Here is a 144179-nt window from a genome sequence, read left to right as displayed (position 1 = left end):
CCCTAGATTACTGACCTCTGCCTTCCTGCCGTTCTGTACCTTACTGACACTTCCCTAGATTACTGACCTCTGCCTTCCTGCCGTTCTGTACCTTACTGACACTTCCCTAGATTACTGACCTCTGCCTGCCTGCCGTTCTGTACCTTACTGACACTTCCCTAGATTACTGACCTCTGCCTTCCTGCCGTTCTGTACCTTACTGACACTTCCCTAGATTACTGACCTCTGCCTTCCTGCCGTTCTGTACCTTACTGACACTTCCCTAGATTACTGACCTCTGCCTGCCTGCCGTTCTGTACCTTACTGACACTTCCCTAGATTACTGACCTCTGCCTGCCTGCCGTTCTGTACCTTACTGACACTTCCCTAGATTACTGACCTCTGCCTGCCTGCCGTTCTGTACCTTACTGACACTTCCCTAGATTACTGACCTCTGCCTTCCTGCCGTTCTGTACCTTACTGACACTTCCCTAGATTACTGACCTCTGCCTTCCTGCCGTTCTGTACCTTACTGACACTTCCCTAGATTACTGACCTCTGCCTGCCTGCCGTTCTGTACCTTACTGACACTTCCCTAGATTACTGACCTCTGCCTTCCTGCCGTTCTGTACCTTACTGACACTTCCCTAGATTACTGACCTCTGCCTTCCTGCCGTTCTGTACCTTACTGACACTTCCCTAGATTACTGACCTCTGCCTGCCTGCCGTTCTGTACCTTACTGACACTTCCCTAGATTACTGACCTCTGCCTTCCTGCCGTTCTGTACCTTACTGACACTTCCCTAGATTACTGACCTCTGCCTGCCTGCCGTTCTGTACCTTACTGACACTTCCCTAGATTACTGACCTCTGCCTGCCTGCCGTTCTGTACCTTACTGACACTTCCCTAGATTACTGACCTCTGCCTGCCTGCCGTTCTGTACCTTACTGACACTTCCCTAGATTACTGACCTCTGCCTGCCTGCCGTTCTGTACCTTACTGACACTTCCCTAGATTACTGACCTCTGCCTTCCTGCCGTTCTGTACCTTACTGACACTTCCCTAGATTACTGACCTCTGCCTGCCTGCCGTTCTGTACCTTACTGACACTTCCCTAGATTACTGACCTCTGCCTGCCTGCCGCTCTGTACCACACTGACCTCTGCCTTCCTGCCGTTCTGTACCTTACTGACACTTCCCTAGATTACTGACCTCTGCCTGCCTGCCGTTCTGTACCTTACTGACACTTCCCTAGATTACTGACCTCTGCCTTCCTGCCGTTCTGTACCTTACTGACACTTCCCTAGATTACTGACCTCTGCCTTCCTGCCGTTCTGTACCTTACTGACACTTCCCTAGATTACTGACCTCTGCCTTCCTGCCGTTCTGTACCTTACTGACACTTCCCTAGATTACTGACCTCTGCCTTCCTGCCGTTCTGTACCTTACTGACACTTCCCTAGATTACTGACCTCTGCCTTCCTGCCGTTCTGTACCTTACTGACACTTCCCTAGATTACTGACCTCTGCCTGCCTGCCGCTCTGTACCTTACTGACACTCCCCTAGATTACTGACCTCTGCCTTCCTGCCGCTCTGTACCACACTGACCTCTGCCTGCCTGCCGTTCTGTACCTTACTGACACTTCCCTAGATTACTGACCTCTGCCTTCCTGCCGCTCTGTACCACACTGACCTCTGCCTGCCTGCCGTTCTGTACCTTACTGACACTTCCCTAGATTACTGACCTCTGCCTGCCTGCCGTTCTGTACCTTACTGACACTTCCCTAGATTACTGACCTCTGCCTTCCTGCCGCTCTGTACCTTACTGACACTTCCCTAGATTACTGACCTCTGCCTGCCTGCCGTTCTGTACCTTACTGACACTTCCCTAGATTACTGACCTCTGCCTTCCTGCCGTTCTGTACCTTACTGACACTTCCCTAGATTACTGACCTCTGCCTGCCTGCCGTTCTGTACCTTACTGACACTTCCCTAGATTACTGACCTCTGCCTTCCTGCCGTTCTGTACCTTACTGACACTTCCCTAGATTACTGACCTCTGCCTGCCTGCCGTTCTGTACCTTACTGACACTTCCCTAGATTACTGACCTCTGCCTTCCTGCCGCTCTGTACCTTACTGACACTTCCCTAGATTACTGACCTCTGCCTGCCTGCCGTTCTGTACCTTACTGACACTTCCCTAGATTACTGACCTCTGCCTGCCTGCCGTTCTGTACCTTACTGACACTTCCCTAGATTACTGACCTCTGCCTGCCTGCCGTTCTGTACCTTACTGACACTTCCCTAGATTACTGACCTCTGCCTTCCTGCCGCTCTGTACCACACTGACCTCTGCCTGCCTGCCGTTCTGTACCTTACTGACACTTCCCTAGATTACTGACCTCTGCCTGCCTGCCGCTCTGTACCACACTGACCTCTGCCTGCCTGCCGTTCTGTACCTTACTGACACTTCCCTAGATTACTGACCTCTGCCTGCCTGCCGTTCTGTACCTTACTGACACTTCCCTAGATTACTGACCTCTGCCTGCCTGCCGTTCTGTACCTTACTGACACTTCCCTAGATTACTGACCTCTGCCTTCCTGCCGTTCTGTACCTTACTGACACTCCCCTAGATTACTGACCTCTGCCTGCCTGCCGTTCTGTACCTTACTGACACTTCCCTAGATTACTGACCTCTGCCTTCCTGCCGTTCTGTACCTTACTGACACTTCCCTAGATTACTGACCTCTGCCTTCCTGCCGTTCTGTACCTTACTGACACTTCCCTAGATTACTGACCTCTGCCTTCCTGCCGTTCTGTACCTTACTGACACTTCCCTAGATTACTGACCTCTGCCTGCCTGCCGTTCTGTACCTTACTGACACTTCCCTAGATTACTGACCTCTGCCTGCCTGCCGTTCTGTACCTTACTGACACTTCCCTAGATTACTGACCTCTGCCTGCCTGCCGTTCTGTACCTTACTGACACTTCCCTAGATTACTGACCTCTGCCTGCCTGCCGTTCTGTACCTTACTGACACTTCCCTAGATTACTGACCTCTGCCTTCCTGCCGTTCTGTACCTTACTGACACTTCCCTAGATTACTGACCTCTGCCTGCCTGCCGTTCTGTACCTTACTGACACTTCCCTAGATTACTGACCTCTGCCTGCCTGCCGCTCTGTACCACACTGACCTCTGCCTTCCTGCCGTTCTGTACCTTACTGACACTTCCCTAGATTACTGACCTCTGCCTGCCTGCCGTTCTGTACCTTACTGACACTTCCCTAGATTACTGACCTCTGCCTTCCTGCCGTTCTGTACCTTACTGACACTTCCCTAGATTACTGACCTCTGCCTTCCTGCCGTTCTGTACCTTACTGACACTTCCCTAGATTACTGACCTCTGCCTTCCTGCCGTTCTGTACCTTACTGACACTTCCCTAGATTACTGACCTCTGCCTTCCTGCTGTTCTGTACCTTACTGACACTTCCCTAGATTACTGACCTCTGCCTTCCTGCCGTTCTGTACCTTACTGACACTTCCCTAGATTACTGACCTCTGCCTGCCTGCCGCTCTGTACCTTACTGACACTCCCCTAGATTACTGACCTCTGCCTTCCTGCCGCTCTGTACCACACTGACCTCTGCCTGCCTGCCGTTCTGTACCTTACTGACACTTCCCTAGATTACTGACCTCTGCCTTCCTGCCGCTCTGTACCACACTGACCTCTGCCTGCCTGCCGTTCTGTACCTTACTGACACTTCCCTAGATTACTGACCTCTGCCTGCCTGCCGTTCTGTACCTTACTGACACTTCCCTAGATTACTGACCTCTGCCTTCCTGCCGCTCTGTACCTTACTGACACTTCCCTAGATTACTGACCTCTGCCTGCCTGCCGTTCTGTACCTTACTGACACTTCCCTAGATTACTGACCTCTGCCTTCCTGCCGTTCTGTACCTTACTGACACTTCCCTAGATTACTGACCTCTGCCTGCTTGCCGTTCTGTACCTTACTGACACTTCCCTAGATTACTGACCTCTGCCTTCCTGCCGTTCTGTACCTTACTGACACTTCCCTAGATTACTGACCTCTGCCTGCCTGCCGTTCTGTACCTTACTGACACTTCCCTAGATTACTGACCTCTGCCTTCCTGCCGCTCTGTACCTTACTGACACTTCCCTAGATTACTGACCTCTGCCTGCCTGCCGTTCTGTACCTTACTGACACTTCCCTAGATTACTGACCTCTGCCTGCCTGCCGTTCTGTACCTTACTGACACTTCCCTAGATTACTGACCTCTGCCTGCCTGCCGTTCTGTACCTTACTGACACTTCCCTAGATTACTGACCTCTGCCTTCCTGCCGCTCTGTACCACACTGACCTCTGCCTGCCTGCCGTTCTGTACCTTACTGACACTTCCCTAGATTACTGACCTCTGCCTGCCTGCCGCTCTGTACCACACTGACCTCTGCCTGCCTGCCGTTCTGTACCACACTGACACTTCCCTAGATTACTGACCTCTGCCTGCCTGCCGTTCTGTACCACACTGACACTTCCCTAGATTACTGACCTCTGCCTGCCTGCCGTTCTGTACCTTACTGACACTTCCCTAGATTACTGACCTCTGCCTGCCTGCCGTTCTGTACCTTACTGACACTTCCCTAGATTACTGACCTCTGCCTTCCTGCCGCTCTGTACCTTACTGACACTTCCCTAGATTACTGACCTCTGCCTGCCTGCCGTTCTGTACCTTACTGACACTTCCCTAGATTACTGACCTCTGCCTGCCTGCCGTTCTGTACCTTACTGACACTTCCCTAGATTACTGACCTCTGCCTGCCTGCCGTTCTGTACCTTACTGACACTTCCCTAGATTACTGACCTCTGCCTTCCTGCCGTTCTGTACCTTACTGACACTCCCCTAGATTACTGACCTCTGCCTGCCTGCCGTTCTGTACCTTACTGACACTTCCCTAGATTACTGACCTCTGCCTTCCTGCCGTTCTGTACCTTACTGACACTTCCCTAGATTACTGACCTCTGCCTTCCTGCCGTTCTGTACCTTACTGACACTTCCCTAGATTACTGACCTCTGCCTTCCTGCCGTTCTGTACCTTACTGACACTTCCCTAGATTACTGACCTCTGCCTTCCTGCCGTTCTGTACCTTACTGACACTTCCCTAGATTACTGACCTCTGCCTTCCTGCCGTTCTGTACCTTACTGACACTTCCCTAGATTACTGACCTCTGCCTTCCTGCCGTTCTGTACCTTACTGACACTTCCCTAGATTACTGACCTCTGCCTGCCTGCCGTTCTGTACCACACTGACACTTCCCTAGATTACTGACCTCTGCCTGCCTGCCGTTCTGTACCACACTGACACTTCCCTAGATTACTGACCTCTGCCTGCCTGCCGTTCTGTACCACACTGACACTTCCCTAGATTACTGACCTCTGCCTGCCTGCCGTTCTGTACCTTACTGACACTTCCCTAGATTACTGACCTCTGCCTGCCTGCCGTTCTGTACCTTACTGACACTTCCCTAGATTACTGACCTCTGCCTTCCTGCCGCTCTGTACCTTACTGACACTTCCCTAGATTACTGACCTCTGCCTGCCTGCCGTTCTGTACCTTACTGACACTTCCCTAGATTACTGACCTCTGCCTTCCTGCCGTTCTGTACCTTACTGACACTTCCCTAGATTACTGACCTCTGCCTGCCTGCCGTTCTGTACCTTACTGACACTTCCCTAGATTACTGACCTCTGCCTTCCTGCCGTTCTGTACCTTACTGACACTTCCCTAGATTACTGACCTCTGCCTGCCTGCCGTTCTGTACCTTACTGACACTTCCCTAGATTACTGACCTCTGCCTTCCTGCCGCTCTGTACCTTACTGACACTTCCCTAGATTACTGACCTCTGCCTGCCTGCCGTTCTGTACCTTACTGACACTTCCCTAGATTACTGACCTCTGCCTGCCTGCCGTTCTGTACCTTACTGACACTTCCCTAGATTACTGACCTCTGCCTGCCTGCCGTTCTGTACCTTACTGACACTTCCCTAGATTACTGACCTCTGCCTTCCTGCCGCTCTGTACCACACTGACCTCTGCCTGCCTGCCGTTCTGTACCTTACTGACACTTCCCTAGATTACTGACCTCTGCCTGCCTGCCGCTCTGTACCACACTGACCTCTGCCTGCCTGCCGTTCTGTACCTTACTGACACTTCCCTAGATTACTGACCTCTGCCTTCCTGCCGTTCTGTACCTTACTGACACTTCCCTAGATTACTGACCTCTGCCTTCCTGCCGTTCTGTACCTTACTGACACTTCCCTAGATTACTGACCTCTGCCTTCCTGCCGTTCTGTACCTTACTGACACTTCCCTAGATTACTGACCTCTGCCTGCCTGCCGTTCTGTACCTTACTGACACTTCCCTAGATTACTGACCTCTGCCTTCCTGCCGTTCTGTACCTTACTGACACTTCCCTAGATTACTGACCTCTGCCTGCCTGCCGTTCTGTACCTTACTGACACTTCCCTAGATTACTGACCTCTGCCTGCCTGCCGTTCTGTACCTTACTGACACTTCCCTAGATTACTGACCTCTGCCTTCCTGCCGCTCTGTACCTTACTGACACTTCCCTAGATTACTGACCTCTGCCTGCCTGCCGTTCTGTACCTTACTGACACTTCCCTAGATTACTGACCTCTGCCTGCCTGCCGTTCTGTACCTTACTGACACTTCCCTAGATTACTGACCTCTGCCTGCCTGCCGTTCTGTACCTTACTGACACTTCCCTAGATTACTGACCTCTGCCTTCCTGCCGTTCTGTACCTTACTGACACTCCCCTAGATTACTGACCTCTGCCTGCCTGCCGTTCTGTACCTTACTGACACTTCCCTAGATTACTGACCTCTGCCTTCCTGCCGTTCTGTACCTTACTGACACTTCCCTAGATTACTGACCTCTGCCTTCCTGCCGTTCTGTACCTTACTGACACTTCCCTAGATTACTGACCTCTGCCTTCCTGCCGTTCTGTACCTTACTGACACTTCCCTAGATTACTGACCTCTGCCTTCCTGCCGTTCTGTACCTTACTGACACTTCCCTAGATTACTGACCTCTGCCTTCCTGCCGTTCTGTACCTTACTGACACTTCCCTAGATTACTGACCTCTGCCTTCCTGCCGTTCTGTACCTTACTGACACTTCCCTAGATTACTGACCTCTGCCTGCCTGCCGTTCTGTACCACACTGACACTTCCCTAGATTACTGACCTCTGCCTGCCTGCCGTTCTGTACCACACTGACACTTCCCTAGATTACTGACCTCTGCCTGCCTGCCGTTCTGTACCACACTGACACTTCCCTAGATTACTGACCTCTGCCTGCCTGCCGTTCTGTACCTTACTGACACTTCCCTAGATTACTGACCTCTGCCTGCCTGCCGTTCTGTACCTTACTGACACTTCCCTAGATTACTGACCTCTGCCTGCCTGCCGTTCTGTACCTTACTGACACTTCCCTAGATTACTGACCTCTGCCTTCCTGCCGCTCTGTACCACACTGACCTCTGCCTGCCTGCCGTTCTGTACCTTACTGACACTTCCCTAGATTACTGACCTCTGCCTGCCTGCCGCTCTGTACCACACTGACCTCTGCCTGCCTGCCGTTCTGTACCACACTGACACTTCCCTAGATTACTGACCTCTGCCTGCCTGCCGTTCTGTACCACACTGACACTTCCCTAGATTACTGACCTCTGCCTGCCTGCCGTTCTGTACCTTACTGACACTTCCCTAGATTACTGACCTCTGCCTGCCTGCCGTTCTGTACCTTACTGACACTTCCCTAGATTACTGACCTCTGCCTTCCTGCCGCTCTGTACCTTACTGACACTTCCCTAGATTACTGACCTCTGCCTGCCTGCCGTTCTGTACCTTACTGACACTTCCCTAGATTACTGACCTCTGCCTGCCTGCCGTTCTGTACCTTACTGACACTTCCCTAGATTACTGACCTCTGCCTGCCTGCCGTTCTGTACCTTACTGACACTTCCCTAGATTACTGACCTCTGCCTTCCTGCCGTTCTGTACCTTACTGACACTCCCCTAGATTACTGACCTCTGCCTGCCTGCCGTTCTGTACCTTACTGACACTTCCCTAGATTACTGACCTCTGCCTTCCTGCCGTTCTGTACCTTACTGACACTTCCCTAGATTACTGACCTCTGCCTTCCTGCCGTTCTGTACCTTACTGACACTTCCCTAGATTACTGACCTCTGCCTTCCTGCCGTTCTGTACCTTACTGACACTTCCCTAGATTACTGACCTCTGCCTTCCTGCCGTTCTGTACCTTACTGACACTTCCCTAGATTACTGACCTCTGCCTTCCTGCCGTTCTGTACCTTACTGACACTTCCCTAGATTACTGACCTCTGCCTTCCTGCCGTTCTGTACCTTACTGACACTTCCCTAGATTACTGACCTCTGCCTGCCTGCCGTTCTGTACCACACTGACACTTCCCTAGATTACTGACCTCTGCCTGCCTGCCGTTCTGTACCACACTGACACTTCCCTAGATTACTGACCTCTGCCTGCCTGCCGTTCTGTACCACACTGACACTTCCCTAGATTACTGACCTCTGCCTGCCTGCCGTTCTGTACCTTACTGACACTTCCCTAGATTACTGACCTCTGCCTGCCTGCCGTTCTGTACCTTACTGACACTTCCCTAGATTACTGACCTCTGCCTTCCTGCCGCTCTGTACCTTACTGACACTTCCCTAGATTACTGACCTCTGCCTGCCTGCCGTTCTGTACCTTACTGACACTTCCCTAGATTACTGACCTCTGCCTTCCTGCCGTTCTGTACCTTACTGACACTTCCCTAGATTACTGACCTCTGCCTGCCTGCCGTTCTGTACCTTACTGACACTTCCCTAGATTACTGACCTCTGCCTTCCTGCCGTTCTGTACCTTACTGACACTTCCCTAGATTACTGACCTCTGCCTGCCTGCCGTTCTGTACCTTACTGACACTTCCCTAGATTACTGACCTCTGCCTTCCTGCCGCTCTGTACCTTACTGACACTTCCCTAGATTACTGACCTCTGCCTGCCTGCCGTTCTGTACCTTACTGACACTTCCCTAGATTACTGACCTCTGCCTGCCTGCCGTTCTGTACCTTACTGACACTTCCCTAGATTACTGACCTCTGCCTGCCTGCCGTTCTGTACCTTACTGACACTTCCCTAGATTACTGACCTCTGCCTTCCTGCCGCTCTGTACCACACTGACCTCTGCCTGCCTGCCGTTCTGTACCTTACTGACACTTCCCTAGATTACTGACCTCTGCCTGCCTGCCGCTCTGTACCACACTGACCTCTGCCTGCCTGCCGTTCTGTACCTTACTGACACTTCCCTAGATTACTGACCTCTGCCTTCCTGCCGTTCTGTACCTTACTGACACTTCCCTAGATTACTGACCTCTGCCTTCCTGCCGTTCTGTACCTTACTGACACTTCCCTAGATTACTGACCTCTGCCTTCCTGCCGTTCTGTACCTTACTGACACTTCCCTAGATTACTGACCTCTGCCTGCCTGCCGTTCTGTACCTTACTGACACTTCCCTAGATTACTGACCTCTGCCTTCCTGCCGTTCTGTACCTTACTGACACTTCCCTAGATTACTGACCTCTGCCTGCCTGCCGTTCTGTACCTTACTGACACTTCCCTAGATTACTGACCTCTGCCTGCCTGCCGTTCTGTACCTTACTGACACTTCCCTAGATTACTGACCTCTGCCTTCCTGCCGCTCTGTACCTTACTGACACTTCCCTAGATTACTGACCTCTGCCTGCCTGCCGTTCTGTACCTTACTGACACTTCCCTAGATTACTGACCTCTGCCTGCCTGCCGTTCTGTACCTTACTGACACTTCCCTAGATTACTGACCTCTGCCTGCCTGCCGTTCTGTACCTTACTGACACTTCCCTAGATTACTGACCTCTGCCTTCCTGCCGTTCTGTACCTTACTGACACTCCCCTAGATTACTGACCTCTGCCTGCCTGCCGTTCTGTACCTTACTGACACTTCCCTAGATTACTGACCTCTGCCTTCCTGCCGTTCTGTACCTTACTGACACTTCCCTAGATTACTGACCTCTGCCTTCCTGCCGTTCTGTACCTTACTGACACTTCCCTAGATTACTGACCTCTGCCTTCCTGCCGTTCTGTACCTTACTGACACTTCCCTAGATTACTGACCTCTGCCTTCCTGCCGTTCTGTACCTTACTGACACTTCCCTAGATTACTGACCTCTGCCTTCCTGCCGTTCTGTACCTTACTGACACTTCCCTAGATTACTGACCTCTGCCTTCCTGCCGTTCTGTACCTTACTGACACTTCCCTAGATTACTGACCTCTGCCTGCCTGCCGTTCTGTACCACACTGACACTTCCCTAGATTACTGACCTCTGCCTGCCTGCCGTTCTGTACCACACTGACACTTCCCTAGATTACTGACCTCTGCCTGCCTGCCGTTCTGTACCACACTGACACTTCCCTAGATTACTGACCTCTGCCTGCCTGCCGTTCTGTACCTTACTGACACTTCCCTAGATTACTGACCTCTGCCTGCCTGCCGTTCTGTACCTTACTGACACTTCCCTAGATTACTGACCTCTGCCTTCCTGCCGCTCTGTACCTTACTGACACTTCCCTAGATTACTGACCTCTGCCTGCCTGCCGTTCTGTACCTTACTGACACTTCCCTAGATTACTGACCTCTGCCTTCCTGCCGTTCTGTACCTTACTGACACTTCCCTAGATTACTGACCTCTGCCTGCCTGCCGTTCTGTACCTTACTGACACTTCCCTAGATTACTGACCTCTGCCTTCCTGCCGTTCTGTACCTTACTGACACTTCCCTAGATTACTGACCTCTGCCTGCCTGCCGTTCTGTACCTTACTGACACTTCCCTAGATTACTGACCTCTGCCTTCCTGCCGCTCTGTACCTTACTGACACTTCCCTAGATTACTGACCTCTGCCTGCCTGCCGTTCTGTACCTTACTGACACTTCCCTAGATTACTGACCTCTGCCTGCCTGCCGTTCTGTACCTTACTGACACTTCCCTAGATTACTGACCTCTGCCTGCCTGCCGTTCTGTACCTTACTGACACTTCCCTAGATTACTGACCTCTGCCTTCCTGCCGCTCTGTACCACACTGACCTCTGCCTGCCTGCCGTTCTGTACCTTACTGACACTTCCCTAGATTACTGACCTCTGCCTGCCTGCCGCTCTGTACCACACTGACCTCTGCCTGCCTGCCGTTCTGTACCTTACTGACACTTCCCTAGATTACTGACCTCTGCCTGCCTGCCGTTCTGTACCTTACTGACACTTCCCTAGATTACTGACCTCTGCCTGCCTGCCGTTCTGTACCTTACTGACACTTCCCTAGATTACTGACCTCTGCCTTCCTGCCGTTCTGTACCTTACTGACACTCCCCTAGATTACTGACCTCTGCCTGCCTGCCGTTCTGTACCTTACTGACACTTCCCTAGATTACTGACCTCTGCCTTCCTGCCGTTCTGTACCTTACTGACACTTCCCTAGATTACTGACCTCTGCCTTCCTGCCGTTCTGTACCTTACTGACACTTCCCTAGATTACTGACCTCTGCCTTCCTGCCGTTCTGTACCTTACTGACACTTCCCTAGATTACTGACCTCTGCCTTCCTGCCGTTCTGTACCTTACTGACACTTCCCTAGATTACTGACCTCTGCCTTCCTGCCGTTCTGTACCTTACTGACACTTCCCTAGATTACTGACCTCTGCCTTCCTGCCGTTCTGTACCTTACTGACACTTCCCTAGATTACTGACCTCTGCCTGCCTGCCGTTCTGTACCACACTGACACTTCCCTAGATTACTGACCTCTGCCTGCCTGCCGTTCTGTACCACACTGACACTTCCCTAGATTACTGACCTCTGCCTGCCTGCCGTTCTGTACCACACTGACACTTCCCTAGATTACTGACCTCTGCCTGCCCTTGACCTGTTGTTTGCCAGCCCCCTGTTTTGTAAATAAACATCGGTGATTCGAACTGTCTGCATCTGGGTCTTGTCCACATAATAATGACACACACTAGTTTGTATAGTGTCTAATGACACACACAGGTGTCTGTAATCATGGCTGGGTGTGGCTTGATATCATTGGTTAATTCAGATATAAATAGAGCATACAAAAAAACATGAGTGGATAGCATGCGATCATAGATACAATTTGGCGACATAGGCCTATAAAACATTTACAATTAATAGCAAAATCACAAGAATGGCTTCAGATCAAAGTCTACGTTGAGACCGAGGGGAGCAATGGTCTTTAAATGAAAGATCCAGACAGCCTCTCGTTTTAACAATATATTGTCGAGGTCACCCCCTTTCCTAGGGAGGGTGACATGTTCGATGCCGATATAACGCAGGGACGAAATCGAGTGGTTCGCTTCCAAAAAATGGGCCGCAACTGTGTACGTCGAGTTTTTTTTACCTAGTGGTGCTCTGATGCTCCAAGATTAATATTTTTAATTTGCGCTTCGTTTTACCCACATAATTTTTACCACAAGGACAAGTTATAAGTTAGAAATAACTGCCCTAGTGGAGCACGTGATAACGCCTTTGATTGGGATCCGTTTCCCTGTTTGGGGGTGTTTAAAGGATCTACAGTTGTAGCCGGAAGTTTACATACACCTTAGCCAAATACATTTAACTCAGTTTTACACAATTCCTGACATTTAATCCTAGTAAAAATTCCCTGTCTTAGGTCAGTTAGGATCACCACTTTATTTTAAGAATGTGAAATGTCAGAATAATAGTAGAGGGAATTATTTATTTCATCTTTTTATTTCATCACATTCCCAGTGGGTCAGAAGTTTACATACCCTCTATTAGTATTTGGTAGCATTGCCTTTAAATTGTTTTGGGTCAAACGTTTCGGATAGCCTTCCACAAGCTTCCCACAATAAGTTGGGTGAATTTTGGCCCATTCCGCCTGACAGAGCTGGTGTAACTGAGTCAGGTTTGTAGGCCTCCTTGCTCGCACACGCTATTTCAGTTCTGCCCACAAATGTTCTATAGGATTGAGGTCAGGGCTTTGTGATGGCCACTCCAATACCTTGACTTTGTTTTCCTTAAGCCATTTTGCCACAACTTTGGAAGTATGCATGGGGTCCTTTTCTAAGACCCATTTGCGACCAAGCTTTAACTTCCTGACTGATGTCTTGAGATGTTGCTTCAATATATCCCAAAAATGTTCCTTCCTCAATATACCATCTATTTTGTGAAGTGCACCAGTCCCTCCTCCAGCAAAGCACCCCCACAACATGATGCTGCCACCTCCGTGATTCACGGTTGGGATGGTGTTCTCCGGCTTGCAAGCCTCCCCCTTTTTCCTCAAAACATAACGATGGTCATTATGCCCAAACAGTTCTATTTTTGTTTCATCAGACCAGAGGACATTTCTTCAAAAAGTACGATCTTTGTCCCCTTGTGCAGTTGCAAACCGTAGTCTGGATTTTTTTATGGCGGTTTTGGAGCCGTGGCTTCTTCCTTGCTGAGCGGCCTTTCAGGTTATGTCGATATAGGACTCGTTTTACTGTGGATATAGATATTCTTGTACCAGTTTTCTCCAGCATCTTCACAAGGTCCTTTGCTGTTGCTCTGAGATTGATTTGCACTTTTCACACCAAAGTACGTTCATCTCTAGGAGACAGAAAGTGTTTCCTTCCTGAGCGGTATGACGCCGGCTTGGTCCCATGGTGTTTATGCTTGCGTATTATTGTTTGTACAGATGAACGTGGTACCTTCAGGTGTTTGGAAATTGCTCCCAAGGTAGGCCTTGAAATACATCCACAGGTACACCTCCAATGGACTCAAATGATGTCAATTAGCCTATATGATGCTTCTAAAGTCATGACAAAATTCTCTGGAATTTTTCAAGCTGTTTAAAGGCACAGTCAACTTAGTGTATGTAAACTTCTGACGCACTGGAATTGTGATACAGTGAATTATAAGTGAAATAATCTGTCTGTAAACAATTGTTGGAAAAATGACTTGTGTCATGCACAAAGTAGATGTCCTAACCGACTTGCCAAAACTATAGTTTGTTAACAAGAAATTTGTGGAGTGGATGAAAAGCGAGTTTTAATGACTCCAACATAAGTGTATGTAAAGTTCAGACTTCAACTGTACATTTGTAAGTGCCATTGGTTTGAGTACAGCCATTATACTTCTAGTTTCAATCCTGTAGAGTTGCAAATAGACATTGTGCAGGGGTATTCTGGGTTGGTAAATCAGAGTTTACCAATTGATCCCAGAGATTTCTGCCCGACGAGAATACAAAAGAGGGCGGGTCCGAAAACCTTACCGATACTGTCATCAGATCTTAGAATGTGCCAATGTTTGTGAATGATTCCCTTAATTTGTTCAGAGCACCATTCCCAGATTGTCCCTTAAATATTTGTTTTCTGTTGTGCAGTTTTAAAAGTGTACTGGTCTGAGCGGGTCATTGGAAAGATTGATTAACTGGCCTGATGTTCAGAAGACATTGTCGGGCCAACAGGCAAGTGGAAATGTCCTGACTAGTGTGATATATTTGCACTGTCAATATGGGGCCCTTATTCTGAATAGATATTAAATTACAGGATCTTAATTTGTATATATGTTCTCCCTCCTGCCGATCCCTGCACAAAGTTTCTGTGTCACAGAAAAGGGAATGCAGCTTCCCAAGGCCATGGACAACTTTCACACTTTATACATTTCAGAATTGAGGGGTGATGAAAATGTGGAGGAGGAGGAGATGGGGAGAAGGAGCCAGAGGAAAGTCACTGCAATATTTATTTTAAGCCCATGGAAACTGATGATCTGGCAGATTGAAACACGAGTTGCCAAAAACCTAAGGCCAAAGGCTGTGGTCTGAAGCAGGATTTAGAATTGGTCTACCGTTCGACAATCCCTGAGATCCTACAGGATCCTGACCACAACCCTAATGTAGAGCTCCAGGACTTATTTCCCTGCCAATTCTGTGAGACACATTTTACCAGCAAGGAAGACTTAGAACACATTTGCTAATCACCATGCACACATATTCAAGTGTAAGTACTGCATCAAGTCCTTTGGCTCTAAGATTGGCCGGCGACGGCATGAGAGGAGACACAAAAATGCTAAGGCAAGGCCTGGATCTTTAATAAAGCCTGTGGGCCCTTTAAGTTCTTCCCCTCAGAGTGACGGTCCAGAACGTGTTTCTTCTCCCAGTAGCTCCAGTGCCTCTGTTTTGACAGAGGGAGAACAGGCATCCACATCACATGAACATAGATAATTGCAGGGTGGTCACACTTGCAAGTAATGTAAAAAGGTTTTTGGTTTGCATACAAACATACAACAACATCAGTGCAGGATCCACGAGCGCCCATGGCTCAAAGGTAAGGAAGCCCCTCTGTTGCAGGAGGCAAAACCTCTGAAGCTACCTCCTATTACATCTCAACACGATCCCTCCAACACGAACTCAATAGCATTTCTTAAGAATGTAGGGGACCAAGAGGAGCAATATATGCTGAATATCTCTAGTAACATCTCAGAGAACCTCAGCTTTTATATTGACGGGAAGATTGTGTCAACAAGCACTGTCAGTAGATGTGAGGTAGTTGGACTGGATGCGGTGATTATTCATCTTGTCCAGATCAGTCAGGCTCTTAAAGAAGAGGCTGCTACTCGCACAGGAAAAGAGAGACCTGGTCAACCCTTGACAAACGTTAGAACTGCCACATCACCTCTTCTACGCCAAATCAAAACTGAACTAGAATTGGAAGCTGTTGTGAAACATGGCCTCAAACCCACCTTCATTGACTCCGATCCAGAAGTTAAACATTTTTGCAACTGTATAAAAAAAACTGAAATATAACATTTACATAAGTAATCAGACCCTTTATTCAGTACATTGTTAAAGCACCTTTGGCAGCGATTACAGCCTCAAGTCTTCTTGGGTATGATGCTACAAGCTTGTCACACCTGTATTTGGGCAGTTTCTCCAATTTTTCTCTGCAGATCCTCTCAAGATCTGTCAGGTTGGATGGGGAGCATCGCTGCACAGCTATTTTTAGGGCTCTCCAGAGATGTTCGATCGGGTTCAAGTCCGGGCCCTGGCTGGGCCACTCAAGAACATTCAGAGACTTGTCCCGAAGCCACTCCTGCGTTGTCTTGGCTGCGTGCTTAGGATTGTTGTCCTGTTGGAAAGTAAACCTTGCCCCAGTCTGAGGTCCTGAGCGCTCCGGAGCAGGTTTTCATCAAGAATCTCTCTGTACTTTGCTCCGTTCATCTTTCTCTCAATCCTGACTAGTCTCCCAGTCCCTGCTGCTGAAAAACATCCACACAGCATGATGCTGCCACCACCATGCTGCCACCACCATACTTCACCGTAGGGATGGTGCCAGGTTTCCTCCAGATGTTACACTTGGCATTCAGGCCAAAGAGTTCAATCTTGGTTTCATTAGACCAGTTGTCCCCAGTCCACCTGGCCGTGCTGCTGCTCCAGTTTCAACTGTTCTGCCTGCGGCTATTGAACCCTGACCTGTTCACCGGACGTGCTACCTGTCCCAGACCTGCTGTTTTCAACTCTCTAGAGACCGCAGGAGCGGTAGAGATACTCTTAATGATCGGCTATGAAAAGCCAACTGACATTTACTCCTGAGGTGCTGACTTGCTGCACCCTCGACAACTACTGTGATTATTATTATTTGACCATGCTGGTCATTTATGAACATTTGAACATCTTGGCCATGTTCTGTTATAATCTCCACCCGGCACAGCCAGAAGAGGACTGGCCACCCCTCATAGCCTGGTTCCTCTCTAGGTTTCTTCCTAGGTTTTGGCCTTTCTAGGGAGTTTTTCCTAGCCACCGTGCTTCTACACCTGCATTGCTTGCAGTTTGGGGTTTTAGGCTGGGTTTCTGTACAGCACTTTGAGATATCAGCTGATGTACGAAGGGCTATATAAATAAATTTGATTTGATTTGAGCATTCCTACAGTACTTCCTTCCAGAAGCCATGAGAAAATTGTCCGGCTGCAGGGACTGTTTGAGGGGATTTATACTACTATCTGTACTTACTGGTGGCACAGACGCTGTTTCATCCTTTCCTACACTTAAATTACCCTTGCCTAACAACTGCCTCTGAAGCTGGGCTTGCAGCACAACTATCCTCGCCATAAGGCAATGGTTCTCCTGTATATTATGAGTACAGCGACTGCAATTAGAAGGCATGAAAAAGATGAATGAAAAAAGTCGAGTTTGGGAAAAACTAAAAATATAAACGTTAATTCAAAAGTAAAAACTAAAGTTGGCAGGTAACAAAGTAAGGTTAGCAACAAACCGCGCAGCGGCACGTAAGCAAGTCTACAGCACGTAAACAAGAATAACATGTATCAAATCAAATTCATAATCACAAAAGTAAAATCATAACAACAATCATTCTCATTATTTACATAATGAAGTAATTCAACAGTTCTGTTCAATATGAAACGAGTCGTTTAGGATCATAACCGTTTATCATAATCATGATAATGCAAATACATCTCTTCTGAGCACAACAGATAGTTCAAATGAAAGAGAACTGATTCTATGTGCTTACGTTGATTAGCGGAAGCACACAGATGTAGTTGGGGGAGAGAAAGCAGCGAGGTCGGGCGGTGGCTAGTTCCTCTTTTTTAAGGAGTTGAGAGCTGTCAGACTTTTCCAGCTGACCTAATTATAGCTCTCTGTCCCAGTTGCGCAAGTGGCCATGAATTAAAGGGCAATTCCACCAACTCCATGGGCCTTTTCCACAAATGGTATTGGGCTGTTTTCATGATTCGGGCTAGGCCCCTTAGTTCCAGAAGGGAAATCTTAACGCTACAGCATACGATGACATTCTAGATGATTCTGTGCTTCCAACTTTGTGGCAACAGTTTGGGGAAGGCCCTTTCCTGTTTCAGGCCCTTTCCTGTTTCAAGTCCCCGCAGCAATGTTACAACATCTAGTGGAAAACCTTCCCAGAAAGGTAGAGGCTGTTATAGCAGGAGAGATATTCGACCATCAGGTGTCCTACATACTTTTGGTCATGTATTGTACTGTATATACACTGCTCAAAAAAATAAAGGGAACACTTAAACAACACAATGTAACTCCAAGTCAATCACACTTCTGTGAAATCAAACTGTCCACTTAGGAAGCAACACTGATTGACAATAAATTTCACATGCTGTTGTGCAAATGGAATAGACAAAAGGTGGAAATTATAGGCAATTAGCAAGACACCCCCCAAAACAGGAGTGATTCTGCAGGTGGTGACCACAGACTACTTCTCAGTTCCTATGCTTCCTGGCTGTTTTGGTCACTTTTGAATGCTGGCGGTGCTCTCACTCTAGTGGTAGCATGAGACGAGTCTACAACCCACACAAGTGGCTCAGGTAGTGCAGTTCATCCAGGTTGGCACATCAATGCGAACTGTGGCAAAAAGGTTTGCTGTGTCTGTCAGCGTAGTGTCCAGAGCATGCAGGCGCTACCAGGAGACAGGCCAGTACATCAGGAGACGTGGAGGAGGCCGTAGGAGGGCAACAACCCAGCAGCAGGACCGCTACCTCCGCCTTGGTGCAAGGAGGTGCACTGCCAGCGCCCTGCAAAATGACCTCCAGCAGGCCACAAATGTGCATGTGTCTGCTCAAACGGTCAGAAACAGACTCCATGAGGGTGGTATGAGGGCCCGACGTCCACAGGTGGGGGTTGTGCTTACAGCCAAACACCGTGCAGGACGTTTGGCATTTGCCAGAGAACACCAAGATTGGCAAATTCGCCACTGGCGCCCTGTGCTCTTCACAGATGAAAGCAGGTTCACACTGAGCACATGAGCACATGTGACAGACGTGACAGAGTCTGGAGACGCCGTGGAGAACGTTCTGCTGCCTGCAACATCCTCCAGCATGACCGGTTTGGCGATGGGTCAGTCATGGTGTGGGGTGGCATTTCTTTGTGGGGCCGCACAGCCCTCCATGTGCTCGCCAGAGGTATCCTGACTGCCATTAGGTACCGAGATGAGATCCTCAGACCCCTTGTGAGACCATATGCTGACACATGCACATGTGTGGCCTGCTGGAGGTCATTTTGCAGGGCGCTGGCAGTGCACCTCCTTGTTATGACATGATAAAAATGTCATAACACATGGCTTCTCATGTAGTATTGCTTAATTGAATCCTGGGCTGATTTTCAACAATAGCTGTTGATGACTTCCCAAATGCTATATGCCTAAATAGCATATGTCACGTTCCTGACCGGTTTTCTGTTATTTTGTATGTGTTTGACGGTCAGGGCGTGAGTTTGGGTGGGTAGTCTATGTTGTGTGTTTCTATGTTTGTGAAGGGTGACCTGATATGGCTCTCAATTAGAGGCAGGTGGTTTTCATTTCCTCTGATTGAGAGCCATATTAAGGTAGGTGTTTTCACACTGTTTGTTTGTGGGTGGTTGTCTCCTGTGTCAGTGTCTGTATGTTACGCCACACGGGACTGTTTCGGTTTCGTTCGGTTTGTATGTAGTCTGTTTCCTGTTCATGCGTTCTTCGTGTTATATGTAAGTTCGTGTCCAGGTCTGTCTACATCGTTTATTTGTTTTTGTAGTTTATCAAGTATAGTTCGTTTTGTGTCTTGTTTAATAAATCATTATGTCACATAACCACGCTGCATTTTGGTCGAATCACTACTCCTCCTTTTCGGATGAAGAGGAGGAGGAACGCCGTTACAGCATAATTGATGACATATGATTGATATGGTTACATTTCATTTGCTCTGTTGAACCTACCTTTTGGAATGATTTCGATAGCAACAGTGAATCTATTAAGTGGAGATTTATCAACAATCATTCTCACGATAGCACAATGTTAAATGTGGCATCGTTAGTAGTCATAAACATAAATTCTAGTCCTGAAATTGACTAACTTTGGTCATTAAAGACAATATTTTCCAAAACAGAGATTTGATAGATTTAGGAAATGAATGATGTTACCGATATTTGAGGGTTGGTTCTAGGATTCCAATCATGCCCCCTAACATGGAACAGCTGTCTGGCAGCACCCAAATGGTCAGAGCATGCCCCACGATTTCCAATCGTAGCTGCAGAATCAACCTACAGCCCGCCCATTTCTTTACAGACAGCAGAATTACCCAATTGAGTCATTATAACACAGTCCCTCGGGACTTGTTTGATTGACATGAGACAATGAACGAAACATACTTTTGATGGGTCGTCAAACATCTCATTCCAAAATCACGAGCATTAATATGGACTTGGACTGCCCTTTGCTGCTATAACAGCCTCCAGTCTTCTGGGAAGGCTTTCCACTTGATTCAAGAACATTGCTGAGGGGATTTGCTTCCATTCAGCCACAAGAGCATTAGTGAGGTCTGGCACTGATGTTGGGCGATTAGGCCCAAAAGTGTTCGATGGGGTTGAGGTCAGGGCTCTGTGCAGGCCAGTCAAGTTCTTCCACACCAATCTGGACAAACCATTTCTGCATGGACCTCCCTTTGTGCACGGGGCCATAGGGCCTTCCCCAAACTGTTGCCACAAAGTTGGAAGCGCAGAATCGTCTAGAATGTCATTGTATGCAGTAGCATTTAGATTTCCCTTCACTGGAACTAGGGCCTAGCTTGAACCATGAAAAACAGCCCCAGACCGTTATTCCTCCTCCACCAAACTTTACAGTTGGCACTATGCATTGGGTTAGGTAGTGTTCTCCTGGTATCCGCCAAACCCAGATTTGTTTGTTGGACTGCCGGATGGTGAAGCATGAATCATGACTCCAGAGAATGCGTTTCCACTGCTCCACGCTTGGCATTGCGCAAGGTGATCTTAGGCTTGTGTGCGTCTGCTCGGCCATGGAAACCCATTTCATGAAGCTCCCGACGAACAGTTCTTGTGCTGATGTAGTTTCCAGAGACAGTTTGCAACTTGGTAGTTGCAACCGAGGACAAACAAGTTTTACACACTATGCGCTTCACTACTCTGTGGTCCCGTTCTGTGAGCTTGTGTGACCTACCACTTCGGCGGCTGAGTCATTGTTGCTCCTAGACGTTTTCACTTCACAATAACAGCACTTACAGTTGACTGGGGCAGCTTTAGCAGGGCAGAAATTTGACGAACTGACTTGTTGGAAAGGTGGCATCCTCTGACCGTGTCATGTTGAAAGTCACTGAGCTCTTCAGTACGGGCCATTCTACTGCCAATGTTTGTCTGTGTGTGGCTGCGTGGCTGTGTGCTCAATTCTATATAGCTGTCAGCAACGGCTGTGGCTGAAATTTCTCTCCTACTCAAACATTTACACATTCGTGAGCTAACGTTAGCATCACAAACACAAGTGTCATTCCTTTAGTCAAAGTCATAGATAATACAGTGGCTCAGGCTGTTTGGGGTAACTCAACTACAGTGAGTGAAGAGGAACAAACAGCAATAACTGCTAGGGTAGGATATAGCAAACATAACAAAATGTGTCAAACCACACCCCCAAGACGCAAATCTCCCTTTTTTCTTCATTAGGAGGAAAACTGAGTTTAGCCCCCATTTAAAACATAATGAATGAGAAAAATACCCGATCTCTCCTGTGATGAGAAATAACATCTGGTCTCATTTCCCATTGTCGTATTAGGGCCTTCTCTCTCACGTTTGACCCTTACATCTAAACGTTTATTTTTTGGACAGTTCAATTAATATCAACAACAACAAAAAATCGGCAGAAGAAAGTCACTGCCAGATATTTTATTTTTTATTGATTCATAATTTGTGTTTTTAAATGTTTTATTCACAACACCACAGAAAGATGCACATGTGATGGTGGTATTGGTTTTGTATTTGAATATTTCATTTTCTTGTTTCTCTCTCTCTCACACACATTGACCTTTGGCTCGCTCGCTCTTTCGTGGGCTCTTCTTCTTCTCTTCCTGTGCTCTCATCAGACTGCAGAGCCTCAACCAACTTCCAGACCAACGTGTGTCACAGCCTGGAGTACAAGGAGAGGATCTTCACCTCTCAGGTGTGGATTCTATCCCAACTTTAGCCCCCTACTTCATCCGAACTTTAGCCCTCTTATGTTGGTCATAAATCAAACAATTCCATGTGGAATAAGTACAGAGAATAGGGAAAGAGGAACAGCCAACCCACTGGGCACACCACATAATTTCAACGTTGTGAATTGGGTAATATTTGGTAGGTACGCTGATCAATGAGATTCCAACCTATTTTAACTAACTCAAAAAGACAGCCAGGAATTTGTTGAGTTCCAAATCTGTTGTCACTATGCTTTCAACCATCTAAAAGCTCAACCAAATTCCAATGGAAAAACAATGTCAGATTTTTGGTTTATTTATACAACTTAATGTGTTATCACTGTGCTTGATCTAATAGCACAAGCAAATGACCTGGATCGCAGTTAATTGAGATGCCATTAAAGTAGGCTACATGCATGTGCAGATTATTATAGCAATTGTGAAGATTACCACAGACCTACGACCCTCCTCATGCACACTTTCTATGATTACATAAGAAGACATTTGTTACAGTAAACTCAAAATGTAGCCATGGATGTGTTACTCATTTTAAGGTTCAGTAGTTTGTAAGATTGCCTTAACATTTGGCTATTCTTGGTCTTACAAAAGTAATATTGAATTGTGTTTGGTTGACAACGCAACCAAATATCAACTATTGAAAGAGAGGCATCTTCTGCTTGGACAGCTCCATCTGTGCCACTGAGTCTGGCTTTAATTAAATCACATCTCCATTTCAACCAACAATCTATGTTAAAGAATAGGACTAAATAGAAATCAAACTTTAAAATGCACTTTAAATACAGTTTGATTTTATAAAAAAATGCACTATGCAGAAATCCCTCCGCCATTTCCTGGTTGCTAAAATTCTAATAGTTTGCCTAATTTCAGTTTATGTGACAAAACAAGCAAGTGTAGTGTAGTGAATCATTGTACCATCTAAATCGCTGTGAAATATCTTTCCCATAACCAAAAAGATTGTATTTTCAGCTGTTTCAAGCTGATTTACCAAACTGAAAGTAAGACTCAAAAACAAAACTTAAGACTGGGAAGCATAGACATAGCGTACATAGAACAGATCTACCGCCTCTTAGACTTGCTTTCAATGAGAATGACAGATCTATATGGCATTGTGCTTATCCCTGTTTCCTCTTCTGTCTACTCTGTCTGGCACTGAAGAGTTCAAACCCTTCGAAAACGTTTTGTCACCTGCTGTTTTCAGATGAGGAAAGGCATGAGGTCAGTTCAGGACAGACTCTTCAAGAAGATGGTGAGTGTAAATGACAGTCGTGACTAGGCAGGAAACAACAACAAAATTGCCCTTCCACTCACGCAGCATTAAAGAGGTCCCTCTTTTGTAGGCCATACTCAAAGTGCTGACTTTACAAGCGCCGACTGAGACTGCACCCCCTGAGGTGTTGCGAGTGTATTTGAGCGCTGCGTTTTGTGTCTCTCCCTTTAACAAGACAGGACATACTGAGTGTGAGGAGAGGACTACAGGCTCTTTTCCTGCCTGAGGGGATTAAGGTTCTAAACCCAAATCAAGTGGGTTTCTGCACATTTATAAGATATGTTTGTGTTCCATTAAGTTTTCTCGTTTTTCTACGTTAATTGCAATCAATTAAATATATTGAGCATAACTTAAAAGAAACATAGATGCCTTATTTAAAAAGTATAAAATGTTCATTTATATGATATTAATATATAATGTGTATATTTATGAATTAATTTATGTATTATTGCAGTGATGTTTGACACTGTTAATAGCTTTTTTATGGTTTTAACCGTCTCTCGCTGCGAGTAGTATTTTCTAAATATATAATGCATTTCTGTGAAAATTGTTCTAATGGCATGCCTGCTGTTAACATTGCCTGAAGTTAATTTCACTTTTAAAATGTTTTATAATGTGAATTCAGATAAACTAAACTACCTTACTTGGCAGGGAAATATGAAAGTAGTACTTCAACTTATTCACGTTATTCTAATGGACAAATATCCATTTGAGTATCAGTTTGAGTGTCCTTTGCCGAGTAACTGTTATGCTTTATATAATCTCACATTGCCAGACTCATGAGTCTCACATTCACCCTGCTTACCATGAGTCTCACATTCACCCTGCTTACCATGAGTCTCACATTCACCCTGCTTACCATGAGTCTCACATTCACCCTGCTTACCATGAGTCTCACATTCACCCTGCTGACCATGAGTCTCACATTCACCCTGCTTACCACTGTACCGGAGTACTTTCTGAGCAACACAAAGGGGAAGGCTGGATCGAGGCTTTGCTTTTACATATAGAGCTCGCCAGCTTGTAGTCCTAAAAAAATGAAATTAGTTTGCATTTTCTACCTCCAGTTAGTTGGAAATTCATGGGGAAAGATAGGGGTTTTGGGATATATGCCAAAAAATAAGGTCTGAGGTTAATACAGGCTTAGGATATCTTAAGACATTTTGTTCTATGAGATAATACAGTATCAGTCAATTAACATGACTTTTATGAATTATGAAGCCTTTATGAGCTTGTTTTGATTACATAAATGCTTAAAAGTTCACAAAAAGTTATGTTAGCTGATGAAGATTATCTCATAGAACAAAACGTTTAATATCTCCTAAGCCTGTGTTTACCACAGACCTTTATCCAACCCCCCCCCCCCCCCCCCCCCCCACAAAACATAAATGTTTTGGCCAACGTGCCATGACGGAGTGAGCCTATGTTAGTGCCCAAAAAAGACGACATTACTATTGCTCTCTGTTCAGCTGCCTAGCAATCAGTTTATTAATACTTTCCAACAAATATGCTAATTACCAAAAATAAGAGGCAAAAACATTTTTTAAAGACCTTGTATTTTGAAGACAAGTAGTGCTTACAAAGGTTTTCTATTTTCAGTAAAGACATTGACAGTCCGGTTCAGATTGACATATATACAGTTGGTACAAAATCTACCCCTGACCGACCACACAGTCCCCCCCCCCCCCCCCCCAAGTGACACATTTATTTTTTTAAATGTAAAAGGTGAAGCTGGTCACATGCACAACCGTCATCTTCCCCATACGGATTTGCCACCTTCTCAAAGGAGGCTGTTAAAAAAACACACGCACACAGACCCAAGTACATTGTTCTTCCCTCGGCTCCATCTTAACCGATGGGCAGACAGACGGAGTCTGGGGTTCCGTCTTTAGTATTCTGCCTCCAGGCAGCTCCCACAGTGGGGAGACAGCCTCTGGGATTCACTGCCACACACCCAAACATCACCATCCGTCCACCCCTCCTATCGATGAAGGCCAGGGGCGTGCTGGAGGAATCGAGGACACCCTGCAGACAAAGGACCGGGCTCTGGAAGAATGGCTTAAGTGCTCCGGCAGTTTTCTAACCGCTGCCGACGCAGCAACCGAAAATTCTAGGCTCAGCAGTATTTCTTCATAGAAGTATCTCCCCTTCGTATTCATGGCCTATGGAACCTACAGAAGGAAAGGAAGGGGGAAGAGTGAGGGGGAGGAAGAGTCATGAGCTCAGAAGGTGCCTTTGTAATCCCTCCACTTATGATTACAGCTATTCATCAATCTTGTGAGGCTATTTTTAGCACGGCTGTGTGTACCAGGGGAGTGGGGCTGCTGTCTCCCTAGATCATTGGTACAAATCGACTGGAGGACATTCGTTTACCGCACACACTTAATTGGGGACAGACAGCGTTTGTAATGTCTCTTGCCAATATCAGGCCGCGGGGAAGGTAAGCACGGACTCCCCTCCTCCCCTTTTACGCATCTATCTTTAGCTCTGTGGACCTTTTCTAGACATGTAAGAGGAGCTAAAAATAGAGTCAGCCGCAGCCAAGAATAGAAGCAAGCACAGAACACACACTGACCTCGTAAGGTGCTTGCTCGAGGCATGCACCTCCATCTCAGTGCTTTTGAACTCGTTCAGCTCTTTTCGGATAGCCGCCTGCAGAGGAAGAAAAGGAGCGTTAGACTAGAGAGCATCCTTAAGCAGAGGCTTACCCACGCACCCATCGACCCTCGCATGCATCGACCCACAGTCTGCAAAACTCAGCACGGAGAGCGTAGTAAACAAAGGAAAGATGACAACGACAAGGTCTTAGCCACAATCTGAGATATGGGAGTGAGAAAAAAAGCTGAAGCTAGCTAGAAAACAGTGAGACATTCTTGCTTTATGGAGGAGGCAGCCAGGGCAATAAATAGGACATGTAACCTACATCACAAAAGGCTCAAAAAAGGGTATGCGCCAGTCACTTTGCCATTTGAGTGGGGAATCGTTAATTTTGTGTGGAATGTGAAATATGGGAGATGCAGTCGAAGGATCCTTATTTTTGACATTGTTGACATTCTCACACACACACACACCTTGTCAGCTGCCGAAAGCCTGGTCCAGGGCTTGTCTGCTCTCCTGTCATAATCTTGAGCTTTGGCTACCTCGACATAATCGCTGAAGCGGATGAGAATCTTCCGGTCCCGTAGTTCGTCGACCGTGGGCCGCTGATTGAGCTGAAATACACAATGGTCTGAAATCCCTGTATTCATCTGTGGTTTTGGCATCATAATGCTGCTCTCATAAAAGTAACGATTTTGCCATAATAAGCTTATACAAGATTTCTTATTATGGTCTTATCCAGAGCACTTCCCAAAACAAAGATGCAACTAGTGTATAGCATGAAATAAAGTAGAGAAACAGAACAAGTACTTCAGTCAGGAGTAATGGGATGTCTGCATAGTGTATTATTACGTTGACAATAAAAACAATAAATTCACAATAATACATAGTAACTAAGTAGTGTTATAAAAAAGTGTAACATACCTTTCTGTTGAGCCGCTGTTTGATTTCCCTCCTCTCCTCTTGTTCGGTCTGGTCATTTCTCTCTTTAAACCAATGAGAATAATACAATTAGTGATAGGCCTAAGACAACGACCCTGATAAGAACACTTGAGGTATCAACTGATTTTCATCAGTTTTCCCCCTAATCCACATGTCAGTGATGTCACTGTTTGACCCTCAACCTTATCTATGGGTGAAGGATTATGAAATCAATACCAGTGTACCACTGTGTTTGACTGTAGACCCCACTTCAGATATTACAAATCAAGTCTAATCTATGGGGATATATATGTATATTTAAACATTTTAAACATAATTCTTGTTCTAAGTGTAAATCTTGTTTCACTCTGGGTCAGATCCAAATTCACATAGAATCTCGAAATGAAAACGCTTATGTAAGAGAAACACAACGCTGTAGCCTGCCCAAAATAATGTGCTGTTGGTCAATTTTCTAAACGAATTTCTCAACACAAAGTCATGTTACATGATGTATGTTGGAAAACAATGTGTGCTCATCCTTTCCCTCTCCTGAATTTTGCACGCGTGAATGTGTGTATCATAATACACGTATGTATTGTCTACCTTGGTAGATTCATTTAGGACCTGCGCATGAATTTCACATTACTTAATGAGAAGAAACATAAAAAGTGCAGAAATGTAAATAAAAATGCAGTTTTACAACTCACGTTTTAGAATATTCCGGCTTTCTAACTCCTCAACGTTCGGCCTCTGGCTGAGTCTCCTGCGAAAAAATACCAGAACCACGTTCTGAACCATTTCCGATTCAAGCTAGGTCAACATCAAATAAGTATACTTTTAAACCCAGTTCGCCTATCATTCTCCTCAATGTAGTCGTTCTATTGGGGAACACCTTGTTTTTCCATCTCGCGTCTAAACACCGACTATGATGCTTTACTAGAGGCACCCCCCACATCTGGAATACCCACAGACGCGCGATTTTTTGTATTTCACGTTTTACCGCTGTTGAAACCGCTGGCTGTCTTATCTTATTGTCTCAAATCTTGTAATATCAGAGAGACGAAGAACAAACACTAGGTCTACTATCGTCTGCTGTTGCATGTACAGCTGCTCGCTTCACTCTCATCCATTGCAGTCTACTCCACACACACAGGCAGCACCCTTCTTGAACTGAGTCGTGATGCGCTACTCGGGCGAACCTCCCCCCTTTCCCGACTGAATGTATAATTTGCTGTCGGGAGGAGGTGCATACGAGATTCCCACTCAAGGTATCCACGATCACTCAGACAACATTTCTCAGTTTCACAAAATTGCTTCCATTGTTCAAATACTATTGTTTCGAATTGTAAAATAGGTTACAATTAACCTTTATTTAGTATCTTGACTCACCCATCAAAATGTATGTACTCCTGATATGGGTGGGTAGCTAGCTACAACACATCTATAGGCCTATCTCAATCTGATTATAAAACTGTATATACTTTTTTTCTTAAAATGTAAATAAAAATGATGGGATACTAATAAGATGGTCACCGGGTCATACAAATAAGCAATCAAAATAATCACTAATTCATGTTTGCTTAAACCTCACCATCAAAGCTTCAAATAGTCCACAAAAACCAAATGCCCATGACTTTGGAGTCACCTGTGCATGTGAGCATTTCAAAGACTTTGATATCAATAATAGATAGGGCTCAGCCCCCAGTGCATGTGGCAAACTCACCGCCCAAAAGATAAAGGTAACGAGACAGAGTGCACCACACAACCTCACAGCATGTCTCGCCCCCGACCAACTTCAAACCTCAATTCCAGAGCTCTGAGTGAGGACCAAAGTCAGGTCACACACCTTGAAGTGGCACGCGCTGAGCTCGCCACTGACGTGCCACAGCTGGGTATTGTGGCAGTAGTGCCCATTGCCCTCCCACACTGCTGCTCTTTCCCTCTGAAGAGGTGATCAAGGTGCTGGAGCCCTAACAGTTATAGGCAACGTATATACATACCAAATGCATACAATGAAATGCAAATACAGAATAATCATGCTTGTATTCAAGACAATGTATTTAATAGTACGACTATTACGACAAGACGACTACACGTAAAGAATGTTATTACATTTAGTAATCATTGTACTGTTTTTCTTAGGGTTTGATCATAAGAGATGGATGATGACATTGAACAGCATCAAAAATACAATGGCTTCAATTGTAAAATGGTATAGAATCAGCTTGATCTCCTCTGTCTAAGAGGCTTGGACCATTTTAAAATATTTGCAGTGGTATTGTTAACAAACACGCCCCCATAAAGCAAATGAGAATTAAAAACAGGTTCAGCCCCTGGTTCCACCGCGATCTTGCAGAGTTACTCCACCTCAAGAATTGCATTTGGCGAAAGGCTCGGCACCCACATACTCAGGCTGACTGGCTCTCATTCAGGCAAATGAGAAATAAGTGCACTTAGGCTATCCGGAAGGCCAAAGTTAGTTACTTTAAGGAGCAGTTCTCTCTCTGTGGGTCTAAACCCAAGAAGTTCTGGAAAACGGTTAAAGACCTGGAGAATAAACCCCCCTCCTCACAGCTGGGGGGGAGATCAAGCTGATCCTAACTGTTATAGGCCTATTTCTATTTTGCCCTGTTTATCAAAAGTGTTGGAAAAACTTGTCAATAATCAACTGGCTGGCTTTCTTGATGTCTAAAGTATTCCCTCTGGTATGCAATCTGATTTCCGCTCAGGTTATGGATGTGTCACTGCAACCTTAAAGTTCCTCAATGATGTCACCATTGCCCTTGATTCTAAGCAATGTCAATCAATCAAATGTATTTATAAGCTCTTCTTACATCAGCTGATGTCACATAGTGCTGTACAGAAACTTAGCATCAAACCATAAACAGCAAGCAATGCAGATGTACAAGCACGGTGGCTAGGAAAAACTCCCTAGAAAGGCCAGAACCTAGGAAGAAACCTAGAGAGGAACCAGGCTATGAGGGGTGGCCAGTCTTCTTCTGGCTGGGCCGGGTGGACATTATAACAGAACATGGCCAAGATGTTCAAATGTTCATAAATGACCAGTAAGGTCAGATAATAATAATCACAGTGGTTGTAGAGGCTGTAACAGGTCAGCACCTCTGTGCTGCTATTTTTATTGACTTGGCCAAAGCTTCTGATACGGTAGACCATTCCATTCTTGTGAGTTTGGGGTCTCTGAGGGGTCTTTGGCCTGGTTGGCTAACTACCTCTCTCAAAGAGTGCAGTGTATAAAGTCAGAACATCTGCTGTCTCAGCCACTACCTGTCAACAAGGGAGTACCCCAAGGCTCGATCCTAGGCCCCACGCTCTTCTCAATTTACATCAACAACATAGCTCAGGCAGTAGGAAGTTCTCTCATCCATTTATATGGAGATGATACAGTCTTATACTCAGCTGGCCCCTACCCAGATTTTGTGTTATACAATCTACAACAAAGCTTTCTTAATGTCGAACAAGCTTTCTCTACCCTTAACCTTGTTCGGAACACCTCCAAAACAAAGGTCATGTGGATTGGTAAGAAGAATGCCCCTCTCCCTACAGGTATGATTACTACCTCTGAGGGTTTAGAGCTTGAGGTAGTTACCTCATACAAGTACTTGGGAGTATGGCTAGACGGTCCTTCTCTCAGCACATATCAAAGCTGCAGGCTAAAGTTAAATCTAGACTTGGTTTCCTCTATCGTAATCACTCCCCTTTCACCCCAGCTGCCAAACTAACCCTGATTCAGATGACCATCCCACCTGTGCTAGATTACGAAGACATAATTTATAGGGTGCTCTCGAGCGGCTAGATGTTCTTTACCATTTGGCCATCAGATTTTCCACCAATGCTCCTTATAGGGCACATCACTGCACTCTATACTCCTCTGTAAACTGGTCATCTCTGTATACCCGTCGCAAGACCCACTGGTTGATGCTTATTTATAAAACCCTCTTAGGCCTCACTCCCCCCTATCTGAGATATCTACTGCAGCCCTCATCCTCCACATACAACACCCGTTCTGCCAGTCACATTCTGTTAAAGGTCCCCAAAGCACACACATCCCTGGGTCGCTCCTCTTTTCAGTTCGCTGCAGCTAGCGACTGGAACGAGCTGCAACAAACACTCAAACTGGACAGTTTTATCTCAATCTCTTCATTCAAAGACTCAATCATGGACACTCTTACTGACAGTTGTGGCTGCTTTGCGTGATGTATTGTTGTCTCTACCTTCTTGCCCTTTGTGCTGTTGTCTGTGCCCAATCATGTTTGTGCCATGTTTTGTGCTGCTACCATGTTGTGTTGCTACCATGCTGTGTTGTCATGTGTTGCTGCCTTGCTATGTTGTTGACTTAGGTCTCTCTTTATGTAGTGTTGAGTTGTCTCTCTTGTTGTGATGTGTGGTTTGTCCTATATTTTTTATTTTATATATTTTTTTTTATCCCAGCCCCCGTCCCTGCAGGAGGCCTTTTGGTAGGCCGTCATTGTAAATAAGAACTTGTTCTTAACTGACTTGCCTATTTAAATAAAGGTTAAATACATTTTTTAAATGTAAATAAAAAATTGCTGAGAACAGAGACTTATGATTTCAACAGCCTAACCTTGCCATTTTGTTTGATAAACTGAGGGGTGGAGCTGGGGAATCACTGAAATACATAGGAGTCCATGAGATCAACATGACAGTTGTTAACATATTTTGAAACTATACATTGTTGACTGAAATGACAACAAAAACAAGAAACAGAGTTGAGAGTTTGGCTTATGATATTTTAGATAGTTCGGACATTTATACATTTTATAAGAATCAATGTCAATACAGACTTGCTACTAGCAATACTGTTGAATAATTCATTAACTTATTCGTCTGATCAATTAATTTTCCAAGGGACATTAATACTAGGCCATGTTATTTGAGTATTTCCAGAGATGCACAAATATTTTTCAATTTAACATCTAATATTTATTGGTTCTGCATGAGTTTATGTAAAGTTTTGTCAGCCTAATACACAATCTTGTGTCAGATATGCTCAATTCAAATCAAACTTGTTTTGTCCAATAAGACATTTATTTGTGAACATGGCTGTATGATAGTGTGTCCTCCACAACACTAGCCACCAACTACAGTGAGCTCCAAAAGTATTGGGACAGCGACACATTTCTGTTTCTTGGGGCTTTTTTACTTTCAACTGTGACTTGAACCATGATTACAGATCATCCTGAATGAATCGTGAATAACGATGAGTGAGAAAGTTACAGACGCACAAATATCATACCCCCCCGAACAATGCTAACCTCCCCTGTTATTGTAATGGTGAGAGGTTAGCATGTTTTGGGTGTATGATATTTGTGCGTCTGTAACTTTCTCACTCATCGTTATTCACGATTCCTTCAGGATGATCTGTAATCATGGGAGCATCCACATTAATCTAGAAGTGTTTAGACACATTCTATTCTTATTTAAAATAAAAATTACTCCAAGATGACACTACATTATTTGCAATGAATTTCTATTGGGCACAAAATAATCTGAAACACAACCAAAACAAACAGCAAATGCATCCAACAAATGAATAGAGTCACAAGCTTGATGTAATCATTGTGTGCTATGAATATGGGACCAAATACTTCATTTATTCTACTTTAATACAAATAAGTGAATTTGTCCCAATACTTTTAGTCCCCACATTTTAGGGTATCATGTGCAAAAAGTATGGAATTTCTAAACGGTTCACCCAATATCGATGAAAATACACTAAAATTAAAGCTGACAGTCTGCACTTTAACCCCATAGTCATTGTATGATTTCAAATCCAAAGTGCTGGAGTACAGAGCCAAAAAAACAACACAATTGTCACTCTCCCAATACTTTTGTAGCTCACGGTGTATCCTACATCTGTCACTCTAGTGCAAGTGTGTGAGAAAGGCATTCCAACAGATGTGGTGGCATAACATTTTCAACAAATGAAATGGAGTCTCTCTCAAAGCCCCAAGGGACGCTATATCACCATGACATTGACCTGGCCGCTAGGTGGCTTAGCGCCATTTTCTCGTGGAAATATTTAAGACAATGGATTCTTCCCAGGGAAGCCTTACTACAGTGTAGGCCTAATAATAGCTATGTGTATGTGCAGTACATTGGCTATTCTTGGCAAAAAAAGTTATATCTTAATTTAGGGTATTTGGAAACGAAACGTCTAAAGACTAAGGGCTCATTAGATGTTTTGATATTTCCTACCCTATACATTTCATTTTGACCCAAGGACAGCTGTCTAAGATACAGTACAGTTCAGAACATCTGCTTTTCTTGAACATACTGTAGAACATGGGATGATAATGCAGTGTATTGCAGGTGTATAGGTACCCACTGTCCTGAAATGGCGATTCAGCAAAAAATGTTCCTTTTAAAGGCATTTTTCCCAAACACTCGCAGAAACATGGTGAACGCATATCGGCTCAAAAGTAAATTACCTTAAAAAGTCTGTTATAGTGTAATGCTTTTTAACACCCCTTGGATTGAATCCCTGCCTATTCCCAGCTAGCACATTTGGTTCCTTGGAAGTTCTTGGAATGTAGATTTTTGGTTGCCATTGGTTCTGGGAACGAAGCAATATGTTTCCTGACCGGTAAAACTGAAGGTTTTTTAAACATTCTGAGAACGGAAGTGAATTTTGTCTGTTCCGGGAACATAACATTTCAGTTTGCAAGGAGGTTTTACTATGGTTCCCTGAAAGTTTTCCTGGGAGGTTTAATTTACGTTCCGAGAACATGTTTCAATAAGACTTAACACTGCTAGCTTAGTTTGGGTTAACTGTTTTGAACTCCAAGCACAGATAGGACACTTGGAAATTAATTTGCTTAGGCATTAATCATGCAAAGACATTTTTTTTTTATAGTGGCACAGCATCAGTGAGATTTGAACTTATGATCTTCTGTTTTTTAGCCATGGAATTAGTCCACTGCGCCACCATGATGGAGCTAGTTTGCCATGTTTTTTAAACTCATACAAAGTTGTTCATTTTAGGCTATTCAAACAGACCCCATTTCAAAGGAAACAAGCACTCATTAAGATCAGGTGTGGCCAATTAGTAGGCGGTGGCCAACACACCTGAACACACTTAACAAGATAGAGGACAGAGAGCGTTTTGTTGATGCTGGGAACAGAATTATTATGTTTTTAACGACATTCTTAGAATGTTCTCTGAACGTTACTACAGTTTTCTTCTGGTTTTTATGGAACATTTTCTTAATGTTCTCGGGAACAGTTTGAGAACATAAATAGAATGTTTCCATGAGGAAACTTTTAGGAAACGTTATGCTGAAGTACTGAAATTTCCACAGAAGAACGTTGTTTCTTAACGTTCTTGGAACAATGTCAGATTCTGATTTTAAATAGAACCATGAGGACACCTGTGGGAAAAGTTATGCTGAAGTACAAAAATTTCCACAGAAGAACAGTTGTTTCTTAACGTTCTCTGGACTTTTTGTGAACATTCCCAATCTCATTTTGGAAACGTTCCTAGAACATTTCCAAAATGTAAATTAAATGTAACCATGTTTGAACTTTTAGGAAACGTTCTGTTAAAGTAATGAAACACCAAGAAAAAGTTTTTTTTAATCAAGTTCTTTAAATGTGCTAGGAATGTTCCAAAGCCAAGCAACTATCCTGCACCTTTCCGAGAAAGTTGTGGGAAGGTTGTATTCAAAATAACCATAGGACAACCACGCACCACCAAGCTCTAAGAAACATGGTTCTCAGAATGTTATGTGCTAGATGGGTATTTCTCAATACTAGTATAAATATGTAAAGCATTGCTTGTGACTGGAGAGAAAAGGATAGACAACCTTGAGTGGGTGGTTGCAATAGGCATTAGCTTCCTTTTCTCCTTCAGCCACAAATTGACAGCCAAAAGAAGGCAGCCAGACTGCAGTGAGCAGTCACAATAAACCAGCTCTCCACAAAACACACCTCTTGCTGGCCCGGAGTCTGGTCGAGCGGGTAATGCTCTCGCCTCCGAAATCATACACTTCCCCTGTAGTGGGGATCCCGGTTCTATCGAGGCATGAACTCTACACATTTCTGCTGCCATTACTCTGTCTCCCTTCTTCTGCTCCTATCCTGTCATAAAAAAAATAATAATGAGTTCGGAATTCCGCTCTCCTTTAAAATGGAAAAACCCCATCTCCTGCATTCTGGCCTACTGTAACTGTATTGCCCTCCCCCCACCATTTCTCCTCACATAACTCCTCAATAACACACATTTGAGGAGGAGTGGGGAGGCGGAGAGATAGGAGTGCACCGGGATGTATTATTCAATAGTCTCCAAGCTAAGAATAGCACCGGCAAAAAGCCACCGCAGCAGAAGTGGCAGGCAGAGAGCAGAGTGCTATAGATGGAAAGGTCATCTCACTCTGTGACAACGGACAGGCAAGGTGTCATTATCCCAGTGATAAGTTGGACAGCATCTTTTTTTCAGCTTTTTTTTCTGTCTGGCGGTTTCTCCCCGACGTGGAAAGAGGCTCAGAAAAAGACGATTCAATCTAAGCTAGCAGTCATCTTGGGAGATCTGAGCCCGGAGTTCTAGACTATTTTGTCATTCATTAAGAGTACCCTTGGGAAATAGGCTTTACTCCTTCATTAAGCTTCCCTCTTCTCCACCATCTTGAGGGCTAAATATAGTTGGGCTTTCCCCTCTCTGAAAAAGCGCAGTGTAACCAAAATATGGAGCATGCACGGCAAACGGGCACCTATACAGTGCATTCGAAAAGTATTTAGTCCCCTTCCCTTATTCCTCATTTTTTAACGTTACAGCCTTATTCTAAAATTGATTAAATATTTTTTGCCCCTCATCAATATACACACAATACCCCATAATGACAAAGCAAAAACAGGTTTTTAAGAAATGTTTTCAAATGTATAAAAATAAAGAAATACCTTATTTAGATAACTATTCAGACCCTTTGCTATGAGACTCGAAATTGAGCTCAGGTGCATCCTGTTTCCATTGATCATCCTTGAGATGTTTCTACAACTTGATTTGAGTCCACCTGTGGTAAATGCAATTGATTGGATATGATTTGGAAAGGCACACATCTGTCTATATAAGGTCCACAGTTGACAGTGCATGTCAGAGCAAAAACCAAGCCATGACGTTGAAGCAATTGTCCGTAAAGCTCAGAGACAGGATTGTGTCAAGGCACAGACCTGGGGAAGGCCTCCATCATTCTTAAATGGAAGAAGTTCGGAAGAAGTTCAAAGAAGCTGGCCGCCCGGCCAAACTGAGCCATCGGGGAGAAGGGCCTTGATCAGGGAGTTGACTAAGAACCCGATAGTCACTCTGACAGAGCTCCAGAGTTCCTCTGCAGAGATGGGAGAACATTCCAGAAGGACAACCATCTCTGCAGCACTCCACCAATCAGGCCTTTATGGTAGAGTGGCCAGACGGAAGCCACTCCTCAGTAAAAGGCACATGACAGCCCACTTGGAGTTTGCCAAAAGGCACCTAAAGGACTATCAGACAATGAGAAACAAGATTGTCTGGTCTGATGAAACCAAGACTGTACTCTTTAGCCTGACCTGAATGCCAACCATCACGTCTGTAAGAAACCTGACACTATCCCTACGGTGAAGCGGTGGCAGCATCATGCTGTGGGGATGTTTTTCAGCGGCAGGGACTGGGAGACTAGTCAGGATCAAGGGAAAGATGAACGGAGCAAAGTAAAGAGAAATCCTTTAAGAAAACCTGCTCAGGACCTCAGACTGTGGCAAGGGTTCACATTCCAACAGGACAATGACCGTAAGCACACAGCCAAGACAATGCAGAAGTGGCTTGGGGACAAGTCTCTTTTACATAAGGTGTTTGTTTGCAGCCGGTAGTGAATTGTTTTTGTTGTCCAGTGACAATATTACACTTTGAGGACCCTGTGGTCCGAGCGGGAACTAAGAATAGCCTGATGTTGATCGTTTCCATGGGAGTCTGACTGTTAAATCTTGTTCTTGAAGATGAGTAGCACTCAACTGTGAGTTATTACATGGCTGGTTACGTAACATGATGGTGTACCCCTAGCTTCACAGAATGGTGATGAGAAACACAGCAGTTATAGTTCTTAAATTCCTTCACATTCTGCCCTCATAGCAAACTGTTGAGTTTTTCCGCAAATAAGAAACCATACAGTACGAGAACATTCTAAATGCTTTTGTTTAGAGAAGTGTGATGTATCCACATCCATAGTGTCCCGCTGGCCTGTACATAGCTAAGACTGTTACTGGAAGTTCGAATTCTAATAACTTCCTGTGAGGGATTGTCTTGTGTGTGGTTGGCACATACAGTAAACCAAAACAGTACACAAACACAAATGAGGCAATAGAAAACAGGAAATTCAGGATTCCTGATTTTTTATCTTTAACTCTCTAGTAACATTCTTGAAATCAAAGAGTTTTTGCTCTTGAGAAGGAATCTGGGTATTTTACCACCATAGTGAACCACGTTCTAATTGTATAACTCAGGTCCACAAATGAACCACATTTCAAGTTTGCAGGATCTTACTCCAATTGGTGATGAAATCTCTCTTCCTCAACTAGGGATTGGTTTGGTCAAGACCTTGATTAGTTCAATCAGCTGGTTTAGCACCTGGCCGCTGTAAAATGAATCCAACACAATAGAGCGACTGATCCAGGATCAGGATTGGCCGAGTCCAAGCATCAATTCCAGAGTATGTATGCCAGATTAACTGACGGACGCAAATCAAGTCAATGCAAGCCAAGGAGGTAATCCTCCTAGATCAGATTGTCTTTCTCACCTCCGCTCTAAACCCTCCACTGTTCAACATTACATAACCACTACCATTAAGTTTACAGTTTCATCCCTTCCTATCACTCATTGTTCACCGTTCAGACTCTCCTCTCATGGACATTCATAGGTGAAAAATCTGTCAATGTGCCCATGAGCAAGGCACTTAACCCTATTTGCTCCTGTAAGTTGCTCTGGAATTTACTGTATTTATATTGACATTCATATGCAATCAATATCAATGGTGTGGTCTTATGTCCCGAAAGAGCCTTCAGGTTAATGTCTTCCATCCAGACCTGGGTTCAAGAACTATTTGTAATAATTTTTCAAATACTTTATTTGTGATTACCAGTAGAATAGTTCCAGACCTGCAAACCCTACCCATATGGCAGGCATTTGAAAGATTTCAAATAGTATTTGAACCCAGCTCTGCTTACATACATTCTAGGGCCGCCCAACTCAACTGGCGGACTGTGGTCCAGACCCGGACCCAGAGAACCGGACAACATTGCATTTTGTTATATAAAAGTCAATCCAATGTTTCTAGACAGCTTTTTTTTTTTTTAAATCTACCGGACGCAGCGGGCCTCTTTAACTCAGCAACCTCTCTTTCTCACTCTCTCTCTCTTTCTCCCGAAGCAACGCCCGTCTCTACTAGTGCCCCGTCTAATCCAATCGAGTGGTTATATGCAAATACAAGAGGCCGCGTTTTACCCAATCACTTTAATACAAATATCCTCTGCGGAACCTTGGGACAAGCAGGCAGAAATAAACAGAAAGATTTAACCGTGGTTCAACTGTAAATATCACAGATAGGAGCTTAGTTACCTTTATCTTTCTTAATATGGCTTGTTATAAAAAAAAAGTTGAATCTGAAAACTGTATATTCAAAGACGAGTGGACGGAACAGTATTCATTCTCCCCGCAACTAGCACAAAACCAATGTGTCTGATATGCAGTGAGTCCGTAGCTCTAGTGAAAAGGGCCCATGTTAAACGCCATAATGGCACCAGGCATAATACATTCGATCAGACGTATCCCCTGAACACGGAGGTGAGAACAAACAAGATTAACCAACTCAAATCCCAATATGAGAAGTCCACTAAAGTCCTTGTCAATTCCCTTACAGCCCAACAATGTGCAATGGAGTGTTCACTGAGGATAGTTTGGGTTTTGGGAAAACGAAAAATAATTCAGACGCTGAGATGGTAAAAGAATGCGCATGTGTGAAGTTGCTGACACCTAGCTGACACCTACCTTCACTAGGGTAGGGGGCAGCATTGGGAATTTTGGATGAAAAGCGTGCCCAAATTAAACTGCCTGCTACTCAGCCATAAAAGCTAGAATATGCATATAACTAGTAGAGTTGGATAGAAAAAACTCTGACAGTTTCTCTGACAACTGTTTGAATTACGTCTGTGAGTATAACAGAACTCATATGGCAGGCAAAAACTAGAGAAAAAATCCAACCAGGAAGTGGGAAATCTGAGGTTTGTAGTTTTTCAACTCTTGGCCTATCGAATACACAGTGTCTATGGGGTCATATTGCACTTCCTAAGGCTTCCACTAGATGTCAACAGTCTTTAGAACATTGTTTGATGCTTCTACTGTGAAGTGGGGGCGAATGTGAGGGGAATGAGTCAGAGGTTTGCCAGAGAGCCACGAGCTCAGTCTCGTGCGTTCACGTGAGAGCGAGCTCTGTTCCATTGCAATTGTACAGACAAAGGAATTCTCCGGTTGGAACATTATCGAAGATTTATGTTAAAAACATCCTAAAGATTGATTCAATACTTCGTTTGACATGTTTCTACGGACTGTAATATAACTTTTTGGACTTTTCATCCATACTTTCCGCTGGACTTGCACGCACGTCGTGAGTTTGAATTGTGTACTGAATGCGTGAACAACAAGGAGGTATTTGGACATAAATAATGGACATTATCGAACAAAACAAACATTTATTGTGGATCTGGGGTTCCTGGGAGTGCATTCTGATGAAGATCATCAAAGGTAAGTGAATATTTATAATGCTATTTCTGACTTCTGTTGACTCCAAAATGGCGGATATCTGTTTGGCTTGATTTGTCATCTGAGCGCCGTACTCAGATTATTGCATGGTTTGCTTTTTCCATAAAGTTTTTTTGAAATCTGACACAGCGGTTTCATTAAGGAGAAGTAGATCTAAAATTCCATGCATAACAGTTGTATCTTTTAACAATGTTTATTATGAGTATTTCTGTAAATTGATGTGGATCTCTGCAAAATCACTGGATGTTTTGGAACTACTGAACATAACGCGCCAATGTAAACTCAGATTTTTGGATATAAATATGAACTTTGCCGAACAAAACATGCATGTATTGTGTAACATGAAGTCCTATGAGTGTCATCTGATGAAGATCATCAAAGGTTAGTGATTAATTTTATCTATATTTCTGCTTTTTGTGACTCCTCTCTTTGGCTGGAAAAATGACTGTGTTTTTATGTGACTTGGCTCTGACCTAACATAATCGTTTGGTGTGCTTTCGTCGTAAAGCCTTTTTGAAATCGGACACTGTGGCTGGATTTACAACAAGTGTATCTTTAAAATGGTGTAAATGACTTGTATGTTTGAGGAATTTTAATTATAGGATTTCTGTTGTTTTGAATTTGGCGCCCTGCAGCTTCACTGGTTGTTGACGAGGTGGGACGCTACCGTCCCACATACCCTAGTGAGGTTTTAAGGTAAAAAAAAATATGAACTCGGGGAAAAGATCAAACATATCCCACTGGCAGATTCCACAGCAATGAGGAGAACTGAAATATTAGCTGAAGATTTAACTTCACAAGTTAATGAGGCCATTCAGAATGCACCGTGCATTTCATTAGCTGTGGATGAATAACACTGATAATGCCCAGCTTCTGGTGTTTGTCAGATTTTAAAAATAAGGAATCCTGTGAGGAGCTGTTGGGCTTAACAAATCTGGAAGCACACACATGGGAGAGGATATCCATGAGGCCATCAAAGGGAAGTTGACACAAAGGGGGATAGATTTAAATTTGTTTTAATTTAAGGGGCTTATAAGGGGCTTATTGGCATGGGAAACATGTTTACATTGCCAAAGCAAGTGAAACCGATAATAAACAAAAGTCAAATAAACAATAAAACATTTAGAGTAAACATTACACTAACAAAAGTTCCAAAATAATAAAGACATTTCAAATGTCATATTATGTCTATATACAGTGTTGTAATAATGTGCTAAATAAAGTACAAAGGGAAAATAAATAAACATAAATAGAGGTTGTATTTACAATGGTGTTTGTTCTTCACCGGTTGTCCTTTTCTTGTGGCAACAGGTCACAAATCTTGCTGCTGTGATGGTACACTGGTATTTCGCCCCAATAGATATGGGAGTTTATCTAAATTGGATTTGTTTTCAAATTCTCTGTGGGTCTGTGTAATCTGAGGGAAGTATGTGTCTCTAATATGGCCATACATTTGGCAGGAGGTTAGGAAGTGCAGCTCAATTTCCACCTCATTTTGTGGGCAGTGTGCACATAGCCTGTCTTCTCTTGAGAGTCAGGTCTGCCTTCGGCGGCCTTTCTCAATAGCAAGGCTATGCTCACTGAGTCTGTACATAGTCAAAGATTTCCTTAATTTTGGGTCAGTCTCAGTGGTCAGGTATTCTGCCACTGTGTAGTCTCTGTATAGGGCCAAATAGCATTCTAGTTTGCTCTGTTTTTTTGTAAATTATTTTCAATGTGTCAAGTAACAGAATTCTATTTGGCCCTAAACAGAGAGTACACAGTGGCAGAGCACCAGGACCAACTTGCTTAGGGGGCTCTTCTCCAGGTTAATTTCTCTGTAGGTGATGGCTTTGTTATGGAAGGTTTGGGAATCATTTCCTTTTAGGTTGTTGTGGTATTTAACGTCTCTTTTCTGGATTTTGATAATTAGCGGGTATCAGCCTAATTCTGCTATTCATGCATTATTTGGTGTTTTACGTTGTACACTGAGGATATTTTTGCAGAATTCTGAATGCAGTCTCATTTTGGTGTTTTTCTCATTTTGTGAATTCTTGGTTGGTGAGTTGACTCCAGACCTCACAACCATTTTTTATTTTTATTTTTTTTATTTAACCTTTATTTAACCAGGTAGGCAAATTGAGAACACGTTCTCATTTACAATTGCGACCTGGCCAAGATAAAGCAAAGCAGTTCGACACATACAACAACACATAGTTACACATGGAGTAAAAACAAACATATAGTCAATAATACAGTGAAAAAAATAAAAAAATAAGTCTATATACAATGTGAGCAAGTGAGGTGAGATAAGGGAGGTGAAGGCAAACAGATATGTATAAATAAATAAAAATATAAAAAGGCCATGGAGGCGAAGTGAGTACAACACAGCAAGTAAAATAAAAACTAAAAAAAAACACTGGAATGGTTGGTTTGCATTGGAAGAAAGTGCAAAGTAGAGACAGAAATAATGGGGTGCAAAGGAGCAAAATAAATTAATAAATAAATACAGTAGGTAAAGAGGTAGTTGTTTGGGCTAAATTGTAGATGGGTTATGTACAGGTGCAGTAATCTATGAGCTGCTCTGACAGCTGGTGCTTAAAGCTAGTGAGGGAGAACCATAAAGAGCAATGGTTTCTATAACTGATTCAAGTATTTAGCCCGCCCGACTAGCATCACTACTCTGGACGGTTCTGACTTAGAATACGTGGACAACTACAAATACCTAGGTGTCTGGCTAGACTGTAAACTCTTCTCCCAGACTCATATCAAACATTTCCAATCCAAAATCAAATCTAGAATCGGCTTTCTATTTCGCAACAAAGCATCCTTCACTCACGCCGCCAAACTTACCCTAGTAAAGCTGACTATCCTACCGATCCTCGACTTTGGCGATGTCATCTACAAAATAGCTTCCAATACTCTACTCAGCTAGTCTATCACAGTGCCATCCATTTTGTTACCAAAGCGCCTTATACCACCCACCATTGCGACCTGTATGCTCTAGTCGGCTGACCCTCACTACATATTCGTCGCCAGACCCACTGGCTCCAGGTCATCAATAAGTCTATGCTAGGTAAATCTCCACCTTATCTCAGCTCACTGGTCACGATAACAACACCCACCCGTAGCATGCGCTCCAGCAGGTATATCTCTCTGGTCATCCCCAAAGCCAACACCTCCTTTGGCCACCTTTCCTTCCAGTTCTCTGCTGCCAGTGACTGGAACGAATTGCAAAAATCGCTGAAGCTGGAGACTTACATTTCCCTCACTAACTTTAAACATCAGCTATCTGAGCAGCTAACCGATCGCTGCAGCTGTACATAGTCCATCTGTAAACAGCCCACCCAATCTACCTACCTCATCCCCATATTGTTTTTATTTACTTTGCTGCTCTTTTGCACACCAGTATCACTACTTACACACCATCATCTGCTCATCTATCACTCTGGTGTTAATCTGCTAAATTGTAATTACTTTGCTACTATGGCCTATTTATTGTCTTACCTCCTCATGCCATTTGCACACACTGTATATAGACTTTCTTTTTTTTCTATTGTGTTATTGACTGTACGCTTGTTTATTCCATGTGTAACTCTGTGTTGTTGTTTCTGTCACACTGCTTTGCATTATCTTGGCCAGGTCGCAGTTGTAAATGAGAACTTGTTCTCAACTAGCTTACCTGTTTAAATAAAGGTGAAATAAAAGTTTTTTGTTTTTTTTGCCAGATCGTAATTGGTATGTCGAATTTTATGTTCCTTTTGATGCCATAGAAGGCCCTTCTTGCCTTTTCTCAGATCGTTCACAGCTTTGTCGAAGTTACCTGTGGCGCTGATGTTTAGGCCAATATATGTATAGTTTGTGTGTGCTCTAGGGCAATGGTGTCTAGATTGAATTTGTATTCGTGGTCCTGGTAACTGGACCTTTTTTGGAACACCATTATTTTTGTCTTACTGAGATTTACTGTCAGGGCCCGGGTCTGACAGAATCTGTGCAGAAGATCTAAGTGCTGCTGTATCATGGAGGGCAGGTAGTTTGACCCCGGTGATGCGTTGGGCAGACCGCACCACCATCTGGGGAGCCCTGCGGTTGAAGGCGGTGCAGTTGCCGTACCAGGCGGTGATACAGCCCAACCGGATGCTCTCAATTGCGCATCTGTAAAATTTTGTGAGGGTTTTAGGTGCCAAGCCAAATTTATTCCGCCTCCTGAGGTTGAAGAGGCGCCTTCTTCACCACACTGTCTGTGTGGGTGGACAATTTCAGTTTGTCCGTGATGTGTACGCCGAGGAACTTGAAGCTTTCCACGTTCTCCACTGCGGTCCCATCGATGTGGATAAGGGGGTGCTCCGTCTGCTGTTTCCTGAAATCCACGATCAGCTCCTTTGTTTTGTTGACGTTGGGTGAGATGTTATTTTCCTGGTACCACACTCCCAGGGCTCTCACCTCCTCCCTGTAGGCTGTCTCGTCATTGTTCGTAATCCGGCCTACTACTGTTGTGTTGTCTGGAAACGTGATGATTGAGTTGGAGGCGTGTGTGGCCATGCAGTCATGGGTGAACAGGGAGTACAGGAGGGGAGGAGCACGCATCCTTGTGGGGAGGATCAGCAAAGTGGAGGTGTTGTTTCCTACCTTCACCACCTGGGGGAGGCCCGTCAGGAAGTCCAGGACCCAGTTGCACAGGTCAGGGTTCAGACCCAGGGTTCAGACTCGAGCTTATTGATGAGCTTGGAGGGTACTATGGTGTTGAATGCTGAGCTATAGTCAATGAACAGCATTCTTACATAGGTATTCCTCTTGTCCAGATGGACAAGGGCAGTGTGCAGTGTGATGGCGATTGTATCGTCTGTGGATCTTTTGGGGCGATAAGCAAATTGAAGTGGGTCTAGGGTGTCAGGTAAGGTAAAGTTGATATGATCCTTGACTAGTCTCTCAAAGCACTTCATGATGAAAGAAGTGAGTGCTACAGGGTGATAGTCAATTAGTTCAGTTACCTTTGCTTTCTTGGGTACAGGAACAATGGTGGACATCTTGAAGCATGTGGGGACAGTAGACTGGGATAGGGAGAGATTGAATATGTCCATAAACACTCCAGCCAGCTAGTTTGCGCATGCTCTGAGGAAGCAGCAAGGGATGCCGTCTGGGCCGCGAGGGTTAACACGCTAAAATGTCTTACTCACATTGGCCATGGAGAAGGAAAGCGGGCCGCATCGGTGGCACTGTGTTATCCTCAAAGCAGGCAAAGAAGGTGTTTAGCTTGTCCGGGAGCAAGACGGTGTCCGTGTCGTGGCTAGTTTTCCCTTTGTATACCGTGATTGTCTGTAGACCCTGTCACATAGGTCTCGTGTGTAAGCCATTGAATTGGACTACACTTTGTCTCTATACTGACGTTTTGCCTGTTTGATTGACTTACGGAGGGAATAACTACACTGCTTGTATTTAGCCATATTCCCAGTCACCTTGCCATGGTTAAATGCGATGGTTCACACTTTCAGTTTTGCGTGAATGCTACCATCTATCCACGGTTTCTGGTTAGGGTAGGTTTTAATAGTCATAGTAGGTACAATATCTCCTATACACTTCCTGATAAACTCAGTCACCGTATCAGCGTATGTTGTTCTCAGAGGCTACCCGGGACATATCCCATTCCGCGTGATCAAAACAATCTTGAAGCGTGGATTCCGATTGGTCAGACCAGCGTTGAATAGTCCATAGCACAGGTACTTCCTGTTTGAGTATCTGCCTATAGGAAGGGAGGAGCAAAATGGAGTCATGATCAGATTTGCTGAAGGGAGGGTGGGGGAGGGCCTTGTAGGCATCCCGGGAGTTGGAGTAGCAGTGGTCGAGTGTTTTAGCAGCGCAAATACTACAAACAATGTGTTGTTAGAACTTGGTAACGTTTTTCTCAAATTTGCTTTGTTAAAATCCCTAGCTACAATAAATGCAGCCTCAGGATATGTGGTTTCCAGTTTGCATACTGTCCAGTGAAGTTCTTTGAGGGGGAATATACACGGCTGTGACTATAACCGGAGAGAATTCTCTTGGGAGGTAATACGGTCGGCATTTGATTGTGAGGTATTCTATGTCAGGTGAACAAAAGGACTTGAGTTCCTGTATGTTATCACAATCACATCATGAGTAGTTAATCATGAAACATACACCCCCACCCATCTTCTTCCCAGAGAGATATTTATTCATGTCTGCGCGATGAACTGAGACCACAACTGGCTGTACGGACTCAGACAGTATATCCCGAGAGAGCCATGTTTCCATGAAACAGAGTATGTTACAATCCCTGATATCTCTATGGAAGGAAATCCTCGCCCTGTGCTCGTCAACTTTATTATCCAGAGACTGAACATTAGCGAGTAATAGACTCGGAAGCGGTCGGTGTTGTGCGCACCTCCTGAGTCGGACTAAAAGTCCCCTCCGAGTACCTCTTTTCCGCCCGCAGTGTTTTGGAACAGCCTCTGGAATCAGTTAAATTGCCCTGGTGGGTACGAACAAAGAATCCGATTCGGGAAAGTCGTATTCTTCGTCGTAATGCTGGTAATGCTGGTGAATTATCTCCAGAGAGAACTTGTCCACTTCCCCAATCTTCTTGTTCAAACGCAGGGAGACAAAGCTGTTCCCAACCATGTTGATTTCTTCCAGAGGCTGATGGATAACTTCAAGGCTCGCTTTAATGATTTCACTTTTGGAAGAGAACTGCTTCTGCTCATCCAGAACACCTTTTTGGTCACGAATGTGACAAGGTTGTCAGAAGAAGCAAAACAGATCTTCAGATGGGTAGATGTTAAATCACTATAAATGGAGTGATGGACCCTGTCACTTTCTGGGAAAGATAGTGCCTGCAGCTGATGTCCATGTTCTCAAGAAACTGACACTAAATCCTGACCATGTTTGGCTCCACATACAGCGGTTAATCAGCCGTCTCCACAATTAACTTCATTAAAAACAAGTACCGCACCAGGCTCACTAATGAACACCTGCACCAGTGTCTCAGAGTTGCTCTCACACCATTTGTGCCTAAGTTCAAAGCATTGGCAGGAGACAGAAAGTGTAATTTCTCTCATTAATGCAGGACAAGGCACAGAGTGACTTATACATGAATATTGTATGGCCCACAGTGACGTTCTGTGCATTAAGATTATTATTTTTGTTAAACTTATTTTTTTAAACTTTGTTCTTCAGAAAACATGCACTTGATTTTATTTAAATGTTTTGTTCCTCAGCAATGTTGATGCAATTTTGCACATGTTTACATTTGAAAGAAATTGTAATTAATTCAAATTCTTAGTCTCATTTAACGTACATTTTATATAACAACATGTTTCCTAAGTCCTAGATGACTATGTTTGTTACTACGCTGTACCACAGTGCTGATAAAGGACAGTATCCATCTGTACGTTTGCCATCTAGGGAATTTGTGAACACTGGACCTTCTCAATTAGTAGTACCCCTGTTCTAGGGTAGGAAAGATGTTGAAGAGGAAAAGGTGTCATTGAGGTCGGCCTACAGGATGTGATCTAGATGGGATTTTTATCAATTGGCCTTTTCGCCATTCCTTGCTCCTTGCCTCCTTCCCAACCATATTGGAGAAGAAGATCAAGGTCCCTTTCCTTGGACCTTCTTCTCCAATGCCTTTTGAGAAAAAGGGGTGACGAGACGATGTGAGGTATTATGGAAAGATGAAGTGAGAAAGGAGTGGGTGAGGAGAGAAGATGACTACTTACTTGGCGAGTTTCATCTCGATCTGCTGGCGTATATCCTGACGCTCCTGTTCGGTCCGTGCCGGGAAGATATTCCGGTCTTCCAGCTCCTCCTTGCTGGGCCGATTCCGAAGCTTCACCGTCAACAGCTCCTTCCTTAGCCTGCGAGGTAGTGTACCTGCACACACACACACAAACGACGTCAGCGATCACTTCAAGATCACTCTCACGGGACAGAAACCTAACCTAAAGTGTTCACATGCAACTTAAACCTTCTTGTAAATCACGTGGACATCTCAAGTTTAGGAGAGTCCATAATGCCCACCAAAAACAAAACAAGCTTTTTCAATTTGTCAGATTAAAACTGCTGTGTCTGCCATTTGTGTCTGTCTGTTTTCCCCAAAAAAGTTTAGCCCAGGAGTTATAAAGTTAAAAAATGAAAGTCTATTTTTTAAAGTCTATTTCAACTACAGTTGAAGTACATTAGGTTGGAGTCATTAAAACTCGTTTTTCAACCACTCCACAAATTTCTTGTTAACAAACTATAGTTTTGGCAAGTCGGTTAGGACATCTACTTTGTGCATGACACAAGTCATTTTTCCAACAATTGTTTACAAACGGATGAATTCACTTATAATTCACTGTATCACAATTCCAGTGGGTCAGATGTTTACATACACTAAGTTGACTGTGCCTTTAAACAGCTTGGGAAATTACAGAAAATTATGTCATGGCTTTAGAAGCTTCTGATAGGCTAATTGACATAATTTGAGTCAATTTGAGGTGTACCTGTGGATGTATTTCAAGGCCTTCCTTCAGACTCAGTGCCTCTTTGCTTGACATCATAGGAAAATCAAAAGAAATCAGCCAATATCTCAGAAAAAGAATTGTAGACCTCCACAAGTCTGGTTCATCCTTGGGAGCAATTTCCAAACACCTGAAGGTACCACGTTCATCTGTACAAACAATAGTACGCAAGTATAAACACCATGGGACCACGCAGCCATCATATCGCTCAGGAAGGAGACGCGTTCTGTCTCCTAGGGATGAACGTACTTTGGTGTGAAATGTGCAAATCAATCCCAGAACAACAGCAAAGGACCTTGTGAAGATGCTGGAGGAAACAGGTACAAAAGTATCTATATCCACAGTAAAACGAGTCCTATGTCAACATAACCTGAAAGGCCACTCAGCAAGGAAGAAGCCACTGCTCCAAAACCGCCATAAAAAAGCCAGACTACGGTTTGCAACTGCACATGGGGACAAAGATAGTACTTTTTGGAGAAATGTCTTCTGGTCTGAGGAAACAAAAGTAGAACTGTTTAGCCATAATGACCATCATTATGTTTGGAGGAAAAAGGGGGAGGCTTGCAAGCCGAAGAACATCATCCCAACCGTGAATCATGGGGGTGGCAGCATCATGTTGCGGGGGTGCTTTGCTGCAGGAGGGACTGGTGCACTTCACAAAATAGCTGGCATCATGAGGGAGGAAAATTATGTGTATATATGGAAGCAACATCTCAAGATATCAGTCAGGAAGTTAAAGCTTGGTCGCAAATGGGTCTTCCAAATGGACAATGACCCCAAGCATATTTCCAAAGTTGTGGCAAAATGGCTTAAGGACAACAAAGTCAAGTTATTGGAGTGGCCATCACAAAGCCCTGACCTCAATCTTCTAGAAAATCTGTGGGCAGAACTGAAAAAGTGTGTGCGAGCAAGGAGGCCTAAAAACCTGACTCAGTTACACCAGCTCTGTCAGGAGGAATGGGCCAAAATTCACCCAACTTATTGTGGGAAGCTTGTGGAAGGCTACCCAATACATTTGATTCAAGTTAAACAATTTAAATGTAATGCTACCAAATACTAATTGAGTGTATGTAAACGTCTGACCCACTGGAAATGTGATGAAAGAAATATAAGCTGAAATAAATAATTCTCTCCACTATTATTCTGACATTTCACATTCTTAAAATAAAGTGGTGATCCTAACTGACCTAAGACAGGGAATTTTTATTAGGATTAAATGTCAGGAATTGTGAAAAACTGAGTTTAAATGTATTCGGCTAAGATGTATGTAAACTTCCGACTTCAACTGTATACTGCTTGGGAATTAGTTTAACAAGGGGGATGTCATTAATCTATGTTGTTCATTTCGTGGATATCATTTTATGCGATCTTTCCTTTAAGAATGGACACACCGGATATGACAGAGTCGTTCCAGTCGTCCTGATCATGGGGGAGGCCCGAGCTGTCGGAGAAGCACTGGTCCAGCCGCACATTCTCCTTGTTCTCCTCCGCCTCCATCTTCCTCTCCGTTTGGTGGAGCCAGTCGACAACGCCACCCCCCGCCACCGACGGATTCTCCGAGCTGGAGGAGCGAGAGATCCGCCCGTCAGAGCGCCGCCAAGGGGGCGAGCACGGCTCAGCAGGCCCATGCACACTGAGGGGACACGGGAGGGAGGAGGGAGCATGGGGGGGGGGGGGGGTTAATGGACGGGTGAGCAAGGCAGTGCAGGTTAGTATGGGAGGTAGCATTTAATCAATTTGAAAGGTAAAAGGTAGGAGTTAACGTGGATGGGTGAGCATGTGGTGAAGATACCATAGGAGTGAACACTGGGTTCTTCAATTATGGGATAGTGAAAATGCAACATGGCGGTAGTAAGCTAATTGGCTGTAACATCACTGAAAGGGATGATGTTGAGGTTAGATGTGGGGTTGAACATTAAATAACACTTTACTCAACACCAGTAGGTATAATGCATTATGATACAGTTATAATGCATTGTAAGACATGATAATGTCGAGTCGCATGTGTGACCGTGTTTATAATGTCCTATCATCGTCTCATAATGAGCATGACTAAATACCAGCCATTTTGAGTCAGTGGAACTGTTGATACAGAGACCTAACATATTATAATAAACTTCATTTTAAGACATTATAAAGGCTCATATATGCTTATAACAAGTTATAAAGAATTCTATCCACAGGCTTTAAGTTTTACCAAACATTAGAGACAACATGAACTCCCGGTCACATGATGGGGAGATTATATGGCTGTTTGCAGTGAATGGTTGGTGCTCTTCACCTTTCTTGCCGATTCGCTTTTGAGGCAAAGGCTCGTTGTAGTTCTTCCATGATACAGCTAGGGGGCATTGGAGGGTGCATAATATTGGTGAGGTGAGGAGACCCTGAGGAGTTGGAGAGTGGCCCTCGCAGGGACACCATGGAGGCCAGGCTCTCGGGAGCCCTGGGAGGCTCCTTAGGCAGGAAAGAGTTGGCCAAGTGTGAGGACACAGGGGATGGGTCTGAGGGGCAAAGAAAGACAGAGGTCAGGTATCTACTGTACTTTGTATTTGTTTATGCATGTATAGGTGACCTTATGTACAATGTAATAACTGATACCAATGATGTTTAGATGATGATGACTCCAAATTAAAATCTGTACTTTGTTTGTCTATGACAGCACAGTGTCTCAAAACGATTTGAGTGGTCCACAATGGGTACGTTTACATGTACAGGAATAATTCCATATGAAACTGTTTATGGCAGTAGGCAGATTATGCAATAGTCATGTAAACACCTTACTCAGCTTATCTTAATCGGTGTAAAGTCAAAAAACGAAGTAAACATATGCCGATTAAAACACCTGGTTTTCAGAGCAATCTTTCAAATTATTAGGACGTGTAAACACCTTAATCGGTGTTCCAGCAATTTATTTGATCTGTGCATGTGCCAGCACCAGCCGAGCGAGCCGGGTTCGGAACTACTGAATGTATGCGTCTTCGAAGTAGTTTTCAGAATCAAATATGCTTCCCAAAAATAACATGGTCGATGTGGTAGAACGTTGATTTTGATTGCCGATGTTTTGCATTTATCAGAGTGCCATCAGGTAGCCTGATTTCAGATGTATCCATGTAAACAGGATTATTATGGGAAATCGGCCTTCTTGCAAAGCATGTAAACGTTTTAATCAAACTATTATATTAATCTGACTATCCGCCATAATCGCATGCTCAATGTGAATTTTAAAAACTCTTACTCTAGTGGTATGGGTGGTCCATCCTCTTCATGCACAGATGTGTGATCCTTTGGTGTGTTGTGTTAAGTATATGTAGCAGATGTCAGCTAGTTAGCTGTGTGTGTGCTAGTAGTACCCATCATGCCATGACAAAGTAGTGTTACCCTCAGCCAAACAAAACTATTGGTAAGGAAAATGTAGGAAGGAAGCATGCTAGCTTTTGTAGTTTTGTGTCATTGTTGATGTGTGATCGAATCCTGGTCGGCCGTACATGGATGGTCTCTGTCACATGTTTTTGGGTGTTTGTGTGCTTGTACATGTGGGGTTCACACTACCCTTGTCTGTGAGTGCAGTGCAGTACATGTGTATGTATTCGCAGGCCTATGTGTTTTGGCATGATGGTCCCTTCCTATTAATATACTCCAACCGGGTTAATTCCATTTCAATCAATTCCAATTTTTCTCAATGCTTTTCAATGAGGAAAAATTGGAATTGGAATGAGTTCGATTCGAATTGACACCTACCCTGATACACTACTCTAGCCTACTCACCCTCGCCACTGCTCAGCTGTGGCATCACCGGTTTGGCCGCTACTGGAGGTGGCGTGGTTCCTCGAGGTATTTCCTCTTCTAGTCTCTCCTCCGTCTCCTCTATGCCCTCCTGTACCTCATCGGAGGCATCGGCACTAGGCTGCGCCTCCTCTTCTCCCTCCTCTTCTGTTTTCTGACTGCTCTCCTCCTCTGGCTCACAATCCTCTGGAGGCTCAGCCGCTGAAAGACATTTGTTTAATTAAGTTAAATCAAAGTTTAAATCAGGTGCCACCATTCACTGTGAGAAAGTTGTTGTCAGTGAATGAACGATGCTATTATAAGTACCATTCTGGATGTTTATACATTTTCTCCGTTGCCCCCTAGTGGCTCTTGTGAGTATCATATGGCTAAACGTAACCTACTTTGAATAATTTGTACAGTATAAGAACATGAATAATAAAATGGTGATCGCTCCATATCATAGATCATGTATCTTGAGTTTTTCCTATTGTAAATACTGTCAAAAGTTTATAAATAATTGTTCATAATTATAAAGAAAAAATACAATTGTGGTGTGACATGCCTATAAACTATTATCAAAGATACACACGAAGGATTCAGTCGAATTCCATGGCCCTCTGTAAGTTTGATTACTCTGAAATGTGTCACTGGCGAAAGCAATACGGTTGATGGTAGACTTCTCGGGCTATCCTATCCTGTGTCAAATAATTCATCTTCTTCTAAAGGAGTACAAAGTAGAAAAGGCGAAATTCAGTACTTTCAGCTCATATTCCTAATTTGATTTCGAATCCAGAATGCTGGAGTATATAGCCAAAATAAAAAAAATTGCTTCGCTGTCCAAAAACTGTAGCTCCACCTTGACCTATGACAGGCTAGGAGGTGGAAGTTTCATCATATATACCAATCAAATCCTCTCATATCTCCATAAGTGCATAATAAACCATAGGATTTAGGATTGGGTCTTAGTTTTCTTTGTAGGGTTTTTGGGCTGTCCTACCTGGCGGGGGGAGTTCCTCCTCTGGGCCCAGGTACTCCACACTGCTGACCGTGAGAGTGGCGCTGAGCGACCCCCCAAAACTCCCCAACATGCCTGTCCCGTCTGAGGAGCCCTGCAAGGGGGAGCCGGGCTCGGGAGAGATGCACCCACTGGACAATGCCACATCTGCAGGGAGACAACGTACAGGGCTTAGTCTGCAGTATTCTACACCTTCTATTTCACGGTCATGGTCTCCATAGCATGACTACATTACATTATCTCCATATTGGGTCGGTCCTTTGATTTCAATCACTTTTTGACCGCACCCCTTTAGATTTGAACAAAACTTTGCATACATACAGTGCCTTCTAAAAGTATTCAGACCCCTTGACTTTCCCCACATTTTGTTAAGTTACTGCCTTACTCAGAAAGGGAATAAAAAACAAATAAAAACTCAGCAATCACACACAATACCCCATAATGACAAAACAAAAACAGTTTTTTAGAAATTTTTGCAAATGTATTACAAAATAAAAAACAGAAATACCTTATTTACATAAATATTCAGACCCTTTGCTATGAGACTCGAAATTGAGCTCAGGTGCATCCTGTTTACATGGATCATCCTTGAGATGTTTCTATAACTTGATTGGAGTGCACCTGTGGTAAATTAAATTGATTGGACATGATTTGGAAAGAAACACACCTGTCTATTTAAGGTCACACAGTTGACAGTGCACGTCAAATCAAAAACCCAGCCATGAGATTGAAGGAATTGTCCGTAGAGCTCCGAGACAGGATTGTGTCGAGGCACAGATCTGGGAAAGGGTTCCAAAACATTGCTGCAGCATTTAAGGTCCCCAAGAACACAGTGGCCTCCATTATTCTTAAATGGTAGAAGCTTGGAACCACCAAGACTCTTCCTAGGGCTGGACCGCCCGGGCAAACTGAACAATCAGGGGAGAAGGGCCTTGGTCAGGGAGGTCACCAAGAACCTGATAGTCACTCTGACAGAGCTCCAGAGTTCCTCTGTCATGGGAGAACATTCCAGAAGGACAACCATCTCTGCAGCACTCCACCTATCAGGCCTTTATGGTAGAGTGGCCAGATGGAAGCCACTCCTCAGTAAAAGGCACATAACAGCCCGCTTGGAGTTTGCCAAAAGTCATCTTAAGGAGTCTCAGACCAGGAGAAACAAGATTATCTTTTCTAATGAAACCAAGATTGAACTCTTTGGCCTGAATACCAAACGTCATGTCTGGAGGAAACCTGGCATCATCCCTACGGTGAAGCATGGTGGTGGCAGCATCATGCTGTGGGGATGTTTTCAGAGGCAGGGACTGGGAGACTAGTCAGGATTGAGGTAAAGATGAACGGAGCAAAGTACAGAGAGATCCTTGATGAAAACCTGCTCCAGAGCGCTCAGGACCTCCGACTGGGGTAAAAGGTTCACCTTCCAAAAGGACAACGACCCAAATCACACAGCCAAGACAACGCAGGAGTGGCTTCGGGACAAGTTTCTGAATGTCTTTGAGAGGCCCAGCCACAGCCCAGACTTGAACCCGATTAAACATCTCTGGAAAGACCTGAAAATAGCTATGCAGCAATGCTCCCCATCCAACCTGACAGAGCTTGAGAGGATCTGCAGAGAAGAATGGGAGAAACTCCCCAAATACAGGTGTGCCAAGCTTGTAGCATCATACCCATGAAGACTCGATGCTGTAATCGCTGCCAAAGGTGCTTCAACAAAGTACTGAGTGAAGGGTCTGAATACTTATGTAAATGTAATATTTCAGTTTTTACAAATTTGCTAAAATTTCTATAAAGCTGTGTTCGCTTTGTCATTATGGGGTATTGTGTGTAGATTGATGAGGGAGAAAAACAATTTACACTCCATTTAGGATAATATGTTAGGTAGCCTAGTGGTTAGAGCGTTGGGCCAGTAACCGAAAGGTTGCTGGATCAAATCCCCGAGCTGACATGGTAAAAATGTCTGTTCTGCTCCTGAACAAGACAGTTAACCCACTGTTCCCCGGTAGGCCATCATTGTAAATAAGAATTTGTTCTTAACTGACTTTCCTAGTTAAATAAAGGATAAATCAAAAAATACTGTATGTATTAATTTGTGGATGGCCACCCCCCATTTCGTATGATATGTGAAGAATTACAATTTGTATTATATGTTACGAATTAGCAAAACATGTACATTGTGTTACGAATTTGCAAAATGCATGATTTGTTACGAATGCTAGCTAGGTGGCTAACGTTAGCTAGCTAGGTTAGGGTTAGGGTTGGTTTAAAGGGTAACGGTTAGGGAAGGGGTAGCTAAAATACTAAAGTTACACGTGATGAGATTCAAACTCACAGCCTTTGGGTTGCTCGACGTTCGTGTTATACACCCACCCATTTTTGTTTGTGCATATGTTGTAGCTTGAATAGAGAATCAGAGAATGTTGACTTGAATGGGAATATCATTTGTTTTCAATTATACTGACAATCTTCCATAGGGAACCTATTGAAATCATAGAAATATAGATAATAGAATGTACATTCGCATTTAAGTAGACATTCGGCGGTGGATAGACCAGCGGACATCTTTGTGGTAGTTCTAAGTGTCAACGGTGTACCAGCTAAACTGTAGGGGCCTGAAGTGATTGAAATTACACGCACCCTGTATTCAAGGGTATGCAGCTGTCTCAACCGATGACGTGTACAACACAAACACCTCAGATGATGAAAATTAGGGTCTAAGCTACAGCATATGCGAAAATGAAAAACATCAGAGTTTACGCACTAAGAAAATTCATGTTAAAGGTTAAAAAATAAATTATAAAATAGTTTGACTAACCTGATTGTAACCGTTTAAATTATATCAAACCGTTAATATTTTTCATTGATGAAGACATGGATGTCTCATGGTATGGTGGGGTATACAATATTGGTGCTGTCAAAAAGTGATTAATTTCAAATGGAACGACCCTATTCTGAAATGGCTTCCTTTTTGTGTCCTTTCTTTCATGACCCCTGATCTGACAGAAATGGAGAGTCCTATTTGGGGTCATGGTAAGTTGAGATAGAGGAAGCCATTTTAAAGATTTGGGGCATTACTCGAGTCCTTTTACTCATCATCTACTACGCCTGCATGTGTGCATGTTTGTGTAGTTTCCATATGGGTCTCTCTTTCTCGCTCTCTCTTTTCCCCCATCTCTCTCTCTCGCTCACCTGTGGAGCTCTGCTTCAGCTTCTCGTTTTTCTTTTTCCTCCACTTCCAGGGTTTGAAGATGCGCCCCAGGCTGGCCAGCTTGCTGTTGCGGCGGATGGGCGGGGTGTGCACCCCCGACACCAGGCAGCCAGTATGCAGCACCCTCTGATGGTCCATCACCTCCACTGCAACCAGAGGGGTGTGTAGCAGACAGGGAGGATGGATATTAGTTAGCAGGCAATTATGCAAATCATGTCATGTGTCAATGTTCACCCTATTCATTATGCAAATTAAACCTACTTTAAATAAATTGATTTTGATTAACAGATGGTTTCCCTATAGCTCTCCCCTTTAACACTAGAGAAGAGAAACTCTACAGCAAGACTCCACAGCTACTAAAGATGGAGCACTGGATATAGAAGCCACAGCCAAGAGCAAAACAGGTGCATCAACCCAAACAAGTTTCTCATGTAGACATAACCAGAGTATGTACAGAAAACCGTCCGGGGTGATTGATTTGACATCAACACCTCCTCAACATCAGAAGAGAATCAAGTTTCATTGAATTACCGTGTGAGTCATAAGGCCACAGGCCCACACAACAGCTGCACTGATGTACACATAGTCTTAGTGATGTGTTGTGTTCACATTCAATCACAAACAAACAGGGTACATACATAGGAAATGTCCAATAAATATACCAGAAAGAATCCAAGCGGTAAACATTAGTGTGACTAAACCCACTACAACAGGAACAGGCAGGAGGCAGACATTTTGGTTTCTGTAGTCAGTACAGGCTACAGAGGCTTTCAACAAAAGAGGGGGAAAATGACTGGAAAACCTCACTGAGTGTTGTTGAAGTACAGTGCAGGAGAGGGAGGGTGGACAGAGCCCCGATGCCGTGTGCAACATGCCTCTTTCTCTCTCTCTCTCTCTACAAATGCATGGGATGGGATGGGATGGGATGGGATGGGATGTGGAGGAGAAGCGGGCTCTGGAGTTTGACCCCAAATAATGGAGAAACGAGTCAGTTGACCGGCACGCACGTCTGGCCGACTAACTGTCAACCAGCACACAACAGAATCCAGGTCAAGCCTGAAGACACGCGGCAGCGAGCACAGCGAGATTAGAGAAGGGGGGAGGAGGTAGAAAGGAGGAAGGGGGGGGGGGGGGGGGGCATTGCTGTTGCCATGGCGACAACATCCAGATGCTGCAGTCAGTCGGTGGAGAGGAGCCTCCTTGGAGGCAGAGCAGCCCAACTGCATGCAGGGAAGGGGGTAAGCAGCATGGAGGAGGTCAGTGAGTAGAAAAGGGGAGGGGGGGGCTAGGTGGGAGGGAGGAGAGGAGAGTTGAGGGGGGATTCTAGGCTGTTGCCATACGGAAGGAGAATCTCCAGTAGCCAATCAGAGCCCAGTAATTCATAATGTATATCAAGTATTTCTACATTTTCCATAGAGGGAAACCTGTTTTAAAAAATGGAGTAACAGATAACATTGAATTTGGAGAAAGCTCAGAATTTGTTTCTTCACCGGATGGGGATATATTAAAAAAGTATGTAAAATTTCCATCGTGAATGGGCTGTACCACGTGTGGTGAACAATACAATTTCAATGAATATGCTAATGTGCATTTGGATGAATTAAATCCAGGTATCGTGTTTAGGCAGCACCCCATTTCTTTGCAGTAATGTAAATTGTCCACAGTATGTATTAGTTTTCCAGCTGTTGCGAGTGTCTAGCCTACAAGTGCTAAAAGTCTGGAAGACTTACCCAACCTATCACATTTAGGCAAAATACATTTTGTGTGAAAAAAGGGGGGATCTATGATTGCAGCATAAGAAGTGTTCATGAGAGTCCAATGATTTTAATAGTAGACTCTGCATACAGTATTCTAGTTTTCGCACGTGCTAGACTACTATAAACTTTAAGAAGGATGTTATAAATATGAAGAATATAGGAGAAATCCATATTCATTGCAATGTTACCTAATAATAATGAGGATTCGATAAAGAATCCCAGTGTACTAAACTCAGAACTACAGTGGTACTGCATGTCACGGGGGACCCCACCCCGTTTAACCATGCTGTCAGTGAATTCAAAACCGGAACATTTCTACAGAGCAAACCTGCTCTGTATAGCTCCACAGCGAGTATTTTACTGTGAAAGTGAGGAGAACAAAGCAAATGTAATTTTAACTGACATTATGGTTGCCACTCATGTACATATGACAGGACAGATTCAAAATTCAACATGAAAAAGATTTGAGCTACATCTCACCCTCCGAAAGTAATATATGTTATCGCTGCTGCACATCCAATGTTAATACACTCTATTTTCCTGTGACTCCAGTGTCTCTTTGAACCAAGGCAAAGTGCACAATCAACAGAGATATGTGTGACGCTCAGATATAGAGCAAAATATATATTGTCAAGCATGATTGACAGTGTTGTGAGGTTACTGTTGTACGGTCACAATAAAACTATGAAAAACATACAACATCGTTTGCATCTTATATAGGCCTTAATATGTTGTAATGTATACCCTGTTATTGTGGAAGCTGTGGTAGCTAAGAGTTCTTCAAATTGTGCCCTGCTGACTAGCCAAGATGAACTCCCTCACTGTTCACACACTTCAAGACCAGGGTCATGTTCCTACCAAACGGAAGAAAACAGATTGAAACAAGGAGGGACTAGTTAGACTTGTCCAATAATAAATGCTGGTTTTCCAATGCAGATTATGATAAAATGTGTTATGTTGTGTGCGTTAATGAACACGACCCTGCTCTGTATTTGGTGCTACTTAGCTTGCCTTTCCCTGACACATCTCAGTAATACGTTACACTGAGTGAGATACTGCCAGCTGTAACAAATCATTGCAATTCATTTCCAGCTGTCTCTCTAATGACAAAAGTAACCTGACGTAAAACATGACTGACAGAATGCACGACAGACACGATTGTAACTAAACGGCTGTTGTCCTACGGTAGAGTTGAAAGGTGGGCTGTTCATAGGTGCAATGGCATAAGTAGACCAAACATATGCCTTATGAGCATGTTTCAAGGGCATTTGTTGAAGGACACTTCATGGTGCAATGTCACAGTTGATGGAGGTCACACATACCATATACACATGGCTTGTAGAGTGACATGTGTCACAGTGAAAACGAATGGATCCCCCAACCTTCAGAAATCAATTCAAAGCTCAGGATATGGCTTTGTCTAGATATTCATATGTCAATTTCTCCATCATGCCCTCTGATAGGCCAGGTAAAATTGTTGCCATATCGCTTTCACCTATCCAATCATCTCTTATCTATCCAAGTGTATACGGGGTAGGGGCTAGGGGTTGATTTGAGATTCAGGGTCTTCTCAGGTCAGCCCTGTTCAAATCCATTCCTCCCACCCCCCTCTCCCTCTTCACTTGGAGGACTAACAATGTGCCCTTGAACAGGCCACCTCCTTACCCACTGCCATGCCATGCCAGCTAACCTCCTCACTTACCCCCCTGGCATTGCAACTGTGCTGCCATCTGGCCATGGCCTACGGGCCTGTCACAGTCTGAGCACACAGCTAACTACCAGAAGAGAGTGAGAGGATGCTTGTGTCTATGCTTCCTAGTGAGCAGCCACACATTGATTTAAGACCCCTGATCTGAGAGAGACTAGCGAGCAGCTGCACCACCATTACACAAAGGGAGGTGCAGAGTTCAGAGTGACCCAGTCTTTATGAAGAGTGGAGTGCCCATGCTAGCAACTGGTCCCTTATATCTTAGTCATTGCATAGTACTGCCTTGAATGATAACATTGTATAATTGCATCTTTTTTAGATGCCAAAAATCTGAATTATCTGATATTCCACTAACAGGCCAAATAGGGTTGACCAAGAGCAGATTTGGGCTGCTATTTTTTATATATATATTTATATATATACAGTGCCTAGTGAAAGTCTACACACCCCTTGCACAGTCTTCATATTTTGCTGCCTAAACATTTAATCTAAAAAGGGATTAAATTATTTTTCCTACAGTTCTACGCAACCTACTTTTTTTTTCAGAGTGAAAGAAAGTCATTGAACATTTTCCAGATTAATTAGAAATAAAAAAACAAATGTCTTGATGTCTTCACACCCCAGAGTTAATACTTGGTGGAAACACCTTTCGCAGCCATTAGAGCTGTGAATTGTTTTGAATAATATTCTACCAACTTTGCACAACTCTTAGGGCAACATATGTCCATTGTTTTTGTCAAAATTGCTTCCACCAAGGATTCATTCTGTGGTGTGAAGACATATGCAATCAATACATCCTCATTTTGTATTTCTAAGTCATTTGGAAAATGTTCTAGAATTTGTCTTTCACTTTGAAAATGTGGAGTAGGTTGTCGAGATAGATCGCAAAAAAATCGAATTGAATCCCATTTACGATGTAATTTTAAGGCAGCAAAATGTGAAGACTTGTCACGCCCTGACCTTAGAGAGCCTTTTTATTTCTCTATTTGGTTAGGTCAGGGTGTGATTTGGGTGGGCATTCTATGTTTTCTGTTTCTTTGTTTTTGGTTCCCAATCGGAGGCAGCTGTCTATCGTTGTCTCTGATTGGGGATCATACTTAGGCAGCCCTTTTCCCACCATTAGGTTGTGGGATCTTGTTTTCTGTTCAGTGTTTCTGCCTGACAGAACTGTGTGCTTTCGTTTTCACGTTTGTTATTTTGTTTGAGTGTTTTTTAAATTTTTATAAAGGAATCATGAACACTTACCACGCTGCGCCTTGGTCCACTCTTCATACCACCAACGAGAGCCGTTACAAGACTGTGCAAGTGGTGTGTAGACTTTCACTGGGGGACTGTATATATATCATTACATAGAATGAAAAGGGTATCAATCCTCTCCCTTAAACAAATTACTGTATAAACAGTTTTAAACAGCAGACCTTTCCATACAAAGCTATTTTGAGATGCATCCTTATGCAAAGTCAATGGGTGAGTGGCTGTTGTGAGGTAGAGCTATATCAGAAATATAACATATCAACTAGATTTATTCTACTCCTGGGCCCGTATTCAATAAGCGTGTCCGAGTAGAAGTGCGGATCTAGGATGAGGTCCCCCCTGTCCATGTAATCTTATTCATTATGATTGAAACGGCACTGATCTAAAGGCACTCCTACTCTGAGACACTTTATGAATACGGACCCTAAACTCAAAAGCATGTTCAAGCGAGATTCTGCATTCCATATGCTTTTCAGTTTTCCCATTCAGGAGTAAAGCCCATTCCTGTGGGAAGCTGCTATAGACCACCAAGTGCTAACAGTCAGTATCTGGATAATATGTGTGAAATGCTTGATAATGTATGTGATCAACAGAGAAGTGTATTTTCCTGGTGATTTAAATATTTACTGGCTTTCATCAAGCTGCCCACTCTAGAAAAAATGTCAAACTGTGACCAGTGCCTTCAGGAGTCAATCACCACCTTCCGGAGACACCTGAAACCCCACCTCTTCAAGGAATACCTAGGATAGGATAAAGCACCCATTTACGAAAATGACCGTAAAAACGGTTAAATCCCCTTAGATTGATGAGGAATTGAAACATTTTATGGTTGAGAAAGGTATGGCAAATAAGTGGCAGCACGACCGATTGGCAAATAAACTATACTATGTAAATATATAAAATTAAAAATATAAAGAATGATAGTAAAAAGCTTTAGAGCACCTTAAATTACATTTTGGGAAAAAAAGCTCATTCATCACAAAACCCACTGATATTGCCAACTTCTTTAATGATTTATTCGTTGGCAAGATTAGCAAACTTAGGCATGACATGTCAGCAACAAACGCTGACACTACACATCCAAGTGTATCTGACCAAATTCTGAAAGACAAGCATTGTACTTTTGAATTCCGTAAAGTGATTGTGGAAGAGGTGAAACAATTATTGTTGTCTATCAACAATGACAAGCCACCAGGGTCTGACAACCTGGATGGAAAATTACTAAGGATAATAGCGGACGGTATTGCCGCTCCTATTTGCCATATCTTCAATTTAAGCCTACTAGAAAGTGTGTGCCCTCAGGCCTGGAGGGAAGCAAAAGTCATTCCGCTACCCAAGAATAGTAAAGCCCCCTTTACTGGCTCAAATAGCCGACCAATCAGCCTGTTACCAACCCTTAGTAAACTTCTGGGAAAAAATGGTGTTTGATCAGATACAATGCTATTTTACAGACCACAAATTGACAACAGACTTTCAGCACGCTTATAGGGAAGGACATTCAACAAGCACAGCACTTACACAAATGACTGATGATTGGCTGACAGAAGTTGATGATACAGATATCGTGGGGCTGTTTTGTTAGACTTCAGCGCGGCTTTTGACATCGATCATAGTCTGCTGCTGGAAAAACGTATGTGTTATGGCTTTACACCGACTGCCATGTTGTGGATAAAGAGTTACCTGTCTAACAGAACACAGAGGGTTTTCATTAATGGAAGCTTCTCCAACATAATTCAGGTAGAATTAGGAATTCCCCAGGGTAGCTGTTTAGACCCTTACTTTTTAAAATCTTTACTAATGACATGCCACTGGCTTTGAGTAAAGCCAGAGTGTCTATGTATGCGGATGACTCAACACTATACATGTCAGCTACTACAGCAACTGAAATGACTGCAACACTTAACAAAGAGATGCAGTTAGTTTCAGAATGGGTGGCAAGGAATAAATTAGTCCTAAACATTTCCAAAACTAAAAACATTGCATTTGGGACAAATCATTCACTAAACCCTAAACCACAACTAAATCTTGTAATGAATAGTGTGGAAATTGAGAAAGTTGAGGTGACTAAACTGCTTGGAGTAACCCTGGAATGTAAACTGTCATGGTCAAAACATATTGATACAACAGTAGCTAAGATGGGGAGACGTCTGTCCATAATAAAGCGCTGCTCTGCCTTCTTAACAGCACTATCAACAAGGCAGATCCTACAGGCCCTGGTTTTATCGCACCTGGACTACTGTTCAGTCGTGTCGTCATGTGCCACAAAGAGGGACTTAGGAAAATGACAATTGGCTCAGAACAGCCATGACTACATGGAACTCTGTTCCACATCAGGTAACTGATGCAAGCAGTAGAATCAGATTTTAAAAACAAGTAAAAATACACCTTATGGAACAGTGGGGATTGTGAAGAGACACACACAAAGGTACAGACACACGCACTCTACACACATGTACATTGTAATATTGTTTTATGGTGGTATTATACATTTTGTATTGTATATACTGTATGTAGTGGTGGAATAATGTTATATGATGTACTATTTTATATTTTGTTTTATATGTGATGTAAGTGCCTTAATGTGTTTGGATCCCAGGAAGAGTAGCTGCTGCCTTGGCAGCTGTTAATGGGGATCCATAATAAATACAAAGTACATTTACTCTGAGAAACCAGTCTATGTGTGGTATTCTCAAATGTGTGGGCTACTGGCTTTAAAGGAGGGACTGCATGCAGCCTCACTACAAAACACTTAGGATCAAGTCTTGTTTAACATCTTTTCAATGAGGCCTATTTTGTCCCTTTGGTTAGTATCTTGGTTTGTATGCTGCTTAGGTTAAGAGCTAAGTTGGTTTTGATTTTGACACACACAAGTACACTACACACAAACGTATACACAAACACGGCGCATGCGCGTACACAAACACGTATACACACACACCATTGTCACATAGCCTGAACCTGGCATACTGCTTTGCGGGTAAAACCTGTAACATACCGTGGTGTACCCACTGACCAGGACAGTGTATATTCTATTCACACACAGTGACCACAGAGCCTAACAGTCATAAAACAGGCCCATACTCATATTTGTAATGTGTGTTTGATACAATCTTTCTCACACACACACACACAATACCACCCTAGGGATCCAGCATCTCCCTGAAAGCCATAGCCAACAGATCCACCCAGTGGGATTTACTGTAGCCAGTCCTGCTAAAAGAGTCTCTCTTGCCCAACTCCTGTCACCCACATAATAGGCTCAGGCACTAAGAATAGACATGTGTCATTTTAGCCAGAAAAAGAGAGAGCACCCACAGGTCTTTGGCTTCCAACGGTTATCAGAGTAGACAGAGGCGGCCTCCCGAGTAGTGCAGTGCTTGAGGCACTACAGATCCAGGTTCGATCCAGGGCTGTGTCGCAGCCGGCTGAGACCGGGAGACCCATGAGGCGACAAACAATTGGCACAGCGTCGTCCGAGTTAGGGGAGGGTTTGGCTGGCCGGGATGTCCTTGTCCCATCACGCTCTAGCGACTCCTGTGGCGGACAGGGCACATCGACATGCGTACTGTGTTTCCTCCGACACATTGGTGCGGCCGTGAGCAGTGTGTCAAGAAGCAGTGCGGCTTGGCAGAGTCGTGTTTCGGGAGGACGCGTGGCTCTCAACTTTCGCTACGGGAATTGCAGCGATGGGACAAGACTGTAACTACCAATTGGATATCACGAAATTAGGGAGAAAAAAACTAGACAGGCATCATGCCCATAGGTGGCACAAGGGCATCTTCCCCCTCAGATGTGTACTGTTTTTTAATTTGTCAGATATTAAATGAATTACTAAACATTTGAAGGGTTTTTAGCCCATGTTTTTCCAGCTGTAATTTGCAGGGGGGGGGGACACTAACTGGGCCAGCCAGAGTACCACCCCCTCTTCTTCCTAGTAAGTGTTTCCTTCCAAGGTGCACCAAGGAGCAAAGATATGCGAGACAGGATGTTAGCTACTCTAGTGAGCGCAAACAGTATCGTCAGTGGAGGGGAGAGAGAGTGTAGAGTGACACACACACACAGTTTTTTTTTTTTTTTTTTAGCTGCCGGTGATGGGCATGATTCACAGGAGGTACGTTTTTAAATGAACTTGATCAATCTATGTAGCCTATTGATTCCAACTTTATGAATAAATTATAATATAATGATAAATGTAATAGTAGCCAACCTAGCATTTTTATGAAGTTGGCTTTATCCAGCTAGATAGGTTCCAAATCTACCAATCTCATAACTAGCTACCAAGCCATTTCAGGCTATAAATCAAGTTAAAGTATCTTGTCTGACTATCTTAGCTTGCATGCCTGCTGGAAAGGTTGCTAAACTTTAGAGAATACTAAACTTGCTTTAATTCTTGGGTTATGGTACTATATACCAGTGTGGCAGTTGTACCAAACTCCTAAGGCATACAAGTTCAAAAGAATAAATGTGCATCATTATTAGTTAAAATTACAATTGAACAGGTGAAGAGGAATGCTTAGATAACTATGCAGAAAGATATACATATCTTTGGCTCTAGATTGCAGGAAAAAGTCGTTTCAGGTGTTTTGGGGCCCCCTTTCTCTTGTGAAATGGTGGTGGTTTCTGTCTACTTGATAGTTGTAGAGACGAGCAGGATCAGGTAGGTGCGTGCTTGTTTATTGCAGTTAATGCCTGACAGATTTACATAAAACACGAGTGTTTGTGTGTGTGCGTGCATACGTGTGTGCATACATGTGAGAATGTATGTGTTTGTGTGTGTGCGTGCATACGTGTGTGCATACTTGTGAGAATGTATGTGCATGCGTCAGGAGTTTGCACATTTCTCCGTGTAGACCCTTGAAACCTATTTGTCTGTGTGCGTGTGTGCGCAGTGCATGTGCATGAGTGTAGGTGTGTGTGGTGTGCACATACCAGTGAGTGTGTATGAGTGTGAGTGGCTCTATTCCACTGGGCCCCCTGCAGGCAACACACTACTGGAAGTCTACACGACAGCCTCATTGTGGCGAGGCAGGAAAGACAAAGAAAGACGCACAGAACACGGAATATCACTAGCATTTACATTTTATGATACCTACGTGGAATGGTTTTACTCTGATTCATACTGGTTCTAAAGTCATGTATATCCACGAATAAGGAATAGATTCAGATATAGGTTGAGCATTATATTGATAAACTAAGTCAGTCTACTACTGCAAGAACAATAACCTTGTTATGGGCTACAGTATGTCTGGGAATGATGTATCCTGAATAATAATGTGTAAAAAGATATTCTGATGCTGGATCCCAATGCTCTGACTCAACAAATACACAAACACATGGCGTATTCAGTTGGACACTGAATACAGCAGACAGTACTAAAGCGTTAGCTTTCACAGACAGCAAGTGTACATTACTGTGTCAACGGCAACTGTGTGTGTGTGTGTGTGGTTTGGTTTTACTATCCTTGTGGGGACCAGAAGTCCTCACAAGGATAGTAAAACAAGGACAATTCTGACAAGTGGGGACATTTTGCTGGTCCCCATAAGGAGAAGGGCTATTTTAGGCTTAGGGGTTAGGTGTATGGTCACAATTAGGGTTAGTGTGTGTGTGCGTGCGTGCCTGCGTGCGTGCCTGCGTACGTGCGTGTGTGCCTGCGTGCGTGCGTGCGAGAGAGAGATGTGTCATATCTGCCATAAGAAGACAGAGACAAGAACTGGGTGTGTTGTGAAAATAAACCATGAGTAAGAATAAGTAGCTATGATCCATTGTGTGTGTGCATATTGAGAGGTGACCCAGGTAACACTGTAATTGATACCTCTCTCTCTCTCATAAGGTTTGTGAATACAGGCCTAGGAGTTCCACTGCAATGCGAGTGTTTTGCTCTCCATGGTGCTGAAATCCCCAATGCTGCCATGTAAACATACAGAATGCCCACCATCCATACAATAGTGTTATACATCTCTCTCTCTTCTCTCTCTCCCTCTCTCTCACACACATACACAAATGCCCTGCATCCCACCACACACTCACAACAGTCCGGCGAGACAATAAATAGATCAATTAATTTCCCTTACAACCAAATTCCTTCTATCACTGTCATCTAATACAGCTATGTATTTCATTTACCATCTCTAGAGAGGGCCTGTGAGGATTGTTGTGTTCAATACTGCTCTACTGTAAGTGCTTATCAAGCTAACAGCTACTCTGAAAGGGCTTCCTCGACTCTCACTCGGTAATGATTCGATGATGGCACCCATTGAGTGGCTGGGAAGACTAACTCTTCTACCTCGTCCGCCTTGGGCTCATTGTTCTTTTTCAGTCCACCCCTCCCCCCTCCTTCTCTCCTTCTTTCTATTCCCTTGTGTTCCCAGCCCAGACAGTGTTTATTTGGGTAAGGAACTGGGAATTCCCTCTCCCTTGATCATCTATCTCTGACAGAATCGGCCACATCGTCAGAGTGGGAAACCCAGACTATAGATTGTGGGGAGAATCCTAACTTCCACTTAAGTCGAATTTTCACCAAGTAATGCATCGATTTCAATGGGATACTATAAGTGAACGATTGGCTGTAATACCAGCCAAAACAAAGGGTGAGTGGGGCCCCTTAGTCTACAATGATTCTGTTCCTTGCTCCCCTTGATTAGAAAGGTCTGGATAGTTGAAAGCAACATCCTACCCAGCTGGATAGTGGGCTTTAATTGTACCATATGGCTTTCACCAAACCAAGGTTTTTGTTTCTGATTGGAAAATTACTAAGGAAAGGATACAAGGGAAAACACAATAGAAGGATACAAGAGCATGGTATTGGTATGTAGCCTCAAAAAAGGTGAGGAGTTGTTGATTGATGTTGATGAATACAGAAACTATCCAATAGAGCTCAGGTAACTTTACAACAAGTGGTTTTACAGCAGATTCACACAGTCTATTCCTGTAATGTTGGCCAGATAGCAGGCAGGCCCAGGAGGGCAATAATACAGTATCTCTCTGGCTTTTCACACAGGCAGAGGCTGTCTCGTCCTCTGTTGTACAAGGGCCAAAACTAGAGCTTTCCTCTTATAGCTCTACTCTAGTGTAGCTTGGCCTCCTAAATTCCTGTCTTTAGCTCCATTATTTTCTCCCTTAAGACTGAGGCCTATGCTTTGCTTGGGTCCTAGTTCCACCACGGTCTCAAAGGGCTGTCTGCTGACTGCTTTCCCACTCAGTCTGATTCCATCTGTGATTTTTCGGTGTTGCACAAGCTCAGGCAGGCGTGCCCGTTCTCCAACACATCAACACACACACATGCTCGTAAGTCGATGTATGCATATAGACACATGCATGCACGCACATACACACCACACAGTTCACACATTGTAAAATGCCTAATTTGCTTCGACTACCTCAGGGAATAAGCATAACCATGAGGCTTGTTGCTGCTGTGTTCCATTTTCATTCGTGGGGAAATACAGCGATCCCACAGTGAGCAGTGCTCGACAAGGCATACACTAACAGTTTGTTCCATTCACTTCACTTGCAGTTCTTGTATTTACAATATTGCAGTACCACATGCAGTGATGTTACAGTACAGGTTGAATGGTAAGAACATAGCGAGTTGGTGTCAGTGGGGACAGTATAACATTAGTGGCATTACTTGTGTGACTGATGCTGGGCGGTACAGATGCTCCCGTGCACTCACTCTCATTTACCAAGTGTAGAGCTGAAGAGACACAGTCACTCACTTTGAAAGTAGCAGCTACATTTACAACCAACTGATGAAATACATGTTCATGGATCAAGTGTACAAGTCGTGGCCCACATCTCTCAATAACATTTTTTTAACCTGCATGCAACCTACTTGGATAAATAAACAATATATAAACTAATATTTGTATGCATTTTTTGGGGTATTTCTTAGGAGTTCCTTTGTGATATTTCTCAAGCTAAAAGTGCTTCTGTTGTCCTCTATGGAGAACATGAGTGGCTCAAGAGGAAAATGAGCAAAGCTCTTGCTGCAACAAACAGGTGGCCTTAACTGGCATCCCAATCTTGGCAGGCTGAGATGAATGAGTCGTGAGCTGACAGCGTTGTGAATTACAGCTCCAGTTCCATAATAGAAATGGGTTTAAAGGGCTAGTTCACCCAAAGTCCATTATTGATGACCCAACAATCGTTATACAGTATCTAAATGAGGTGGGAAGAGAAGCTCGGAGAAGGGCCTCCCTCCCACCCTGTAGTGGCCGTGCTCTTTTTAGCAGCCAGTTAGAAACAAAAGTGATGACTCATATCCTGCCCGCTTGGTCTCATGATATAACATAGTAAACGTAAATCCGGGACACTCAAATTAGTATGATATGTTACATTCGCTATGGTTACATCAGACAGAAGACCACTGTCTAAGGCACTGCATCGCAGTGCTAGCTGTGCCACTAGAGATTCTGGGTTAGAGTCCAGGCTCTGTCGCAGCCGGCCGCGACCGGGAGACCCATGGGGCGGTGCACAATTGGACCAGCGTCGTCCGGGTTAGTGTAGGGTTTGGCCGGCAGGGATGTCCTTGTCGCCTCGCGCACTAGCCACTCCTGCGCAGTGCACACTGACACGGTCGCCAGGTGCACGGTGTTTCCTCTATCACATTGGTGCGGCTGGCTTCCAAGTTAAGTGGGCATTGTGTCAAGAAGCAGTGTGGTTTGGTTGGGTTGTGTTTCGGAGGACGCACGGCTCTCGACCTTCGCCTCTCCCAACTGTACGGGAGTTGCAGTGATGAGACAAGACTGTAACTACTAATTGGGGAAAAAAAGGGGTAAAATAAAATAATAATACATCTGACAGAAGGTTACTTAAGACAAAAACTAAAGTAGGGTGGTTGGTCGGGTGGATGGGTAGGTGTATAACGTGAATGGCTAGCAACCCAAAGGTTGCGTGTTCAAATGTCATTATGGACAACTTTAGCATTTTAGCTAATTAGCAACTTTCCAACTACTTTTTAGCTATTTGGCAAATACTTAGAATGTTAGCTAACACTTCCCCTAACCTTAACCTTAACTCCAAACCCCTAGCCTAGCTAACATTAGCCACCTAGTTAAGGTTAGCCATAACAAATTGGAATTCGTAACATATCATACGGAATGGATGCTGGACATCCACAAATTAATACATAGTACCATACAAAACGTATCATACTAATTGGCGTGTCACAGATTTACATTTACTATGTTACGTCTACCCGAGTCCAAGTTGATCCTGGTTCTGACTCGTCAATTACCCTGACATTGCATGCAGCGAGAGTGTGGGACACCCAGCAGAGCTAGGTGCAGAGGTAGGCTTCAAGACCAGGGTTACTGTGACACACTGAAGCAGCAGGTGAGATAGACAGCCAGAGAGAGAGAGAGAAGGAATTAGTGAAAAATGTAGATGTGGGGAGGTGGTCAGAGACAAATTTAAACTGAGGGGCTGGAAACTGATGTGTGAATATCTGTTTAAATGTGGTTTACAGATCAGATATAAATAGTAAAACATGTAAAATAGTAAATACAGACTCACAGCTGGAGCAAGAACAAACACAGAAACCCAAGTAGGCCTTCGATCAAGCCTGAAATGAACTAGTTGCATGTGAGGTGAGATGGTATGAATGATACTGACAGAAAACAGTGGTAGGCCTATCACCTCGTGAAAATGTAGAATGTCACTAATACTGAGTAATATACAGTGACTTCAGAAAGTATTCATAACCCTTGACTTATTCCACATTTTGTTGTGTTACAGCCTGAATTCAAACTATAATTGTTTTCTCAACCATCTACACATAATACCCCATAATGACAAAGTGAAAACATGTTTTTAGAAAATGTTGCACATTTATTGAAAATGAAATGCAGAAATATTCAACTTAAGTATTCACAGCCATTTATTATGACACTCCAAATTGAGCTCAGGTGCACCCAATTTCCTTTAGTCATCCTGTCTGATTGGAGTCCACCTGTGGCCAATTAAATTGTTTGGACATGATTTATAAAGAAACACACCTGTCTATATAAGGTCCTACAGTTGATAATGCATGTCAGAGCAGAAACTGTACCATGAAGTCCAAGGAACTGTCTGTAGAATTGTAATGAGGCATATATCTGGGGAAGGGTATAAAACCATTTCTACAGTGTTGAAAGTTTCCAAGAGCAGTGGTCTCCATCATTGGGAAATGGTAAAAATATAGAACTACACAGACTCTGCCTAGAGCTGGCCGTCCGACCAAACTGAGCAACTGCACAAGAAGGACGTTGGTCAGGGAGGTGACCAAGAACCCAATGACCACTCAGAACCACAGCGTTCCTTGACTGAGATGGAAGAACCTGCCAGAAGGACAACAGTCTCTACAGAGTTTCACCAATCTGGGCTTTTTGGGAGAGCGGCCAGACGGAAGCCACTCCTGAAAAAAAAGCACATGACAGCACACCTGAACTTTGCAAAAAGGCACGTGAAAGACTTTGAGATCATAAGGCAAAAGATTATGTCGTCTAAGGATGCAGAAAATGTAACTCTTTGTTCTGAATGCAAAGTATATATCTGGAGAAAACCAGGCAGCAACTGGGAGACTGGTAAGGATAGAGGGAACAATGAATGGATGAAAATCCCAATGAAAATCTGTGGAATGACTTGAAGATTGCTGTTCCCCATATAACTTAACAGAGCTTGAGAAAATCTACAAAGAATAATGGGAGAATAATGGGAGAAAATCCCCATAAATCCAGATGTGCAAAGACATACCCATGATGACTCAAAGCTGTAATCGCCACCAAAAGTGCTTCTACAAAGTATTGACTCAGGGGTGTGAATACTTAGGATAAATTAGATATTTCTGTATTTCATTTAGAAAATTGTCTAAACATGTTTTCACTTTGTCATTTTGGGGTATTGTGTGTAAGATGGTTGAGAAAGAAAATCTTTTAGGTTGAATTTTTTTGGGGGGGGGAATAAGTCAAGGGGTATGAATACTTTCTGAAGGCACTGTGTATGTATAAATACACTAAACACAAATATAAAAGCAACATGTAACGTGTTGGTCCCATGTTTCATGAGCGGAAATAAAAGATCCCAGACATTTTCCACGTGCACAAGAAGCTTATTTCTCTCACATTTTGTGCACAAATTTGTTTACATCTCTGTTAGTGACCATTTCTTCTTTGCCAAGATATTACATCCACCTGACAGGTGTGGCATATCAAGAAGCTAATCATTACACATGTGCACCTTGTGCTGGGGACAATAACACAACCCAATGCCATGTCACACAACCCAATGCCAAAGATGTCAAAAGTGTTGAGGGAGTGTGCAATTTGCATGCTGACTGCAGAAATGTCCACCAGATATGTTGCCAGAGAATTGAATTGAAGCTGCCCCCAACGCCATTTTAGAGAATTTGGCAGTACGTCCAACAGGCCTCACAACCGTGTGTGGGTAAGCGGTTTGCTGATGTCAACATTGTAAACAGAGTGCCCAATGGTGGCGGTGGGGTTATAGTACAGGCAGGCATAAGCTAAGGACAATGAACACAATTGCATTTTATCGATGGCAATTTGAATGCACAGAGATACCATGACGAGATCCTGAGGCCCATTGTCATGCCATTCATCCACCGCCATCACCTCATGTTTCAGCATGATAATGCACAGCCCCATTTTGCAAGGATCTATACACAATTCCTGGAAGCTGAAAATGTCCCAGTTCTTCCATGGCCTGCATACTCACTGGACACGTCACCCATTGAACATGTGGATGCTCTGGATCGACGTGCATGACAGTATGTTCCAGTTCCCACCAATATCCAGCAACTTTGCACAGTCATTGAAGAGGAATGAGACAACATTCCACAGGCCCCAATCAACTCTATTCTAAGAAGATGTGTCGTACTGCACGAGGCAAATGGTGGTCACACCAGATACTGACTGGTTCTCTGATCCAAGCCACTACCTTTTTTTTAAGGTATCTGTACTGTAACCAACATATGCTTATCTGTATTCCCAGTCACGTGAAATCTATAGAGTAGGGCCTAATGAATTTATTTAAATTGACTGATTTCCTTACATGACCTGAAATCTTTGAAATTGTTGCGTTTATATTTTTGATCAGTGTTTCATCAAGCAGGTGTCCACATACTTTCGGTCTTGTAGTATACAGTGCATTCGGGAAAGAATTCAGACCCCTTGACTTTTTCCACATTTTGTTACTTTACAGCCTTATTCCAAAATGGATTAAATTGTTTTCCCCCCCTCAGCAATCTACAGACAGTACCCTATAATGACAAAGCAAAAAAAGGTTTTTAGAGATGTTATTAATGTATTAATAAAAATGTATTAAATATATTTAACAACCTCTCTTTTGTATTGTCTGAGATCCCCAAAGATTGGAAAGCTGCCGCGGTCATCCTCCTCTTCAAAGGGGGAGACACTCTAGACCCAAACTGCTACAGACCTATATCTATTCTACCCTGCCTTTCTAAGGTCTTCGAAACCCAAGTCAACAAACAGATCACCGACCATTTCGAATCCCACTGTACCTTCTCCGCTATGCAATCTGGTTTCAGAGCTGGTCATGGGTTTGCCTCAGCCACGCTCAAGGTCCTAAAAGACAAAACCGATCCTAAATCAGCACTCCTACTTTGAGATGCTTGATACGGCCCTAGCTCTTTTAGCAGAAAAGCTGGTATCAATAGGAAGTGGCATTAGGAAAATGCCTCAGATCCGAGGCCCTCAGTGAAGACCTCACTGGACAAGATGGGACAGCAGCAGTGAGAAAATGTCTTACAGTTGGAAAGGAATCCTGCCACCAGCCTGGACCTGTGGTCAGGAGCACTGAACTCGAAGTAGTCATGATGTGCTCAGTGCTGTCAGTCAAGTCATGCAGACAATGGACTGGAAGTTGTAGAAGCATAGCATGTCTGTCTTCTCAACTGCGCTTGAAGGTGCTTTCAATTACTATCGTTCTGAGTAACTGGCTTGAGACTTCTAGGCATTTTTATCAATAACCCCAGGCATCTGTGGCACTTGAAATACTGTCATATATTAGCTTCATTCAGGTCATTTCCATGTTTCCACCACATGCTGAGCATATTTTTTGTTAAAAATATGGTTGGAATGTGGTAGGCCTATTATGAACACGAGTTGAATGAACCAATCATTTGACTTAGCTACCCTCTCATTTGACATGTCTGTGAAAGAGACTTCCTACAACTTAATAATGATATGAATTAAAGTTACTTTAAAACGTGCATTGCGGTCAAAGTTCGATCAGATTGAAGCCTGACTTATATTATAAAGTCTCACGTTTGAGCTTTGTGCTCATTCTTGTCATATACAGTGCATTCGGAAAGTATTCAGACCCATTTGACTTTTTCCATATTTTGTTTACGTAACAGCCTTATTTTGAAGTTGATTAAATACAATTTTTCCTCATCAATCTACACACAATACCCTATAATGACAAAGCAAAAACAGGTTTTTAGAAATGTTTGCAAATGTATTAAAAAGAAAAAACAGAAATACCTTATTTACATAAGCATCCTGTTACCATTGATCATCCTTGGAATGTTTTTACAACTTGATTGGAGTCCACTTGTGGTAAATTCAATTGATTGGACATGATTTGGAAAGGCACACACCTGTCTATATAAGGTCCCACAGTTGACAGTTAGGGCTGTTTCTGTGACCATATTACCACCACACCGGCGGTCACGAGTCATGAAGGCAGTCAAATTCCACATGACTGTTTAGTCATGGTGATTAGACTTCTCCAAGCTCTGATGCTGCTGATGGGCATTAGTAGCCTACCAAACGTGCTAACTGCCTGCCTGGTACTCAGCACTCCATTGTTCCTCTAATGACTCTGACATCAATGCAAATGTTTTTGAGAAACTAAAACACTTCATGAGAGCCCATGAGCTCATGTTGCGCAACATGTCTATAGGCTATGCAATTGCGGGAGAAAACCTCTATGAAAAACAGATGGATCCCATCACTTGTGAATTAAATATCATCACTTGTGAATGATGCCCAGCATACAAACCTGCCCCCCCCCCCCCTAATCATAGTCGCACACCTCATGTAGCCTAGCCCATAGGCAAATATGTTTTGTTAAGGTTTGTATCAGAAGTGGCCAAATATCTTCTGTAAATTAAGCACATGAATCCGCTTTACAAGGAGTTTAGAGCCCAACTGGCATACATAAGCATCGTGTGAGTTTCAAGTTTGGGGAAGTTGTTTTTACCATAAAAATGCACCTTTATAATAAAAGCAACACTGTAACGGCTTTCCTCCTCCTCTTCATCAGAAGAGGAGGAGCAGGGATTGAACCAATATGCAGCAGAGTTTGAAGACATATTTATTAAAGAAAACACGAACTCGATTATACACTAACAAAACAACAAACGACGTAGACGCACCTGAACATAAGAACTTACATATAACGAAGAACGCATGAAACAGGAACAGACTACATAAACCGAAAAAACAAACAAACCGAAAACAGTCCCTTGTGGCGCAACGACATACACAAACACAGGAGACAACCAGCCACAACGAACACTGTGAAAACACCTACCTAAATATGACTCTTAATTAGAGGAACGCCAAACACCTGCCTCTAATTAAGAGCCATACCAGGCAACCCATAAACCAACATAGAAACAGAAAACATAGAATGCCCACCCAAACTCACGTCCTGACCAACTAACACATACAACAAACTAACAGAAATAGGTCAGGAACGTGACATAACCCCCCCCATAAGGTGCGAACTCCGGGCGCACCAGCACAAAGTCTAGGGGAGGGTCTGGGTGGGCATCTGACCACGGTGGTGGCTCAGGCTCCGGGCGAGGTCCCCACCCCACCATAGTCAATCCCAGCTTCCATTTCCCCCTATGAATGTCCACCCTCATCTTACCCCCACTAAATCCTTTTGGTAACCTCGACAACAGGGGCAGCACCGGGACAGAGGGATAGCTCAGGACAGAGGGACAGCTCAAGACGGAGGGATAGATCAGGATAGAGAGGTAGCTCAGGATAGAGAGGTAGCTCAGGATAGAGGGGCAACTCCGGACTGAAAGGCAGCTCCGGACAGAGAGACAGCTCTGGACTGAGAGGCAGTTCTGAATAAATAGCCGCTCTGGGCTGAGGGACAGCTCATGGCTGGCTGAAGGCTCTGGACGCTCATGGCTGGCTGAAGGCTCTGGACGCTCATGGCTCACTGACGGCTCTGGCAGATCCTGTCTGGTTGGCGGCTCTGGCAGATCCTGTCTGGTTGGCGGCTCTGGCAGATCCTGTCTGGTTGGCGGCTCTGGCAGATCCTGTCTAGTTGGCGGCTCTGGCAGATCCTGACTGACGACTGGCTCTAGCGGCTCCTGACTGACTATCGGCTCTGACGGCTCGGGACAGACGGGCGGCTCTAATGGCTCGGGACAGACGGATGGCTCAGACGGCGCTGGTGAGACGGATGGCTCAGACGGCGCTGGGGAGACGGATGGCTCAGATGGCGCTGCGGAGACGGATGGCTCAGACTGCTCCTGTCTGGCGGAAGGCTCTGGGTGCTCCTGTCTGGCGGAAGGCTCTGTAGGCTCATGGCAGACGGGCAGCTTTGCAGGCTCATGGCAGACAGGCAGTTCAAGCGCCGTTGGGCAGACGGCAGACTCTGGCCGACTGAGACGCACTGTAGGCTTGGTGCGTGGTGCCGGAACTGGAGGCACCTGACTGAGGACACGCACTTCAAGCCTAGTGCGGGGAGCAGGGACAGGGCACACTGACCTCTCGAAGCGCACTATATGCCTGGTGCGTGGTACCGGACTGAGGGCACGCACCTCAGGACGAGTGCGGGGAGAAACAACAGTGTGCACAGGACTTAGGAGACGCACAGGTGGCTTAGTGCGCGGTGCCGGAACTGGAGGCACCGGGCTGGAGACACGCACCATAGAGAGAGTGCGTGGAGGAGGAACAGGGCTCTGGGAACGCACTGGAAGCCTGGTGCGTAGTGTAGGCACTGGGGTTACTGGGCTGGGGCGGGAAGGTAGTGCCGGAAATACCGGACCGTGAAGGCGTACTGGCTCTACTGAGCACCGAGCCTGCCCAACCTTACCTGGTTGAATGGTCCCCGTAGCCAGACCAGTGCGGGAGGTGGAATAACCCGCACCGGGCTATGTAGGCGAACCGGGAACACCATGCGTAAGGCTGGTGCCATGTAAGCCGGCCCGAGGAGACGCACTGGAGACCAGACGCGTTGAGCCGGCCTCATGACACCTGGCTCAATGCCCAATCTAGCCCTACCAGTGCGGGGAGGTGGAATAACCCGCACTGGGCTATGCACTCGTACAGGAGACACCGTGCGCTCTACTGCGTAACACGGCGCCTGCCCGTACTCCCGCTCTCCACGGTAAGCCTGGGAAGTGGGCGCAGGTCTCCTACCTGCCCTCGGCCCACTACCTCTTAGATCCCCCCCCAAGAAATTTTTGGGGTCTCCTCTCGGACTTCCAGCCACGTCTCCTTGCTGCCTCCTCATACCACCGCTCTTGGGCTCTCGCTGCCTCCATCTCCTCACGAGCGCGGCGATATTCCCCAATGTGAGCCCAGTGTCCTTTACCTTCCAATACCTCCTCCCAAGTCCATGATTCCTGTGTAGTATCCCGCTCGAACTCACGCCGCTTGGTTCTGGATTGGTGGGTGGTTCTGTAACGGCTTTCCTCCTCCTCTTCATCAGAAGAGGAGGAGCAGGGATTGAACCAATATGCAGCGGAGTTTGAAGACATATTTATTAAAGAAAACACGAACTCGATTATACACTAACAAAACAACAAACGACGTAGACGCACCTGAACATAAGAACTTACATATAACGAAGAACGCATGAAACAGGAACAGACTACATAAACCGAAAAAACAAACAAACCGAAAACAGTCCCGTGTGGCGCAACGACATACACAAACACAGGAGACAACCAGCCACAACGAACACTGTGAAAACACCTACCTAAATATGACTCTTAATTAGAGGAACGCCAAACACCTGCCTCTAATTAAGAGCCATACCAGGCAACCCATAAACCAACATAGAAACAGAAAACATAGAATGCCCACCCAAACTCACGTCCTGACCAACTAACACATACAACAAACTAACAGAAATAGGTCAGGAACGTGACAAACACATGCATATGCGCCCACTAATGGAACATTCACGCTTATAGCCTTCGCCATGTGCGCATTGTTGCGCTTATAATGTGAAGAAATAGCCTGATAGTTATCAACATTTTAAGCTAAACGTTCTGATCTGTTGCATCAGCCACATTTTTTTTATGCTAGTAGCTGTTTTAATTTAAGATCTATTGCATCCCACAGCTGTCCCAGACTATGTTTGGAATATTTATTTCTCGCACAGAATAGAATAGGTTGACTTTTCTACTATGTGGGATAGTAGATTGACATAGGCTAGTGCTTTTGCTATTCGTTAGGTCTACTCGTCTTGTTTGCTGACGGAAAGTAAATGTGGACAGTTCTTCCAATATCTTTATAATGGTTATGCACCTCGGAATTGGATAAGGACACATGCAGTTGTGTCCCCTATGTGTCTTTCTGCACTTGTAGCCTGTGAGAAAGACCCGATCACGTGATGGAGAGCCATGTGAGTGAGAGGTGCTTAGGAGAACGCAGCACTCCGGGAGAAAGGCACAACGCACCACTCCGGGCCGCAAAAGGCATGGATTTTTTTAGGGTGCAATGCAGCCACAAAGGGGATGCCGCTGTGAAATTTTAGTCATTATCAAGTGATTGTCAAATTGTGAATGAGAGACTAATGAAGTGTGTACAGCCTGCGCAAAAAAAACAAAGCGGGGCTCATGCCTTTCAAGCAACTTTTTTCAAATCATCATACAGCCTTACAATATATCAATCAATCAAGTTTATTTTATATAGCCCTTCGTACATCAGCTAATATCTCGAAGTGCTGTACAGAAACCCAGCCTAAAACCCCAAACAGCTAGTAATGCAGGTGTAGAAGCACAGTGGCTAGGAAAAACTCCCTAGAAAGGCCAAAACCTAGGAAGAAACATAGAGAGGAACCAGGCTATGAGGGGTGGCCAGTCCTCTTCTGGCTGTGCCGGGTGGAGATTATAACAGAACTATGCCAAGATGTTCATAAGTGACAAGCATGGTCAAATAATAATCATGAATAATTTTCAGTTGGCTTTTCATAGCCGATCATTAAGAGTTGAAAAACAACAGATCTGGGACAGGTGGCGGTTCCATAACCGCAGGCAGAACAGCTGAAACCGGAACAGCAGCAAGGCCAGGCGGACTGGAGACAGCAAGGAGCCACCACGCCCGGCAGTCCCGACGTATGGTCCCAGGGCTCAGGTTCTCCTGATAAGTCAAAACATATATCCCAACGTTTTGTAGAAAACCTAAAGTTACAATAATAACTCTAAATTAAGCATATAGGAGAACCTATTTCTTTTTTAATCCCTCAACACAGAATAGCTGCCCGCATGTGCTCTCAAATTAAAATAATGCCACGGAATTCTAAGAAAATCTTGTCTGCTAAATGAACTAGTGTAGCCCACAGCCATTGGGCATAGCCAGATCAGGACCTGACATAAGGACAACTCAGGGTGTGCTATTCTGCTATAGACTACATTTTCTTCATATCATGCTTCTTTAGACCTGTCTAAAATTTTAAGAAAATCTTGTCTGCTAAATGAACTAGTGTAGCCCACAGCCATTGGGCATAGCCAGATCAGGACCTGACATAAGGACAACTCAGGGTGTGCTATTCTGCTATAGACTACATTTTCTTCATATCATGCTTCTTTAGACCTGTCTAAAATTTTAAGAAAATCTTGTCTGCTAAATTAACTAGTGTAGCCCACAGCCATTTGGCATAGCCAGATCAGGACCTGACATAAGGACAACTCAGTGTGCTATTCTGCTGTAGACTACATTTACTTCATATCATGCTTCTTTAGACCTGTCTAAAATAAATAATGGATTTATTGTGAAGGTGTAGGCTGTATTACATGGATTTATTAGACTTTTAAAATGTAGATGTTCCAAAGGTCTGCATCAGTGGCTTGTAGGCTATGTGTGGAAGCCAGGAGATGCTAAATGTGTTTGGTAATTAACGGTCAATTACTGTGAGACCGACAGTTATTTGCTTGACAATTACCATCTCAAAAAATGTCTTGACCTCCACAGCCCTATTGACAGTGCATGTCAGAGCAAAAACCAAGCCATGAGGTCGAAGGAATTGTCCATAGAGCTCCGAGACAGGACTGTGGCGAGGCACAGATCTGGGAAAGGGAGGTGACCAAAAGCCCGATGGTCATTCTGACAGAGCTCCAGAATTCCTCTGTGGAGATGGGAGAACCTTCCAGAAGGACAACCATCTTTGCAGCACTCCACCAATCAGGCCTTTATGGTTGAGTGGCCAGACGGAAGCCACTCCTCAGTAAAAGGCACATGACAGCCCGCTTGAAGTTTGCCAAAAGGCCCCCAAAGGACTCTCAAACGATGAGAAACAAGATTCTCTGGTCTGGAGGAAACCTGGCACTGTCCCTACGGTGAAGCATGGGGGTGGCAGTATCATGCTGTGGGGATGTTTTTCACTGGCAGGGACTGGGAGACTAGTCAGCATCGAGGGAAAATGAACAGAGCAAAGTACAGAGAGATCGTTGATGAAAACCTGCTCCAGAGCGCTCAGGACCTCAGACTGGGGCGAAGGTTGACCTTCCAACGGACAACAACCCTAAGCACACAGCCCAGACAACGCAGGAGTGGCTTCGGAACAAGTCTCTGAATGTCTTTGAGTGGCCCAGCCAGAGCCCGGTCTTGAACCCGATCAAAAATCTCTGGAGAGACCTGAAAATTGCTGTTCAGTGACACTTCCCATCCAACCCGACAGAGCTTGAGAGGATATACAGAAAACAATGGGAGAAACTCCCCAAATACAGGTGTGCCAAGCTTGTAGCGTCATACCCAAGAAAACATGAGGCTGTAATCGCTGCCAAAGGTACTTCAGCAAAGTATATAGTAAAGGGTCTGAATACTTATGTAAATGTGATATTTCAGTTGTTTAGCAAAAAAAAAAAAAACATTTCTTTTTATAGTATTTAAAAAAAATGTATTTTATTTCACCTTTATTTAACCAGGTAGGCCAGTTGAGAACAAGTTCTCATTTGCAACTGCGACCTGGCTAAGATAAAGCATAGCAATTCGACACATACAACACCACAGAGTTACACATGAAATAAACAAAACATACAGTCAATAATACAGTAGAAAAATAAGTCTATATACAATGTGAGCAAATGAGGTGAGATAAGGGAGGTGAAGGCAAAAAAAGGCCATGGTGGCATATACAATATATCAAGTAAAACACTGGAATGGTAGATTTGCAGTGGAAGAATGTACAAAGTAGAAATATAAATAATGGGGTGCAAAGGGGCTAAATAAATAAATACAGTAGGGGAAGAGGTAGTTGTTTGGGCTAAATTATAGATAGGCTATGTACAGGTGCAGTAATCTGTGAGCTGCTCTGACAGCTGGTGCTTAAGGCTAGTGAGGGAGATAAGTGTTTCCAGCTTCAGAGATTTTTGCAGTTCGTTCCTGTCATTGGCAGCAGAGAACTGGAAGGAAAGACGACCAAAGGAGGATTTGGCTTTGGGGGTGACCAGTGAGATATACCTGCTGGAGCGCGTGCTACGAGTGGGTGCTGCTATGGTGACCAGTGAGCTGAGATAAGGCGGGGCTTTACCTAGCAGAGACTTGTAGATAACCTGTAGCCAGTGGGTTGGCGACGAGATTGAAGCGAGGGCCAACCATCGAGTGCGTACAGGTCGCATTGGTGGGTAGTATATGGGGCTTTGGTGACAAAACGGATGGCACTGTGATAGACAGCATCCAGATTGTTGAGTAGAGTGTTGGAGGCTATTTTATAGATGACATCACCGAAGTCGAGGATCGGTAGGATGGTCAGTTTAACGAGGGTATGTTTGGCAACATAAGTGAAGGATGCTTTGTTGCGATATAGGAAGCCGATTCTAGATTTAATTTTGGATTGGAGATGCTTAATGTGAGTCAGGAAGGAGAGTTTACAGTCTAACCAGACACCTAGGTATTTGTAGTTGTCCACGTATTCTAAGTCAGAGCCGTCTGGACAGGCGAGCAGGTGCGGGCAGTGATCGGTTGAATAGCATGCATTTAGTTTTACTTGCGTTTATGAGCAGTTGGGGGCCACGGAAGGAGAGTTGTATGGCACTGAAGCTCGTCTGGAGGTTAGTTAACACAGTGTCCAAAGAGGGGCCAGAAGTATACAGAATGGTGTCGTCTGCGTAGAGGTGTATCAGAAAATCACCAGCAGCAAGAGCAACATCACTGATGTATACAGAGAAGAGAGTCGGCCCGATGATTGAACCCTGTGGCACCCCCATAGAGACTGCCAGAGGTCCGGACAACAGGCTCTCCGATTTGACACACTGAACTCTATCAGAGAAGTAGTTGGTGAACCAGGCGAGGCAATCATTTGAGAAACCAAGGCTGTCGAGTCTGCCAATAAGAATGTGGTGATTGACAGAGTCGAAAGCCTTGGCCAGGTCGATGAATACGGCTGCGCAGTAATGTCTCTTATCGATGGCGGTTATGATGTCTTTTAGATCACAAAGAATAGGATCACATGGACAGGGGGGACCTGATCCTAGATCAGCACTCTTACTCTGAGACTCTTGATACATACGGCCCCGTGTGTCCTTTATTTGGTGCCCTGGTGCTCAGGAGCAGGAGGCAGAGAAGAACTCAGTCAGGTCTGGGAAGAGGAGGCACATAGGCACACATTGGCTCAGCCCACAAATGAAAGATAAAATCATCTGCTATTGTCAGTATTTTTTAAACTCGTGCCAATAGCTTTCAGTTGACACTGGCCCGGACTGCTGGCAAATTTACCTGAATGTCGAAACCCTGTGTGTGTAGCCATTAGCAATGCTAATGATAGCCTAAACATCTGCGGGTAGATGGAAAGGCAAATAAAAGGTAACTACAAAGTAGCCTATGCCTCCCTGGCAGAATCATGATTATTCGCATCAATCCAGTGGTCATTTGCTTTGAAAAGTCCCATCACAACTGCGCGACACTGCTAGACAAACACAACTTATGCTGGTGCTTACCTGACTTAAAGGCCAACTACAGAAAAAAATCTACATTTCTCAGATTTTTCCCAGACCCCAAAAATTGTCCCCAGATGTGGTTTAAGCATTGTTGTGGACTTAGAACATCCAATGTTGCTTATTTAAAATACGGCTAGTCATTATTAGCCTTGTTCTGTATGGAATGCGGTTATATTATGGGACACAGGCCAGGTCATTATAAATTATTTAAAATATTGGTGTGACCAAATCATGTGCTGGTGCCACTAACTGAAAAAGAACGTGTAGAGCCCTGCATTACCGTGTCAAACATAGGTTTGTTCACAACAATGGCTAGTATTACATATTACATATACATATTAGTATTACATATACATTCCAATTGGAATATAAGACCCTGCAGTATTTTCCCTAAAGGTCTTTAAGGGGGTGCAACCCCCCCCCCCCAAAGTATCATTCCTGTCCTGGCAACAACACCTCAGACTAATATTTGTTTTTTAAACCTTTCATACAACCCATAGTACTTTACATACAAATCAGCCCTTGAAATAATACAAACTTAGTGATACAGTGCATTGCCCCAACAAGGATGGAGGGTAAAATTGCCTTGAACGTTCTACAACTAATATTCTCTCTCTCTCTCTTTCTCTCTCTCTCTCTCCAGTGTCAGTCTCTGCAGCTGCAAAGGCCACTGTGTAAAAGTCTTAGTAATCCTTTGGCAAAGACTGTGAGCCGCGACACTCACACAGTGATGATACACTGAGGACGGACAATGTGTACTTTGGGTCACCAGACACTGCTATTGCTCTCTTGAATGACACAGAACTGTATTTACGGGATAGTCCATTAGCAGTGCCCTGTGAATGGGTGCAGGCTACATGTGTAGGCACATTCAAGTATAAGACACGGTTATCATAGCCACTGCTTCAATCATTATTGTACAGTGCCTTCAGAAGGTATTCAAACCCCTTGACTTTTTACACATTTTGTTGAGTTACAACCTGAATTTAAAATGGATAAAATTGAGATGTTTTGTCACTGGCCTACTACACACAATACCCCATAATGTCAAAGTGGAATTATATATTTTGAAAATGTTTACAAATTATATAAAAAGAAGTTGGGACGGTTTCCAATGTCTTGCAAAGAAGGGCACGTATTGGTAAATGAGTTTTTTTTTTAAAGCAGACATTGAATATCCCTTTGAGCATGGTGAAGTTATTAATTACACTTTGGATGGTGTATCAATACACCCAGTCACTACAAAGATACAGGCGTCCTTCCTAACTCAGTTGCCGGAAAGAAAGGAAACCGCTCAGGGATTTCACCACGAGGGCAATGGTGAGTTTAAAACAGGTACAGAGTTTAATGGCTGTGATAGGAGAAAACTGAGGATGGGTCAACAACATTGTAGTTACTCCACAATACTAACCTAATTGACAGAGTGAAAAAAAGGAAACCTGAACAGAATTAAAATATTCCATCCTGTTGCAACAAGGCACTAAAGTAATAGGCAAAAAATGTGTCAAAGAAATTTACTTTTTGTCCTGAATACCAGGTGTTATGAAAGACTCACAACTGTAATCACTGCCAAAGGCGCTTCTACAAAGTATTGACTCAGGGGTGTGAATACTTATGTAAATGAGATATTTCTGTAATTTATTTTCAATAAATTTGCAAAAATTTCAAATAACATGTTTTCACTTTGTCATTATGGGGTATTGTGTGTAGATGGATGGGAAAAATAATCACTTTAACCCATTTTGAATTCAGGCTGTAACACAACTAAATGTGGAATAAGTCAAGGAGTATGAATACTTTCTGAAGGCCCTGTAGCGGTCTTTTTTTAACCTTTATTTAACTCGGAAAGTCAGTTAAGAACAAATTCTTATTTACAATGACAGCCTAGGAACAGTGGGTTAACTGCCTTGTTCAGGGGCAGAACGACAAATGTATACCTTGTCAGCGCGGGGATTTGATCTAGCAACCTTTCAGTTACTGGCCCAAGGCTCTAACCACTAGGCTACCTGTTAACTTGTACTTGTGTGCGTGTGTATGTGGGGGGGTGGGGTGGGGGGGGGGGGGCGCATGTGTGGGTGCGTGCGTGCGTGTGTTAGGAAAGGAGAGGGAACAAGAAAAGGGCAAGAACCCGCTCAATTTAACCATAAATATGCCATAAACATACTGTCTTCTTAAACAGATACAGCCTGGCACCAATACTTAATAGCTGTCCAATAAAATACTTTATTAAACTGTTTAAAAAATATATTATAACAAAATGCCATTAAGCTTGCAGACTATGCCTAAAAGCACTTGAGAATAAAAATGCTTGGTTGGTAAATAACATGCTTCTAGGCAGGGAGGGCCTGTTTATTTATCTTAAAGGGGAATAGCCTATGATTGCTCTAGGTGCTCTGTGCACACCTGCATGGTCCACACCATAGGGAATTGATGTTCTTCTATATGTAGGGCAGCACTGACGTCGAAGTCTTTGATCCTATACATCACGTGGAACGCTGGGCCATTGATCATAGGACTGTTTGATCAGCTCAACCTCAACATGGGATCCAATTGATGCTGCCAAGCGCAGTGGCCGAGTCGGGATAGGCAAGGGTCCATTGAATGAAGGTCCAATATAAGCTACCACCGAAACCGAGGCTTATGCAGAACGAAATTGCTCAAATAATCATTATAAATGTGTCTGCTCAATGTCAGTGTCTGTGCGCTCAATGTAACATTGAATCCTAATATAACCTAGCGACGCAAAAATGTGTCTAGACATTTCGCCTAAAATGATGGACCACACAATGAGCTTCCTTCACTGTAGCCTGTCATCTTTGCGTCCAATCTTATTGAGCCTATATATAAATATATTCAAATTGATGCAATGATGTCTGAAATATTATGGGTTTGTGTACAATAGGCTTTGCATTATAGGCTCAAGTTAATTTATAATCTTCACATTTACTGCAAAACTACATAGCATTTCACGAACAAACAGCATATTTTGGGAGAGCATCCATTCTTTTAAATAGAACTGGAGGAAAATGGCAAACGCGTCATGATATTTTCCTACCAATTGTCTGCGAATCTCTGTTTTTATTGTATTTTCTGTCAAATGGAAGCATGGAGTGCTTATTATTCTGATATGGTCCTCAAATCCCATTTAGCAATTGGGGATGGCTTTAGGAGACTACTGTAGCCTATCGCCAAAACGATGATAATAAAACGCCAATACCATAGCCTATAACGTTTGAATATCCAGACAAAAAAAACATGTCTCTTACCTGTGCTGTGCACTAGATCGATGCCGGACTCTGTGAGTAGGTTTGGGTCACTTTGAGATCTGCCTCTATGCAGAAGACAGACATCTATTCCATTTCCATCGGATGTAGCCATTGGGGATAGAGCACATGAATAAAATAAAATATTCAAAACCCTACCAGAGGCAGGCAAGGTCAGAAGTAAGCAGCAGTAGTGCAGATCTAATTCGTTCTGACAACAGCCGCTTTGAGCATCTAATGGGGTGCCATGGGTGCTGAGCAGAAATTCCTAGTATGTTGGAGCCACTGACGTATAATAAGAACGGTTGAAGCGCGCGTGTGTGTCTGTGCGCGCTCGTGTGGACGTGGGAGGGGTGATACGGATGTGCCGGTTAATATGTCACTACTGCCTGATTTTTCCTCGCAACATTGTAGCCGGCGACACAAATTTAGGCCAGGCTGCCTACTTACACAATCTGAATTTATTAATGTAGCCTACTGATTTATGATGCTGGTTTGGTCTATATGAATGGTGATGAGGTTGTATAGAGCAGAACATCAACACGTGGTGAAATTGGTTCATTGAATAAATCTCAGGACTAACGTTGTTAGTTTTGAATTGTTTAAAAAAAATACTGCTATGTATCCCAATATTTTAATGTAATGCATTTATGAATGGCATTGAAGGGATTCAGAGACAACAGCTGCATAGGCCTAGTGGTATTGGCTGAAGGGAGATCAGTAAGCCTATTGATATAGTAGAGAGCGTAATCGACAGAAATGAACAGAAATGTCAAACATTGGCTTTAATACCATGAGAAACGACAATGTAGCCTAAGCCTCCTGCTCAACGACTGTACCTGTACATGAAAAACACATACATTACTATATTATATTCCAAATGTAAATATGTTAGGTTCAATTGACCAAACAATTAATAATACTTGAAAATGTATGTATGGTAGACCTTATGCGCATATTTTGCGCCTTGATGATTGTCCATTGGAAGTCCTTTCATCCTATTGGTCAACCCTGCTATGACGCGCGATGAGGAAGTAGTTGCCGTTGCAGAGATTTTGGATATACTGACAAGATTCAAGTGTCTCCGCCCTTACAAATTGGAGTCGTTGTTCACAAAGTGGAACGGGGGGCTGTCTAGCTCCCGCCTATCCTTTCTTTGGATTGGTGGATACATCTCATTGTTGTAAACATTTTTGAATAGTCGAAGTTTTTTGACGTCAACCGCCTGTATTCAATGAATGGCGAGAGAGAGACACTACGTCGCTAGCCTCATGCATTAATATGCATAGCCATCTCGAGGCAACTCCTATATAGTGTTTTTTTCTTGACGGGATGTCACGTGTCCTACTTATATCAGTACACTCTTAACAGCTTAAGCATTACGAAACTTATATTCAGTCAAATAAACCTCACGCAGCAAATAAGTCATTCGTTTTTTGTTGTTGACCAAATTCGAAACTCTTGACCTCCATATCAAATCACTGTGATTGGTGTACGAAAATACACCTGTTCACCGCCACCTATGGGGGGCGACAGATTTTCCGCCTAGTTGGGCCACTCTCTCTCTGTCTGGTATTAGAATTTACTGTACCGTCTTCCGTATTAGCGTTACTGCAGCAACATTCGCGTTCCGGCAGCTACATTAAGACTTCTGGTTTTCTGATTTTGCTGCAAAATAAAAGACTGCGGTAAAACGCTATGCGTATGATACGAAATCAATAATAGTGCATAATGTTAAAATAATGATACAAAATGAAAACTACATATGGGGAAAATCTAAATGTACATATTGTCTTACTGAGAAAAAACTATTCTATGGGCCGATGTAAAAGTGGGGTTGGGAATACTCCGTAGAGTAGGGTCTGGAGAATGTATGTATGGTGTCATTTCATGGTGCACGGAATAATACAGAGTGTTGCTGGTCTTTTACTCCGCCCATTACATTGGCCACAATTCAAATCACTGTATTACATATTGGTTTATAGAGAGACAGCTATGTATAGGATTACTCACTAGGGTCTGTAGAACCTATATACAGTGAGCTCCAAAAGTATTGGGGCAGTGGCACATTTTGTGTTGTTTTGGCTCAGTATTCCAGCACGTTGGATTTGAAATTATACAATCATTATGAGGTTAATATGCAGACTGTCAGCCTTAATTTGAGGGTATTTTCATCCATATTGGGTGAACCATTTAGAAATTACAGCACTTTTTGTACATAGTCCCACCATTTTAGGGGACCAAAAGGATTGGGACAAATTCAATTATATGTGTATTAAAGTAGTCAAAAGTTTAGTATTTGGTCCCATATTGGTCCCATATTGCTAGCACGCAATGATTACATCAAGCTTGACTCTACACATTTGTTGGATGCATTATCAGTTTGTTTTGATTGTGTTTCAGATTATTTGTGCCCAATATAAATAAATGGTAAATAATATATTGTGTAATTTTGAAGTTACTTTAATTGTAAATAAGAATATAATCTGTTTCTAAACACGTCTACATTAATGTGGATGCTACCATGATGACGGATTGTCCTGAATGAATCGTTAATAATGATGAGTGAGAAAGTTACAGACGCACAAATATCATACCCAGACAAAAAACTCAATACGGTCTATAGAAACCACCTCCAAATTCCCCGGTGCTATCCACGTAGTAGTTCATGCTTATATACACACTAAACTATCAACACTCAAAATCAAACACATAAGGCAAACTTTTTAGTCTAAAGGAAAATCGTATTTATTTAAAATGTAAATGTAATGAATATCAACCAGGCTATGGGTACAGTCACTACAGTCAACAATTTTCTTAAATGTGTCAGTTGAAATTTATGGTCTAACACACTTTATGATACATTCATTCGTTTCAACCCCTCATCCATTAAATTAGTGATGTACCATTTTGTTTCATATGGAAAATCTATGTCAATATCAGTTGCATTTTTAAATTAGATTTTGATATATCAGTTTCCTTCAAGAATTTCCCTGTATTTAGCGCCATCAATCATTCCTTCAATTCCGACCAGTTTCCCAGTCCCTGACGATTAAAAATATCCCCACAGTATGATGCTGCCACCACCATGCTTCACCATGGGGGTGGTGTTCCTGGGGTGATGAGAGGTGTTGGGTTTGAGCCAGACATAGCATTTTCCTTGATGGCCAAAAAGTAAAATTTTAGTCTCATCTGACCAGAGCACCTTCTTCCATATGTTTGAGGAGTCTTGCACATGCCCTTTGACGAACACCAAACGTGTTTGCTTATTTCTTTCTTTAAGCAATGGCTTTTTTTCTGGCCACTCTTCTGTAAAGCCCAGCTCTGTGGAGTGTACGGCTGGCTTAAAGTGGTCCTATGGACAGATACTCCAATCTCCGCTGTGGAGCTTTGCAGCTCCTTCAGGGTTATCTTTGGTCTCTTTGTTGAGCCTCTGATTAATGCCCTTCTTGCCTGGTCCGTGAGTTTTGGTGGGCGGCCCTCTCTTGGCAGGTTTGTTGTGGTGCCATATTCTTTCTATTTTTTAATAATGGATTTAATGGTGCTCCGTGGGATGTTCAAAGTTTCTGATATTTTTTAATAACTCAACCCTGATCTGTACTTCTCCACAACTTTATCCCTGACCTGTTTGGATAGCTCCTTGATCTTCATGGTGCCGCTTGCTTGGTGGTGCCCCTTGCTTAGTGGTAATGCAGACTATGGGGACTTTCAGAATAGGTGTATGCTGAAATCATGTGACCGATCATGTGACACTTAGATTGCACACAGGTGGACTTTATTTAACTAATTATGTGACTTCTGAAGGTAATTGGTTGCACCAGATCTTATTTAGGGGCTTCATAGCAAAGGGGGTGAATACATATGCATGCACCACTTTCAGTTTTACATTTTTTTTTGTTTTTTTAAACAAGTAATTTTTTTCATTTGACTTGACCAATTTTGACTACTTTGTGTATGTCCATTACATGAAATCCAAATAAAAATCTTTGTAAATTACAGGTTGTAACGTAACAAAATAGGAAAAAGGGGGATGAATACTTTTGCAAGGATATTTTTACAAATCAAAAATGATTTTCAGAAGAAGTCTTTGACTCACCTCCTGAAGTGCCACCATACACATTGGTTAGGCAGCACGAAAAGGTTTACATCAGCAAGAGCAGGGCCGGTCAGGGTTTAGGATTGGGATATCCATCCAGTGTGTAATGAAGTATAGCCAGTTTTATTTACATCATTCCAGCAGTGCAAAACTTGGGAAGGAAGTACATTTTCTTAGAAATATACCTTTTCCCTGTGCTTCTCCGAGCATGCACTTCATATAGCCTAGGCCTATTGCCTAGTATAGGCTATGGATCATTTGACTGAGACCACACTAAATATAGGGTCACTTGCTACTGCGCGCCCTGCAGAGAATCAGGGATGAGGGGCAGCACATACATCGGCATACATACATTTTACTTTGGCACCTAGATTAGTTCTCTCTCTGTTAGCCAATATGGAATTTATAGGCCTATTTGTATTGTATTGGGACCAATGAAGTGGGTGGAATAGAAAGTGTTGCTGGGCACGTACTGCAGACCTCAGTCGACCATGGAATAACACCATACAGTGCATTGGGAAAGTATTCAGATCCCCTTTTCCACATTTTGTTACGTTACAGCCTTATTTTAAAATGTATTACATATGTTTTCCCCCTCATCAGTCTACACACAATACCCTATAATGACAAAGCAAAAACAAGGTTTGCAAACTTACTAAAAATAAAACGAATACCTTATTTCCATAAGTATTCAGACCCTTTGCTGTGAGACTCGATATTGAGCTCAGGTTCATCCTGTTTCCATTGATCATCCTTGAAATGTTTCTACAACTTGATTGGAGTCCACCTGTGGTGAATTAATTTGTTTGGACATGTGGAAAGGCACACACCTGTCTATATAAGGGACCACAGTTGACAGTGCATGTCAGAGCAAAAACCAAGCCATGAGGTCGAAGGAATTGTCCGTAGTGCTCCGAGACAGGATTGTGTCAAGGCACAGATCTGGGGAAGGGAACCAAAACATTTCTACAGCATTGAAGGAGCCAAGAACACAGTGGCCTCCATCATTCTTAAATGTAATACGTTTGGAACCACCAAGACTCTTCCTGGAGCTGGCCGCTCAGCCAAAATGCAGGGTGGGACTAATAACAAGGTAACTAATGTAAAATATACTATGTCCATAAAATATATATATAGGTTCAGAACTTGTGGCAAAAATAAATCAAACTGGATGGTCTTCAGAAATAGATGGGAGGGGTTGAGGGTAGCAGAAGGATAGGAGTAAAAACAAACAAAATATCATCTGTTTTACAATAGCTGTGTCCATAAAATGTATATTGTATGTATAAGCTGGAAGTAGAAGCCTAAGTGTTGTTGTTCATTCGTTTACTCTAATTAGGGGAGGGGTGGTAGGGTTAGTGGAAAAATACATGGAATGTCCACTGCTGAAACACCAGCGTAACAAAGCAAAAACATAAACTAAGCCGTTGACCAAAAGGCTGTGGCCAAAAAGGGAGAGTAACACAACAAACAGCTCCTCTCCTGGCACACCTATACAGAGGAAGACACAAAGCAATTAGTGGGCCCAGGTGTGTACTAATTGGCTTTACACTGAGTACCTATCCCCTGAGGAGGGTGCTGTTGTGTCGTCTTCCTCCGGCTGGTCACTGAACTCTCACCGTATATACATATCCAGTCAAAAATGTGGACACACCTACTCATTCAAGGTTTTTTCTTAATTTTTTTTACCATTTTCTACATTGTAGAATAATAGTGAAAACATCAAAACTATGAAATAACACATATGCAATCATGTAGAAACCAAAAAAAGTGTTAAACATATCCAAACATATTTTATTTGAGATGCTTCAAAGTAGCTACCCTTTGCCTTGATGACAGCTTAGCACACTCTTGGCATTCTCTCAACCAGCTTCATGAGGTAGTCACCTTGAATCCATTTCAATTAACAGGTGTGCCCTGTTCCCCCAAAAATTGTGGCATTTCTTTCCTTCTTAATACATTTGAGCCAATCAGTTCTGTCAACGTAGGGGTGGTATGCAGAAGATAGCCACAGGAAAGGAGGACCCAGAGTTACCTCTGCTAAAGTGAATAAATTCATCAGTTACCAGCCTCAGAAATTGCAGCTCAAATACATTTACATTACATTTAAGTCATTTAGCAGACGCTCTTATCCAGAGCGACTTACAAATTGGTGCATTCACCTTATGACATCCAGTGGAACAGCCACTTTACAACAGTGCATCTAAATCTTTTAAGGGGGGGGGGGGGGTCAGAAGGATTACTTTATCCTATCCTAGGTATTCCTTAAAGAGGTGGGGTTTCAGGTGTCTCCGGAAGGTGGTGATTGACTCCGCTGTCCTGGCGTCGTGAGGGAGTTTGTTCCACCATTGGGGGGCCAGAGCAGCGAACAGTTTTGACTGGGCTGAGCGGGAACTGTACTTCCTCAGTGGTAGGGAGGCGAGCAGGCCAGAGGTGGATGAACGCAGTGCCCTTGTTTGGGTGTAGGGCCTGATCAGAGCCTGGAGGTACTGAGGTGCCGTTCCCCTCACAGCTCCGTAGGCAAGCACCATGGTCTTGTAGCGGATGCGAGCTTCAACTGGAAGCCAGTGGAGAGAGCGGAGGAGCGGGGTGACGTGAGAGAACTTGGGAAGGTTGAACACCAGACGGGCTGCGGCGTTCTGGATGAGTTGTAGGGGTTTAATGGCACAGGCAGGGAGCCCAGCCAACAGCGAGTTGCAGTAATCCAGACGGGAGATGACAAGTGCCTGGATTAGGACCTGCGCCGCTTCCTGTGTGAGGCAGGGTCGTACTCTGCGGATGTTGTAGAGCATGAACCTACAGGAACGGGCCACCGCCTTGATGTTAGTTGAGAACGACAGGGTGTTGTCCAGGATCACGCCAAGGTTCTTAGCGCTCTGGGAGGAGGACACAATGGAGTTGTCAACCGTGATGGCGAGATCATGGAACGGGCAGTCCTTCCCCGGGAGGAAGAGCAGCTCGGTCTTGCCGAGGTTCAGCTTGAGGTGGTGATCCGTCATCCACACTGATATGTCTGCCAGACATGCAGAGATGCGATTCGCCACCTGGTCATCAGAAGGGGGAAAGGAGAAGATTAATTGTGTGTCGTCTGCATAGCAATGATAGGAGAGACCATGTGAGGTTATGACAGAGCCAAGTGACTTGGTGTATAGCGAGAATAGGAGAGGGCCTAGAACAGAGCCCTGGGGGACACCAGTGGTGAGAGCGCGTGGTGAGGAGACAGATTCTCGCCACGCCACCTGGTAGGAGCGACCTGTCAGGTAGGACGCAATCCAAGCGTGGGCCGCGCCGGAGATGCCCAACTCGGAGAGGGTGGAGAGGAGGATCTGATGGTTCACAGTGTCGAAGGCAGCCGATAGGTCTAGAAGGATGAGAGCAGAGGAGAGAGAGTTAGCTTTAGCAGTGCGGAGCGCCTCCGTGATACAGAGAAGAGCAGTCTCAGTTGAATGACTAGTCTTGAAACATGACTGATTTGGATCAAGAAGGTCATTCTGAGAGAGATAGCAGGAGAGCTGGCCAAGGACGGCACGTTCAAGAGTTTTGGAGAGAAAAGAAAGAAGGGATACTGGTCTGTAGTTGTTGACATCGGAGGGATCGAGTGTAGGTTTTTTCAGAAGGGGTGCAACTCTCGCTCTCTTGAAGACGGGAGGGACGTAGCCAGCGGTCAGGGATGAGTTGATGAGCGAGGTGAGGTAAGGGAGAAGGTCTCCGGAAATGGTCTGGAGAAGAGAGGAGGGGATAGGGTCAAGCGGGCAGGTTGTTGGGCGGCCGGCCGTCACAAGACGCGAGATTTCATCTGGAGAGAGAGGGGAGAAAGAGGTCAGAGCACAGGGTAGGGCAGTGTGAGCAGAACCAGCGATGTCGTTTGACTTAGCAAACGAGGAACGGATGTCGTCGACCTTCTTTTCAAAATGGTTGACGAAGTCATCTGCAGAGAGGGAGGAGGGGGGGGAGGGGGAGGAGGATTCAGGAGGGAGGAGAAGGTGGCAAAGAGCTTCCTAGGGTTAGAGGCAGATGCTTGGAATTTAGAGTGGTAGAAAGTGGCTTTAGCAGCAGAGACAGAAGAGGAAAATGTAGAGAGGAGGGAGTGAAAGGATGCCAGGTCCGCAGGGAGGCGAGTTTTCCTCCATTTCCGCTCGGCTGCCCGGAGCCCTGTTCTGTGAGCTCGCAATGAGTCGTCGAGCCACGGAGCGGGAGGGGAGGACCGAGCCGGCCTGGAGGATAGGGGATATAGAGAGTCAAAGGATGCAGAAAGGGAGGAGAGGAGGGTTGAGGAGGCAGAATCAGGAGATAGGTTGGAGAAGGTTTGAGCAGAGGGGAGAGATGATAGGATGGAAGAGGAGAGAGTAGCGGGGGAGAGAGAGCGAAGGTTGGGACGGCGCGATACCATCCGAGTAGGGGCAGTGTGGGAAGTGTTGGATGAGAGCGAGAGGGAAAAGGATACAAGGTAGTGGTCGGAGACTTGGAGGGGAGTTGCAATGTGGTTAGTGGAAGAACAGCATCTAGTAAAGATGAGGTCAAGCGTATTGCCTGCCTTGTGAGTAGGGGGGGAAGGTGAGAGGGTGAGGTCAAAAGAGGAGAGGAGTAAATAAATGCGTCAAAGAGTTCAAGTAACAGACAAATCCTAACATCAGCTGTTGAGGAGACTGCGTGAATCAGGCCTTCATGGTTGAATTGCTGCAAAGAAACTACTACGAAAGAACACCAATAATAAGAAGAGACTTGCTTGGGCCAAGAAACACGAGCAATGGACATTAGACCGGTGGAAATCTGAGTCCAAATTTGAGATTTTTGGTTCCAACCGCCGTGTCTTTGTGAGACACAGAGTAGGTGATCGGATGATCTCCGCATGTGTGGAGGAAGAGGTGTGATGATGTGGAGGTGCTTTGCTGGTGACACTGTCTGTGATTTATTTAGAATTCAAGGCACACTTAACCAGCATGCCTATCACAGCTGCAGCGATACACCATCCCATCTGGCTTGCACTTAGTGGTTTGCACTTAGTGGGACTATCATTTGTTTTTCAACAGGACAACGACCCAACACACCTTCAGGCTGTGTAAAGGCTATTATACCAAAAAGGAGAGTGATGGAGTGCTGCATCACCCGACCTCAACCCAATTGAGATGGTCTGGGATGAGTTGGACCAGAGTGAAGGAAAAGCAGACAGCAAGTGCTCAGCATATGTGGGAACTCCTTCAACACTGTTGGAAAAGCTGGTTGAGAGTATAAATAAAACCCGACCGTATAATGAAATATCTCTCATCAACCAGAGGTTCAATTTCTTCTTTGTTTTCTCAATAATGGGGTTAAAGTTTAATTCACTCCTTTGTTTTTCATCCTTGCATATAACAATTCCAAGATAAGTAACCTTATCTTTAACTGGGATACCATATACTTCCTGTAAAACACAATCGATGAGTGGAAATAAGACTGACTTATTGGTATTAATGTTCAAACCCGAAACTACTGAAAAGTCTTCAATACAGGAAACTGCTTTAGAAACCTCATTCCTGTCTCTCAAAAATATGGTGGTATCATCAGCCAGTTGACATAGTTTAAATTCCTTGCCAAGTGCTGAAACACCTTGAAAATTCAATTTCTTGATATGAAGAGCCATAATATGAGTAATCAATAAAAATTAAAATGGACGAATTGGGCAGCTCTGCCTAATGCCACGGCCAATATCAAATCTTTGGGATGTCCCGTGAGCTAATTTTACAGAGCTAGTACAACCACTATATAAAGTTTGGACTGCTTTCAAAAAAATAGTCACCAAAACCCCAGAAAAAATATAACTTTGAACATAAACTCATGTTCTACAGTGTCAAAAGCTTTATAAAAATCAACAAACATAAGAAAACTATCATCAAGGATGAGGTCATTATAGTCAATCATATCTAAGATCAGCCTGATGTTATTACTAATGTGTCGACCATGCATAAAAACAGATTATTCTTCATCAATTATATGATGCAAGCCTTGTTTCAACCTTTTAGCAAATACAAAGGCAAATCATTTCCCATCATTATTCAACAGGCTAATGGGTCTCCAGTTGTCTAAAAAAGAGTATCCTTATTAGGTATAGGAATCAAAGTAATTACACCTTGCTTTAAGGAAGCCGATAGCTCCCCTTTTTCTATTGATTCTTGAAACATAGCAAGAATGAAAGGAATCAATGTATCATTGAATTCTTTATAAAACTTGCTTATTAAACCACCATTTCCAGGGAACCTATTGTCCTTAAGACTTTTAATACAGTCTTTTATCTCAATTTCAGATAACTCATCACAAAAATCCCTTAAATCATCATCTATCTTCTTAGCAATGTTTGCTACATTTTCTAAGAAAATATCTATATTGGAAGTTGACTGGACTGATGTATACAGATTCTGATAAAACTGGGCAACATGCTGAGAGATTTATTTTGGATTTTCATTGGGAGTATTATTAATCATTAATTTACATATGGAAGTCTTTTCACCTGCCCTTTTATCTAAATGAAAGAAATATTTTGTATTTCTCTCTCCCTCTTCCATACATTTTCGTCTTGATCTTACAAACGCTCCCCGGGCCTTTTCCTTGTAGATTCAGTCTAACTGCGTTTGCAATGATGATAGCTCCAGTAATTCCTGATTAGTTAGTTCAGTTTTTTTTAGTATAATCCATTATTCCCTTTATGTCATATTCTTTCTCTCTCTTGGCACAAGCAATTTCTTTCCCCATTGAAATAGCCAAAAGCCTTATATCAAATTTCATTAGCTCCCAGTAACTTCCAAATGTATTCATAACACAGGCACAATTCCAGTATTTATCAATAATTCCTGCTACTTCCTTCTTAAATACTTCATTCTCTAGTAAAGTCTTGTTCATTTTCCAGTAACCTTCACTAACTTTTTTTGGTTGACAAACCATGCATATTTATCTTTATTGAGATCCCTTTGTGGTCTGTTAAAATCAATGGTTCAATTGAGACTGTATCAACCTTGTCAGACAAATCTTCAGATATCAGCCAGAAATCAATACGGGATTGCATCTTTGGTACTCCATGTAAACATAATCTTATCTTTGTTCTTAGGTCTCCAAATATCTAGAACACCTAACTTTAGACATATATTTCTTATCTCAAAAACATAATTGCTATCCTTAGCAGGCCATATATCTAGATGATCATGTAATACTGTATTACAATCTCCACCCCATATTACTTTGGCCAATGGAAATTTAGACATAATTTTACTTATTTTCTTCTCAATGTCTCTAAAAGGTTACTTGACTTGTTATTGGAAGCATAAATATTTACAACAATGAATTGAACGTGGTTGACATCTACCAATAGTATAATCCATCTCCCTGTATTATCTGCTTCATGACTCAATATATGACCCTTAAAGTTGCCTTTTAAAATAGCGACACCTGCTGACCGATTAGTACCAAATATCATTCCCCCATTGACACTTCCAAAACGCAGTATCTGTGGAACAGGCATGAGTTTCTTGAATGAAATAAAAGTCGTCACTCTTACAATACAAAAATAAAGATTTCCATTTCAAAATATTACGGATTCCCCTGGCATTAATAGAAAAAACAAATGGACATTTACTATTACAGTGACTATATGAAGAATATTAAACTTGTATACGTTCACATGAATCGGTTCTCACAAAAAGAAAAGTTCTTACTAGTTGCAAATAAAAACAGTCCTTTGCACCACACCAAGTGGTTGACCAAAATTATATATATATTTTTAAACAATTGCAAATAACATTGTACCATAGATTGGTAAAACGAATAACCATCAAGCTAACATTAAGTGTTAGTTCGAATTTCCCTGCCATAAAAAAGTTAAGCTCACACAAACAATGCCCTTTAATCAAGAAATATAAAGTTTTATCAGATGCAAATAAAACTCAGTCCTGCACAACTCACTTGATAAATCCAGCAGTCAACAAACTAGGCGTCAGCGTGAATTTCCTTCCATTAACAAAAGCCTTAGCTCCCGCAACGTATGCACTTTTCCCTTCCTTGCTCTCTCAATCATCAGCCACAGACGATTCCGAGCTTCTTTATCAAATGCTGTCAAATCCCCCTTGAACCTCAGGTTGTTCTTTTTTAAATAGTAATTTTTCTTTGCACTTTTCCATGTCATATCCCCCGCTGTCCTGGAGATGAATCTCATGATCACTGGTCGTGGTGGCTGGTTGTTCTCCCCATCTCTCAGTCTACCCAGGCGGTGCACTACATCCAGAGAACCTGCAACAACATTTCGCTCCTCCTCCGGGACTATTGCCCTGCAAATGTCCTTCACTCTTGCTTTGATGTTCTCGTCAGATTTTTCTGCTATTCCATAAATTAGAAGATTTCATCTTCGACTATACCGGTCATTCTCGTTGACCTTTGACTCCCATTTCTGTGAGTTTCTTCTCCTGCTTTGCAACCTGAATTTTGAATGTTGCGTTCTGCTACTTCAAAGTTTTTACTTCCTCAGCACTGAAATCAAGCGATTTCTTCAGGTTAACGATACTATTAGTGTTCTTTTTCACCAAATCCATGTAATCTTCGCTCTCTTTGATTTTGGCTGTGAGGATGCGGACGATGTTGTCCTGTACCTTGGTTGGGGTATTCAGGTATGAATCACATCCACCCCCCTTTTTTTACACCGCAAGCATATAAGTGAGTTTCAACAATGCCTCTTTTCTCCTTGGAAGATTCAACATCCATTATCTCAGCAACAGTTTGGTCATGTCCTGATTCCATGCTATTAGCTATGAAGACGTTAGCAGGCTAACTTAACTACACACGCTGAAACTTTTCGATATCTAGCTTGCTCGTTGGAAGTCGTCAAAACTATATTTTAATAGTTTGATTAATTACAAAAATATTCAAAATAGCTACATTGTATGGTTAGATATAATTTTTGGGTGAAAAAAACAAATTTCAACTGCAATCTAAAACTAAACTTTGTGAGAACCCTAAAATTGTCATCTAGAAATGTTACACCCTCACATGCCGCCATCTTGAGCCCCCCCCAAAAATAGTGTCGATGCACCGCATTTTAAGGTGTTTGACCACAGTAAAAGGCCAGCAACACTCCGTATTTTTCAGCCCCATGAAATGACACTATATATACATTCTACAGACCATACTTAGTATTCCCCAAAATACTTTTACTGCGGCATCCATAATTTAGTAATATAATAATAATAGTTTTTGCTCTTTAAGCCAATATGTGTTACATGTGTTACAAGTGATTCTCATTTGGGGCATTTATTTGACGCTGGAACACGTTTTAAAACACAAATGTAATGCAAATGTCACATAAATATGAACAAATATGCTTCTTTGTTAATCTTTAGACAATTATTTTTCATATATCATGAATAAATACAGGTTATTGGCACCTTTCTATTATTACGTAGGGGAGTTTTATTTTGAAACATCTCGCAATTTCGTGAGCCGGAAGTACTTTTTTAGTGTTGCTAACGAGACGCGGATTGGTGTTGAGCAATCGGAAAAATGGCAGCGCACAAGTGCAATATTTTTATGCTGGCGTTCGTTCTTTGTGGATTAACATATGTGTTTGTTAGAGCGGACATAGAATACACAAATCATGTGAAAGATGCTGAAAGCGGGGCCGCTGATATTTCACCGAAGACGAATATAGGCGCGTCACTGCAATCAACTAAAACCGAGGACCAAACCCAGACCGCGGAAGAGGAGAGGCAATGGGAGGCCAAAACGAATCCCGCAGATGCCCCAAGCGATAACAAAGCAGACCATGTCCATGATACCATGCAAAACCTCGACAGTCGTCCACCACCGTATGCAAAAGACCAAACCCAAGAGGCAGCGGAAGAGGAGAGGCAATGGGAGGCTACCGAGGTCAAAGAAGCTGACCATGGCCCTGACACCATGCAAACGCCAGACGTCCCTCCACCAACGCCCGCAAAAGATCAGTTTCAGGAAGAGTTGGTGATCAGACCATTGCATTCTGGGGATATCTACGCCAGCTTCCAGTTCCGCACCATGTGGGATACAGACTTCTTACGAGGAAGTAAAGGTAAATAATGTGGTTTAATATGCTGTGTGGGTCAATCACATAATTTATCAAGTAGTCACACAGGGACACCACCTGTCGTCAGTGCATTATCCAGCACAGGAGGTTGGTGGCATCTTAATTGGGGAGGACAGTCTCGTGGTAAGGGCAGGAGCAGAGTAAGTGAAATGGTATCAAAGACATGGTTTCCATCTGTTTGATGCTATTCCTTCCGCTCCAGCCATTATTATGAGCCGTCCTCCCCTCAGCAGCCTCCACTGAATTCGTCATGGTCCTGTAGACCCACAGAGCAGGCTTTTGTTCCAGCCCAGCACTAAACATTTTATTCAACCAATCAAGGGCTTGATGAGTTGAATAGTTGAACCAGGTGTCTTATTGCTGCTGTGCTATGTTGACTGTAGCTGTGCATTCATTGTCATCAGTACATAGGACCTAGGCCTAATTTGTATGAGGTATGGCCAGTGCACACTTTTGGGAGATTATAGGCCTAGATCTGGTACGTGCACGCCCCTAAACTCAAGGATGGATTTTATGAACTACAAATCTAGTCAACATATTAGTGTCCTATGAAACTCACTGTTTCCTCCCAAATGTTCATTTTCAGTCTCCCACTACCGACTCTTCCCAAAGTCACTGGGCCAGGTGATTTCAAAGTTCTCTGTGCGCGAGCTCCACATCTCCTTCACTCAGGGCTACTGGAGGACAATGCAGTGGGGCCAGCCATTCCTACCGTCGCCCCCTGGTGCTGAACTGTGGGTATGGTTCCAGGACACTGTCACTGAGTGAGTGTATATAATATACTGTGTATTTATTTATCCTTACAAGTTCACTTTTCTTTATTGTCGAAGATAATGGAGTAGCTTTAGATCTGTTGAATCATTGTCAGTCGGTTCTGGTGTCAACAAGAGCTGTATGAATACATATGTATGGCTCTAGGGCTGTTCATATGATTTGAATCACTTTTTGGCTGTACCCCTTATGATTTGAACGAAACAGCCATACATTTTTGCCCATGGTAGAAGTTGTCAGAAGGTGACTTCAAATAGATATCAAACTCAACCATTTATATTTTTCAGTAATGAAGACACTGTTGATGTATCATGGTGGGGTATGCAAAATGGTTCAAATTTGAGCACCCCTATTTCCTGAATGTTTTGGCATTCAGTTCCAAAAAGTCCCATGGGCAAACATGAATGGAAGGTTTCTTTCAAATCAAAAGGGCTGCTGTCAGAAAGTGAGTGATATCGTATGGAACGACCCTGTAGTCTCACCCATTTTGTAAACAATGACCGCTGTTATTTGGTCCATTGAGTCTTCGCCCATGAACATATCACAACATTTGACAGGCATGTCTTTCTTGTGACTGGTTGCAGATACTACCTTTCTCGGCATTAAAGTGATATAGTTGTCTGTTAAAGTGAATGATCCAGTGCCTTCAGAAAGTATTCACACCCCTTGACCTTTTACACATTTTGTTGTTACAAAGAGGGATTAAAAGGGATTTAATTGTGTTTTTTTTGTCAATGATATACACAAAATAATTATCTTCACTATCTTGATTTATATAAGTGTTAAATCACCTTTGGCAGCGATTACAGCTGTGATTCTTTCTGGTAAGTCTAAGAGCTTTGCACACTTGGATTGTATGTACAATATTTGCCCATTTTATTATTTAAAAAAGTGTCAAACTCTGTCAAGTTGGTTGTTGGTTATTGCTAGACAGACATTTTTAAATCTTGCTATATATTTTCAAGACAATTTTAACTGAGGAACATTCAATGTCAACTTGCTAAGCAACTCCAGTGTATATTTGGCCTTGTGTGTTAGGTTATTGTCCTGCTGAAAGATTAATTTATCTCCCAGTGTCTGTTGGAGAGCAGACTGAACCAGGTTTTCCTCTAGGATTTTGCCTTTGCTTAGCTCTATTCTGTTTCTTTTTATCCTAAAAAAGCTGTCATGTGTTGCTGGATTTGCCCTAAACATAATGCTTTGTATCCAGGACATAAAGGTCATTTCTTTGTCACATTTTTTGCAGTTTTACTTTAGTGCCTTATTGCAAACAGGATGCATGTTTTGGAATATTTGTACTCTGTACAGGCTTCCTTCTTTTCACTCTGTCATTTATTTTAGTATTGTGGAGTAGGCCTAACTACAATTTTGTTGATCCATCCTCCGTTATCTTTTGTCAGAGCCATTCAACTCTGTAGCTGTTTTAAAAGCACCATTGGCCTCCTGGTGAAATCCCTGAGCGGTTTCCTTCCTCTCCAGCAACTGATTTAGGAAGGTCGCCTATGTCTTTCTAGTGACTGGGTGTGTTACACCATCCAAAGTGTAAAATGAATAACTGCACCATGCTCAAAGGGATATTCAATGTCTGCTTTTTCTTTTTATCCACCTTCCTTATAAGTAGGTGCCCTTGTTTGCGAACCATAGGACAACCTCCCTGGTCTTTGTGGTTGAATCTGTGCTTCAAATTCACTGTTGTCCTTGGACCTTAAAGATAATTGTATGTGTGGGGTACACCGATAGGGTAGTGATTTTAAACATGTTAAACACTATTTTTTGCACAGAGTGAGTCCATGCAACTTATTACGTGACTTGTTAAACACATTTATACTCCTGAACTTTAGGCTTGCTATAACAAAAGGGTTGAGTACTTATTGGCTGGAGACATTTCAGCTTTTCATTTTTTTAAAATTAATTTGTAAACATTTATAAAAACACAATTCCACTTTGACATTATGGGGTATTGTATGTAGATCAGTGACACAATTTCAATTTTAAATTCGGGCGGTAACACAACAAAATGTGAAAACAATCAAGGTGTGAATTATTTCTGAAGGCACTGTAACTGTACCATTCGTTTGATCCTTCGTCTTATAGTGTGGACGGTGCCTGGAAGGAGCTGACCAATGTTCTCTCAGGGATCTTCTGTGCCTCCCTGAACTTCATTGACTCCACCAACACGGTGCAGCCCAGTGCCTCCTTCAAACCTCTAGGCTTGGGCAACGGTAAGTTTCCTCACACTCAACAGTCTCTACAGTAGCTAGCCGACCTCTGAACTGAGGGCAGTGTTCATAAAGCACCAGAGTGAAACAGATGTACCATCTGTAATTGTCCAGTAAGGAACACTTCTACGGTGTGACAATGAATATGACCCAGTGCCAACCAATGCTTTGTCGTTATGTCAAACTGAAAAGACAATGCCAAAAGACAATGAGTCTTTACAGCAGGTGGGGGCAATCCTATGGCTGGTATGGGGGGAGTTTTTACTCAAGCCAAGCGGTAAAACACCTCATTCAACTACCTAACTAATCATATTCAGGTGTGCATCTTGGCTAGAATATAAGCCTGCAATCTTACCAGCCCTGGTGGGGTAAGATTCCTACTCCTGAACCGAGGAGCAGTGCTTTAGAACAGCCATATTTTTGTCATATGTACTCAAAAGGAATCTCAGAGCAGTTAGTTAAAGATGAGACACACTACGGTAGTGATGTGTGACTCTCCATAATGTCTCGTCTGTTGATTTTTGTCGTCTCATGTACCTTGTATGTGTCCTCTAATCAGTAACAGACCAGCGCTTCCTCCGCTATGCTGTGTTGCCGCGGGAGATCGTCTGTACTGAGAACCTGACTCCGTGGAAGAAACTCCTTCCCTGTGGCTCCAAGGTACCTGTCTGTCTTATGTTTGACAGGTATCTTATGAAAGTTGCATCTAGCCAAAGCTTTAGACTTTAGTACAATACGTCTGAAATCTAGCACAACTCCTATGTGTGCAATGGCTTCCTTCTTGGCTTCCGTGTTTGGCTTTGGGTGGTTATTTTTGTTATCCTTTTATTGTAGTTGACTTTGTGTGTGTGTGATGATTAACCATGTCCTTCATGTTGCCCCTCTTCTTCCACTAGGCTGGTCTGGCAGTCCTGATGAAGTCTGAGAAACTCTTCCACAGCAGCTTCCACTCCCAGGCACTACACTTCAGACCTGTGTGTCAGGTAATAGTCTGGAGTGCACATACACTACCGGTCAAAAGTTTTAGAACACCTCAAAAGCTATATATATATATATATATAATCAGCAAAAAAAGATCAGCAAAATCAGCAAAAAAAGAAACGTCCCCTTTTCAGGACCCTGTCTTTCAAAGATAATTTGTAAAAATCCAAATAACTTCCCAGATCTTCATTGTAAAGGGTTTGAACACTGTTTCCCATGCTTGTTCAATGAACCATAAACAATTGATGAACATGCACCTGTGGAACGGTCGTTAAGACACTAACAGCTTACTGACGGTAGGCAATTAAGGTCATAGTTATGAAAACTTAGGAGACCCAAGAGGCCTTTCCACTGACTCTGAAAAACACCAAAAGAAAGATGCCCAAGGTCCCTGCTCATCTGTGTGAATGTGCCTTGGGCATGCTGCGAGGCATGAGGACTGCAGGTGTGACCAATAAATTGCAATGTCCGTGCTGTGTGATGCCTAAGACAGAGCTACAGGGAGACGGTACGGACAGCTGATCGTCCTCGCAGTGGCAGACCACGTGTAACAACACCTGCACAGGAACGGTACATCCAAACATTACACCTGCGGGACAGGTGCAGGATGGCAACAACAACTGCCCGAGTTACACCAGGAACGCACAATCCCTCCATCAGTGCTCAGACTGTCCGCAATAGGCTGAGAGAGGCTGGACTGAGGGCTTGTAAGCCTGTTGTAAGCCATTCGTGTTTATCGTCGAAGGAATGAGCGTTACACTGAGGCCTGTACTTTGGCGCGGGATCGATTTTTGAGGTGGAGGATCCGTCATGGTCTGGGGCGGTGTGTCACAGCATCATCGGACTGAGCTTATTGTCATTGCAGGCAATCTCAACGCTGTGCGTTACAGTGAAGACATCCTCCTCCCTCATGTGGCACCCTTCCTGCAGGTTCATCCTGACATGACCCTCCAGCATGACAATGCCACCAGGCATACTGCTCATTCTGTGCGTGATTTCCTGCAAGACAGGAATGTAAGTGTTCTGCCATGGCCAGCAGAGAGCCCGGATCTCAATCCCATTGAGCACGTCTGGGACCTGTTGGATCAGAGGGTGAGGGCTAGGGCCATTCCCCCCCCAGAAATGTCCGGGAACTTGCAGGTGCCTTGGTGAAGAGGGGGGTAACGTCTCACAGCAAGAACTGGCAAATCTGGTGCAGTCCATGAGGAGGAGAGTCACTGCAGTACGGAATGCAGTTGGTGGCCACACCAGATGCTGACTGTTACTTTTGACACCCCCCCCCCCCACACCCTTTGTCCAGGGACACATTATTCCATTTCTGTTAGTTACATGTCTGTGGAACTTGTTCAGTCTGTCTCAGTTGTTGAATCTTGTTATGTTCATACACATGTTAAGTTTAATGAAAATAGTTGACAGTGAGTGGATGTTTCTTTTTTTGCTGAGTGTGTGTGTGTGTATATACTGCTCAAAAAAATAAAGGGAACACTTAAACAACACAATGTAACTCCAAGTCAATCACACTTCTGTGAAATCAAACTGTCCACTTAGGAAGCAACACTGATTGACAATAAATTTCACATGCTGTTGTGCAAATGGAATAGACAACAGGTGGAAATTATAGGCAATTAGCAAGACACCCCCAATAAAGGAGTGGTTCTGCAGGTGGTGACCACAGACCACTTCTCAGTTCCTATGCTTCCTGGCTGATGTTTTGGTCACTTTTGAATGCTGGCGGTGCTTTCACTCTAGTGGTAGCATGAGACGGAGTCTACAACCCACACAAGTGGCTCAGGTAGTGCACCTCATCCAGGATGGCACATCAATGCGAGCTGTGGCAAGAAGGTTTGCTGTGTCTGTCAGCGTAGTGTCCAGAGCATGGAGGCGCTACCAGGAGACAGGCCAGTACATCAGGAGACGTGGAGGAGGCCGTAGGAGGGCAACAACCCAGCAGCAGGACCGCTACCTCCACCTTTGTGCAAGGAGGAGCACTGCCAGAGCCCTGCAAAATGACCTCCAGCAGGCCACAAATGTGAATGTGTCTGCTCAAACGGTCAGAAACAGACTCCATGAGGGTGGTATGAGGGCCCGACGTCCACAGGTAGGGGTTGTGCTTACAGCCCAACACCGTGCAGGATGTTTGGCATTTGCCAGAGAACACCAAGATTGGCAAATTCGCCACTGGCGCCCTGTGCTCTTCACAGATGAAAGCAGGTTCACACTGAGCACATGTGACAGACGTGACAGAGTCTGGAGACGCCGTGGAGAACGTTCTGCTGCCTGCAACATCCTCCAGCATGACCGGTTTGGCGGTGGGTCAGTCATGGTGTGGGGGGGCAGCACAGCCCTCCATGTGCTCGCCAGAGGTAGCCTGACTGCCATTAGGTACCGAGATGAGATCCTCAGACCCCTTGTGAGACCATATGCTGGTGCGGTTGGCCCTGGTTTCCTCCTAATGCAAGACAATGCTAGACCTCATGTGGCTGGAGTGTGTCAGCAGTTCCTGCAAGAGGAAAGCATTGATGCTATGGACTGGCCTTCCCGTTCCCCAGACCTGAATCCAATTGAGCACATCTGGGACATCATGTCTCCCTCCATCCACCAACGCCACGTTGCACCACAGACTGTCCAGGAGTTGGCGGATGCTTTAGTCCAGGTCTGGGAGGAGATCCCTCAAGAGACCATCCGCCACCTCATCAGGAGCACTCCCAGGCGTTGTAGGGAAGTCATACAGGCACGTGGAGGCCACACACATTACTGAGCCTCATTTTGACTTGTTTTAAGGACTTTACATCAAAGTTGGATCAGCCTGTAGTGTGGTTTTCCACTTTAATTTTGAGTGTGACTCCAAATCCAGACCTCCATGGGTTGATAAATTTGATTTACATTGATCATTTTTGTGTGATTTTGTTGTCAGCACATTCAACTATGTAAAGAAGAAAGTATTTAATAAGAATATTTCATTCATTCAGATCTAGGATGTGTTATTTTAGTGTTCCCTTTATTTTTTTGAGCAGTGTATATATACACACACACACACACACACACACACAAAGAAGCAATAAAACTGGCCTTCTGTAGACTAGTTGAGTATCTGGAGCATCCGCATTTGTGGGTTCGATTACAGGCTCAAAATGACCAGAAACAAAGAACTTTCTAATGAAACTCGTCAGTCTAGTCGTGTTCTGAGAAATGAAGGCCATTCCATGCGTGAAATTGCCAAGAAACTGAAGATCTCGTACAACGCTGTGTACTACTCCTTTCACAAAACAACACAAACGGGCTCTAACCAGAATAGAAAGTGGAGTGGTAGGCCCCAGTGCACAATTGAGCAAGAGGACAAGTACATTAGTGTCTAGTTTGAGAAACAGACGCCTCACAAGTCCTCAACTGGAAGCTTCATTAAATAGTACCCGCAAAACACCAATGTCAACAGTGAAGAGGCGACTCCAGGGTGCTGGCCTTCTAGGTAGAGTTGCAAAGAAAAAGCCATATGTCAGACTGGCCAATAAAAAGAAAAGATTAAGATGGGCAAAAGAACACAGACACTGGACAGTCGCCTCTTCACTGTTGACGTTGAGACTGGTGTTTTGCGGGTACTATTTAATGAAGCTGTCAGTCGAGGACTTTTTTTGGAGATTTACTTTTCAAATAACCGAATGTGAGGTTTTAATTTGAATTAAGGGAAAAAGGCCATTATTGAACATGCGTTGAGACATTCTTACTAATCTGCTAGAGAACCAGTTCTGATTTAAGTATAACTTGTGAGGTTTAATGCCCTCCGAATTCAAATTAATTATATAAATGGGCCAGTTTTAATTTTGTCTGGCTTGCCGTTCCAAATAAAATAGATTTTGTTTTGCTCATATCATTTAAAAAACAAGTCGCTAGGTGTAGGCAAGGCCATAAGCAAATAGGTCAACTGGGAAATGACTGAAGAGTTAAATTGGGGTGAATTCTTTCCACAAATAGATAGATCTTGCTACCATGGAAAGGAAAATACTTATCTATTTTTGTTAACTTTCTATTAAAATGTATTATAGTGAGAATCTTTTGGGATATGAATTAAGCTTTAGTGCGCATGGAACGTTTCTGGGATCTTTTATTTCAGCTCATGAAACATTGGACCAACACGTTACATGTTGTGTTTATATTTTTGTTCAGTGTAGTTGGTCGTAGTCATTTTTGAATGTAAGAGTGTAGGAATAGAAAATCTTCGTTAATTGTCTCACTGTCTTCATTGTCTCAAACAAAACCGCGGGTTCCTCCTTCCATGCTACATCGTTCCATCCTATCCTAATCCCATTTTAAATCTTGTCACTTTTGATGAGCCCCAGCCTTGATATGACACTCTACGGTTGTTTCAGGACTGGAAGTGCAAATCCACAGTGTGGGAGCTGAGACAGACACTGAACGTGGTGTTCGACCTGCACACCTCTGGCCAGGGCAAACGAGGTGAGAGGCGTCTTGCATTCAGTATTATACCCCTTTCACACACAATCTGAACTGTACTGCACTGGCCTGTTTATGCATCCACCATATATTTGCTGGAAACTTAAAGGAAAATAACAGAGCCAGCACAGTACGGTTCGGGTCTGCATGATAGTGTGAAAATGGTATAAGTAATTTCACCTCACTATTGCTAAAACACACCGGTGTTACCAAGATCTACTTTACCTTCCACCGATTCATGTAGGTGCTAGGCTTGAACGGTATATCATATATATGTACTGTATACTGGTGTATTTGGGGGGGAGGGGGGGGGGGGGTACGGGATGGTTTTTCAATACTGTCAACTATTTATTTGAAGTTTTTCAATAAATCAGAATACTTTTAGCTTTTTAAGCAAATTCCTGCAGTGCAATAAATTAGGAGATGAAGCAGATTGCGTTCTTCATTTTACCTTTCTCGTGAGTCCAGCTGTGTATTAGGTTTAACTTGTTAGTTAATAAGTAAGTGGCTGAATTAATAAGGAGATTGTGCGTCATATTGTTTTATCTTTCTGCCGTGTTTGAGAAGTCAAATCGCTTTGGATGAGTAATCTGTACAGCTGCCATCTTGATTTCCTTGCGTTTATTTTTTTTACCTCTTCATTCTCGGCCCGTCAGCTCCTTCCCCCTCTTCCCTGAGCAGAGCAGGCAGGCCCGTGGCCCTAGCGACTGCACACAGACTCAGTGTGTACACATGCTGCTCCAGAGCCAGTACTATTCTTCCTTCAGACAAGCATGAATCAAAACTTTGTTCTTCTGCACAATATCTCTCGTTCACATTTGTTTGAAAATGCCCAGACTCACCAAACATTACATTCGGTGGCTCCTACCTACACTTGTATAAACGTTATGAGCTGGATTGCCTGTCTTTGCAATTAGTTCATTTTCAAATGTTGTTAGCTTTCTGGTAATGGTCGCCCCCTGTGGTCTTTAAAAAAGAGAAATGTGTGCCCCTTGTGTACGAAGACGGTAATACTGTAAATCCCGGGATAAGAGAAGGACGGTATAAAAATCTGGACACCCCCCCAACCCAGGTAGGTGTATTTGCGTGCTAGCTGGATGTTACAAAGCAAAAAGGGCATGTTTTTCAAATAAAATCAAACTTGATTTAAAGTGCATTTTAAAGTTGCAAAACCCATTACAGTGAAACAATAAAATGAAAGAAATAAAGAACAACCTTTCATGTAAAAGTTGTTTGTCTAATGCGGTGTACAGACATTGACCTTTCTGTGTTCCTTGAAAAGACTGTTCACTACCTTTTTAAATACAAAAGGGGCCAAGATGAATGTGATGTTACAATGGTAATGTTGGTTATGGGGTGTTTTGACAGAGTGGTCCCTGTTCAAGATGTTCTCTCGCACCCTGACTGAAGCCTGCCCGCTGGCCTCCTCCAGTAAAGTGTACGTGGACGTCACAGACAACCCTCAGGTCAGCAACTTTACATGACTGCTATCTTTACCCAACTCCACATTCTATTCATTTATCTGACAATCTTACTCTTGAGTGCATACGCATTATTGTTAATTCATTGATTTGCGAATCAATATTTGTATATGAATGCTTGCATGTGTGTGATTTTGTTAACTCTAAAACATCAGACAACACTATGGAGAAGTGTTATTCTATGGTAATTATGCAGGCAGGTGTTGGTATTGTATTTCCCCTACAGGGAGAGCTGTTTGAGCTGAGCCCAACCACTCCCCTGCTCAGCCAGGCTGTGGTGCTTGGGGACCGGAGGACCTACTCGGTCTACGACCTCACTAACCAGGCCACGTTCGGACAAACGCGCTCCCTCAACATGCTGCTGCGCTGGAGAGCAGCCGAGAGTGGTGAGTGACCTATAAAGAACACAACACGTGAGCTGCATTTAATTCCAGAAAATATGTTCTTTCCCTCAACTGTCTGTTCCCCTCCCTTCACAAATTGCTGTTACACAAGTGGAATAAGGAACAATCCCTATCCGTCTTGTATAATTACAAAAACTGCTCAACCCCATTTACAATACAATTATTATGCAGTTACTAAAATACTAAGAAACTGCATGTTAATACAATGTTACTAGTATAATTTGCAGTTACTGATAGGGCTGTTGCGGTGACCGTATTACTGCGACACCGGCGGTCACGAGTCATGAAGGCAGTCAAACTCCACATGACCGCTTAGTCATGTTAATTAGGCTTCTCCAAGCTCTGATGCTGCTGATGGTCATTAGTAGCCTACCAAACTTGCTGACTGCCTGGCACTGAGCACTCTTGTCCCTCTAATCACTCTGACATCAATGCAAATGTGTTTGAAAATCTGATCAAACACTAAATGAAAGCCCATGAGCTCATGTTGTGCAATATTTCTGTAGGCTATGCAATTGCGGGAGAAAACAGAGTGATGGCCTCTACTAAAAAGAGGAGGATCCCATCAGCTTTCTATAGGCTAGGCCTACTATATTTATTTCTTAACGTTCCTAATATTAAGCACATAGGCTATGCTCTTTTTTTGGAAGATGAACAATCTGGCTGGCATGAAAATTAACCATGGGAAAGCGTCCTCCATTCGCTATTTAAGTGCATAGTTGACATTTATTGTTTCCCGCTGCCTCTGTTTCAAGACCGTTGCATGGTAATGGTCCATTCTAAATTAAAACAAATTTTTCACACCTTATTTACTATATGTAAAGACAAGATTAAATCAAGAATAGTGGGATTAGTGACTATTAGCCTATCACTTGTGAATTATATACAGTTGAAATTAGAAGTTTACATACACCTTAGACAAATATATTTAAACTCAGTTTTTCACAATTTCTGACATTTAATTATTGTAAAAATTCCCTGTCTTAGGTCAGTTAGGATTACCACTTTATTTTAAGAATATGAAATATCAGAATAATAGTAGTGATTTATTTAAACTTTTATCACATTCCCAGTGGGTCAGAAGTTTACATACACTCAATTAGTATTTGGTAGCATTGCCTTAAACAATTTAAACTTGGGTCAAACGTTTCGGGTAGCCTTCCACAAGCTTCCCACAATAAGTTGGGTGAATTTTGGCCCATTCCTCCTTACAGAGCTGGTGTAACCAAGTCATGTTTGTAGGTCTCCTTGCTTGCAAATGTTTTTTCAGTTCTGCCCACAAATTTTCTATAGGATTGAGGTCAGGGCTTTGTGATGGCCACTCCAATAGCTTGACTTTGTTGTCCTTAAGCCATTTTGCCATAACTTTGGAAGTATGCTTGGGGTCATTGTCCATTTGGAAGACCCATTTGCGACCAAGCTTTAACTTCCTGACTGATGTCTTGAGATGTTGCTTCAATATATCCACATCATTTCCTTCCCTTATGATGCCATCTATTTTGTGAAGTGCACCAGTCCCTCCTGCAGCAAAGCACCCCCACAACATGATGTTGCCACCCCCATGCTTCACGGTTGGGATGGTGTTCTTCAGCTTGCAAGCGTCCCCCTTTTTCCTCGAAACATAACGATGGTCATTATGACCAAACAGTTCTATTTTTGTTTCATTAAACCAGAGGACATTTCTCCAAAAAGTACGATCTTTGTCCCCATGTGCAGTTGCAAACCGTAGTCTGGCTTTTTTATGGCGCAGTGTCTTCTTCCTTGCTGAGTGGCTCTTCAGGATATGTCGATATAGATACTTTTGTACCGGTTTCCTCCAGCATCTTCACAAGGTCCTTTGCTGCTGTTCTGGGTTTGATTTGCACTTTTCGCACCAATGTACATTAATCTCTAGGTGACAGAACGCATCTCCTTCCTGAGCTGTATAAAGGCTGTGTGGTCCCATGGTGTTTATACTTGCGTACTATTGTTTGTACAGATGAACGTGGTACCTTCAGGCGTTTGTAAATTGCTCCCAAGGATGAACCAGACTTGTGGAGGTCTACAATTTTTTTTCTGATGTCTTGGCTGATTTCTTTTGATTTTCCCATGATGTCAAGCAAAGAGGCACTGAATTTGAAGGTAGGCCTTGAAATACATCCACCTCCAATTGACTCAAATGATGTCAATTAGCCTATCAGACATTTCTAAAGCCATGACATCATTTTCTGTAATTTTCCAAGCTGTTTAAAGGCACAGTCAACTTAGTGTATGTAAACTTCTTACCCACTGGAATTGTGATACAGTGAATTATAAGTGAAATAATCTGTCTGTAAACAATTGTTGGAAAAAGTACTTGTCATGCACAAAGTAGACGTCTTAACCGACTTTCCAAAGCTATAGAAATTAGTGGAGTGGTTGAAAAACGAGTTTTAATGACTCCAACCAAAGTGTATGTAAACTTCCGACTTCAACTGTATTATCACTTGTGAATGATGTGCAGCAAAAGCAACTTTTCCGAATCAACAATTCCAGTGGGATGTAACCTAGCCCATAGGCATATATGTTTTGATAAGGTTTGTATCACAAGTGAAGTGGCCAAATAACTTCTTAAAATTGAGCACATTAATCTGCTTTACAACGGTAGTAGAGCCTAACTGGCATACATAAGCAGCGTGTGAGTTTCAAGTTTGGGGAAAATAATTTTTCTATAAAAATGCACCTTTTTATAATGAAAGCATTACATGCATAATCACATTTGCGGTCACTTCTGATAATGGTGTTTTCCCGCTAATGGAACATTCGCCCTTATAGCCTACTACCATGTGCGCTTATAATGTAAAGAAATACAATTTTAATCTAAAATGATCTGATCTGTTGCATCAGCCACATTGTGTAAAAAAATGTTTTTTTGATGCCAGTGGTTGTATTAATTTGGGATCTATTGCATCCCACAATTGTCTGACTATGTTTGGGATATTTATTTCTCACATAGAATAGAATAGGTAGACTTTTTTACTATGGGGGATAGTAGATTGACATAGGCGTGTGATTTTGTTGTTTGTTAGGCCTACTCATCTTGTTTGCTGACGGAAAGTAAATGTGGACAGTTCTTCCAATATCTTTATAATGGTAATGCACCTCGGAATTGGATAAGGACACACGCAGTTGCGTCCCCGATGTGTCTTTCTTCACTTGTAGCCTGTAAGAAAGACCCGTTCACGTGATGGAGAGCCATGTGAGTGAGTGGTGCTTAGGAGAACGCAGCACTCAGGGAGAAAGGCACAACGCAGCACTCTCATTCACAATTTACCCAAATCTTGTCTGTATGATATGACTAATGATAATTTGAAAAAAAGTTTGTAGAACAACTAAATTTACATGAATATCTTTAAATTAAGCATATAGGAATTAGCTATTTCTTTGTTAACCGCTCAACTCAGAATAGCCACATGTGAGCAGTCCCTCAAATCGTTTGGAGCTTTGTTCAATTCTATTCTTCATAGGGCACAACGGCCACTGGCCGCAAAAAGCATGGATTTTTTTTAGGGTGCATTACGGCCACAAAGGGGATGCCGCTGTGAAATTTGAGGCATTATCAAGTGCTTGTTGAATTGTGAATGAGAGCCTAATGAAGTGTCTACAACCTGCGCAAGAAACTAAGCAGAACTCATGCCTTTCAAGTGACTTTTTCAAATCCTCATTAGTCATATCATACAGCCTTACAACGAATTAAACATCTAACCATATAGCCCAACGTTTGTAGAACAACTAAATTTGCATGAATAACTCTAAATTAAGCATATAGGAGTATCTATTTCTTTGTTAACCGCTCAACACAGAATAGAGCTGTCCCTCAAATTGTTTAGAGCTTTGTTCAATTGTATTCTTCATACTATAAAATAATGCCACGGAATTTTAAGCAAATCTTGTCTGCTAAATGAACTAGTGTAGCCCACAGCCATTTGGCATAGCCAGATCAGGACCTAACATAAGGACAACTCAGAGTGCTATTCTGTTCTTCTGAAATAGACTACATAGCCCTAGTTACTGCACAGTAAGATCAGGTAATGTGTTACCGAAAAAGGTGAAAAAATTGTGAATATAAATTCATTTCCATGTAGAGCATATAAAATGGTGTCTGTATAAAACTCACCATAGAAATTATATTTATTTTCTAGTAATTTTATGATTGACAATAGGAAGGCTCCCTCCTTCCCCCTCCCCAGGAGACATGCTGCGTCCCCTACTGCATGGAGAGCGCTACGTGGCCGGCTACGGGCTGCAGACGGGAGAGATCCACACCCTGATGTACAACAACCACCCATACCGGGCCTTCCCCGTACTCCTGCTAGAAACTGTGCCCTGGTACCTGCGACTCTACATCCACACGCTCACTGTCACCAGCAAGGGCCGTGACAACAAACCCAGTGAGTACTTCAGTGCCGCTGTTCACCTGCTGACACTGTTCCACCTAAGCCTGATATAAATGGCAGCTACCTATTGATAGCAGTTGAGAAAGGCCATTTCTTCCCACATGGGGGAGCACATGCTTCAGTATCATAAAGCCTCATGCAGCCACAAAATGTGCCTGACCTAAAATGTTATATTTTGAAGAGAACTTGACAAAGCGAAAACAGGTTGACATTTTTATAAATATATTAAAAATAAAGAACATACCTTATTTACGTAAGTATTCAGACCCTTTGCTATCAGACTCAAAATTAATCTCAGATGCATCCATTTATCATTCATGCGATGTTTCTACAACTTGATTGGCGTCCACCTTTGGTAAATTCAAAGGATTTGAAAAGGCACACACCTGTCTATATAAGGTCCCACAATTGACAGTGCATGTCAGAGCAAAAACCAAAGCCATGAGGTGAAACTAATTGTCCATAGATCTCCGAAACAGGATTTTGTTGAAGCACAGATCTGGGGAAGGGTACCAACAAATTTCTGCAACATTTAAGGTTCCCAAGAACACAGTGGCCTCCTTCGTTCTTAAATTGAAGAAGTATGGAACCACCAAGACCCTTCCTAGAGCTGGCCGGCCGGTCAAACTGAGCAATCTGGAGAAGGACCCGATGGTCCCTATGACAAATCTCCATAGTTCTTCTGTGGACATGGTTGTCCTTCTGGAAGGTTCTCCCATCTCCACTAATCAGGCCTTTATGGTTGAGTGGCCAGACGGAAGCCACTCCTCAGTAAAAGGCACATGATAGCCCGCTTGGAGTTTGCCAAAAGGCCCCCAAAGAACTCTGGTCTGATGAAACCACGATTGAACTCTTTGGCCTGAATGCGTCACGTCTGGAGGAAACCTGGCACCATCCTTATGGTGAAACATGGTTGCGGCGTTTTTTAGCGGCAGGGACTGGGAGACTAGTCCGGATCGAGGGAAAGATAAACGGCGCAAAGTACAGAGAGATCCTTGATGAAAACCTGCTCCAGAGCACTCAGGACCTGACTGGGGCGAAGGTTCACCTTCCAACAGGACACTGACCCTAAGCACACAGCCAAGACAACGCAGGAGTGGCTTTGGAACATCCTTGAGTAACATCTTTGAGTGGCACAGCCAGAGCTCGGACTTGAACCCGATCGGACATCTCTGGAGAGACCTGAAAATAGCTGTGCAGCAACGTTCCCCATCCAACCTGACAGAGCTTGAGAGGATCTGCAGAGAAGAATGGGAGAAACTCCCCAAATACAGGTGCGCCAAGCTTGTAGCGCCATACACAAGAAGACTCTGGTCTGTAATCGCTGCCAAAGGTGCTTCAACAAATAACTGAGTAAAGGGTCTGAATACTTATGTAAATGTGATATTCCAGTTTTTTTTATGAACGTGTACAAATAAAACAAAAGATGGTCGCTATGGGGTGATGTGTGTTTGTAGATTGAGGGAACATTTATTTAAAAAAATAATAATTAACGTAACAAAATGTGGGAAAAGTCAGGGTACTTTGAATGAATGCACTGTAGTTTCATTCAATCAATGAATGAATCAAAGTTCAATGTTGGTATTATTTTCTCCTTCATGGCATGAAGAGTGAAATAGCTCAAACTGAAGAGGAATTCTATGAGAAGATTGATTGGATTCTTTCTCTCGTTGATATGTTTCACACCTTTCCAAATCAGACTCAAAATAGGGACTTCAATATCATAATGTGGGATGTAATGGGTATACAGTTGAAGTCAGAAGTTTACATAGTTATATTGAGTCATCAAAACTCGTTTTTCAACCACTCCACAAATTTCTTGTTAACTATAGCTTTGGCAAGTCGGTTAGGACATCTACTTTGTGCATGACACAAGTAATTTTTCCAACAATTGTTTACATACAGATTATTTCACTTATAATTCACTGTATCACAATTCCAGTGGGTCCGAAGTTCACGTACACTAAGTGGATTGTGCCTTTAAACAGCTTGGAAAATTACAGAAAATTATGTCATGGCTTTAGAAGCTTCTGATAGGCTAATTGACATCATTTTAGTCAATTGGAGGTGTACCTGTGGATGTATTTCAAGGCATACCTTCAAACTCAGTGCCTCTTTGCTTGACACCACGGGAAAATCAAAAGAAATCAGCCAAGACCTCAGGGGAAAAACAATTGTAGACCTCCACAAGTCTGGTTCATCCTTGGGAGCAATTTCCAAGCACCTGAAGGTGCCACGTTCATCTGTACAAACAATAGTACGCAAGTATAAACACCATGGGACCACGCAGCCTTCACACAGCTCAGGAAGGAGATGCGTTCTGTCTCCTAGAGATGAATGTACTTTGGTGCGAAAAGTGCAAATCAATCCCAGAACAGCAGCAAAGGACCTTGTGAAGATGCTGGAGGAAACCTGTACAAAATTATCTAATTCGACATATCCTGAAAGGCCGCTCAGCAAGGAAGAAGCCACTGCGCCATAAAAAAAGCCAGACTACGGTTTGCAACTGCACATCGAGACAAAGATCGTACTTTTTGGAGAAATGTTATCTGTCCTGATGAAACAAAAATATAACTGTTTGGCCATAATGACCATCGTTATGTTTGGAGGAAAAAGGGGGAGGATTGCAAGCTGAAGAATACCATCCCAACCGTGAAGCACGGGGGTGGCAGCATCATGTTGTGGGGGTGCTTTGCTGCAATTCCCAAAATAGATGGCACCATGAGGTAGGAAAATTATGTATATATATTGAAACAACATCTCAAGACATCAGTCAGGAAGTTAAAGCTTTGTTGCAAATGGGTCTTCCAAATGGACAATGACCCCAAGCATACTTCCAAAGCAAAATGGCTTAAGGACAACAAAGTCAAGCTATTGGAGTGGCCATCACAAAGCCCTGACCTCAATCCTATAGAACATTTGTGGGCAGAACTGAAAAAGCGTGTGCGAGCAAGGAGGCCTACAAACCTGACTCAGTTACACCAGCTCTGTCAGGAGGAATGGGCCAAAATTCACCCAACTTATTGTGGGAAGCTTATGGAAGGCTACCCAAAACGTTTGACCCAAGTTAAACAATTTAAAGGCAATGCTACCAATTCCTAATTGAGTGCATGTAAACTTCTGACCCACTGGGAATGTGATGAAAGAAATAAAAGCTGAAATAAATCATTCTCTCTACTATTATTCTGACATTTCACGTTCTTAATATAAAGTGGTAATCCCAACTGACCGAAGACGGGGAATTTTTACTATGATTAAATGTCAGGAATTGTGAAAAACTGAGTTTAAATGTATTTGGCTAAGGTGTATATAAAATTCCGACTTCAATTGTATGGTCTTCTCTATTCGCAATAGAAAATTGACAGTCAAATTATTTGGCGTAAATGAAAGCAAGCACCAAAAGCTTGATAAGTGTATGACATGTGAAAGCTTAATTACAATATTAGTGGGAACGGAACATAATTGGATAATTACAGGAAAGTTAGTTCAGATTGCTGCAGCTTGTGGATCGCTATTTCTAAGATCAATATGAACAGTGCCCTGTGCTTGAAGTTGAATAGGCACTTTACTAACAAGGGGGCTTTGTTAGAGCACTATTTAAGAAATGAGAGAGAGGCTTACCGGTTTCACAGATACAATTATGTTATCCATATATTTTTGTCGATAGGCCTATAGCTATGTCCTCCCATTCTCTCGTCATGCAATTCTGCGTCGGACTCGGGCCTCATGTCTGGGGTGGAAGATTTACTTCTGAAAGTACCATGCTTAGATTCATAATAACATTTCAGATTGAATTCTTTGCAAACAGCGATAGTTTAGTTCCAAACAAGACACTAGTTTTGCTTTGTAGAAACACTGTTCAATTTAATATAATTTAATAGAGTAGGTAGTTCTACTAACATACTTATTGGTGATTCTACCACTGTAATAAGATCTTCATTTTTATATTTTCATTGAATTAGCCCACTAACCACATGTTAATTGTGTAGTTTAACCTATTGTGTAGGGCTTTGAATTGGACAGCTAGTAGGCTATTTGCTAATAGGCTAATTATGTTCAGCCCACAGACTAGTTACAAACTCAGGAACAAATTGGCTGGAGGCCAAACCTAGCTGTATATTGTATATTCAATCATCATCATTCAGATCATTCAAATGTGTGGATATAGGCCTAGTACTAAACTTTAAGAACTTGTGATTTGTCTCTGTGAAATTGTAGTTGCTCACCAGTGCTATTTTTATTACTATACAGCACAGGTCCTCTTACATTTTAATTCCAGGTTGCATTTCACAATATTTAAGCGCATATCAGATTGTCTGCTCTGCCCATAAGTCACACCAAGCATAGGGTCACTATAAAACATGTTTTTTTACCAGTGAACAAACTATGACATAGCTCCCCAATATTGTGTGATGTATGTATTACATAATGGTGGCCATAGCCACCATTCTGACCATCATACCGATCCTCGACTTCGTTGATGTCATTTACAAAATAGCCTCCAATACCCTACTCAATAATTTGGATGCTGTCTATCACAGTGCCATCCGTTTTGTCACCAAAGCCCCATATACTACCCACCACTGCGACCTGTACACTCTCGTTGGCTGGCCCTAGCTTCATACTCGTCGCCAAACTCACTGGCTCCAGGTCATCTGCAAGACCCTGCTAGGTAAAGTCCCCCCTTATCTCAGCTCGCTGGTCACCATAGCAGCACCCACCTGTAGCACACGCTCCAGCAGGTATATCTCTCTGGTCACTCCCAAAACCAATTCCTCCTTTGGCCGCCTCTCCTTCCAGTTCTCTGCTGCCAATGATTGGAATGAACGACAAAAATCTCTGAAACTGGAAACACTTATCTCCCTCACTAGCTTTAAGCACCAGCTGTCAGAGCAGCTCACAGATTACTGTACCTGTACATAGCCCATCTATAATTTAGCCCAAACAACTACCTCTTCCCCTACTGTATTTATTTATTTAGCTCCTTTGCACCCCATTATTTCTACTTTGCACATTATTCCACTACAAATCTACCATTCCAGTGTTTTACTTGCTATATTGTATTTACTTCGCCACCATGGCCTTTTTTTGCCTTTACCTCCCTTATCTCACCTCATTTGCTCACATTGTATATAGATTTATTTTTCTACTGTATTATTGACTGTATGTTTGTTTTACTCCATGTGTAACTCTGTTGTATGTGTCAAACTGCTTTGCTTTATCTTGGCCAGGTCGCAGTTGTAAATGAGAACTAGCCTACCTGTGTAACGGCTGTCGCTCTCCTCATCCTCGGACGAGGTGAGGAGAGAAGGATCTTCAGACCAAAATGCAGCTTGAGGGAAATAAGCCATCTTTTTATTTATAACGATAATGGCAACACGAAAAAACAAAACACTTTCAAAAATACAAAACAAGAAAACGACGTAGACGAAACCTGAACATAAACTTACATAACTACACGTAACACTACGGACAGGAAACATACTACATCGAAACGAAACAATCCCGTATGGTGTAAGACATAACACAGACACAGGAGACATTCTGTCACGATCGTGTGGTGGATTGACGGACCAAGGCGCAACATGATTTGAATACATCTTCTTTTTTAATAGCAACGACGAAGATGAACACTACACACTTATACAACACTAACGAAAACTTCAAACGTAAGTGCACACACAAACTACTTACGTCGAACTATACATATACACAAACAATGACCCACAAACAGCTAAAGCCCATGGCAGCCTTAAATATGGCTCCCAATTAGAGACAACCGAAATCAGCTGTCTCTAATTGAGAACCCATTCCGGCCACCATAGACTTTCCTAGAACTACACCCAACATAGACACAGCTAGACACATACACTCAACACCAAACCATAAACTACACCAAACACCCCCTCTACCATATAATACCCCAAAATACACACATACCCCATGTCACACCCTGACCTAACTAAAATAATAAATAAAACAAATAATACTAAGGCCAGGGCGTGACAACCTGGTTAAATAAAAAAATAAATAGCCCTTCCGAAAAATACATTTAAATCATGTTTTAATGCACTTTTTTTTTTACCCTGCTCTGTGTATTCAATGTATTCCATTTAAAATGTGGCTCCCAGTGTGGCTAGTTCCAGGGCTATTATGACGCATCTGACAGTTCCTTCTTTATATGTTCCTAGGGCAAGTGCAGAGGTGTTGCCTAGCAACACATGCCTCAGAGGGAGACAAGGTCTGCATATTCCCATGATTTGTGAATCTATCTGGACAGTACAGCTAGCGCAACAGCTAAATTGGCTTTAAAAAAAATACCATTTCATCTAATAGGGAGAAGTAGTTAACAAAATAACTACATTATGATATTCACTAATCATAAACTATTTACATAATAGAAATTTGGGTACAATTGTGTACACAATTCTTACTCACCTAATGTTTTATATTGATCATTTTAATGGGAGAAGTTTTTGTTTAAGATATTGGGTTTCTCACCTCTGCTACACCTATGTATTATGTTACTGTCACTATTAGGGCTGTGACGGTTTTTGTATAACCATGTAATCAATGATAATGCACTTCATATTCAAGTCGGAAAACTTTACTCAAAAGCTGCAAATTTAAAAGGAAGCCTGTTTTACGTCTAAATGCTGATATAAGGAGAGAGAGGATGAGGAAAAACCCAGCCATAAAAAAAGACGGGTTGAGTCCGTTTCCACATTTAACATGGAGTCTTTACAACATGTTTAAACTTGGCTGCTCCTTGGTTCAGCAAGGTGTTGTAGCAAACAAATCTTCAGTTGCAAATATTCATTTTCACAAACTGCTGCCTCAGTTTGTATGATGGCAATTTGCATATACTCCAGAATGTTATGAAGATTGATCAGATGAATTGCAATTAATTGCAAAGTCCCTTTTTGCCATGCAAATGAACTGAATCCCCCCCAAAACATTTCCACTGCATTTCAGCCCTGCCACAAAAGGACCAGCTGACGTCATGTCAGTGATTCTCTCGTTAACACAGGTGTGAGTGTTGACGAGGACAAGGCTGGAGATCACTCTGTCATGCTGTTTGAGTTCGAATAACAGACTGGAAGCTTCAAAAGGAGGGTGGAGCTTGGAATCATTGTTCTTCCTCTGTCAAATATGGTTACTTGCAAGGAAACACATGCCGTCATCATTGCTTTGCACAAAAAGGGCTTCACAGGCAAGGATATTGCTGCCAGTAAGATTGCACCTAAATCAACCATTTATCGGATCATTAGGAACTTCAAGGAGAGCGGTTCAATTGTTGTGAAGAAGTCATCAGCGCGCCCAAGAAAGTCCAGCAAGTGCCAGGACCGTCTCCTAAAGTTGATTCAGCTGCAGGATCGGGACACCACCAGTACAGAGCTTGCTCAGGAATGGCAGCAGGCAGGTGTGAGTGCATCTGCACGCACAGTGAGGCGAAGACTTTTGGAGGATAGCCTGGTGTCAAGAAGGGCAGCGAAAAAGCCACTTCTCTCCAGGAAAAACATCAGGGACAGACTGATATTCTGCAAAAGGTACAGGGATTGGACTGCTGAGGACTGGGGTAAAGTCATTTTCTCTGAATCCACTTTCCGATGGTTTGGGGCATCCGGAAAAAAGCTTGTCCGGAGAAGACTAGGTGAGCGCTACCATCAGTCCTGTGTCTCTCAACTAACATCAAGGCGGTGGCCCGTTCCTGTAGGTTCATGCTCTACAACATCCGCAGAGTACGACCCTGCCTCACACAGGAAGCGGCGCAGGTCCTAATCCAGGCACTTGTCATCTCCCGTCTGGATTACTGCAACTCGCTGTTGGCTGGGCTCCCTGCCTGTGCCATTAAACCCCTACAACTCATCCAGAACGCTGCAGCCCGTCTGGTGTTCAACCTTCCCAAGTTCTCTCACGTCACCCCGCTCCTCCGCTCTCTCCACTGGCTTCCAGTTGAAGCTCGCATCCGCTACAAGACCATGGTGCTTGCCTACGGAGCTGTGAGGGGAACGGCACCTCAGTACCTTCAGGCTCTGATCAGGCCCTACACCCAAACAAGGGCACTGCGTTCATCCACCTCTGGCCTGCTCGCCTCCCTACCACTGAGGAAGTACAGTTCCCGCTCAGCCCAGTCAAAACTGTTCGCTGCTCTGGCACCCCAATGGTGGAACAAACTCCCTCACGACGCCAGGACAGCGGAGTCAATCACCACCTTCCGGAGACACCTGAAACCCCACCTCTTCAAGGAATACCTAGGATAGGATAAAGCAATCCTTCTGACCCCCCCCCCCCCCCTTAAAAGATTTAGATGCACTATTGTAAAGTGGCTGTTCCACTGGATGTCATAAGGTGAATGCACCAATTTGTAAGTCGCTCTGGATAAGAGCGTCTGCTAAATGACTTAAATGTAATGTATATGTAATGTAAATGTGTCATACCAACAGTAAAGCATCCTAAGACCATTCATGTGTGGGGCTGCTTCTTAGGCAAAAGTGTGAGTGAGCCCACTCCCTTGACTGAGAACACAGCCATGAATAAAGAATAATAACCAATACATCCTCCGAGAGCAACTTCTCCCAACCGTCCAGGAACAGTTTGGTGACAAACAATGCCTTTTCCAGCATGATTGCGCACCTTGCCATAAGGCAAAAGTGATAACTAAGTGGCTCGGGGAACAAAACATCGATATTTTGGGTCCATGGCCAGGAAACTCCCTAGACCATAATCCCATTGAGAACTAGTGGTCAATCCTCAAGAGGCAGGTGGTCAAACAAAACCCCACAAATTCTGACAAACTCCAAGCATTGATTATGCAAGAATGGGCTGCCATCAGTCAGGATGTGGCCCGGAAGTTAATTGACAGCATGCCAGGGTGGATTGCAGAGGTCTTGAAAAGGAAGGGTCAACTATGCAAATATTGACTCTTTGCATCAACTTCATGTAATTGTCAATAAAAGCCTTTGACACTTATGAAATGCTTGTAGTTATACTTCTGTATTCCATAGTAACATCTGACAAAAATCTAAAGACACTTAAGCAGCAAACTTTGTGAAAATGTTTGTGTTATTCTCAAAACTTTTGGCCACGATTGTACACATATATACAGTGGCAAGAAAGAGTATGTGAACCCTTTGGAATTACCTGGACTTCGGCATAAATTGGTCATAAAATTTGATCTGATCTTCATCTAAGTCACAACAATAGACAAACAGTATGCTTAAACTAATAACACACAAACAATTATACGTTTTCATGTCTTTATTGAACACACCGTGTAAACATTCACAAAGCAGGGTGGAAAAAGTATGTGAACCCTTGGATTTAATAACTGGTTGACCCTCTTGGCAGCAATAACCTTAACCAAGCGTTTTCTGTAGTTGTGTATCAGACCTGCACAAAGATCAGGAGGAATTTTGAACCATTCCTCTTTACAAAACTGTTTCAGTTCAGCAATACTCTCAGGATGTCTGGTGTGAACCGCTCTCAATGTCATGCGACAGCATCTCGCTCGGGGTTGAGGTCAGGACTCTGACTGTGCCGCTCCAGAAGGCATATCTTCTTCTTTTGAAGCCATTCTGTTGTTGATTTACTTCTATGTTTTGGGTTGTTGTCCTGTTGCATCACCCAACTTCTGTTGAGCTTCAGTTGGCGGACAGATGGCCTTATATTCTCCTGCGAAATGTCTTGATGAACTTGGTAATTCATTTTTCCGTCGATGAGAGCATGCTGTCCAGGCAGCAAAGCAGCTCCAAACCAAGATGCTCCCTTCACCATACTTTACAGTTGGGATGAGGTTTTGATGTTGATGTGCTGTGCTGTGCCTTTTTTTCTCCACACAGTGTGGCTTCCAAACTACTCAACTGTAGTTTAATCTGTCCACAGAGTATTTTGCCAGTAGCACTGTGGAACATCCAGATGCTCTTTTGCGAACTTCAGACGTGCAGCAATGTTTCTTTGGACAGCAGTGGCGTCCTCCCATGAACACCATTCTTGTTTAGTGTTTTACGTATCGTAGACTCGTCAGAGATGTTAGCATGTTCCAGAGATTTCTGTAAATCTTTAGCTGATTCTTCAGGACAGCCACTCCTAGGGAGAGTAGCAACAGTGCTGAACTTTCTCGCTTTATAGACAATTTCTCTTACCGTGGACTAGACTAATGAACATCAAAGGCTTGTAGATATACTTTTGTAACCCTTTCCAGCTTTATGCAAGTCAACAATTCGTAATCTTGGGTTTTCTGAGATCTCTTTTGTTCGGGGCATGGTTCACATCAGGCAATGCTTCTTGTGAATAGCAAACTCAAATTTTGTGATTGTTTTTTTATAGGGCAGGGCAGCTCTAACCAACATCTCCAATCTCGTCTCAATGATTGTACTCCAGTTTAGCTGACTCCAGTTAGCTTTTGGAGAAGTCATTAGCCTAGGGGTTCATATACTTTGTCCAACTATATAATGATTGCTATTCGACCGATTTGTAAAAAATAAAAATAAAAATCATTTTTTTTATAATGGTGATTTCAGTCATTTGGCTGACATAACCTCCATCCAAAATGCCATGACCTTCACATTTGGGGCAGCAGGCAGCCTGGTGGTTAGCGTGTTGGGCCAGTAACCGAAGGGTTGCTGGATCAAATCCCCAAGCTGTCATTCTGCTCCTGAACAAGGCAGTTAACCTGTCTGGCACCAGTGGGACGGTAGCGTCCAACCTCGACAACAGCAAGTGAAATTGCAGGGCGCCAAATTCAAAACAACAGAAATCCCATAATTACAATTCCTCAAACATACAAGTATTATACACCATTTTAAAGATAAACTTCTTGTAAATCCAACCACAGTGTCCGATTTCAAAAAGGCTTTTACGGTGACAGCACACCACGCGATTGTTTGGTTTTCTGTGACTAGACGCTGACCATACAGCCATTTTCCAGCCAAGGAGAGGGCTCACAAAAGTCATAAATAGCAATTAAATTAATCACTAACCTTTGATCTTCATCAGATGTTACACAATAAATCTGTGTTTTGTTCGATAAAGTAAATCTTTATGTCCAAAAACCTCAGTAGAAATTGGTGCGTTTTGTACCGTAATCATTGTCTCAAACAAACATCCGGTGAAATTTCAGAGCGCCACATCAAATTACAGAAATACTCATCATAAACATTGATGAAAAATACAACTTTTATACATAGGATCAGGCGTTCCGCTAGCGGAACCCCTCGACAACATTCCGCTGAAAGCGTGGGAAATTCAAAAATATTTTTTTAGAAATATGTAACTTTCACACATGAACAAGTCCAATACAGCAAATGAAAGATAAACATCTTGTTAATCTACCCATCGTGTCCGATTTCAAAAAGGCTTTACAGCGAAAGCACAACATAGGATTATGTTAGTTCAGATCCAAGTTTAAAAAACACAGCCATTTTTCCAGCCAAAGATAGGAGTCACAAAAAACAGAAATATAGATAAAATGAATCACTAACCTTTTCATCAGATGACACTCATAGGACATCATGTTACACAATACATGTATGTTTTGTTCGATAATGTGCATATTTATATCCCAAAATCTCAGTTTACATTGGCGCGTTACGTGCAGTAATGTTTTGATTCCAAAACATCCGGTGTTTTTGCAGATAGCCACAGAAATCCCAGAAATACTCATAATAAACATTGATAAAAGATACAAGTGTTATTCACATAATTAAAAATAGACTTCTCCTTAATGCAACTGCTGTGTCAGATTTCAAAAAAACTTTACGGAAAAAGCATAATCTACGGCGCTCAGAGCCCAATCCAGCCAAAGAAATATCCGCCATGTTGGAGTCAACAGAAGTTAGAAATAACATGATAAATATTCACTTACATTTGGTGATCTTCATCAGAATGCACTCCCAGGAATCCCAGTTCGACAATAAATGACTTTGTTCCATAAAGTCCAACATTTATGTCCAAATAGCCACTTGTTGTAAGCGTGTTCAGCCCAGTAATCCATCTTCATGAGGCGCGAGCACTACGTCCAGACAAAAACTCAAAGTTCCGTTACAGGTCGTAGAAACATATCAAACGGTGTATGGAATCAATCTTTAGGATGTTTTTAACATAAATCATCAATAATGTTCCAACCGGAGAATTCCATTGTCTGCAGCAAAGCATTGGAACGAGAGCTAACTCTGTCGGGAGCGCGCGTCACGAGCCTGAGACACTCTGCCAGACCCATGACTCATTCAGCTCCCATTTCCCCCCCTCCTTTATAGCAGAGGCCTGAAAGAAGTTTCTAAAGACGGTTGACATCTAGTGGAAGCCTTAGGTAGTGCAACTTAACCCCATAGACACTGTAGTATTCGGTAGGCCAAGCTTTGAAAAACTACAAACCTCAGATTTCCCACTTCCTGGTTGGATTTTTCTCAGGTTTTCGCCTGCCATATGAATTCTGTTATACTCACAGACATCATTCAAACAGTTTTAGAAACTTCAGAGTGTTTTCTATCCAATACTACTAATACTATGCCCCCTATCTCAAACAGGTTAAAGATAAATGTCTTGTTAATCCAGCCGCTGTGTCAGATTTCAAAAAGGCTTTTACTGCAAAAGCACACCATGCGATTATGTTAGGTCAGCGCCTAGCCACAGAAAACCATACAGCCATTTTCCAACCAAGGAGAGGTGTCACAAAAGTCAGAAATAGCGTTAAAATTAATCATTTACCTTTGATCTTCATCTGGTGGCACTCCCAGGTCTCCATGTTAGACAAATGTTTGTTTTGTTCGATAATGTCCCTCTATGTCAAAAACCTCAGTTTTGTTAGTGTGTTTATTTCAGTTATCCAAAGGCACAATGCGTGCTCTCAACATCCAGACAAAGTCAAAAAATGTACAATAGAAGTTCGTAGAAACATGTCAAACGATGTTTAAAATCAATCCTCAGGTTGTTTTTGTCATAAATAATCAATAATATTTAAACTGGACAAAAGCTTCGTCGATAGAAAAGGAGAAACAAGAAAGGCGCGCTCCCGATCACACACTTGGCTCATGTCTGGAGATTTCCACTGACCACTCATTGAAAGTGCTGTATCTCCCTAATTTTTCAGAGTAAAAGCCTGAAGCAATGCCTAAAGACTGGCCACATGTAGAGGAAGCCATAGAGATTGTGAACTGGTTCCTAAGTCTTTGTATGGTGGATAGGCTTTCAATGGAAAAACAGCCTTTCAAAATAATAGTACTTCCTGGATGGATTTTCCTCAGGTCTTTGCCTGCCATATCAGTTCTGGTATACTCACAGACATTATTTTAAAAGTTTTGGAAACTTTGGAGTACTTTCTATCCAAATCTACTAATTATTTGCTTACCCTAGCTTCTGGTCCTGGGTGGCAGGCAGTTTTATTTGGGCACGGTTTTCATCCAAAATTCCGAATGCTGCCTGCCCCCTACCCGAGTGAAGTTAAGTTAACCCACTGTTCCCGGGTAGGCCGTCATTGTAAATAGGAATTTGTTCTTAAATGACTTGCCTAGTTAAATAAAGGTTAAAAAATATATAAAAACTGCCCTAGTCATCATTTTACTTGTCTTTCATTAGTGTGCGAGTAAATAAATAACATTTCTCTTACTCCCCTCTTCTCTACCTAGGCTACATTCACTACCAGCCGTCAAAGGACCGCCTTCGGCCCCACCTGCTCGAGATGCTGGTCCAGCTGCCCCCCAACTCTGTGACCGAGGTGACCGTGCAGTTTGAGAGGGCACTCCTCAAGTGGACCGAGTACACCCCCGACCCCAACCACGGCTTCTACGTTGGGTACCACTTGACTTTGATTTAATTGATTCATGTTCACTTTTTACAGAAACTGAAAAAGGGCAATGCTATGGGTGAAGTGCTGTACTCTATCCGTTTCTGTCTAATGAAATGCAAACTGTGATGGAAATTTTACGTATAAATACATTTTTCATGTTTGCCTAGTGCTGTCAGCTTTTATAAGTGCCATTTGCTCTTGTCTTGCTTCAATTCTGAATGAAGATGGGGCCATTGCTGAAATTGAGATACTACTTGCTTGTAGTCTCTCGATGTTCAGGTTTGCAGTAGAAGGTATTTGATTAAATGTTTTCCCTTGCTTCAGGTCTTCTGTTATCAGCGCTCTCGTGCCCAGTGTCGTTGCCATGGATACCAACAGCACTCGGGAATGCCCACTTTTCAGCAGCTTGTGAGTAATGAGGCTGTTTTTTTTAAGTAGTGGTTGAGCATTTACGTAGTAGTTGTCTTAAGTGTGTTAGTTTATCACCTGAGGTAATGCAATTCGAATGCATCAAGGAAATAATTTTTCTATCAGCAGTACAACATCTTTATGCTTTCGTTAATAAAATAACAAGAAAAAATGACATTCAAATGTGGATGTTTATATTTCACTTAATCTCCATTTTGGTATTGGTTAGACAAGAATTAGAAAACTAGGGTGTAGAAATGTTATGCTCTTAGTGTAACCTTTATTTAACTAGGCAAGTCAGTTAAGAACAAATTCTTATTTACATGGACAGCCTACTCCTTCCTCGTAAATAGCCCAATACTGTACTGTCGACTGTCATTTTCCGTTCCAGCAAGTACCAATCAAAGGTTTGGACACACCTACTCATTCCAGGATTTTTCTATATTTTAGAATAGTAGTGAAGACATCACAACTATGAAATGACACATGTGGAATCAGTTAAGAACAAATGTATATTTACAAGGACAGCATACTCCTTCCTCCCCAACATGTATTTGAACCCCGGTCTCCTGCGTGCCCTGCATTCTGTAGTACAGACATGGCCTGCTCTCCCTTATGTAAGGAATTAGGCACTTTCCCATGTTTACTACAGTATGTATTGTAGACTGCACAGTAGCCTAATAAACAAATAAACACATTTCGTTAATAAAATAATAATAAAAAAATACTCTTTCAAAATGCAGATGTTGATTTAGTTATAGATCCATAACGTATTACTATGGGAATAGATATCACTGATTTACAGAAATATTGGAACAAAGTTGTCTAATGAAGGCAAACAATTTATAATCCTCCAATCCTGTAGCCTGCTCCCGACCGTCACGTTGTACATCGCCATATTTTCCATTCCATCCTAACGGAAACCCTGATGGTTTAGTTTTTCATTTCTCTGAATAGAAACACCATAATATTAATCAAATAAATTAAGCCAAATTTCTTAATCAATCCCATATACGATGTCATTACAAAAAAGGTTTTAAATTCTCTGGTAATGCCAATACGGAATACTATCAAATGCTTCTCAAAGATGCCATCTGGTGATCGAACTAGCAATAACTTGCAGTAACAGAAAAAATGCCTGCGAATTAAATGACGTGCCACAGAATGCTGCAGCAGCACACAAGGTGTACTGCAGTACGACGCAACTTTTAAAGGAGGAACCACTGTAGGTTATTGTAATAAGACATTTAATTTGCATATGACTTTTCTTTACAGAGGAATCTCACTAGCTCTACAAGGGCAAAAATAAAGGCATTCAATTTTAAATATTAGAAACATATTTTTTACATTAAACATACCTCATCTTGTCTTTCTTCCCAGTTTCCCCTGTAAAGAGGAGTCCAGTTACTTCATGCGGGTCTACACGGAGCCCTTGCTGGTGAACCTGCCCACCCCTGACTTCAGCATGCCCTACAACGTCATCTGCCTCACCTGCACCGTGGTGGCCGTGGGTTACGGTTCCCTCTACAATCTCCTGACCCGCACCTTCCAGGTGGAGGAGCCCAGTCCGGGCCTGGCCAAGCGGCTAGCCAACATCATCCGCAGGCTACGGGGTGTGCCACTGCTGTGATGAGCCAGAATGCTAACTTCAACAGCAGAGGTCGGTGGCTACATCACTTGGGAACTTTGAATGTAAGTTTCAGGAAGATAACGCTTTAAGTGCTGGAAGCTTCGACAAAGAAAATAAATGACTCTTAAGTTTGTTTCGTGAAGGATAAAGGAGTTGATGAACAATGAAGTCTCTAATGAAGTGTCATGGATTCGATGGACGTTAAAGGCCTTTTCTTGCCCGTGAGAAGCAAAAATGGTGTCCTTTCTTCAGTGCACTACTACTGCTGTTGGTCTAGTTAAACAGAGAATAATGTATTTTTCACGTTTAAGGCAGGAACCAAAGTGTTTGCTCCAGGGTTTCAGTGGGGATAGTTGCCTGCAAGAATCACAGCAAGCTCATATTGGTTCCTGGGAAAAGTAATTGTCTGTTATAGATCACTAGGAAGCCATTGCTCTGGGATCTGGGGCTGTACGTATCAAGCGTCTGAGTACGAGTGCTGATCTAGGATCATTGTGTTCTAGAAGACAACTGGTCCTAAATCAGCACTCCTACTCTGAGATGTTTGGTACATTTTGGCTCCAGATTCATCTCTTAAATCTTTACTGAGATAAATAAGATTTGTATTTTTAGTTGATGTTGAAATGTTAAATGCACTGACTTACAGAACTTTCATAAACAGTTGTCTTTTGTTTTGATACGTGGGATTTCGTGTCACATTTGTTCATTAATCATAGAACCAGTCAGAACGTTTGCACTTGTAGAAAACCCCAAAATCTCTACTGGAAACGACTGTTGATTTTAACTTGCATTTGTCCAAATTTCTGTTTGAAGTTGTCGTGTTCTCTAATTGGCATTACCTTTTGGTAAGCCTTTGTAGCACAAATACCCAACAGACAACATTTAAAAAGATGAGTTTGCCATGCATTTATATTAGGAACTTGACTAAGGCTAAGCACCCTCCATGCATTTACTTTTCAACACTGCTCGTTCTTTGTATATTAAACTGCTCTTGATACATACATTTTACTGAACAACATTCAAATGTGTGAAGATATATTGGGTAACCTTGGGTATATAAAAAGAATACATCTATAAAACTGGTCAACTGACCAAACATTTGTCATTCTTGTTTTAATCTAATGGCTTTAAGGCAAGGCACCACACCCTAAAAAGGGAAGAAGAAAAAATCCCCCTTATTCATATCACAATTTTAACAGTTGAATGTAGACACAAACATAATACTTTTTGTATTACAACTTCACTGAAATATTGTATTAAAATATGCAAATGAGGCTCTCATTAAATATGTGCACCTTTGCATATACAGCAAATCTGTTTTTCTGGACGAAGTCAGCCTAAATTATTTGGTGTCATTTTTTTAAGACACTCCAGGACCGGACGTGTATAGAGACGATTGTGGATAAATATTGTTTTAATCTTTCTATCTGTGAAATACTAAAGTCACATGTAAAATGCTTTTTATGTGTGTTTTTTTTGTTAAAGAAAATGTGATCTAGAATAAAACATTTTACAACATGTCAACAATTCCCTCTACACAAGTCTGGAGAATATATCTAAGGATAACCACACAAAAGTTGGTGAATGCAGAAGCTTCTGAAGCTGAGGAAAAAGATGTTTTCATGTGGGGAAGGTCTGACTTTTGGGAAATGGCAGTAAAGAGCAGTACAAGGAATTTATCTTACCAAATGCAAAACACCTATTTAGACCCAATCGCAATCTCTTCAAAGTTAGTTACTACATATAGTCCAGATTGTAACATTCTCTACGAAATGGGCGTTTAATTGCCTGACGACTCAAACTGAGTTCGGGTCTTCCGCTGCTCAATTGTTCCCTACATACAATCATTGAATTTGTTTTGGGTGATGTCAAAATGAGGGAGGGGCGTTGTACAAAGCAAAGTCATTAGCGATTGAATTGTCTCTAACCAATCACAGTATCAAAGCTAATGATGCATTTTCAAACTTAGCTTTACCCACGTGTGTTCTGCTCTGGCCCAACCCATCAGTTTTTGGGACCAATCAGATGGTCTAGAATAGATTTCTATGTAACGTTTTGCCGGAGCGAGGAGTTTAGGTAGCCAGGCAAGGCTTTTGAATGATGTATTACTAAATGTAGTAAGCTTCGAAATTATGGATTTATGTCCATTTGAATGACAGTAGTATGATAAACTAAATCAAATAAACATTTACATCAAGTTTTGACATTTTTATGTTTACTTTTTTAAATAACTCATTTAGGAACAAAAATACCCCAAAATTCTAAATCGATAAGTCGATGCAAAAAAAAGTAATTTAATCCTGTGGTGCCTCGCCTTAAAAGAAGAAATACATGGAGGCTTGTAGAGGGGCCGTATGAATATCAATTGTCTCAGACTAGGATCAGGTCCCTCCTGTCCATATAATATTATCCATTATGATCCAAGTCAAAACTCATTCTAGATCAGCACTCCTACTCTCGGTTGATAAATACAGCCCTAGATCATTGGGAATCGAATTGTGCCCTTGATGAATGCTGTGCATCCCTGCTTCTCAGTCTAAAACATTATTTTTGGACTGCTAGGAGAACTCTTGAGGATTCCTGAGAATAAATGATGAGGAACCACTTGGCTGCAACTAAGCATGGATCAACTATCAATATCTAGCAAAAGAGTCTTCACGATATACAGGGGCATCATCACCCCAAAAATCTGAGGGGGCACAAAGTACATAAAGATGGCTGGGGGGTGCTCTGGAAGTTGGACAATTTTGCATTTTTCAAATACCTGAAATAGCTTTTTCCTGCAATCTAGAGGCATAATCATTATGTTTAATTCCCCCCCCCCCAAAAAAAATGTAAGACTTTCTACATGTCTCTTGAGCTGTCTTCGTCCTCCTAAATTGGTGGTTATTTTTTTTTTTAAAGAAACAAAATATGCTACCCTGCATCCCGGCGAAAATCTTGGTAAAAGATTTAAAGAAATGTGAGTCTTTGTCATTACATATAGTTATTGCTTGTTTTTCTAAAGTCTACCAACATTTCCAGAAGGCATGCCAGCTAAGTTAGTTAGACAAGCTAGCTAACTCTAACTTGATAACCTGAAAAGGCTTCTTGGTAGCTAGTTATGAGGTTGGGAGATTGGGAACCTACAGTATCTGGGCTATCTTAAGCCAACTTCATAAAATTGCTAGGTGGGGTTTTAGACTGGGTTTCTGAAAAAATACTTTGTGACATCTGCTGACATAAAGGAATTATAAATACATTTGATTGATAGTATTACATAGAGACACATTTATTTTAAATAAACATTTAAAAATATATATTTTTAAAATGGACAAATCTGAAGGGGCACAGATGGCTCTGACGACATAACATGTCATAAGCATTCAAAACGAGTGATGTCATTTTATGACAAGCCATACAGTATGAATCTATTTAGTAGAATGTAACATTACATTTTCTACTTGAATGTTCTGTATCATGAAGAATAGATCATTTCCCTATTCTATCTGATAGAGTAGACAATGTGTCATCACTATTCATTCTATTTCAGAACGTTCCACATCACTGAATACACCCCAGGTCCAGGAGTTCACTTTCTGTATTCCATCTCAATTGCCTCAGTTATGGAAGTGCTTGTATGTGCAGGGTAGGGGAGGGAACGGCTGATTCTTTTCTCTATTTACAAACTTGGCCTCACTCCTGCCAAGTTCCAGCAGAACAGACAGGCACAGAGATCCCTTTCTTTGCCAGCCAGTCATTTTCTCTCTTGCATGTGTTTGGCACTCTAGAGTGGAACAAAAAAGCCCTCTGCATTCCTAATCAGTGATGGTCATGTCCGGTTTAATAGCTCTGCTTAACTCAGTCCATTTAGGCGGGGAAGTGGGTATACCTTGGCAGGGAGCATAGACACTTTGTGCAGAGTTGAAGGTTAGGGGAGGTGTAGTAGCACACCAGAAGGTTTTCTACAGGTTTTCTTTAGACAAATTCCCTGGTCAAATAGAAGTATATGTACTGACTCTGGTGGTCAGCCAGGAAACGTGGACATACTTGAGCAATTTCCATTCTTGAAGTGTTCCATAACTTGTTATTGTAGCTCAGTGCTGCCATAAAAAGCCCATAAAAAGGCATCTCAGGCACTCAAGACTTCCACCAACAAAGTCATAAATGCACAGGAATGTATTTAAAGGCTAGACAGATGGTTTTATTGATTGGAATACAAACAAGAACAAAAAACACCCCCTCTAAAAAAATGTTTTTAAAAGCCAACAAGCATTCTTGTTCTTGAAAGAGAAGGAGTCTATTAGCATTGTCACTAAGATCCCGACCCAAACCTTGCTGTCCTATGAGCATGGCTCGCTGCAGGCGTGGCCGCAGGTTGTCCGGCAACACTTCTGTTCTTCTGGGCACTGGCCGTCATGGTAACAGTACTCAGCACACATAGGGGTCCCCTTGGGCAGGGCACATCGACCGAGCTTCACTATGGTAACAGAAAAGAGGTGTTCAGTTATACTGTAGCAACATTGGTCTATAGTAACAACTTGTCAGTCTACACTGACTGTTCCCATTTGAAGTCTTACTATTACAATGCTCAAGGTCATATAGACTAGACATACATGGCTCTGGGAATTCTTAAGTGTCTCAGCTCTAAAAAGAGTATATGAAAGGGATCTTCCCATGTGTGTGACATGTACATAACTAGCCCAGCTTTCTTGTTTCCAGAGTAATGCAGCAATAATGGATGGGGCGTATCTGTCACTTTGGGACCATCTCCTACCTGTGTAAGGTGTAATGCACTCATGCCCACATCCGTTGTGGCAGCATTTTTCATCATTGGAGCAGTCACTGTCGTTGGAACAGAACTCCGCACACATCCCTGAGCCCCATAGTCTGCGAGGGCACAGTCCTGGCTTTGCTTTTGGTAACAAATTTGCAGAGCAGACATGTCAGGGAACCCAACTTACTGCAAAAGGACATGAACATATGGATACAATTGGACTCTACCATTTTCTGAAAATCTCATATTTGTGTGGAGATGGTTAGCCTACTATAAATAGGCATTTGCATTTGTGGGAAGACTGCAGGCTATATATACCCCAAGTATTTTTGTGTCTAAGTATAGGAATCATCAATGTTTTTCCACATATCACCCATGAAAATGCATGACAGCATTCTGAACACTGTTAATAAACCAGTCAGGTTCTTACTGAAGGCAGGTGGGACACACACGGCGCCACAGTCAAAGACACAGCACTTGTCATCTCCAGGACAGTCCTCGTCACAGACACATCCTTTGTGTGACGGCACGACGTTCAGAAGCCGCGGGCAGTGACCTGCCTTCTGGAGGGTCGGCACTGTGAGAGAGCAGGAGGAATCGTTGGAGTGAACTGTGGAGACCTCAAATCAAGTTAATTACGGTGTAATTACGCAGTAACACAGCAACCTTGTGGCAATGGGTTACAAAACCAATTTCACCTAATATTTTTCCTCTCAACAGAAGCTTTTTAGTTCACACGCATACTCAGTGTATGCTTTCAACCAGCAAATGAAAGTCATATATTTAGTAAGTAACAACAAAATAGGTTGCAATGGGGCTTATGCTCAACTGTAGCCTAGTGTGTCTCACCACATAGGTAGGCCTACAACAAAGCAGTCAAATGTAGTAGGCACTACTTCAAAAAGTCTGTTTCATGACAAATAATGCAAAGTAATTAGAACAGCTCACCTGTAGATTTGCCTCCAGTTTCAGCAGCAGAGACTAGTTTCAAATCTACAATTGCCAACAGAACAATAGCCAAAGCACAAAGCGCTGAGGAATTCATCTCCATGCTGACTTCAAGACTGGAGCCTACTTGTTGGAGCAAATACTCCAAATCGATTACGTAAAAAGGGGGAGAGACCAAAAGAGAGACGAATGCACAGGGAACAATGCGCCTGTAGGGTCCCTATGCCCCTCAATTTACATTCCGAGTTCAGAGCCGAACACGCGCTAAGGTCACATGTAATAACAATAATTAATAGATGGAAAAAGGGGTCCCCCAAATGGGTAGAAATTCATAATTGGACAGAAAGGGACTCACCTTTCCCAAATCCATGAGCAAAAGCAAATATTGTTAACCTAAAACTAAGGATTTGTGTGTGGTTTCCTTAGGTAAGAAATTGATTAATATTACAGTGCCTTCAGAAAGTATTCATACCCCTTGACTTATTCCACATTTTGTTGTATTACAGCCAGAATTCAAAATGGATTAAATAAATAAATCTCTAACACATATACACACACAATACCCCATAATGACAAAGTGAAAACATGTTTTTAGAAATGTTTGCAAATGTATTAAAAATTAAATGTAGAGATACATATTTTACATAAGTATTCACACCCCTGAGTCAATACTTTGTAGAAGCACCTTTGGAGGTTATTACAGCTGTGAGTCTTTTTGGGTTAGTCTCTAAGAGCTTTGCACACCTGGATTGTACAATATTTGCCAATTTATTATTTAAAAAATTCTTCATGCTCTATCATTGCTAGACAGACATTTTCAAATCTTGCCATAGATTTGAAAGCTTTTAAAGTCAAAACTGTAACTAGGCCCATTCAGGAACATTCAATGGCGTTTTGGTCAGAACCTCGGTTATTGTCCTGCTGAAAGGTGAATTTGTCTCCCAGTGTGAACCAGGTTTTCCTCTAGGATTTTGCCTGTGCTTATACCTTTATTCCATTTAATTTTATCTTAAAGAACTTCCTAGTCCATGCCGATGACAAGCCTAACCATAACAGAATGCAGCCACCACCATGCTTGGAAATATGAAGTGGTACTTAGTAGCTAGGTTTCCGTCCAATTAGCAACACATTTTCATGCGAGTGTTCAAAAATCAAGTTATTTTTATTTGTGAAACGGCAGCCAAGCATCGACGATCATGTCACCCAAATAAGACTCTCGATATTTATTGGAAAGGAGCATCAAAGCTCATCTTGCATTTTTCAACACCCTGTGAAGTTCATCATAACTTATTTCATGTTGCCTAATAACCTGCATGCTTTCCCGACGAGTCGTAGTGGGAGGACCACACATGTCATTGTGTGACTCCAAGTTTACTTCAATATGATGGTTATATCAATATTTAGGCATGAAAGCATTTCCACCGACATTTCTCGCATAATTCATTTTACAGACACAAAAAGATCCCACCTTGTCTAGTGTGTTTTGTAGACATTTGGAAAGTTTACTGACACATTTTCTGTTTCTATAAGGCATGTCATTACATTTTACTTGCATAAATAGGTTGAATGGAAACCTGGTTAGTGGTGGGTTGTGTTGGATTTGCCCCAAACATAACGCTTTGTATTCAGGACAAAAAGGTAATTTCTTTGTCACATTTTTTTGCAGTTTTACTTAGTGACATGTCGCAAACAGGATGTGTGTTTGGAAATATTTTTATTTGGTGCAGGCTTCCTTTTTTTCACACTGTCATTTAGGTTAGTATTGTGGATTAACTACAATGTTGACCCATCCTCAGTTTTGTCATACCACAACCATTAAACTCTGAAACTGTTTTAAAATCCCCATTGGCCTCATGGTAAAATCCCTGAGCAGTTTCCTTCCTTTCCGTTAACTGAGTTAGAAAGGACGCCTGTATCTTGGTAGTGACTGGATGTAATCCCTGAGCAGTCTCCTTCCTTTCCGGCAACTGAGTTAGGAAGGACGCCTGTATCTTTGTGGTACCATCCAAAGACTAATTAATATGCTCAAATGGATAATCAGAATCTCCTTTGTTTATTTTCACACATCTATCAATCATTGAAAAACCTCCCTGGTCTTTGTGGTTGAGTCTATGCTTGAAATTCCCTACTCGATTGAGGGACCTTACAGATAGTTGTATGTGTGGGGTACAGAGATCATGTTAACCATAATTATTGAACACGGAATGAGTCCACGCAACTTATGCAATTTGTTAAGCACCTTTTTTACTCCTGAACTTATTTAAGCTTGCCATAGCAAAGAGTTTGAATACTTATTGACTCAATACATTTCAGATTTTGTTTTCAATTATTATTTTTTTCATTCTACAAACAAGGTTCCACTTTGGAATTATGTGTGTAGATCAGTGACACACAATCTCAATTTAAAACATTTACAATTCAGACTGTAACACAACAAAATGTGGAAAAAGTAAAGAGGTGTGAATACTTTCTGAAGGCACTATTCCATACCCTCAACATTCAAGTCAAAATTTGATGCAACCGATTAGCAAGTAAACGTCCATAGTGTTTTTTCAACTGAGTTGGTAGGTCCGTAACCACGTTTACAGTATTCCGGATAGTAGCTCATATCCCGCTTAAGGTCTTATTTGCTATAAGCTATTTACATGCACCTTTTGATAACCCACTTATGAGTATCCCTCTATCCATGAATAAAAATAATATTCCTCATTTAAATTCATATGGGTTAAATGGAATAGTAACTGAAATATGGACACTCACTGTAGGCCTATCACCTCTCACATGTAGTGTAATATAATATGAACTCCTGCAGAATTATGCATTTCTTGCAGTAAAATAATACACTGAATTTTTAATTTGTCTCTGGAACAGGAGTGGAGAAATATATGATTGATTTATTTCAGCATCTTGAGAAAATGCAAATGTGCATGTAATGTGTTATCTTTGACACTTATGCAAGCAGACAGTATTTCAACCAAATAAATTATGCACCCAAGGCAACCTGAAGTATTATCAGAAACGTGTTGTATCGTTTTCTCAGCTTTTCATTTCCTTAAAACCGATCAAACAGATGACATAATCTTTCTACTGTTTTGGAGTTATTGCATTTTTTTACCGATGGCCTGGACCCTTCACATCCTTCCTCCACGAGTGTACTGCCTATCAATTTAAGACATTATTCTGGTGAGCACTGCTTTATTTAGTAGGACAGAAGAGAAGCTGCATGTAGGCCTACCAAATGTCAGAAATTATAATTTGGCCTACCAAATGTTAGAAATTATGAATTAGGGGTGAAAGTAGCCTAAACCAGTCAATCAAGAACAGAGTAACAGCTAAATAAATTATGGAATTATTATGGTGGATCGAACTGCACAGGTAGCCTACTTTTTGAAGTGATTTGTTTAACAATCTGATAACCTCACACAACACCCATGATATGTGAAACTGAAAAAACAACAGGAAACGGGATAAGATGTTTACATGACACAGTATCCCATCTAAGATCAGCATATCCCAGGCATTTTATCCGGGTTTCTCATAACCAGGATACAAGCTTTTTCAGGTTATTGTAAACCGGATATGATATGTGTCCACTCAAAAAACAATACTTGAGTATCCTGAATAAAAACAGGATATTGGTGGTCATGTAAACATGGTCACTGACAAATGATTTCTGTGGGTGAAAATCCCTAATGCCTAACAATTTATAAACTAAATGTGTCAAAATAGGTGGAGAGATTTTGGGGCAATGGTTGGAGTCCGTTGATTGTATAGTGTAGTAATTAGGATTTTTGGAAAACTATAATTCATCTTTAGGAATAGGCCGACACATGAATAGGCCTACATATATCAAACCCGTTGCTGACAGGTGTATACAATCTAGCACACAGTCATGCAATCTCCATAGACAAACATTGTCAGAAGAATGCCCTTACTGAAGAGCTCAGTGACTTTCAATTTGGCACCGTCATAGGATGCCACCTTTCCAACAAGTCAGTTCATCAAATTTCTGCCCTGATAGAGCTGCCCTGGTCATTTGTAAGTGCTGTTATTGTGAAGTGGAAACATCTAGGAGCAACAACGGCTCAGCCATGAAGTGGTAGGCCACACAAGCTCACTGAACGGGACTGCGGAGTGCTGAAGCGCGTAGCGCATAAAAATCGTCTGTCCTACCTGCCTGAATGCATAGTGCCATCTGTAAAGTTTGGTAGACAAGGAATAATGGTGGGGCTGTTTTTCATCTTTCGGGCTATGCCCCTTAGTTCCAGTGAAGTGAAATCTTGACTCTAAAGCATACAATGACATTGTAGACGATTCTGTGCTTCCAACTTTGTTCCAACAGTTTGTCGAAGGTCCTTTCCTGTTTCAGCATGACAGTGCCCCCGTGCACAAACCGAGGTCTATACGGAAGTGGTTTGTCGAGATCGGTGTGGAAGAACTTGATTTGCCTGCACAGAGCACTGACCTCAACCCCATCGAACATCTTTGGGATGAATTGGAACGCCGACTGCGAGCCAGGCCTAATCGCCCAACATCAGTGCTTGACCTCACTTATGCTGTTGTGGCTGAATGGAAGCAAGTCCCCACAGCAATGTTCCAACATCTAGTGGAAAGCCTTCCCAGAACAATGGCTGTTAGCAGCAAAGGGTGGACGAAATCTATATTAATGAGATGTTTGACGAGCAGGTGTCAACATACACTAAATGACCAAAAGTATCTGTCATGTTTATGATGGGCAGACCAATGTGTTTTTCATTTGACTACACTGACATCTAGTGGCTGAGGATGGACAACTATTCAGCAGACAGCAGACTAGATAAATGCCCAACATTGGATTTTCTTCCCTAATCACTTTTACAACGTAAACCTCTATGAACATAGTAATACTGCTACTGTATTTCAACTTGCCTCAAAGATTTTTAGGACTCGTCATATTAAATATAAGACTAAATAAAACTCCACTTAGGTTTAACACAGGCTGCATGAGCAAATGTTTAAGAGGAGCCTATTGCTTAATAATAGGAAAATATATAACATGTTATGGTTGATAGTGATGGAAAATACATGTACAGGGGAACTTTAGATGGGTAGCAACATATGCTACTTGCTACACAGTTACAGAGCATTGTTGTGTTTGTCAAGGGCCACCGACCAATTCATAGCGGAGTCCTATGGGCCCTGGTCAAAAGTATTCTGGTCAAAAGAAGTGCACTAAATTGGGAATATGGTACCATTTGGACTCCCCACTCTGAGATTGCCCTGTCTCTCTGATTCAGCTCCTTGATCTTGATCTAAAGTAGTGTCTGCCTGCTCAAGCAATATTGTGCACTCTGTCACATCACACCAGAAGCAGAGAACCCCTACGTTAGCATTACATGGTTATGTTACAGTGAAAACTGCCACTGGAGATAGAAAGTACATAATTACACAATACTGTATCTGCTCCATTATTAGTAGAGTCATGAAAATGACAGTGGAAATGTGCAAGGTATTTGTAATGATAATTGTAAGGTAATTGTACGTTTGTGGTTGTCTGTTCTGGAGAGTAGGGCTACATGTACAGTTGAAGTCGGAAGTTAACATACATTTAGGTTGGAGTCATTAAAACACATTTTTCAACCACTCCACATATTTCTGGTTATACTATAGTTTTGGCAAGTCAGTTAGGACATCTACTTTGTGCATGAAACAAGTAATTTTTCCAACAATTGTTTACAAGCAGATTATTTCACTTATAATTCACTGTATCACAATTCCAGTAAGTTTACTGTGCCTATCCACTAAGTTTACTGTGCCTTTATACAGCTTGGAAAATTCCAGAAAATGTCATGGCTTTAGAAGCTTCTGATAGGCTAATTGACATAATTTTAGTCAATTGGATGTGTACCTGTGGATGTATTTCAAGGCCTACCTTCAAACTCAGTGCCTCTTTGCTTGACATCATGGGAAAATCAAAAGAAATCAGCCAAGACCTCAGAAAAAAATTGTAGACCTCCACAAGTCTGGTTCATCCTTGGGAGCAATTTCCAAACACCTGAAGATATCGCGTTCATCTGTACAAACAATAGTACGCAATTATAAACACTATGGGAGCAGGCAGCCGTCATACCGCTCAGGAAGGAGACGCGTTCTGTCTAGTAGAGATGAATGTACTTTGGTGCAAAAGGTGAAAATCAATTCCAGAACAACAGCAAAGGACCTTGTGAAGATGCTGGAGGAAACAGGTACAAAAGTATCTATATCCACAGTAAAACGAGTCCTATATCAACATAACCTGAAGGGCCACTCAGCAAAGAAGAAGCCACTGCTCCAAAACCGCCATAAAAAAAGCCAGACTACGGTTTGCAACTGCACATGGGGACAAAGATCATACTTTTTGGAGAAATGTCCTCTGGTCTGATGAAACAAAAATAGAACTGTTTGGCCATAATGACCATTGTTATGTTTGGAGGAAAAAGGGGGAGGCTTGCAAGCCAACGAACACCATCCCAACCGTGATGCACAGGAGTGGCAGCATCATGTTGTGGGGGGTGCTTTGCTGCAGGAGGGACTGGTGCACTTCACAAAATAGATGGCATTATGAGGTAGGAAAATTATGTGTATATATGGAAGCAACATTTCAAGACATTAGTCAGGAAGTTAAAGCTTGGTCGCAAATGGGTCTTCCAAATGGACAATGACCCTAAACATACCTCCAAAGTTGTGGCAAAATGGCTTAAGGACAACAAATTCAAGCTATTGGAGTGGCCATCACAAAGCCCTGACCTCAAACCTATAGAACATTTGTGGGCAGAACTGAAAAAGTGTGTGCGAGCAAGGAGGCCTACAAACCTGACTCAGTTACACCAGCTCTGTTAGGAGGAATGGGCCAAAATTCACCCAACTTATTGTGGCAAGCTTATGGAAGGCTACCCAAAACGTTTGACCTAAGTTAAACAATTTAAAGGCAATGCTACCAAATACTAATTGAGTGTATGTAAACTTCTGACCCACTGGGAATGTGATGAAAGAAATAAAAGCTGAAATAAATTATTTTCTGTACTATTATTCTGATATTTCACATTATTTAAATACAGTGGTGATCTTAACTGACCTAAAACAGGGAATTTTTATTGGGATTAAATGTCAGGAATTGTGAAAAACTGAGTTTCAATGTATTTGGCTAAGGTGTATGTAAACTTCCGACTTCAACTGTATCAGCACTTCAAGACTGAGGGCATGAATACGAACAATAATTAGTCAGTACAGTCAGTCAAAGCAGATTTTTTTTTCATGGCCTGTATTAAGTAGGGCATCTCCATTTTTATAGACATGCTTGAGTGCACTTGATGACTGGCTTTCTCAATTAGTCTTTCTGCGATTCCTTGCATCCTTTCCTTGCCACCTCTCCTCAC

At 42.9% G+C, this 144179-nt stretch overlaps 3 protein-coding genes across 4 annotated transcripts; 1 reads left to right on the top strand and 2 right to left on the bottom strand.

Annotated features, from left to right (window-relative positions):
* Positions 1-25106: 25106 nt before the first annotated feature.
* Positions 25107-86692, bottom strand: LOC129824211 (phosphatase and actin regulator 3-like). Of its 2 annotated transcripts, none has more exons than XM_055883684.1 (12): positions 86370-86692; positions 56210-56374; positions 53009-53173; positions 52012-52230; positions 50528-50747; positions 49638-49879; positions 47464-47617; positions 27642-27697; positions 26938-26999; positions 26487-26627; positions 25991-26067; positions 25107-25586 (listed from the first exon to the last, which is right to left on the bottom strand). In XM_055883684.1, the coding sequence occupies exons 1-12, from the start codon at positions 86479-86481 to the stop codon at positions 25571-25573; spliced, it is 1629 nt and encodes a 542-aa protein (XP_055739659.1). In that variant the 5' UTR covers positions 86482-86692; the 3' UTR covers positions 25107-25570. The 2 variants fall into 2 exon arrangements, with proteins under 2 accessions (XP_055739659.1, XP_055739668.1); XM_055883693.1 differs by having other exon boundaries at positions 49638-49807.
* A 13232-nt stretch (positions 86693-99924) lies between these two features.
* LOC129824205 (GPI transamidase component PIG-T-like) lies at positions 99925-133278 on the top strand. The gene is made up of 12 exons (XM_055883671.1): positions 99925-100522; positions 101124-101301; positions 103403-103530; positions 104087-104187; positions 104424-104510; positions 108873-108960; positions 110326-110423; positions 110665-110824; positions 115051-115251; positions 128883-129048; positions 129368-129451; positions 130832-133278. Exons 1-12 carry the CDS (start codon positions 99979-99981, stop codon positions 131079-131081), a joined length of 2085 nt encoding a protein of 694 aa, XP_055739646.1. The 5' UTR covers positions 99925-99978; the 3' UTR covers positions 131082-133278.
* A 1964-nt stretch (positions 133279-135242) lies between these two features.
* LOC129869072 (whey acidic protein-like) lies at positions 135243-136942 on the bottom strand. The gene is made up of 4 exons (XM_055943560.1): positions 136786-136942; positions 136268-136414; positions 135838-135975; positions 135243-135540 (listed from the first exon to the last, which is right to left on the bottom strand). Exons 1-4 carry the CDS (start codon positions 136886-136888, stop codon positions 135404-135406), a joined length of 525 nt encoding a protein of 174 aa, XP_055799535.1. The 5' UTR covers positions 136889-136942; the 3' UTR covers positions 135243-135403.
* Positions 136943-144179: the final 7237 nt, after the last annotated feature.

This window comes from Salvelinus fontinalis, chromosome 2, assembly GCF_029448725.1.
Source record: "Salvelinus fontinalis isolate EN_2023a chromosome 2, ASM2944872v1, whole genome shotgun sequence".
Classification (NCBI taxonomy): domain Eukaryota; kingdom Metazoa; phylum Chordata; class Actinopteri; order Salmoniformes; family Salmonidae; genus Salvelinus; species Salvelinus fontinalis.
The sequence above is the reverse complement of the archived record's forward strand: the minus strand, read 5'-3'. Positions and strand labels throughout refer to the sequence as shown.

What these genes read in the sequence shown, in the direction of transcription:
- LOC129824211 (XM_055883684.1), bottom strand. Translation starts at nt 86,481, where the DNA reads ATGGCTACATCCGATGGAAATGGAATAGATGTCTGTCTTCTGCATAGA. An exon ending in AAAGCGAATCGGCAAGAAAG is followed by an intron (nt 49,880 to 50,527) that starts GTGAAGAGCACC and finishes GTGTCCCCTCAG; the next exon opens with TGTGCATGGGCCTGCTGAGC. An exon ending in AAGCCGGAATATTCTAAAAC is followed by an intron (nt 27,000 to 27,641) that starts GTGAGTTGTAAA and finishes ATTGGTTTAAAG; the next exon opens with AGAGAAATGACCAGACCGAA.
- LOC129869072 (XM_055943560.1), bottom strand. Translation starts at nt 136,888, where the DNA reads ATGGAGATGAATTCCTCAGCGCTTTGTGCTTTGGCTATTGTTCTGTTG. An exon ending in AACTGGAGGCAAATCTACAG is followed by an intron (nt 136,415 to 136,785) that starts GTGAGCTGTTCT and finishes GCTCTCTCACAG; the next exon opens with TGCCGACCCTCCAGAAGGCA. An exon ending in GTGCATTACACCTTACACAG is followed by an intron (nt 135,541 to 135,837) that starts GTAGGAGATGGT and finishes CTGTTACCATAG; the next exon opens with TGAAGCTCGGTCGATGTGCC.
- LOC129824205 (XM_055883671.1), top strand. Translation starts at nt 99,979, where the DNA reads ATGGCAGCGCACAAGTGCAATATTTTTATGCTGGCGTTCGTTCTTTGT. An exon ending in CTCTGGCCAGGGCAAACGAG is followed by an intron (nt 108,961 to 110,325) that starts GTGAGAGGCGTC and finishes GTGTTTTGACAG; the next exon opens with AGTGGTCCCTGTTCAAGATG. An exon ending in GGGCCGTGACAACAAACCCA is followed by an intron (nt 115,252 to 128,882) that starts GTGAGTACTTCA and finishes TTCTCTACCTAG; the next exon opens with GCTACATTCACTACCAGCCG.